General features: G+C 52.9%; 4 protein-coding genes across 8 annotated transcripts; 2 read left to right on the top strand and 2 right to left on the bottom strand.

Moving 5' to 3' along the window:
- Positions 1350-31958, top strand: ENG (endoglin). The gene is made up of 15 exons (XM_018055826.1): positions 1350-1796; positions 10062-10204; positions 19264-19404; positions 22229-22391; positions 23298-23457; positions 23762-23891; positions 24343-24517; positions 24782-24924; positions 27125-27262; positions 27489-27527; positions 28140-28256; positions 28589-28840; positions 29889-29943; positions 30944-31045; positions 31172-31958. The coding sequence occupies exons 1-15, from the start codon at positions 1730-1732 to the stop codon at positions 31294-31296; spliced, it is 1950 nt and encodes a 649-aa protein (XP_017911315.1). The 5' UTR covers positions 1350-1729; the 3' UTR covers positions 31297-31958.
- On the bottom strand, positions 32687-60014 carry FPGS (folylpolyglutamate synthase). 3 transcript variants are annotated; one of them, XM_018055825.1, is made up of 15 exons: positions 59899-60014; positions 43739-43867; positions 43594-43647; positions 43445-43509; positions 38752-38866; positions 38523-38603; positions 38360-38421; positions 38183-38285; positions 37792-37869; positions 37422-37569; positions 37218-37307; positions 36047-36197; positions 35557-35632; positions 34251-34317; positions 32687-33507 (listed from the first exon to the last, which is right to left on the bottom strand). In XM_018055825.1, exons 1-15 carry the CDS (start codon positions 59917-59919, stop codon positions 33098-33100), a joined length of 1650 nt encoding a protein of 549 aa, XP_017911314.1. In that variant the 5' UTR covers positions 59920-60014; the 3' UTR covers positions 32687-33097. The 3 variants fall into 3 exon arrangements, with proteins under 3 accessions (XP_017911314.1, XP_017911313.1, XP_017911312.1); XM_018055824.1 differs by lacking the exon at positions 59899-60014 and adding an exon at positions 59579-59677; XM_018055823.1 differs by lacking the exon at positions 59899-60014 and adding an exon at positions 45311-45682.
- CDK9 (cyclin dependent kinase 9) lies at positions 67881-72622 on the bottom strand. The gene is made up of 7 exons (XM_018055822.1): positions 72125-72622; positions 71563-71644; positions 70681-70771; positions 70161-70327; positions 69875-70046; positions 69563-69711; positions 67881-68818 (listed from the first exon to the last, which is right to left on the bottom strand). Exons 1-7 carry the CDS (start codon positions 72580-72582, stop codon positions 68453-68455), a joined length of 1485 nt encoding a protein of 494 aa, XP_017911311.1. The 5' UTR covers positions 72583-72622; the 3' UTR covers positions 67881-68452.
- SH2D3C (SH2 domain containing 3C) lies at positions 79551-112098 on the top strand. 3 transcript variants are annotated; one of them, XM_005687163.3, is made up of 12 exons: positions 79551-79703; positions 82076-82553; positions 93641-93680; positions 100485-100613; positions 102049-102503; positions 104015-104139; positions 105599-106134; positions 107083-107198; positions 108161-108332; positions 108909-109020; positions 109390-109596; positions 111456-112098. In XM_005687163.3, exons 1-12 carry the CDS (start codon positions 79667-79669, stop codon positions 111629-111631), a joined length of 2583 nt encoding a protein of 860 aa, XP_005687220.2. In that variant the 5' UTR covers positions 79551-79666; the 3' UTR covers positions 111632-112098. The 3 variants fall into 3 exon arrangements, with proteins under 3 accessions (XP_005687220.2, XP_005687221.2, XP_017911310.1); XM_005687164.3 differs by lacking the exons at positions 79551-79703; positions 82076-82553 and adding an exon at positions 84552-84649 and having other exon boundaries at positions 111456-111964; XM_018055821.1 differs by lacking the exons at positions 79551-79703; positions 82076-82553; positions 93641-93680 and adding an exon at positions 96594-96739 and having other exon boundaries at positions 111456-111892.

Raw genomic sequence — 113888 nt, 5'->3', positions numbered from 1 at the left:
CTGCCAGCACCCCCTCTCCAGAACCCTCTGTGACTCCCGAGGCCTTCAGGATACAGTCCTGAAGGCCCCCCACTCCCTGGGACTTCCCTAGTGGTCCAGTGGTTAAGACTGTGCTCTCGATGCAGGAGCCCCGGGTTCAACCCCTGGCCAGAGAACTATATTCCCACATGCTGCAACTAAAAGTCTCTCAAGCTGTAACTTGAAGATCCTTGCTGTAACAAAGACTGGAGTTTGGCATACTGCAACTGAGAGCCGGTGCAGCTAAATTAAAGTAAAAGCTGCCCCCTCTCCCAGAGCAAGGCCAGAGTCCACCTCTCTAGGTCTCTCGTCCCCGCCACACCTCTTCCTGACCTGCGGCTGTCAGGCCACTTCTTGCCTCTGTGTCTTTGCTCGGGCTGGTGCCCAGCCTGACTCGCCCTCCTCACCCCTTTTTCCACCCCCTCACCGCAACTCGCCCAGACTCCACAGGCTAGAGCTAAATGCTCCCTCCTCCAGGCAGCGGCTTCCTCCTCTGAGCCTCCTGGGGCTGATCCTAAAGTGCTACCCGTGGCTAGCACCAAGGCGGACATGTAGTTGGTGCTAACTGTTTGCAAATGAGCAAGGGACAGTTCTGGGACTGTCTCCCAGGCTCAGGGAGCGTGATGGGCAAGCCCTGTCTGAGTGCCGGGCCCAGAGCTCTGTGCTATGGCACCTGGACCTATGGAAATCTCGCAACCGCCTGGCGAGGAAGGCATTGTTGTACCTGCTTTATTTCCAGGGCGACTGTGTGGCAGTGGGCTTGTCCTCTGTGCTCCCTGGGCCCTGAGATCTCAGCCCCAGCTGCCGCGCTGTGCCAATTTTGGAGCGTTGCTCCCCTATCCTGGGCCTCAGGCTCCCTGCTTACAAAACAAGGGAACGCCAGCCCAGTGTCACACTTAGGGAAACCAGTGTTGGTGCCCGAGGAGACCTGTTCAAACTCCAGCTCCACCATCTTCTTGGGTCAGTGATTGCGCCTCATCAAGCCTCTGTCCCCTCATCTACAAAATGGGGACAGCGAGTTCACAGAGCTGAGTTCCCCATGAAGTTCCAGGCCTTGGCCAGGCCTGGCCCCTGATGGTGCCCCTTGGTGGGCTGTTAGGATGGTTCTTTTCATCTGCCCCCCTGGGGCAGCCAGATGCACCCCACCAGCCAGCTGTTGGAGAGGGTGGGATGGGAGGGTGGGGTATGTGGGGAGACGAACCTGGAGCCTGGGTCCTCCCACGACACTGCCTCCCCCCCACAACAAACACCCCCGCCCCAGGGCCCCCCACCCAGCGACAAAGCCTGTGGCACTTCCTCTCCCTGCCTGGCAGGCCGCCTGGCCCGGCCCCTTCTCTAAGGAAGCGCATTTCCTGCCTCCCCGGGCCAGGCTGGATGAGCCGGAGCTCCCATAGCTGACGGTCAGACCCCAGCCTCCATCTGTATCCACAGGCCGGGACCGCTGCCGCTGCCACCACCATCCACAAAAGCCCTGCAGCCTCTCCCCGCTTAAGGCTGGGCCAGCAACCCCCCGGCCTGGCCCCGCGCTCCCGTGCCCGCTTCTCCTGACCCCTCAGCCGCCACCTCAGAAGGCTGGAGCAGGGACGCCGTCGCTCCAGCTGCCTGCTGCCCTTGGGTCCCCGCGAGAGCCCACGCCGGCCCCCGCGCCCGTCCGCAGCCCTGCCCCTGGACACCGGATAAGGCCCCGCACGCAGACCCCCGGAAGGACAGCATGGACTGCGGCGCGCTCTGCCAGGCCGTTGGCCTGCTGCTGGTTGTGTGCAGCCTCGGCCCCACAAGTAGGTGTCCAGGGACCCGGGGAGGGGGTGACTGGGCCCCCAGGGCACAAACCAGGCCCCGAGTGTTCCCGGCCTCCTCCCTCTGTCCCGACTCCTGCCCAGTGGAGCTGTCCTGGGGTCAGGGGGTGGTTCTGGACCGCCCGAGACAGATGTCACAGGGTGACCAAACATCCCGGTTTGGCAGGATGAACTTTCCATCCTAAACGACTCGGGCAAACAGGGATGAGTTATTTACCTTAACTGGCCTCCAGCTACGTCCAGTTTCTCCCCAGGAAGCCCAGGTCCTAGAGTGCTGTTCAGCCCTTGTCGAGTCCCCTGCCCTCTCTGGGCCTTGAGTTACTCATCTGAGGCATGGGTGGGACGGGAGGGTGCACGGTCTCAGAGTCAGAACCTGGGCTCTGGGTTCAGATCTCACGTTGTGTTTCCTCGTGGTGTGATCTTGGGGGACTGCCTTCGGGCCGCTGAGCCGAGCAGAGGATGGTAAGAGAAGCCCCCTCGGGGAAAGTCAGTGGCAAGCTGGTTTCTGTTTGTTGTGGTTTTATGATTGCATTCCTCCTCCTTCACCTTCCACGGGGCCTGTGAGCGGCTCCCGGAACCCTTCCGACTGGGTGCTCCCTCCGCTTACACCCAAGAAGTGTGCGGAATGGGGGCACAGCCCAGACTAGGGGTTCAGCCTGGGGGCTTCTCCAGGTGGTCATGGCCTCTGCGACCTTCTGAAATGACTAGATGAGAGTTAGCGAGGAGTCAGGGACCCTGGCCCCTCATGCCACTCTCCCTGGGCCTCTCTGTGCCCTGCCCCTCATTTATTTGAAGCCCCCAGATAGCCCAGTGGACACCCCCTCACCTCGGGCACATCCAGGACCTCCTTAAGGGATAGGGTGGGGGGTGAGAATGGGAACAGAAGCAACGATGATCGCCCCCTCCCTCCCCTACCCTGTCATTATTGTTATTTAGTCGCTCAGTCGTATCCAACTCTTTGCGACCACATGGACTATAGCCCGCCAGGCTCCTCTGTCCACGGGATTTCTCCAGGCAAGAGTACTGGAGTGGATTGCCATTTCCTTCTCCAGGGGATCTTCCCCAGTCAGGGATCGAACCAGAGTCTCTTTCTGTCTCTTGCTTTGCAGGCAGGTTCTTTATCACTGAGCCATCAGGGAAGCCCCTAACTCCAGCCAAGGCATGTTAAGGTCCCTAGTCCTGGGTCTCTAAGCTCTTCCCACTGCTTCACTGACAATACAGGAAACTGAGTCTCAGACATTAAGTGAACCAGCAGGGTTTCGCCCCAGGCCTGTGGCTCCTTTGAGCACTTGCTCCTGATCAGGCAGTGATATGGCAGCCACTCTCCATAAGCTCCCAGTTATCTTCCAAGACGGCTGCCTCTATCACCCCATTTTACAGGAGGGGAAGTGGAGGCTCTGACCTGCTGAGTTCCACACAGTTCTGACAGAAGCTGTACCTGAACTCCACAATAGGCCCCCAGCCATCTTGCCTTTCTCCAGCCTCCCCCACTTTCTAGTTTGATAACACTCTTCTTCCTCTAGGTCATCAGAGAAAGACCCTCGCAGCTCTTTAGGGTCGGGTTTTATAGGATGGAAGGCAGTGGTATGCTGGCAAATAGTCAACAGTGGTTTGGGAGAGGTGGGTGGGGGCGGGGGGTTGTTAATGTTTGTTAATATCCATGGTGTCAATGTTCCCACCCAGCTGATTTCAAGCTATCAGCTCAGCAGACTTGGAGTTGGGGCGGCTGCGCCATAATAAAGCTTTATCTACTATTTCCACCACCCAGATATGACAGACGTAGATAACCTTAAGAACACAGATAATACAAGGGGAATAAAATAATTAGGGGTTTATGACTTTCGATACAATAGTATACATTTGATATATATTACACATAAAATATGTGATTTATTTAATGATAAGCTTATAAAATTTAATTTTTAATTATGGCTATGTTTAAGAGCCAGTTGGAAAAACTCCTGATAACATATTAATCTGCTCCTGCTGGCAGGTGCTGGCACCCCAGCGGTCAAAATAGGACCAAAACAGGTCCCCGGATGAATCCAGCCTTCTGGGAACACAACCTGGCAGAATCTTTCAAAACCCGAACTTGTGTAACATCCTTGCCTTCAGAAGTCAGCCCCAAGGGCTTACTTGCCCGACTCAGTAAGGATGTATGGTCCATAGGTGCCTGTAACAAAAGCCAGGCAGTGTCCACCAGCCTGGACTCCATGACATGGCTGACTACGCACTGGAATCTCACATAGCAGTTACCAAGAAAAAGCTATTCCCAGATCTACACTGTTGTGGACATCCGTCTGGGACACACTGTCAGATGCTCCTACAGTACTGACTCCAGTTCTATAAAGTAGCAGAAACACACACTGTGAGCTTCCCAAGTGGCTCAGCCAGTAAAAAAAACTGCCGGCCAATGCAGGAGACACAGGAGACTCGGGTTTGGTTCCTGGGTCGGAAGATCCCCTGGAGAAGGCAATGGCAACCCACTCCAGTATTCTTGCCTGGGAAATCCCAAGGACAGAGGAGCCTGGCGGGCTGCAGTCTGTGGGGTCCCAGAGTCAGACGTGACCAAGCGCATATGTGACGTACCGTATGCACGAAGAAAACCCCAACGTCACTGCTTTTTAGCACCAGGTTCCTCTAGACGATCTTCACTTTCTAAAACACACTTCCCTGTCATGTTGGAATTTCTTTTAAGAGCAAATATGTATAGATTTTTTAAAAGCAATTTAACCATATATTCACTCGAGTCCGCTCCTTAAAGAAAATAGATGAGAGTGGGGGAAATGACCTCCCAGCTCCTTCTATTAATTTGGGCCTTGTTAGCATGCTGATGTCTTTCTTACTGGCTATTGTCTAGCTTTTTAAGGTAATTTCAATGCAAGTGGATCAAATCTGGAAATCTTATGCACCCTTTTTATGTCCCAGAAGTTTTCTATGTGGTCGTGTGGACTCCATGATCATTCCACTGTGGTTCTAGAATATTCTCTCCCTTAAACGTGCCATCCCATCATTTCCCTAATGAATCCTTTGTTGTTGAATACTTAGGTGGTTTCCCCTTGGGGACCAGTTATAAATACCACTTCCAAGCACGTTTTTGGTACATGCATCTTTTCCTGTATTTTGGAGTATTTCACTTGGATAGAGTCCCAGAAGTGGAGGTGCTGGGGTTCGTGGCCCGTGCTGGGTGGCTGGAATCAAACAGTGTTTCCTAAGTGTGGGTAAGTGCTTACTGAAAGACAGGGTAGAGGTGTGACTTGGAGTCCCCTGTGCTGCTGGCCACCTGTGTGAGAGTCTCCCCAGCCCTGACCCCTGAGAAGGGGCTAGGGATGCAGGACACAGCCTACAGATATCCATCCCTAGAGTGCATTCGGGGCAGCCTCTCGTTTGCCGGGAGGAAAGGTAGGTTGGAGCAGGAGCTGTGTGAACCAGGAGACAGGGGTTCCCTGAGACAGTGAGGGCAGGACCATTAATTGAGGTTCTCACTTCGGCCAGATAGTTGGTAACACTAAGCCCCAGAGGGAGAGAAAGAATCGATCTCAATTTCTCATGGGCACCACTAGGTCAGTGCTGGGCCCTCGGAGGACAAGCCTGGTCTATTTATTTGCTCAAGGGCCTAGTGAGGAATCAGGGTGAGCAGGAGGGACCACCTCTTCTGCGTCTCCAATGTGTCAGGCTGCCTTTTGTCTCTATACCCAGACTACAGATGAGGAAATCAAGGCTCAGGACTAGTGACAGATCCAAGCTGTCTACTGAACTCAGCTTCTTTTCCTTGTACCATGGGTGGCCTGGGTGGCTGTGGGAGGCTTGGAACACTGATCGCCCTGGTTCTGGGGCCCCTTCTTCTAGCTCCAGCCCCAGCTTTGGGGCATCAGCTCTGGAGGCTAAAGAGGACTCTCATCCAGGGCCAAACTGACTTTAATACCTGTGACAAAGGTGGAGATGAAGGCCAGACCACTGCTCTAGGCCTGTTATGTGTACTATCAGACTTAACCTGCACAAAAGCCCGATGAAGCAGGCTCTCCTATTAGCCCCATTTCACAGCTGAGAAGACTGGGGTTCTGGCAGGTGAAGGAATTTGCCTGAGTAACATAGCTCAGAAATGAGTAACGGGGCTTGAGCCCGGGACCTAACCATACACCATAGTGCCTTGGGGAAGACAGTGAGGCTCTCTCTGTTGCCAAATCGTCTTACCCCACACATTAGGTTTCTTTCCTGCACCTGTAATGGGTCTCCTACCTAGAGCACAACTGGATGGGTTCTGATGAGATTTTCCCAACAGGGTTTTGAAGGATGAATAGGAGTTGAATAGAAGTGTTCAGGGAGAGGGCACAGAAAGGGCAAGGAATAAGGTATGTTTGATGGAAACGTTCACATTTCCCTCCAACGGACATAAATAACTGACAGCGGTTTCTAGTTCCTGGGCAGGAATCCTGTTTAGCACCATGCTTGTGTCAATTTACCAATGTTTCCACCAACTCACCAAGGAAGGTATTTTAACTATGACCACTCCATTTTACAAATAATAGCACTGAGGCATGGAAAGGAAGCTGGAAAGGAGCAGAATCAGGATCTGAAACTTCAACATCTCTCAATCCCTACACTTTATGTTTTAATTTTTTTTTTAGTTGCAACATGTGGGATCTTTAATTGTGGCATGGGAACTCTTAATTGCGGCAGGTGAGATCTAGTTCCCTGACCAAGGATCAAACCTGGGCCCCCTGCACTGGGGTTTCAGAGTCTTAGCCGCTGGACCACCAGGGAAGTCCTGGATCCTGGCACTTTTTAACTCCACTCCAGGTTGTGGAGGGTGGCCTTAACCCAGAGACACCAGCAGCCCAGGACAGATTGGGGAAAGGAATGCTGAGGTCTTGCTGGTGGCCAGGCCCAGGGAGCAGTGGTTGGGCTGGACGCAGGGAAATCTTTGAGGCCATGGTTGGATCCTGAAAGGAGCAAAGGTTGACTGGGTGACTGAAGAAGAGAAAAAGCAGAAAAGACCTCTGTCAAAGAGGACCTGCCCTGATTTCATAGAATGACCACAGCCTCTGTGTCCAGAACACTTACTGCATACCAGGATCTGTACGCGGGTTACCTCATGCAGCTAACACAGCCTGTGCAGCGGGTGCTGGGTGCTACAGCTGGATGGTCTGGGCTCCAGTATGAACCCTGCCACTTAACAGCTGGGTGCCCTCAGGCAAATTCTTGCTGTGGTTGTTCAGCTGCTCGGTCATGTCCAACTCTTTGCAACCCCAAGGACTGCAGCACGCCAGGCTTCCCTGTCCTTCACTGTCTCCTGGAGTTTGCTCAAATTCATGTTCATTGAGTTGGTGATGCCATCCAACCATCTCGTCCTCTGTCACCCTCTTCTGTTTGCCCTCAATCTTTCCAGCATCAGGATCTTTTCCAAATTCTTGACTCTCCCTAATCTTTGGTCTCCCCATGTGTCAAATGGTCATAATAACAGTCCCCATCTTGTAGGACTGCTGCACGCATCAAATGAATGAACTCAAGAAAAGCCTCTAAATAGTCCCTGATGCCCAGGAAACATGATGGTGGCTGTCTTGCAAAGGGGAAAGCTGAGGCTCAGAGAAGTTAGGCTCTTGTTCACGGTGACCAGCTGTCCAAGAGGCAGAGCTGGGATTTTGCTCATACCCTCTGGCTCCAGGGCTGGTTTTGCTTGACTGTTATCCTCTCGGCCTCCCTAGGTGCTGGGGGTGGCCATTTGGAAAGCCCCCGAGGTGGCTCTGTGCTTGTGGGTGGGGCAGGAGAGGGAGCAGACAGGGCTGGAGAGGTGGCTCCCCAGTGCTGGGTCTCTCACTCACCCGGTCACCCAGGCCCCCAGCGGCGCCTCCTCCAACCCAGGTCCCAGGAGTTTCCCTTGGTGCCAGGGGATTGTTTTCAGCTTTGTCTGGGCCCGCCTCCGGCTCCGGGAGACAGGCCCCGGGCGTCACACTCCCTCCTGTCTCCCCATTCTCGTCTGCGGGGTGGGGGCGGCCAGGACTCGAAAAGGCCCCAAAATAAATGGACCTCTTATCTGATCTCCCAGCCTGGCCCGTTATCTGATCATTACATAATGGCCAGGCCTGTGGCCTCTCCCGCTGACGGCATGGAGGAGGTGGCCCCAGGCGGCCCCAGCGATCCGGGAGGAACTGGGGTTCCTGGAAGTCTGGGGAGGGGGCAGGGAAAGTCTGAAGGAAGGAGGAAGGCCCTGGGCTAATCTGCGGACCAGACCCCAGACTGAGAGCGGAGAGGTAGGTCCGAGCCTGGCCCAGTCAGCTGTGTGTGCTGTGTGACTCTGGACATCCTGCATGTCTGGACTGTAGTCTCCCATCTGTACAGGAGGAAAAGCAACAGCCAGGAAGCCTGTGCTCACTGACAGGGTCAGGGGGAAGGTGGGGAGCACTGAGGGGCTCGGTGGGTCCCCAAGTAGGGGGGACAGCAGCAAAAGGTACCAGCCCTTGAGTCTAGTTGAGCCTGAAACACCAGTGACCTCCCTCTCTGAAGCCCCGCGCCTGCAAGCTGTCCTGTCCCACCACTTCACCACCCACCTGGGACCAGCTGTTCTTCAATGGCCAAAGTCAATCAAACAATTAAAATCAAAAGAAAGACCTCTGCGGTCCAGTGGTTAAGACTCTGTGTTTCCATCGTAGGGAGGGCAGGTCCGATCCCTGGCTGGGGAGCTAAGATCCTACAGGCTGTGCGGTGGGGCCAAAAAGCAAAAACAGCAACAAACAGCCATACGCCTTGTCTCACGGAGTCCTCTCAGTCACCTCTATGGTTTTGTGGATTCTGTTCTTGCGTCCTTTTACCAATGAGGACACCGAAGCCCAAAGTGAAGTAGTTCATCAAAGACACATAGGCTAGTAAGTGTTGGGCCTCCTCAGACACAAACCCAGGTCAGCCTGGTTCCAGGGACCTTGGCTTTCAAATGCCCTATTCCACAGGCACTTTGGGGTCCCTGGCACACAGGACAGGGCCAGGGTGAGGACTTCTAAGCCGAATGTTCTTGTCCTGAACTTATCCTTCCCAAGTGGTTGCTGGCGGGTGGTGTGTTGGGGGGGCAGCCATCTTATGTCCTTCTCTGACCTCTGGGGGTCCTGAGCCAACCAGTGGAAAGTTGGGCAAGGAGACCGGGTTAAGCCAAAGCCAGACCAATAGCCTGGGATTCGGAAGAAGCCTCCCTCCCCCCGATCCTCTGGACTGGCGTCGGCTGGACGTGCGGCCAGGCCCTCCGCGCCCATCTTTGATCTCCAAGAAAACAGGAAGTGAGCGCGACAAGATGGAGACACAAACTTCCAAACAGTCTCCCCTTCTCTGTCCTCCTTCCCTCCTCCGGAGCGCCCCCCCTTCCCCGGCACATTCCTTCGGACGAGGTGTAGGGGCCTCATTTCCTCTTCCTCCTCTGCTGGGTCGGGGTGAAATTCCATTCCCTTCCCTCAGGACCTGCGTTTCCGGGCAGCAGGCTCTGCGGCCTACTCCGGCCCTGCCCTCTGAACCTGGGCTCGCTCTCTCCGCTGAGGCCAGGAGACTCTCAAGCCTCCTTGAGGCTCACGAGGGGAAGTTTTGCCTCCTGATCTTTTGGAGCGAACCAGCCCGGAGGCTTGGGTGCGTGTACACGTGGGCCCTGCCTCACATGTTAGCGTTGCTACATGTAGCAAATAAAAATAAAGGATGCCCAGTGAAATTTTAATTCCAGATAAACACTGAAACTTTTTAGTCTAAGTAAATCCTGTGCAATGTTTGGGATATGCTTATACTTTAAATACGTATTCATTTATTCAAATTTGGACGTCCTGCATTTTATCTGTTGACCCTATACCTACTAGCGCTGTGACCTCAGGTAAGAGATTTTTCATTTCTGAGGCTCAGTTTCTTCATCTGTGGAATGAATATTATGATATCTACCTTGGGTTGGGAAAATCCCCTGGCGGAGGAAATGACACCCCTCTCCAGTATTCTTGCCCGGAAAATTCCATGGGCAGAGGAGCCTGGCGGGCTACATGGGGTCGCAATGAGTCAGACACGACGGAGTGACCAAGCACGCACACACACACACAGACACACACACACACACACACACACACACACACACACACACACCCCTTGTAAAGTAGCTGTGAGGATGTAATGAAGACCTTAAACAGGGCCAAGCATCCAGTAGGCATTCAGAAAGTGGGAGCAGCTGTCACCACCTTGTTCTTAACTGGTTCTTAACTTGTCCCTCTCTCGCCCTGTGATTTCCCACAGGTCTTGCAGAAACAGTCTACTGTGACCTACAGCCTGTGGACTCCAAGGTGACATACGCAATGAGCCAGGTTTCTGAGGGCTGTGTGGCTCAGATCCCCGATGCCGCCCTAGAAGTCCACGTGCTCTTCTTGACATTCCTAGGGGTGAGTGCCCAATGGCAGGGTTGGGTGGGGACCCAGAGGATGGTCCAGGGTCAATGAGATGAGGACTCAGTCCCTGGGGTAGTGGGCTGAGTCCTCACCAGGCCTTCTGCCAGGATAGTGACATGGGCATCTCACAGGGCCTGTCAGCAGAGCCATTTCTGGAGGTAATCTTCTTGTGGCCTCTGAAACCGTTAGGTCGCCCTGCACTTGTGCAGTGATAAGACGGTGCCCAGACCACCAATATCGGGGGGGAGTGGCCTGCTCCCCACCACGCTGCCTGCCACAAGGACTGTGGGCCTTGATAATCCCCAAACTGCACAAGACCCAGGTGGGAAGGGCTGGGTTTGGCCAGCAGAGGAGCGGAAAAAAGCCAGGCGAGCGGTTGTTCATGCACCGCTGGTGATGGGGAGCTCACTTCTTCTTAATGGATACGGCTTTGCTCCAGGCAGCCTTGACCTTGAAAAAGTGCTTCCTTCCCTGGAATGTTGCTCATCAAACCCCTGTGACCGGGTCAGGGTCTGGAAACCGATGACATCACCTCCAAGACTCTCCTCCCCTTACCAAGAAGACCCGCCATGAGTTTGTCTAGGTCCCTCCTGATACTAATAACACGTTTATTGAGCACTTACTGTGTGCTAGGTACTGTGCTAGGCCTACTAAGTGCCGGGAACAGAATTAAGCTCCTTACATGTATTAAGCCTCTCGAGGGCCCGTCTGTCAGGGCTCTGTCTCCCCATTTTTCAGAGGAGGGACCTGTGCCAGGCCGAGAAAAGTGAAGCAATATGTCTGAGGTCAGAGTTCACTAGATCCCCGGAGACTCCAAACCAGGCTGTCCCCTGGATTCCTCAGTGGATCTCAGTGTTCAGGGGGCACCTGGCCCTCCTGGGCTGGTATCCACACCTGGCCCATGCAGCCTCAGGTCTTGATAGCGATTTAGTGGTATCAGCTCGGGGTGAACTTGTGGTCCCTGAAACTGTTAGGCTACCCTGCATTTGTGCAGTGATAAGATGGTGCCCAGACCACCAATATCGGGGGGCCCTGCTCCCCACCACCCTGCTTGCCATGAGGACTGTGGGCCTTGATAATCCCCAAGCTCCAGATAGAGCCAAACACATGTTATGTGGTTTCGATAGCCATTGTAATTTTTTTTTTCAAATTTGGTAATGATAGGGAAAATGAGATTGCCCTCCGCAAGTTCATTTTGTTTGTTTGGATGTTCAGGTCTTGGAGCCTCACCTGGGTGGCTGGGACGCCCCCAGTCCCAATCACTCAGCAGCGGGCCAGAGTCAGAGAAGGCTCCTAGCCAAGCACCCAGGCCCATGGGAGACATGTGCAGACAGACAGCCAGGACCCAGATGACTGGAGCTTTCTCAGGGAGCACAGGGCTGCTCTGGGGTTAGGCAGGGCTTCCTGGAGATTGCAAGAACGCTAAGGGTGGCCAGAGCTCACAGAGTGAAGGAGGCCGTGTGGCTGAACAGAAGACACAGTGAGTGCGCAGAGTGAATGCACAGGCAGGGAGGCGGGCCTCGTTTGGGGTCAGCATCACATGGCTTGCTATAGCGTGAGCATGCATTTCTCCTCGGGGCACAGCTGGGGAGGTTGACAAGGCCCCATTGCCACAGCAAGCGGCCTGGTCTTTATCCTGTGAACAGTGACAGTTGTTGGAGGATTTTTAGGTGCATGACAAGATGCTGCTGTAACCTGTCACCCTAAACTCATGACGACAGAATCTCCTTGTCACCTTCTGCCTCTACCAGAGAACTCAGTCCATGGAATGTCCAGCTTTTAATTCAAGGAGCCAGGCTGTAGGCTCCAGGACTGCTGAGCCTGTTTGTTTGAGGGGGTGATGGAAAGAGCTGGGGTTTGGGAGATGGGGGCCCCAGTTCTGCATCCATCACTGGCCAGCATCTCATATCGCACTGGGCAGGCAGGGGGCTCCTTCTCTCCAGGCTCCGATAGACACACATTTCTTGGGCTCAGGGACTCACCAAAGAATCACGGAGTAGTCGAATCTGGCCCAGGGCCTGATGTGCACCAGTGACTGTGTATACAAATGAATGAATGAATGAATGTATTGCTATGTGACCTGGAAGGTCAAGAACATGGGCTCTGAAGCAAGACTGACTTTGCACTGAACCTCATCCCTTATAGGGGCATGACCTTGGGCCACGTCTCCAAGCCTTGGTTTTCCATGGGAAATATGGGGCTGATGACCATAACTACCTCACAAGGAGGCTGTGAGAATCCAGGGGGGCAATGCAGGCATCATATTGAGCATGGTTCTGCCCAAAGCCGCTACTTAACTTACAGTAGCTGTGTCTGTCATTATAGCATCTCCTCTGCGGGGCCTATGTCTCTCATGTCAATACTCTCATTTGGCCCGACATGCTACAATGTACCGAGCATCTTCACGTCACTCAACTAATTGGATCCGCACAGGCAACTGCTACCAGGTGGCTGAAGCAGGGACTATGAACGCACTTGCAGAGGGGCAGCTGAGGTCTAGCCTCCTGGAGCTGGATGCTCGTGGCTCTCTTGCCCCAAGAGAGCCCACGGTCCCATCGGACCTACTGCAGTAACACGGAAAGAACTGTGGTTTCCCTGGGGGGCACTTTCCTCGGCAGGCAGGTGCCAAGAAGGGGATCTCCAGTCCAACAGTTTCCCACAACCAGTCCTCGCCAGGTGCCTGCTCTGTGTCCAGCCTGTGTTGGGCATTGATGGTGCAGAGGCAATGCAGCTCTGGCCACGGCCCTGGAGGTGCTCGCAGGAGAGGCAGAGGTGGGCCTCGGCAAGCCCTGGTGCTGAGTCATGGACTTGGCAGTGGAGGGAAGGGGGTGCCAGGGGCTGTGGGCCCCAGGAGGATGATCACCGAATGTGGAAGGAAGGGGCAGTAGGGAAATGACTCCCAGTGTCGAGCCAGACAGAGGGGCGTCAAGGGCATTCCAGGCAAAGGGCATTGCCTGAGCAAAGGCCTAGAGGCAAGAAATACGAGCTGGCAGCGGTGGCGTGGGTGGCGGCTGTCTCAGCAACCAGCCCAATCCCTCCCGACCTATGGCTGCCTTCTGCAAACCCTGGCACAGAGAAACAGTTTCCTGTCCATCCCCGCGTGGCCTCTGAATCCTCAGATTTCCTGTGGGTGGGCGGCACATGAGCTGTGGCGGCCAAGAGCCTCGGGAAAGAGAGATTCAGGGTGTGTGTGTATGGTGCGTGTGTGTGTATGTTCGGGACATTTGCAGACAGATGAGGGGGCCGCTGGGCAGGGGCTCTGTCTCACTGGGTCCCCAAAGGGCAGGCCGGAGCCTGGATTCCGGGAGGGGGCCCGGGGTCACATCCTGACCCGTGGAGACAGGAAACCGGCCTTGTGTCTCAGCGGTTCCCGTCAGGCCGACTGCACTGATCTGCTATCCTCCTAACAAACCTCAGGCAGCCAGGGCACAGCCAAGACAGCTGCTGATTCACCCCACTTCTGGGCAAACTCAGAGAGCTGACACCGCCTCACCACCCCCAAGCAGGCGGAACTCACAGGGCTCTGGTGCTGATTGCGTCCTGCCAGAGGGGCAGACGAGGTTGCTCAGGCAGAGGGAGGGCAGGGGGCCCCGGGTTCCTCTAGGCCACCTTGTGAAGGGCTGTGGAAGGCAGTGCAGCCCTCAGACTTAGGCAAGGGGGCCCCTGCCTGGGACCTACAATGTGTAGCCCCTCTCTGGCCCTTTTCCAGTTGCACCCCTCTGCCATCCCTCCCCAGCCCCTGCCCTGTGTACCCAGGACTCCAGAACTCCCTGCCCAAATGCACTGAGCCTCCTCCCAGGGTTGGATGGGGCTCCTTCTTGCCCTTCCCTCTAGAGGGGACACTGTATGGCTGGGGTTAGCTCCCCCAGATCTGAGGGCTGCATGCGGTTACTAGAGTGGCATCTATGGTGCAGAGAGCAAGCAGACCTGGCCTGTGCTGGAGCCACTCCTGGAGGAGGCAGAGTGGGTGTCAGCAGTCCCGGCACTGAGTGATGCACTCAGCAATGGCAGGGAGGTTATTGGGGGCTGCGGGGTGAGCATGGCAGAGCTTGACCCTCCAGGATGGTTGTCCACATGTGTCCATGTGAAGAGAAGAGGGGTGGGTTGGGGCCAGGGGCTGTCATATGTGTTCTCGTCCCAGGCCTTGCAGATATTAGGGACAGGCTTAGGAAGGGCATGGACTTGGGGCCAGACAGACTGGGCAGGGACTGCGTCTGCATCTCAGTGCTATATCCCCAGTGTTCAACTCAGGGGCAGTCCCAGAATTGGAAGGATGAGTAAATAGATGGATAGATGGATGGATGGTTGGATGGGTGGATGGATGGTTGGATGGGTGGATGGATGGATGGGTGGATGGATGGATGGATGGATGGATGGATGGATGGTTGGTTGGATTGGTGGATGTAGTGGATGGTTGGATTGGTGGGTCAATATTGGAAGGAAGGGGAAATGTAACTGTGTATAAGCATTTGCTGATTGGCCACCTCCATGAGGTTAGCAGTGTTACTGGTTGTTTGGGGGTGTCAGTCTTGTTCTCCGCCAAGCTCCTGGAGGACAGAGTTGTGCCTTCTTTCCTGTCTCCCATTAACAGCATAGCAGCCGTGGGCCAGGCCCAGTGCTATTCTCCCCGACAGACAAAGAAACTGGGGAAGTAGAAATGACATGGGTTGATCAGGAACCCTCAGCTGGGGAGAGTGGCGTGCCTCTCGTGGGGGTTCTGGAAGCCCACTCTGTAGCCACCTGGCTGGAGACTGACTCCCAGATGCCAAACACTGGGAGCCCCAAGGAGGCAGACGGAATCAAAGAGCCATATAATACTGAGCCTACACAGATGGGGAGACTGAGGCCCAGAGAGGGGCTATTGCAGGGAGGCCTGACTGGTCCCAATTCAGCCAACAACTGCCCAGCCCACATGCCCACCTCCTCAGCCCCTAAACTGTGGCCCTTCTCTGGATGAGTGAGCAGGGAGGGAATGGCAGGTCGAGAAAGCCAATCACTGCCATGTGTTTGGCTGGATGTTGGACCACCCGCTTTGCAGGCAGAATGTCACTGAATACTCACAAATCTATGAAGTAGGCATATCATTCAGTCCATTTTCCAGATCAGGAAGCTGAGGCCCAGAGACAGGAAGTAACTGCCCAGGGTCACAGGCTAATGACTGAGCCCAGGTTTGACTTCAGGTCCGTCTGGCTTTGACGCCCTTCGCCTGCTACGCTGCCTGTAAGTCTGACTCCACTGGGGTGAGCAAAGGGACGGCCGGCTCCAATCTGGCCGGCTCCAGTCTGGCCCTAGGAGGGTGGGGGCTGCACGCAGGCCCGAGGCTCCACTCCTAGAAGAATTGCTGGAAGCGACTTTCTATAAGTGGCTACTAGCGCTCAGGGCCTCCCCACTGAAATCCCCCTTCCCGCCACTGACTGCTGGGCCGACAATGGCAACTGTGGGCCAGAGGCACAAAAATAGAAACGTGGTCTCCCGCCCACTGGCTCAGGGAAGGGGCCTGGCAGGCCCCGGCCGGCCCAGGTTGCAGAGCTGGGGGCAAGGGCGTGACTGGCCTGCCCACCTCAGCTGGGCTCCCAGAATTCCCAGGATGCCATGGGGAAGGCTGGGAGCTTGGGATAGGGGACAAGGCAGGCCCCTTTCTTTACCTTTGGGCTTGGGGCTGGGAGGAAAGAGGGAAGTCTGCGTGTGAGTGACTGTGTTGATGAGTCAGGGCCACGGGATGGAAGTGTTTGCTATGGAAACCCTGGCTGGGTTTTTCTGGTAACCAGCTGGCCTTTGAGCTCGAGCCGGGAGCTCCGAGACCCCTGGAAGCCCAGCTCTCCAGCCTCCCTGACTTTCGACAGGGCTCATTTGCTGTGTGGCCCTGGCCCCTGCCTGCCTCTCTTTGGGCCTCAACCCACACTCATCCTCCCTCCCCACCCCTAACTCTACAGGGAGGGACTTAGTGACAAGGGAGTGGAGGGATTGGTATGTGAGCCCTGGGAGCAGAGCTGAGTGTCATGGCGAAGTTCCAGTCTCCTAACCCCCTCACCCTCAGCATGACCCGACGCTGACCTCTGCTTCTCTTCTTTAACTTCCTTTATCCAGAGCCTCGCTTGGTTTCGGTTTCCACTCTGTCCTATCCCTGTTTCGCAGATGGGGAAACTAAGGCGCAATCAGGGACAGTTACTGCGGGGTGGCAACAGGCATGGATGGTCACAGGGCTCTTTCCTCCCACCTCGGGGGCTGTGCTCTCAGTTTGTGGGTGTCCACCGAAGGGCAGAGGTGGGATTATTCTCCTTGTCCGCAGCAGCCGTGGCACCTCATAACCATAGGACCCATCTATTCGCCATGCATGGGCCGTGAGGTTCACTCCTCTGGGGGAGGACAGACAGGTGGGGCTGGACAGTGATGAACTGTGGGGCAGTCTGGGGAGTGGCAGGGTTGAGAGGGAGGACACGGTCCAGGCGAGCTGCCCAGGGGTCCAGGCACCCACTCTGGCACCATGCTGACAGGTACTGGGTGTCTGACTTCACCACTCACTTTGGCAGGGGCCCTCCCTGTGCCCAGCTGCTACATCTGTGGAATGGGAGAATACCTGACCCCGCTTCGATAAGAGCGTGTGCAACACACACACAGCATAGGGCTGAGCACGCGTTAGACTGAACCCTGTGAAAGTACTGATATTTGGTTGTCGTATTTTAATAACTTTATTGTGAAAACATCTGCCCACTTAAAGTGTACGGTTGAGGTGTTTTGATCATATACACAGAGCTGTGAAATCATATTTGATGGTTCAAGCTAATAATACATAGGCAATTAGGTAATGAAGCTGGGGTGGGTCCATTCTTGAAGATTCAGACAAGGCAGCAATGCCTGGGCCTTTCCTGACAACACCAAGGTGGGTCTCCCTTCACTTCAGTTAATTTCAAGAACTGATCACAATCCTGGAACAAAATGTCAGCTCTGACATTTGGAGTGGTATTTCTTATTTTGCCAAAATATGATATTGAATCCAATATTTAATCCATAAAGTGTCTAGAATGTACACTAGTTTTTAAAATTGATGACACAAGATATTTCAAAACCCCAAAGTTATAAACCCATTGGAAAACAGAAATTAATAAAAAATGTGAACTTACACAAACATAAATTCAAGATACATCACTCTACTATAAACTAGCGTAAAAGTGATCATTCAAAAATAAGCAACCTAATAGCTCACTAAAATGAAAAAAATATTTATGAAACATTGAAAATGAAATATTATTTGCTTTTATTTTGTTTCAAAGAGCAAACTTACAGAGCATGATCACGGTGTCATTATTAGGTAGTGGAAATATTTCTGTGCAGATTTTTCCAGCTGAAACACTCTGGCTGTCTGACATTAGTTGGGGAAATGGCCAGGAGATAATTAGAAGTTAAATCTAAAAACTTTCCACTGATGGCTCCATCTTGAAATATCCGTCTCCTTTTTGTTAAGTTTAAGGAGATATGGCGGGCGGTGGGGGGTGTTCAGCTTTTTGTCTCTTTGGAGAGAGACTGCCAGCTTTTGTGAACAGCTGGAGTTTGTGTGTCAGTCAAATGTTTCCATCTGTCTTTGTCCTTATAAGTCCAAGGCAGGGCTTCCGACACTTGCACCTGTCTCAGTTTCAGGAGTCATCTGTTCATGCTCCATTGGTTCAGAAAGTCTTTGAGCACAGCGGGGGTTCTTCTTTCTTTCTTTCTGGCTGTGCTGGGTCTTCACTGTGGCATGCAGGCTTCCTCTTGTTGCGGTGCGTGGACTTGTCTAGTTGTGGCTAGTGGGCTTAGTTGCCCCAAAGCATGTGGGATCTTAGTTTCTCCAACAAGAGATCGAACCCATGTCCTCTGCATTGGAAGGTGGATTCTTAACCACTGGACCACCAGGGAAGGCCCAAAGAAGTCTATTCTTGCAATAGAAACTTTGCCTTGTGGATTGCTGTGTTCTTTTTCTTTCTGGGAATAAAGAGGTATAGAAAAACATGATGGGGCAGGATAGTAGTTGAGAGTAGAGGCCTGCCTAGGTCTAGATCTTAGTTCCATACTTACATGCTGTGTGTGGTCATGGACAAATGGCTTCACCTCTCTGTGCCCTGTTTCTTCATCTGTAAGGGAGAATAACAATGGTACCTTCCTCTTAGGGTTGTTGTAAGATTAAATGAGTCAATGTGTAAAGCACTTAGAACAGTCCAAGCACTTAGGAAGCACTGTATAAATGTTAGGTATTAGTTGTTATTATTGTTGTTATGAAAGCATTCTAAATACATACACCATGATCAATTAAATTTTTTAATGCAGTCAGTATCTCTTGAGACAGAAATGATTTCAACTTCACTCAAAATAATGATATTACTCGACAAAACATGAGTATTTAGTACTTTAAAATAGTAAGGCAAATAGGAATACTGCAATTGGGGAGCAGAATTTGATGCCTCAACACTGCTGCACTGGAACAGAGAAAGGGCACACGGTGCGCTCTTAAGTCACACAGGCTGGTTCACAGCAGGTGTTTAATGGAAATAATAAACCTCAACTGACTACCAAATAAAGTTCAGGCTCATTGCATTTATTTATTTTAAAATATTTATTTATTTGGCTGCCTCAGGTCTTAGTCGTATCATGTGAACTCTTAGTTTCAGCATGTGGAATATAGTGCCCTGACCAGGGATTGAACCCAGGCTTCCTGCATTGGAGGCATGGAGTCTTAGCCACTGGACCACTAGGGAAGTCCCAGGCACTTTATTTTAAATATAGCAGTGTGTACATGTCAATTTCAAACTCCCAATCTACCCCTTCCTCTGATCATTAAAAAAAAAAAAGTCTCCTTGGATTTGCTGAGACTCATCTTTCATTTGTTTAGCAAATATTTTCTGGGTACTTGCCTGAGGACCAGGCACTGTGCCGGGCTCTGGAAGACAGGAGTGGACAAGCTGGGCAGGGAGAATGAAATGGAAGTTGACAGTAAATGAGTCAACGCTGCTGACCTGGGTGGCACACAGCCTTTGCAGCCTGACTGATCTGTGTATGTGTCTCTCCCGTTGCCCCCATCCCAGGACATGTCAATGCTGGAGCTGACTCTCCAGACATCCAAGCAAGGTGGCATCTGGCCCCGAGAGGTGCTGCTGATTCTCAGTGTGAACAAATCCATCTTCCTGAAATTGCAGGCACCAGGAATCCCACTCCAGCTGGCCTACGTGAGTGTGTTACCTCCAACCGCAGCCTCAGGCACGGGCTTTGGGAGGCCCCTGCTGTCCACCTCTGCTGGCCAGGGTCCCCTGCTCCTCTTTTTCATTCTGACATTACTCACCAGGGCCCTTCCTGGTGAACCCCATGGGGCCCTGCCAGAGAGAACACAAAGGGCAATAGAACCTGGGGAAAAGAACACAAACCCAGAGGTGGGAATCAAACGTAGGAGGTGATATATGTGCGTGCGTACATGCTCAGTCGTAGCCGTGTCCAACTCTTTGTGACCCCATGAACTATAGCCAGCCAGGCTCCTTTGTCCATGGAATTTTCCAGGCAAGAATGCTGTAGTGGGTTGCTATTTCCTCCTCCAGGGGACCCTCCTGACTCAGGGATCAAACCTGCGTCTCCTGCGCTGGCAGGCAGATTCCTTACCACTGAGCCACCTGGGAAGCGCTCAGGTTGATGCACAAATTGGCCAAGTCCAACCCTCTCTCATAGCCTCAGTTTTCCCATCTGTCCAGTGAGAGAACTGGACTCACTGATATTCCTCCATAAAATAACCTTGTCACTGTCTTTGAAAAAGTTTACAAGAGGTAAATGTAAAAATATTCAAGCACAGACGAAAAAAGGCCAGAAAGAAACCTAACAATGTGTTAACAGTAGTTCTGGCTGGGGAGAGGGATGAGGGACAGAGATCTGCTTTGTTCTTTCCACTGTACTGAATTTGCAAGATTTGCTATAATTTACACGGCCTAAATTGGAGAAAAATTATTTTTTAAAAAATTCAAATTTTAAATGTCAGACATATCCACCAGAGAGAGAGAAGGTCCACTGGCTGGGACCACAGCCAGGGGGCCTCAGGGCTGGAGGAGGTCGGGTGGGCCGGGTGCACGGCCTCGGTCACGTTTAAGGCCCTGGGAGGGGGGGGACCCCCAGGTGCAGCAGCTGTTGTTTACAGCCAGAAAAAGCAGAGGGGAGAGAGCCGGAGCTCGGGGGAGAGCAACGAAAACAAGTGGGAGGGAGACACAGAAAGAAATATGGAAATGGAAAGAGGGCCGGCCTGTTGTGGGAGGAACGACTCTGAGAGACTAAGTTCGAGGAGGGGCAGAGGAGGAGGGGACCTGAAGGCAGGCCCCGGTCCCGGGCTGCCTGGGACGCGGGCCTAGACAGCGAGAGAGGCTGAGGGGGCGCGCGACCGGCGGCAGGAAGCGCAGAGTCAGGCGGAGCGGGCCGGCATGGAGGCCCCCCACCCCACGGGAGGGCAGGCCGAGCGCAGCCAACCGGGAGGACGGAGCGGCACCCACCCCGCGGCTCCCAGAGCGGGCAGCGTTTTTCCCCCTCCCCATTCCCGGACCCTCTGGCGGCCCAGCCCCGGACTCGAGGCCCGGCGGGGCTCTGGCTGACGCAGGGTACATGAAAAGCGCCCGCCCGCCGGGCCGGAAGGTCGCGGCGGCCGCCGGCTCCGGCCTCGGCCACGCCTTCATCCCCGGGGCTAAGAATACACGGGCCCGGGAGAGGGGGCGGATGGACCGCCCGAGCCGCGCGCGACCTCGGCCGCAGCTTCCGGAGCCGGCCCCAAAGAGCCGGAGCCTGGACGCCTCTGGAGAGGCCAAGAGCCTCACCGGGGGAGGGCGCAGAACTCTGTATCAGACCCGGCGCCAAGAGCTTGACAAATGCCCTTTAATCCCTATTACATTCCCATTTTACAGAGCTGACCTTGAGGGTCAGATGGTAAAAGTCCTCCCCCTCACCACCCAACCCAACTCTCTAGCTCCAAACGACTCCCCCAGCCCTTCCATGGGGTGGGGGTGGGCACTGGGCTCCTCACCCAGGTCCTCATCACTTTGCCCCTTGTTAAAGTCCTGCTCCATTGCAAGTGGACCTTTCTATGATGTCTTGCCTGTTTCCACTGTCAGGCAGTCCCCCCTTAGTATCTAGCCTGAAGCTCTCATGCTTCTGCTGCTTCAGCGTAATGCCCCTGCCTTTGGAGATGGGTGGAAGAGGAACTCTGAGTCCATGGCCCCAGCAGCTTCCTATGAATCCTTTGACTTCTACCCCAGGAAGTCTTTCCTATTTCCTTCCCTAGCCCACTAGAAATGGGCAGTGGAGGCAGCAAGGTGCTGGAGCCACCCAGATTCTCATCTCTGTTCATTCAAGGGACCTGTCTTGCTCCTTTTGTTTCTTATAGAATAATATCCTGTCTTCTGTTGTTTCAAATAACTTGAGGCACGACTGGTTTCTGGATAGCAAGATCTCCCAGAGCAGGGACCAGTTGTGTGTCTTTCATTCATCATGTCTTCTATCTTCCCCTTCTCCATTTCCACGTGCAGGGAGCACCTGCCGTGTGCCCCCTGCCGTGTGCCAGGTATCAGGATGAAGCTGCCATGTCAGGATCTTCATTGCTGGTCTCAAGACCCAGCACACAGTCAGACCAATATTTCTTAGTGACTACTGTGTGTCAAGCCCCATGCAGGGGTGGCCAAGCCAGCCACTGTCCCTCACAAGAGTGTGGGGGAAACCGACATGAGCCTCACGATAAGTGCGGACTGAATGAGGATGCTTATGGAGGGGTGGGAGGGTGATGGATGAACATGGATGTGTGTCCACCCAGCCCCCGAGGTGTGGAAGAAAGATGGGGCAGATCTGGCTCTGAGGGGCCCTAGTTAGGGGCCTGTGGGCTGGCTTCGGCTCCGCCAGCCTCAGCCTCCTCAGCCCTGGCCTTCTCTGCTCAGCCAACTAGCTGCCTCCCCAAGTTATCTCCTGACCTCTGGCGTGGAACAGAAGGCATTCAGGCCCAGGGACAGCGTCCTGAGCTGCCACATGTCTCCCCAGGACTCCAAACTGGTCTTTCACGAGGCCCTAGATGCCAACACCACACAGCTGCCATCCTTCACCACCAAGGACCAGCTCCTCAACTGGGCTAATACAAAGGGTCCAATCGCCTCTGTTGCTGAGCTGAACAACCCGCAAAGCATCCTCCTTCGTCTGGACCAAGGTCTGCCTCCCCAGTAGCCTCTCTGGGTTCAGGACTCTGCTCTTGAGGAATCTGAATTTCTCTGTCTCATTCCTCAGATGTGGATACTAAGGCACCAAGACAGGATGTGATTTGCCCCAGGTCACTTAGGACAGTGGTTACCCTTTCATCAAATGTTAGATTGAACCCTGTGAAACTGCTGCCATTTGTCAGTCTCTTGACCTACAAAAACAGCACTTTCATATTATTTATTGTGTCCCTAGTATGTGCCAAGCCCTATGCCAGGCATCTGGGGACCCTGTGGGGACAAACCCAGATCCTGCCCTCCTGGAGCTGGCACTGTGGTAGGAAGATGATAAAAGACAGGTATACAAATTCTGTAATTTCAGGTCATGGTAAATACCCTAAGAAGGATAAAAGGGGGATGATGTACAGGCAGTTGCTGGGTTGCATCCCTAACGTACGCCATGGTTTTATACCTTAAATAAAATGTGTGCTGACAGATGAGGAAACAGAGGCCAGGGACTTGCCCTGGGTCACCCTGCTGTAAGTGGATTTGAACCCGGGTCCTCCCAAGCCCCCACTCTTTGCTGCTCCATCCTGCCTGCGTGCGTGCTAAGTCGCTTCTGTTGTGTCTCTTTGTGACCCCATGGACTGTACCCCACCAGGCTCCTCTGTCCATGGGGTTCTCCAGGCAAGAATACTGGAGTGGATTGCCATTTCCTTCTCCAGGGGGATCTTCCTGACCCAGGGATTGAACCTCTGTCTCTTAGGTCTCCTGCATTGGCTGGAGAATTCTTTCTTTTAAACCCTAGCGCCACCTGGAAGCCATCCTGCCTGCCCCACCATTACTGTGGGAGAGGGTGGGCCTGTGTACTAGATGCTAGGCTGCTCCAAGAGGAGACAGAGGTGCGCTTATCTCCGCAGCCTCGAGCTCACCGTTCTCCTGCAATCTGGAACCCCAGAAGGACATGGGCCACACGCTCGAATGGAGCCCGAAAGCCTCGATCCGGGGCTGCCGCTTGGAAGGTGTGGCTGGCCACAAGGAGGCCCACATCCTGAGAATCCTACCGGGCCCAGAGACCGGGTAAGGGTACCAGCCCCGCCAGCCCCGCCAAACCCACGCTCCATAAACCCTCGCTTCTGTCCAAGCCTTAGCCCCGCCCCGGCCTGGTTAGAGAATTGTCACCCCCGCCTATATCTGGGCCCCGCCCATTTCCACGCTCACCCGACAGACCCAGGACCAACCAGGTTAGGAGTGCAGCTGCTGCTCAACCGACCCCAGGTCTTGCTCTGGCCCGGCAATTCCTGGTCAAGCTCCCCAACACTGCCCCACACCCCGCACTACTGCCCTCGCTGATGCAGGGGGGTCCATCTCCCCCCACATCCAGGCCCCGGACAGTGACCGTGAAGTTGGAGCTGACCTGTGCTTGGAGAGATACTGACGCCGCCGTGCTCATCCTTCAGGGTCCACCCTACGTGTCCTGGTTAATCGACGCCAACCACAACATGCAGATCTGGGTGAGTCGCTTTGAGACCCACACAGCCCCGTTCAGATCTTCCTGAAGCTCCTCAAAGAAAAAAAAAACAAACTTCCTGCACCATCACCCCAGCCCTGGGCCTTTATATACGATGATCCTTCTGCCCTCTGTGCTCTACCTATTCTTCCTTCAGACCTTCACCTAGATGGCACCTCCTCCAGGAAGCCTTCCATGATCCCTTAGAGAGGCCCCCTAACCCAGCCCACCACATCAGGGAAGTTTCCTGGAAAGGTGAACTCCAAGCTGAGTTGAAAGACAGACAGGAACCAGTAGATGAGGGGAGGTGGTCCAGGCAGGGGAAACAGCAGGAGCAAAAGAGAGCCTGACTGAGGCCTGGCAGACCCTGGCCAGCCTGCAGGCACACCTTGCCAGGCTGTGTGGCCCCTGACTGTGTCCATAGCTGCCTGCTCTGCCTCTCTCCCTGTCATTAGGCCACTGGTGAATACTCCTTGAAGATCTTTCCAGATAGGATCAACCCTGGCTTCCAACTCCCAAACACAACCCAAGGCCTGCTGGGAGAGGCCCGGAGGCTCAACGCCAGTGTAGTAGCATCCTTCGTGGAGCTCCCTCTGGCCAGTGATGTCTCTCTGCAGACCCACAGCTGTGGTGAGCACCTGGCTCCCTTCCCTTGCCCACCGCCACCCCCCCCCGCCCCTGCCAACCTCCCTTTCCTGGCCCTCTCCTGGGATCTATTGCTACGTCCAGATGCTGTGTGAACCGGGAAAGTTGCAGCAGCTGGTGGGAGCCCCATATTCCTCATGTGCATCTCAGGAATGCTGAGAGTACCTAGCTAGAGAGGCGCTTAGCACATCAGAGCACAGTGAGCCCCACAGTGACTTGTCTGCGGGGGCCCCCTCTGCTACCCCACAGGCAGTGGGCTGCAGCCCTCACCCACACCAGTGGAGATCACCACTCCCAATAAGGGCTGCAACCAGGAGCTACTTCTGACCCTGATCCAGCCGAAGTGCTCCAGCGATGGCATGACTCTGGTACTCAAGAAAGATCTCATCTCGGTAAGGGAGCTCCTGGCCTCCAGTCCAGCTGACACGGGTAACTGGTCCTTCTTCCGTCCTAATCCAGGAAGGAGGACCAATCACATTCCTCTACAAGCCTTAGTTTTTCCACCTGTAGAATGGGCTTGATAATGGTCCCTACCAGGTGGTGAGGATTACAGGAGGTCTCACGACCTCACCTGGGGTGGAGCAATGTGTTAGGTGCTCAGTCGTGTTTGACTCTTTGTGATCCCATGGACTGTTACCCGCCAGGCTCCTCTGTCCATGGAATTCTGCAGGCAAGAATACTGGAGTGGGTAGCCATTCCCTTCTCCAGGAGATCTGCCTGACCCAGAGGCTGAGCCCCCATCTCCTGTGTCTCCTACATTGCAGGCGGATTCTTTACTGCTGAACCACTGGGGAAGCCTTATGTACTTAATACTGAAAGTGACAGTGTTAGTTGCTCAGTCATGTCCAACTCTTTACGACCCCATGGAGTAGCCCTCCAGGCTCCTGTGTCCATGAAATTCTCCAGGCAAGAATGCTGTTGTGGGTAGCGATTCCATTCTCTAGGGGATCTTCCTGACCTAGGGACTCCTGCATTGCAAACATATTCTTCACCCTCTGAGCCACTAGGAAAGCCCAAGTTCATAAGCCCAAGTTCATACGTACTTAATAATATCACTTTAAAAACACATTCGCTCCCATCATATTGAGATGCCATAATTAGCTCCTCCTCCCTCATTAGACATTTGGGTGTTTTCAATTCTGTAATATTATAAATATGCAGGAAGTGTCTTTGTGCATGAAATTCTTCTATAAATAGAATTGTTTTCTTAAGATAGGTTTCCACATCAGTGAGATTGCTGGGTCAAAAATGAGGGAACATTCTGGAAATTTGGAAACTTGTTGCCAACTCGCTTTCCAAAAGTTGATTCCAATTTTCGCTGCTGATTAATAAGAACACTTTGACTCTGTCTCCAAATTATTGTTTTTTTGTCTAAAAAACTTTGCTGATGTGGGAGGTAGAACTTGTCTTCCATTCTTGTTTGAGTTTCTACTTTGATTAGTAAGTGTGGACTTGATACCGTGTGACTGAATAATAATCAAAGTCTCTGTAACTTTGTGGCTTGGTATTTTTCTTAAAAAAATTTTTTTTTCAATTGGAGGATAATTGCTTTACAGCCTTGTGTTGATTTCTGCCGTACAACAACATGAATCAACCATAAGTATACATATGTTCCCTCCCTCTTGAGCCTCCCTCTTTTGGTATTTTTCTTATTTCTTTTTTTTCCCCTTGATTATTTCTATAAGCTTTTTACATGAAGAAAGACATTTGTGGCCCTTTGTCTATCATTCTTATTGAACTAATCTCTCCTGGTTTGTTATCATTCTTTAAATTTTCGCCAGAGTGTTTCTTAATTTTGGGGATGTTTGAAAACATTGGGCCATCCTAGCTGGCCATCTTCTCCTTTGTGATTTTTTTTTCTAGTCTGAGGCAGGAAATCTCTCTGCCAGAGTCTTGATGAGTCATGCATGTTCTCAGGGATTTTTAGAATGACATTTAACTCTATGTCCATGTGGAGGTGTTTTGGGGTGTGTGGTATCAGGGCCAAGGTGAAGCTCCATCTGTCTGCAGCCCATCTCCCCCTTCTTATCTGCCTCTACCTGGCCCAGCAGATGTCTGGGAGGTGGCAGAGGTGGTGCAGGGATCAGCAATGGCTGGCATTACCGCCATGCAGTCCCAAGGGGCCTGGATGCCATACACTGTGATCCACTGATCTTTGGAACATTACACTCAAGTTAAAAAGAATATTCTAGGTCTATAAATATATGCACAGATAGATGTCTGTGATTTATTATTCAGTGAGAAAACTAAGCTAAAGCCTGAAAGACAGTATGATGCCATTTGTTTAAAATGAGGGGGGAAAAAACCAAACCCACACAATTTCTCTGAATGCATATGTCTAGAACACACTCATGATGTCACAGATATTATTGCTAGATACAGAAGTGTGTCAAGTTCAGGAAAAGTAGTAACTCTTAAACGCTGTAGGATGATGAGACCTAATAAAAATGGGGATGGGAGCAGAGGCATGGCTGTGATTCGAGACCCCTGGGGTGTGGTCAGTCCTTGGTGCTGGGGTGAGATGGACAGGTCCTGGGGAGCCCTGTGCCTCCTGACAGTGCCTCCCCCACACCCCCCGCAACCCTGGCCCAGACTCTGCTCTGCACCATCATAAGCCTGACCTTCTGGGACTCCAGCTGCCAAGCTGAGGAAACAGAAGATGAGTTTGTCTTGAGCAGTGGCTACTCCAGCTGTGGCATGGAAGTGATGGAAAATGTGGTCAGTAATGAGGTAAGACCTGGGGTGGGAAAAAGGGATGGTGCCCCCTCCAGGCGCCTCCTGGATCTTCCAGGCAGAGAGGCTTTGGGGAAAGCGGGTGTGGTGCTCAGTAGGAAGACAAGACAAGGTTCGCCATTGGTTGACTCAGTTTCCCCATCCAAAAAAATGGGTGCGTTGGGTGGGATACCCTCTGGCCTCCTCCTGGGTTCTGACCAGCTCCTTGGCTCTCTTCCTGCAGGTGGTCATCAGACTCCTGTCAAGCTCATCACCGCAGCGGGTGAGATGGACGGTCAACATGCTAACCCATGTGGTCTGGGGGGAGCAGGCCTCAGGAGACTCAGGCCCTGATCCTGGCAAGCCAACGTGTCTCCAGTGTGCCCCCATCTCCCCTTCTGTGCAATGGGGGCAGTACTGTTCAGAGTCATGTTCTCAGTCTCTCAAGTCAGAGGGTTCAAGCATGAATTGGCTGCATGGCCTTGGGCAAATCACATAAGCTTTCAGGGCCCAAAGGTCCTGTTAATAGGAGGATAAGAAAGGAACCCCCTATGGGATGAGCTGTCACCAACAGGAGACATGGAAAGCACACAGGTCTTGTGAGGAGCAAGTTCTTTTTCTGGCTGTGTGGCTTGTGGGATCTTAGTCCCCCAACCAGGGACTCAGATCAGACACCGGGCCTTCAACAGCAAAAGCACAGAATCCTAACTGCTGGACTGCCAGGGAATTCCTGAGGGCCAGTTCTTGATAAATATCAGTTGTGGTGGGGAAGGGGGAGGTTTAAGGTGAGGAGGAGCGTCACACACCAACTCTGGACCATGACTCCTGCTCCCACCCCTTAGCTTTCTCACTGGGTGCCTCCCAGACCCACCAAGCCTCCCTCCCATCCCCACAGAGAAAGGTGCAGTGCATCAACATGGACAGCCTCTCCCTCCAGCTGGGCCTCTACCTCAGCCCGCACTTCCTCCAAGCCTCCAACACCATCGAGCTGGGCCAGCAGGGCTTTGTGCAGGTACTGGACTTGGACTTGACCGCTCAGGCCTGCCGCCCCCTGGGATTTCTCAGAGCCTTTCTTTCTCCCCAGTGGAACTTGACTTCCTAGGGGGAGGCGGGGGCCAGCCTGATGCAGGTTTGTAGGGGTGGGGAGAGCTGAGGCGGGGCTCAGACACTGGTTGGAATGTCACTTCTTCCTCCTCCTTTGCTCCAAGCAGGCCAGTAACTGTCCTTCCACCATCAAAGTTCCCGAGCAGGAACTCTAGAACTCTAGCTTATTTCGCGAGAACAGCTAAGGTAGAGAGCTACGAGTTACTGACCGGGCCTCGGTCCCCTTACCTTCCCATGCAGGTGAGCGTGTCCCCATCCATCCCTGAGCTCATGATCCAGCTGGAGAGCTGCCAACTGAACCTGGGGCCCGACATGGAAATCGTGGAACTCATCCAGGGCCAGGAAGCCAAGAGCAGCTGCGTGAGCCTGCTGTCCCCGAGCCCTAGTGGTGACATACGCTTCAGCTTCCTCCTCCGTGGCTACTTGGTGCCCATGCCCACGACTGGCATTCTCAGCTGCTCTGTGACCATGCATCCCAGGATTCGGTCCCTGGTGAGTGGGGGCCAGGCCCAGCCCAGCTTCAAGGGTGGCTTCTGGGTCTGGAGTTTCCAGGAAGGGATGTGATAGACTGGGAGGATGTGGAACCAGTCGGCAGAAGACAGCCACAGGCAGACACGTGGCCTCTGGGTACCAAGGGGACTCTTTCTGCCACCTGACAGCCTTTGGATGGCTGTGCTATGTCTTGGGACATTGGTCGGATATGCAGCTGCAACCACTATCCATCTGTCCATCCATCTATCCATCTATTATTTCACCCATCTGTCTTCCCACCATCCCATTCAGTCATCATTTATTAGTTGATGCTTCTCACCATCCCACCCAGTCATTCATCCAGAGTCTGTCCATCAGCTCAGTCATCCATCTATCCTTTTACAGTCACACCCAGTCATCATCCATCAATCCATCCACCCAGGAATCCATCCACCCTCCCATCTTATCCATATAGTATGATCACCATGGTAATCTCAACAAACAAGAGACATCAGGGAAGAGGGTTAGTACAAAGGACACAAAATTCTGATTTTCTGCAGTTACTGGTCACAACACTTCACCATCCAGTATATACCAGTTCTTAAACACTGGGCCCTGGACACACACACATACACACACATACAGTCATCCCCAAGCCCTTGCACGCAAAAGGGTCTTCAGGATAAGAAGCTTCTGTGGTTGTATGAAGCTGGAGAAGCCTCGGGGACCACTGAGTGGGCTCTCCCTAGGCCACAGTGAGCCTGGGCTTCTGGGCATTCACAGGGATAATGGATGGAGTGCCCCCATAATCCTCATGGGAGTTGGGAGCCTTTCAGGAACTCACAGGAAACACACCAGGAGCAGCTCAGAATTGTCAGGCTGCCACCCTTCCACAGCATAGATCTGCCAGCATTTGCCCAGAGGCCCCCAGCCAGAAGGTGGTGCAGATGGGGCTCAGAGTCAAGGCCCCAGGGTGGGCTGTGGCAGGCCAGGGTCACAGAGACAGGGAGGAAGCCTGGAGCTGCCTCTCAAAGACTGTGCCATACCCCGGGCTCTCTTCCTCCTCCAGGAAGTCCACAAGACTGTCTCCACACGCCTGAACATCATCAGCACCGGCCTGCATGGTGAGTTCTAAGTCTCCCCGGGGTTCCAGGGGCTGAGGTCAGAGTGGGGTGTGATGGACGCTCAGAGGACCCCAGAGAGCAGGGTCCACAGCTACGTCTTCCGCATGGACAGCATTTGCTTGTGACCACCCCATGGGACCATATGCCAGGCCTTTGGCTCTTCTTGATCCCCAGGGTGGCTGGCTGACCTTGCTGGGGGATGGAGCCTTCTGGAATCAGGACTGGACAGGACTTGGGGGCAGTGCTGGCCTCTCTTTCCCTAAGACCCCTAGTGTGGAGGATGCCCCTCAGCCCAGCTCCCCCAGCCTGTCTTAGTTCCCCCTGGGCCCAGGTGCCCGCTGGGCAGAAGAGTCCCTGACACTGAATGCAGGTGGGAGAAGCATCAGCCCCTTGGCCATCCCACCTGGGCCCAGATGGAGCCCCTACGCCCAGCCTACAATCAAGAAGGCAGGCTAATGACCCCACTGAGGAGATGGGAACTCAGAGGCCTACAGGCAGGCTGCCTGGCCCATAGTCAGACAGCCATCAGGAGTGCAGAAAGAGTGAAGCTTGGGAAAACCCAAGAGAGCTGAAGGGCCTTCAGGGGCGCTCTGGCTTCTACTTTGGTAGCGGGCTCAGAGAGGAGTAGGGACTGACCTAAGGTCACACAGCGGGACTCTGGACTCTCAGGCCCCACTCATACTTTGCTCAGATTATACCATCCAGCCTTCCTAAAAATGTATCTCTACCAGCCTCGGGAGTCAGAGGCATGGCCCCAAAGGCCTGGCTGGGCCCTTTTAGGGGGATGCTCATAGCAGCACAACTTCATGCCACGTGTGGGTGTGATGATCCCATTGGCTAGATGAGGAAATGGGTTCAGAGAAGTCAGGGTCAGTGGCTGAGCTGAGGCCGGCACCAAAACCTGCACTCCTGGCTGCACAACAGGGCGGGGAGTGGGGGTGGAAGTTTCAGGAAGGAGACGGCGGTGCTGACCGCAGCCATCCTGTCCTTGGTGGTGCAGACAAAGGCCTCGTCCTGCCTGCTGTGCTGGGTATCACCTTTGGCGCCTTCCTCATCGGGGCCCTGCTCACCGCCGCGCTCTGGTACATCTACTCGCACACGCGTGAGTATCCCAGGCCCCCACAGTGAGTGCTCAGGTCCCCTCCATCACCACCTGGGGGAGCCCAGCGCAGTCTCTGGGGCAGTGGGGACCCCTGGCCGGGGCCCTGACCTCCACCCCTGCCCCCAGGTCACCCCGGCAAGCGGGAGCCCGTGGTGGCGGTGGCTGCCCCGGCCTCCTCGGAGAGCAGTAGCACCAACCACAGCATCGGGAGCACCCAGAGCACCCCCTGCTCCACCAGCAGCATGGCGTAGCGCCCAGCCAGCCCTCGCCCAGCGGGAGAGACTGAGCAGCCACCAGCTGGGAACCACTGGCCGTGGACTTACCCCGGAACCCCAGCCCCTCCACTTGACCAAGGATGAACCCTGCCCTCTGCACCCGCCCCTGCTGCCTCCCTCCCAGAGGCCTGTCGCCAGTGGGAGCACCAGCTCGGAACGCCTTGGGGTCCCCCCACCCCACCCCAATGAACCTTCAAACCCAGAGGGCCTGGGGTGCAGCTGCCCCGGACTGCAGAGTGAGAGTCCACTGCCCTGTACGTCCACATTGCTGTAAACACCCAAGAAAGTCCCTGTCATTGTAACCTGGATCCAGCACTCGATGACCTGGGCCGGGCAGGAGTTGAGAACTCCAGGACTCAGTCCAGCCCACCCAGGCTGATGGCGCCTCCTCTGTGGAAACCAAGCCAGCACAGAGCCACCTGCACCTGCTTCCAGCAGTCTCCGCATCAGAACTGGCACGACTCTGGCAGAAACAGAAGTCTAGGGGCACCCAGCCTGGGAGTAAAGTGGGGGAGCCTAGCTCCTCCCTGCAACTGTCACACAGAGACACTCCCCCCATGTCCCCCCACCCCCCAGGCACTCTGTCCTGGGTCCTCCACTATATACTCACCACCAATAAATCAGACCATGAAACCAGAGCTGGGCTGGGCTGGAAAGGGGGAGGCACCTATAACAGGGAGAGGGGTGACTGTTCTGGGTTCAAATCCCACTTCTGGGCTGTGTGACCGTGGACAGGTCCCATGGCTTCTTTAAGCCAGCCACCATTCTCTTATCTGTGAAACGGGTGTGGGAATTTGTGATCACAAGGTCCCTGTGTTTACCATATGGTCAAGGGACACCAATCCATCCTTTTCATTTCACAGACAGGCCGCCTGAGGCTCAGAGGGAAGGACTTGTCCAGGCCACACAACCTGGGCTCCTACACAGGCCAGCTCTTGGACCAGCCATAGTCCTCATCCCCCTATTATCTGCTGAGGGAGCTAGAGGTCAAGAGTCAAATGTTTGTGTGTTAGTTGCTTGGTTGTGTCTGACTCCAAGCTACCCCATGGACTGTAGTCTACCAGGCTCCTCTGTCCATGGGATTCTCCAGGCAAGAATACTGGAGTGGGTAACCATTCCTTTCTCCAGGGGATCTTCCCAACCTAGGGATTGAACCCAGGTCTCCTGCATTACTGGCAAATTCTTTACCATCTGAGCCACCCGGGAAGCCCATCAAATGTTTAGCCAGTGCTTTAAAAAAATTTTTTTGGCCTCATCATGCAGCATGTGGGATCTTAGTTAGCCAGGGATCGAACCCACGTCCTCTACATTGGAAGTGCAGAGTCTTAAAACCACTGGACTATCATGGAAGTCCCAGACAATAACAAAAAGTTCAAAGCTTTAAATCATTTCAGCCACCCTCTGCGCCCTGGGGGGCCCAGGCAGGGACCCTCTCCTTTCCCAGAAGGTCACTGGGAGGAGGAAATCGATCAACCAGCAGCCAACAGCTGGCAGGGCCCCAGGCGGGCCCGAGACAGGAAGCAGGCAGGGTAGGAGCAGAGAAGGGCTGGACGGTCAGGGGTGCTCCAACAGCTGGAGAACCAGGAAGAAGAGGCTAGGGGCATCCGGGGCTCAGAGACAGAGCTCAGCATCCTGCCTCCAGCTCTCTATTTCACTGCCTAGAGCCCAAGACCCTGGGTCAGTCTAGACAGAATCAGGAAGGCACAGAAGGCAAATAGTTTAGGAGTTCATGGGAGATGCAGGGCAAACGTCCATCCCCTCCACCCCACTGCCTGGGCTACTGGGACAGGGAGGGCTCCAGCAGCTTCAGGACACCGCCCACCAGGTGCAGGCTGCCTGTGACCAGCACGTGGACGGCGGCAGCCTCTTGGAGTACCATGGCCCCACTGTATGCCACAGGGTGGGCAAGGAGGCCCCGTGGGGGACTGGGCGGCTGAAAGACAGGGTCCCGGCCTTGGGTGATCCACTGCAAGGCGTGGGAGATGCAGCTGAAGACGAGGGAGCTGGCACCGTGGGTGTGGTGTGGGTGAGGCGCCAGCAGCAGAGATGCGGGCCCACCCTGCTCCTGGCCGGGCGTACTCCAGGGGTCCGGGCTGGCCCTCTCCTCATGCAGGCGACTCCAGTGCTGTTGGTGGGCGAGACAGCGGAGCAGCACCTGGTCCAGTGTCACTGTGAAGTTCTGTTGGTCTGCGGGGCACAGGGACGGACACATCAGTGAGGCAGCCCGGGGTGGGGGAGGGGAAGGATGCCGTGAGCCCCTGCTCAATGCCAGGCTCTATACAAGCACCGTCCGTCCTTAGCGCTGAGGAAACGGAGGCTGGGAAAGTTCGGTGACTGCCCTTTGTCACAGAGCTGGTGAGAAAAGGCCCAGGCAGTTTAGCTTCAATGCCAGGGCTTCTGCCCACGGAGCACCTCTTTCTGCCCTAACTCACTGCCTTCCCAGACTATCCCCCATGCCATCTGATGTGGGGCCTGGAGATCTGTATTTTTTAGATTATTAAAAAAAAACTTTTTACATAACCCACAGTAAAAAAGAATACATTTAATAATAGTAACCCAGGACTCACGTGTACATGTATACGTCTGGAAGAGAATGTCATCAGACAGTACCTACCCTTAATTTTGTGCAAGACACACTGACACTCTCAGTTCTATTTAAAATGCTGGTTGAGACCCACTAAGCTGATTTCAAGAACCATCACTGGGCTGTAACTGCATTTTGAAAACTAGTTTCCCCAATAATTCCTTTTTAGTATTGTAGTCATATGCAACATTCAAAATGTACCAAAGGGTATTGATTTATACGATAAAACAAATCTAGTTCCTACCCAAGACCTCCAGTTTAAAAGCCCCCACTGTCACCAACACAGCAATCCACCCCAGGGCCCTCTGCCGCCTGCCCACCCCAGGGACCATGCCTGTCAACTCACCTGCATTGTCTGTTGATGCCATCTCTACCAGGTTAGGGCAGAAAATGGCATAGTCAAACTGGCAGGGCTAGAAGGCCAAAGGGAGAAGCTCAGTGTCAGGGCCTGAGAGGAGGTCCCCTACCTTGACTTCCACACAGCACCCCCAAAGTCCACATCCATGTCCCCATCTCTAGAGATGCCCCCCCTCCACGCCCAGCTGAACTGGAACACTGCTGCATAAACCCACCCACAGCACTTCCATGACCCCTGCCTCCCCATCTGCCTCAGTGTACCCCATATGGCCTGTGGCCTGGGCAGCGCGGCCCAACACAGACAGGGAGACAGACTGGAGGGGCGTGCACATTGGCTTAAGGTGGCCCATCTACTGAGCACAAAGGAGCGAGGTCGTGGATATGAAGGACAGATTTAGCATCCAGGTCTATGAAATGGGAAACGAACCCTACGAACCCTTTCAGCCTTGACAGCCAGGGCAGACTCAGTTTCCCTGGGCACCGTGGGGCCCCTCCCTCTATGCTTAATAGTCCAGTGACCACCTAAACCAAACTTTATTATTTTTTTAATCTTTTCAAGTTAGTGCTTTAATTATCTTGGGATAAATCCCCAGAAGTGGAATTGCCAGATCATATAACATACCAGTTTTTAACTTTTTTGAGAAACCTTTCTATTATTATCCTATTATTATCCATAGCTGCTGTGAAATGATATCCCACTAACAGTTCATAGGTGTTCCCTTTTGTCTCCGTCCTCTCCAATGCTTACTTTCTCTTGTCTTTTTGATGACTGCCATTCTAACAGGTGTGAGATAATAATATCTCCTTGTGGTTTTGATTTGCATTGTACTGATGATCTGGCATGTTGAGTACACTCTCATATACTTATGGGCCATCTATGCTCTATGTGTCTTCTTGGATAAACCAAAGTTTAGAAGCAGGTATCATAGTAACATCTCTGTTTTATGGCGAGGCAAACTGAGGCTTAGAGAAATGCCATCTCTTATCCAGGGTCACATGCCAGTGGCTGAAGGGAACCTGACAAGTGAATCCAGAGCCTGCACCTCACACCACTTACCTGGTCCTGCCTATAATCCTGGTCTTGAGTGTGACCACGGAGGAGAATGCAGGCAGTGACCTCTGACTTGACTTCCCTGTGCCCAATGCTTTTATAACACAGTTCAGGAGAGGAATGAGCAATCAGTGCCATTCTCCAGCTGAGGAAACAGGCTCAGGGATGAAGGCACGGCTGCTGGGGGTCAAAGCCAGCACCCGAGCTGGCCTCCCTGCTGCCCATACCCCAGCCAGTTCCTCACCTGCAGCACTTTCAGCAGGGCCGCGGAATCCCGGTCCCCAGTGGAGTTGAAGAGCAAGACGCGCACCTCGGACCCCCTGGGAGAGGGAAGGGTTAGAGGCGGGGGAGGGGAGTCCAGAGCGGTGACACCTCCCACCACTTCTCCGCGGGCCCCGCCCCATCCTTCCTCCAGAAACTGCCTCTCCTCCCCTACTGTCCTCGTCCCGCCCCATTCGTCCCCAAGGTCCCTCCCCTCCCCACTGACCCAGCCTCGGCCCTGCCCACGTTCCACCCCTCCTCAAGGTCCCGCCCCTCTCCACAGACCAAGCCCCGCCCCATCCTTCCCCGAGGCCCCACCCCTCCCCACTGACCCAGCCTCGCCCCCGCCCACGCTCTACCCCTCCTCAAGGTCCCGCCCCTCTCCACAGACCAAGCCCCGCCCCATCCTTCCCCGAGGTCCCGCCCCCTCCCCCGGACCCCGGGTCCCCACACTGCCCCTGCCCGCTGCTCACCTGTCCTGCCGCTCGCAGTGGTGTAGCGCCTGGCGGAACCAGCGCACGCAGGCCTGCATGCTGCTGGTGGTGTGCGCGCCGTCCAGGTACCAGGTAAGGGGCCCGCGCCGCAGCAACTGCGTCCGACCTGGCCACTCCGTGTGCCGAAGCCCTGGGGTTGGGGAGCAAGGCAGTCCTCCAGGAGCAGCCCCGAGGCAGCCCTCCCGTATTCTCCCACTCCGGTCCTCAACTAACTGCTTGCCCGCACGCAGAACTCTCATTACTCGCCACTCTGATCGGCCAAGAAGCCTCTGGTTGGGCCCAAGTCGCTGGGATTAACTGTTTGGCTGCCTTATCGGGTAGAATCTTCCAGGAGGCCCTGAGAGGGGGGCTGCTGTCATATATTAGTCCCAAAATGCAAGCAGAGAACCCTGACTCAGAGAGATTAGGTCACAGAGCGAGTGAGTCCTGGGCTTGTGTGCTCAGCTGCTTCAGTTGCATCGGACGCTTTGTGACCCCCTGGACTTGTAGCCTGCCAGGCTCCTCTGTCCATGGGATTTCCCAGGCAAGAGTACTGGAGTGGGTTGCTGTTTCCTTCTCCAAGGGGAGCTTCCCGACCCCGGGATTAAACCTGTGTTTGCCACGTCTCCTGCATTGCAGGCATATTCGGCACCGCTGAGACCCCAGGGAAGCCCCAAGTCCTGGGGCTGGGATGTTACTCCCTGGCTCCAGGACTGTCTCATGGCCCTGACACAGGGCCTGGCACACAGTGGTCTCCCTGGTACCATCTGCTGAAGGGCTTTAACAGCCACGAGGTCCTACTATGTGCTGAAAGCTTTGAGGGGAAGCAAGAAACCTGAAGAGTATCATTGTCCTCAAGACCCTCATGGTATCCTGATGATGACAAGCATAATAGTTCTGACAGCTACCACGGGGCCAGCCAGGCACTTTATCCCATATCCGCCAGGCTCTGGACTCCTTTAGTGACAGCACCTCTCAGTGGATCCTATCATGGTCTCACTTGGCAGATGGGCAAACGGGTTCAGAGAGACTTCACGGACTCAAAGTGCGGGAAGCTTGCTGCCTTCAGCAGAGTCCTTTCTCTTAAGGCACCATTGGCCCCACCTCTCTAATAGGAGACCAAAAGAAAACACCTGAAGGGGGCCCAGCTGGGCAGGAAGGTACAACTCACCCTGCTGCATGTGGGGCGTGGGTTGGAACACAGGTGCTGGGGGCAGCTGCCCCGGGAGGCTGGGCCTGGATGCCTTCAGCTCCCCAGCATCTGGCAGGGAAGGGAAGGGAGAGGGAGGGCTTTAGTGGGCTTGGTCCTCACCTCTAAGGGCCCTCAGAGGCAGGTCCACCTGTCCCCTGCCCACCCACTGACCTGCCCACTTACCCTGGTAACCTTTCTGCTGCAGCCAGCAGCGGGCCAGCTGCAAGGCCAGGGCAGCATTGGACCGCTGGTGCTCTCCCTCCAGGCCCAGGGTCAGCGGTGGCCCCCCTTCCTCCAGGGCTTGTAGTGGTGGGCACAGGTAGAGGGGACACTGCAGGGGAGGTGGGCAGCAGCTGCTCAGGGGATGGCCCTCCCTGATGTCATCAGCCCTTCCATCTACCAGAACGCACTGACCAGAACCCACCAAACCCTGTTCCTAGAATCGAGATGCATCCTAGCTGGATGAACACAGATGAGCAAACCGAGGGCCTAGAGGATAAAGTGCCTCCCCAGTCAGTCCTCCTCCGCCCCCCGGCAGTTCCATCAGACTCACTGAGATCTGCTGAGCCCTGTCCCTTAGCACTGCCAGCGGCTCATCAGGCTGGAGCACGGTGAAGGCAGGGACGCCACTCTGTGCAGGACACGAAGAGTGAGCCAGGGGCTGCCCAGGGTGCTCCACCGCCCATCTCTGGCCCCCACATCCCTGGTCTGGGCAGCCCATTTAGCCTTCCCCCAGTGGACCTTTGGGAACCCCTCGATGGGGAGAGTGAGGCCAGAGATGGGGCTCAACTTGTTCCAGTCCCACACAGAGCTCCCATGAGAATCCAGACCCCACTGATTCCAGGACCTAATTCTGAGTCAAGACACAAATGAGCACCCCTCCCCTTCCCTGAATCTTGAGGGCCAGGGTCAGGCCATCCATTTACCTCCCCTCCCCAGGTCACCTTAAAAATGCCCCCTTTCTGCCATGCGATCTTCTCCATCGTGTCCCCCAGAAGGCCAGTGTGGTCAATGCCAAGGGAGGTGATCCCGCACACCACAGGCTTCCTGCAGGAAACGAAAGGGCCAGGATGCCCCTGAGCTCCTGGCCACCATCCCTCTCCCCAAGCCATCGGCCTCACCTGATGATGTTGGTGCAGTCGTAAGCCCCGCCAATGCCTACTTCCACCACTGCCAGGTCCACCTACAGAGGATCAGAAGGCATGGCATGGGAGCCCTTAGCCTGCTGAGATTCCCCTCCCCAAGGTCTGGAACACAGGGTTTTGGGGAGGGGGCCACACACACCTTCTCTTGGAGGAAGACGTGGAAAGCCATGAGCGTGAGGAAGCGGAAGTAGCCAGGCATGGAGACACAGCTACTGTCGTCCTGTGGACAGGATCACGTCAGAGCTCGGGGCCACTGCAGCCTCTGTGCTGGGGGAGATGGTGTCCTGGGATGCGCAGCACCCTCTGGGTCTACCCACCCACTTGAGGTCCCCTACCCTGGCCATCCACCAGCCCTCTGGCACAAGCACCTTGGTCTCCTCCAGCTGGTGGTAGAGGCGCCAAAAGTGCTTGGTGAAGAGCTCAGAGCTTATGGGCTGCCCATTGATGCGGATCCGCTCACGCACCTGCACCAGGTGGGGAGAGCTGTCGAAAGACCCAGGGTCATCAGGTAACTCCCTTCCCAAGACCCCCAGGCTGCCCCCGACCCCCGCCCCATAGTCAGACCTGTCTTTTGGAAAAACAAATCAGGCTATGTCACTGTCCTGCTGAAAACCCTTCTTGCTCCTCATCTGGGCCTTCTAGGCCCCAGTGGGGCTGGTTCCACTGGCCTCCGTGCCTCACCTCTCCTGCATCCCTTGGAAGGTCCCTGTGCCCCAGCCCCTCTGGACTATTTTTTAGCTCCTCCAGCCCTGCTTCCTCCCACCCCTGCCCACATACTTTCTATCTCCAGGCCTACCTGTGGGCCTGCCCACTACACAGATCTCAAGTAAGACCACTCCTCCAGCAGACAGAAAGGATCCTCCCCACCAGGCTGGTCAGGAATGCTCTCTGGGCTCCTACAGCACCGCCCCCAGCAGCCCACACCCATCAGCTACTCTGCCAATGTCTGTCCCCATAATGTCTGTCTGTCTTCCTGCCCTTGAGGACAAGGCCTCATCAGCTGTGTTCAAGTTGCAGCCCCAGACTGGCCCATGAGGCCACATGGGCCCAAGTTGAAGGCTGGTTTTTTAACCCCTCAAATTATTTTAGATGAGCAATTTGGGGCTTCTATTTGAATCCTCAAAGACCCTCTCATATTATGAATCCTCTCCATTTCTCTATTTTGAACAAAGAACTGTGAAGGGAAAACACACTGATCTGAAAGGACCTCAGTCAGCTGGTTTCAGTTGTTTACAGAGGTCACTTGATAGAACTGGTAAAATAAGAGGCACGCATCTTGAATGCGCCAAGACGAGGGAGTGAAACCTGAGCGATTCACTGGCATGTTAATTCCACTGCTTTGCCAGTGATGGGTTGAAGAAAGGCACATATAGCTTCAGGAAGAGGGACCCCATCTATCCCCACCAGCTCACTCCAATCCTCTGGTGTGATTTTAGATGCTTGAATGTGGCCAAGACAGGGCGCTGCCCAGCGGGCAAAGCAGCGGCTGAGGCTGGCACAGTGATAGGGTTCCCTTCTGCTGCCCACTAGGGAGACATCGACAGGGGCATCATACCCTATGCTTACTGTCTAAGCCCTTACTAACCAGGCTTTTTGCTCCTTATGGCAAAGATACCCTAACTGATAAATATTTCTGTGTGATTTAAAAACTGTGTAAGGAATTTAAGTTAACAAAAAGATATCTGAGGGGGCTTTCCTGATGGTCCAGTGGTTAAGAATCTGCCTTGCAATGCATGGGACACTGGTTCGATTGCTGGTCTGGGAAGATCCCACATGCTACAGAACAACCAAGCCCATGCACCAACTATTGAGCCTGAGTGCGGCCACTGCTGAAGCCCGCGTGCCCTAAAGCCAGTGTTCCACAAGAGAAGCAACTGCAATGAGAAGCCCCCACACCACAACGAAGCGTAGCCCCTGCTTGCCGTAACTAGAGCAAGCCCGCACAGCAGTGATGAAGACCCACCACAGCCAATAAATAATAAATAAATCTTAAAAATATATATATAATAATCCCTTAGAAGAAATGGAGTAGCCATCAGTTCACAAAAGAGTCCCAAATGCAGCACTTGGATGCAGTCTCAAAAATGACAGAGTGATCTCTGTTCGTTTCCAAGGCAAACTCTTCAGTATCACAGTAATCCAAGTCTATGTCCCAACCAGTAACGCCGAAGAAGCTGAACAGTTCTATGAAGACCTACAAGACCTTTTAGAACTAACACCCCAAAAAGATGTCCTTTTCATTATAGGGGACTGGAATGCAAAAGTAGGAAGTCAAGAAACACCTGGAGTAACAGGCAAATTCAGCCTTGAAGTACAGAATGAAGCAGGGCAAAGGCTAATAGAGTTTTGCCAAGAGAACACTCTGGTCATAGCAAACACCCTCTTCCAACAGCACAAGAGAATACTCTATACATGGACATCACCAGATGGCCAACACCGAAATCAGATTGATTATATTCTTTGCAGCCAAAGATGGAGAAGCTCTATACAGTCAGCAAAAACAAGACTGGGAGTGGACTATGGCTCAGATCATGAACTCCTTATTGCCAAATTCAGACTGAAATTGAAGAAAGTGGGGAAAACCACTAGACCATTCAGGTATGACCTAAATCAAATCCCTTGATTATACAGTGGAATTGAGAAATAGATTTAAGGGACTACATCTGATAGACAGTGCCTGATGAAATATGGACAGAGGTTCATGACATTGTACAGGAGACAGGGATCAAGACCATCCCCATGGAAAAGAAACGCAATAAAGCAAAATGACTGTCTGGGGAGGCCTTACAAATAGCTGTGAAAAGAAGAGAGGCGAAAAGCAAAGGAGAAAAGAAAAGATACAAGCATCTGAGTGCAGAGTTCCAAAGAATAGCAAGGAGAGCTAAGAAAGCTTTCCTCAGTGATCAGTGCAAAGAAATAGAGGAACACAATAGAATGGGAAAAACTAGAGATCTCTTCAAGAAAATTAGAGTATCAAGGGAACATCTCATGCAAAGATGGGCTCGATAAAGGACAGAAATGGTATGGACCTAACAGAAGCAGAAGATATTAAGAAGAGATGGCAAGAATACACAGAAGAACTGTACAAAAAATATCTTCACGACCCAGATAATCACGATGGTGTGATCACTCACCTAGAGCCAGACATCCTGGAATGTGAAGTCAAGTGGGCTTTAGAAAGCATCACTACGAACAAAGCTAGTGGAGGTGATGGTATTCCAATTGAGCTATTTCAAATCCTAAAAGATGATGATGTGAAAGTGCTGCACTCAATATGCCAGCAAATTTGGAAGACTCAGCAGTGGCCACAGGACTGGAAAAGGTCAGTTTTCATTCCAATCCCAAAGAAAGGCAATGCCAAAGAATGCTCAGACTACCACACAATTGCACTCATCTCACACGCTAGTAAAGTAATGCTCAAAATTCTCCGAGCCAGGCTTCAGCAATACGTGAACCATGAACTTTCAGATGTTCAAGTTGGTTTTAGAAAAGGAAGGGGAACCAGAGATCAACTGGATCCAACATCCACTGGATCATGGAAAAAGCAAGAAAGTTCCAGAAAAACAGCTATTTCTGCTTTATTGACTATGCCAAAGCCTTTGACTGTGTGGATCACAAGAAACTGTGGAAAATTCTGAAAGAGATGGGAATACCAGACCATCTGACCTGCCTTTTGAGAAACCTGTATACAGGTCAGGAAGCAACAGTTAGAACTGGACATGGAACAACAGACTGGTTCCAAATAGGAAAAGGAGTACGTCAAGCTGTATATTATCACCCTGCTTATTTAACTTCTATGCAGAGTACATCATGAGAAACGCTGGGCTGGAGGAAGCATAAACTGGAATCCAGATTGCTGGGAGAAATAACAATAACCTCAGATATGCAGATGACACCACCTTTATGGCAGAAAGTGAAGAGGAACTAAAAAGCCTCTTGATGAAAGTGAAAGAGGAGAGTGAAAAAGTTGGCTTAAAGCTCAACATTCAGAAAACGAAGATCATGGCATCTGGTCCCATCACTTCATGGCAAATAGATGGGGAAACAGTGTCAGACTTAATATTTTTGGGCTCCAAAATCACTGCAGATGGTGACTGCAGCCATGAAATTAAAAGACGCTTACTCCTTGGAAGGAAAGTTATGACAACCTAAATAGAATATTAAAAAGCAGAGACATTACTTTGCCAACAAAGGTCCATCTAGTCTAGGCTATGGTCTTTCCAGTGGTCATGTATGGATGTGAGAGTTGGGCTATAAAGAAAGCTGAGCACTGAAGAATTGATGCTTTTGAACTGTGGTGTTGGAGAAGACTCTTGAGAGTCCCTTGGACTACAAGGAGAGCCAACCAGTCCATCCTAAAGGAGATCAGTCCTGAATATTCATTGGAAGGACTGATGCTGAAGTTGAAACTCCAATACTTTGGCCATCTCATGCAAAGAGCTGACTCATTTGAAAAGACCCTGATGCTGGGAAAGATTGAGGGCAGGAGGAGAAGGGGATGACAGATGGTTGGATGGCATCACCGACTCAATGGATATGAGTTTGGGTAGGCTCCAGGAGTTGGTGATGGACAGGGAGGCCTGACGTGCTGCAGTTCATGGGGTCACAAAGAGTCGGACATGACTGAGCGACTGAACTGAACTAAACTGAAAAAATAAAAAGACATCTGAGGGACTTCCCTGGCAGTCCAGTGGTTAAGTCTTTGCGCTTCCACTGCAGGGGGCATGGGTTTGATCCCTGGTTAGCGAACTAAGATTCCCTCATACCGCATGATGCGGCCAAAAAAGAAATAAAAAGATATCTGACTTTTCCAGCTGTGTATTTCATTTATCCATTCAAATTGCTGCCCCCTTCCCAAGTTCTTTGCATTATGAAAATTAGAGATTGCCATAAACTTGGGCTAATACGCTAAATGCTAACTAAATGTATGTTGAATGAATAAACACTGGGCAGAAAGACATATAGCTGAGTTCCTGTGGGTGACCCTGGCCCTGAGGGGCAGGTTGGATCCAGAGCCCCCCAGACAGCTAGGAGACACCACATCCCTCTGTACCTCAGTACCTAAAGAACCCCGTCTTCAGGCCATAGCTTCGGAGGATACGTTCAGTGAAGGCACACGTGGAGCCCTGTAAAGAAAAGGTCTTGTCTGGGCAGGTCCCAACCCCCGACCCCAGCCCGCAGACGCCCTACCCCTGGGTCCTGTGACCCACCTTCCCCTTGGTCCCAGTGATGTGGATAATGTTCAGTTGGTCCAAGTCCTCCACCTAAGACAGACAGACAAAGTCCCTGCCTCAGGCACAGGACGCACAGACAGAAGTGGGGAGTGGAGGTGGTTACAGGCCCTTCCCACCTTACCTGCAGCCCACTCCGTGCCAAGTACAGCTTCATGGCTTCCAGCTGTGTCTGGGGGTCACCCCGCTCACGCTTCACCATCTCCAAGTAGTTAGCGTTGGTCTGCAGGGTGTTGAGTGTGCGCACGGCATCCTGGCGGTGAACCCCAGGTAGCAAGTTAAGGCGCATTAGGGGCCCACAGGGATAGAGGCACACAGCATGCCAGTGGCTAGGCCAGGGTACCAGGACTGCCATGCCAGCCCTGGTGCCCCAGCCCAGAGGTTAGGCACCACTGAGAAAGAAGTGGCATCTTTCAAGCTCTGGCAGAAATGGGAGCCTGGGGCAGTTCAGCTTCACCTAGGGAGTGCCAGGCAAAAACAGGTAACATGACTAGCAGGACTAGGCTTCACTCTCGGGCCTTTGCCCTAATTCCGTCCATGTGTGCATGTGTGTGTGCGTGTGTGCATGCTCAGTCATGCCCAGCTGTTTGCAACCCCATGGACTGTAGCCCACCAGGTTCCTCTGTCCATGGGATTTCCCAGGCAAGAAGACTGGAGTGGGGTGCCATTTCCTTCTCCAGGGGATCTTCCTGAGCCAGGGATTGAACCCACGTCCCCTGCATCTCCTGCACTGGCAGGTAGGTCCTTTACCACTGAGCCACGGGGGAAGCCCAGTTCCTTCCATAGTTCACCACTGTATCAGGCTCCTCCTAAAGTAGGGCCAGAACCACAGAAGGCTAGGCTCTTAGAACTGAAGGAATCAGAACTAGGAATTCCTGGAGGCTTCCATGCCTAACCCTGAGGATTGGGATCCCACATTCTGACCCAGAGAAGAGTTGCCTGAAGCAACCAGTTGGTAAAGAGGAGTCTCAGAGGGAGGAAGGGTGTGCCAGCGTTGCCCAGACAAGAAGGCAGGTAGGTATAGCCTCAGGACAGTTCACACTGGGTGGTGGAAGTGGGAGTGATATTTATAATCCTTCAGGGCCTCAATGGCTGGTTGCAGGCCCTACTCGTCAAACTGGTGCCACCTACCTGGCCAGCATCCTGTGCTGGTCTCTGGCAACTGGCCTTTGGCACAGAACCAGGAGGAAGCTTTTTGTTTTCCGTGTTCTTTCACCACCACCTCTGCTCCTGAGTTCTGCCTTCCCCCCAATTCTAAGCACTTGGATCTCCTTCTTCCTGAATCCTGGAGACTCCAACCCACATCTAGACTCCTGGATCTCCCAAGTCTGAACTCCCGAATCCCTCTACTCTCCCCCACCCGCAACTGCTGCTTCGGAGTCCGGAGACACTGTAATAACTCCAGCATCTCAGCTGAGCCGCTAGTCCTACCACCAGGCGTCCCTTTCCTCTCTTCCAACCGCGGTTCACTTCAGCCTCAGAATTTCCAAATCCGGTAGAGCCGGGCCCAACTTCCTGGTGCCTGTCCCCACCTCCAGACTCCAGAAGGTCCCCACCCGACCCGCCCCTCGACCCCTGCGAGTCTCTCGGTCCCAGGCTCCTGGCCACCCTCTCAGCTTGGCGCAGACCAGATGCTAAGTGACCTCAGGCTGGCTCACGAGTCATTGCGTGACCTCCCGCCGGCGGGCGAAGATACCTGATACTCCATGTCTGGCTCCTGCAGCACAGGCCACGCGCTCAACCCTCGCCGCACTGCGACCCTGGTTGTTGCACCACGCGGAGAAACTGCTGCCAGGAAGAGAGCGTGGCAGCGTGCCCGAGACATAGTAGAGGGGCAGGCAGCTGCACGCTAGGCCCGGACTGAAAAAAATTAAGCTCCTGCGCCCGCCCCCGACACGCCTCCTCTCTTCGCCAATCAGCGCTGCCCATTGAGCCCACTGAGACCAATAAGAATCTGTGGGACGCCATCTTTGTGAGGGGCAGGACCCAGCGCGAGCCGGGGAGTTCGTTCATGTTTATGAGGGGTAAGGTCCCGCGGGAGTCCTCTGCCTTAGAAAACTACACTCTTTTCGTCGTCTTCTCCAGGATCTGGCCGCACTCCCCCTACCCCCACCCCCCCGAATAGCCAGTGCCAGTCAGCAGCCCTGCTCCAGGCCAGAACCAGCTGCGAGCCGGGACCAGTTCAGTTCAGTTCAGTCGCTCAGTCGTGTCCGACTCTTTGCGACCCCATGGACTGCAGCATGCCAGGCCCCCCTGGTCCATCACCAGCTCCCGGAGTTTACTCAAACTCATGTCCATTCAGTCAGTGATGCCATCCAACCATCTCATCCTCTGTCATCCCCTTATCCTGCTGCCTTCAATCTTTCCTAGCATCAGGGTCTTTTCCAATGAGTCAGTTCTTCACATTAGGTGACCAAAGTATTGCAGTTTCAGCTTCAGCATCAGTCCTTCCAATATATATTCAGGACTGATCTCCTTTAGGATGGACTGGTTGGATCTCCTTGCAGTCCAAGGGACTCTCAAGAGTCTTCTCCAACACCACAGTTCAAAAGCATCAATTCTTCGGCACTCAGCTTTTCTTCACAGTCCAACTCTCACATCCATACATGACCACTGGAAAGACCATAGCCTAGACTAGATGGACCTTTGTTGGCAAAGTAATGTCTCTGCTTTTCAATATGCTGTCTAGGTTGGTCATAACTTTCCTTCCAAGGAGTAAGCGTCTTTTAATTTCATGGCTGCAGTCACCATCTGCAGTGATTTTAGAGCCCAGAAAAATAAAGTCAGCCACACTTTCCACTGTTTCCCACCTATTTGCAATGAAGTGATGGAACTGGATGCCATGATCTTCGTTTTCTGAATGTTGAGCTTTAAGCCAACTTTTTCACTCTCCTCTTTCACTTTCATCAAGAGGCTCTTTAGTTCTTCTTCACTTTCTGCCATAAGGGTGGTGTCATCTGCATATCTGAGGTTATTGATATTTCTCCCGGCAATCTTGATTCCAGCTTATGCTTCCTCCAGCCCAGCGTTTCTCATGATGTACCCTGCATATAAGTTAAATAAGCAGGGTGACAATATATGGCCTTGACCTACTCCTTTTCCTATTTGGAACCAGTCTATTGTTCCATGTCCAGTTCTGTTGCTTGGAATGTTAGGTCCGTGAATCAAGGCAAATTGGAAGTGGTCAAAGAGGAGATGGCAAGAGTGAACATTGACATTTTAGGACTCAACGAGCCAGGATACAATGACAGAACTTGTGGACCCCTCAGGGAGGTCACTGAATCGCAGCTCCCAAAACATCCTGACCCAACACAGAGACAACAAACTGCGGGGATGAGGCCTCTGCCCTCACGAATCTGACAGCTCGACTGCGGGATAACAGACCAAAAACCAGGCACCTACAGCTACTGGGCCCCCTAACTATTCCTGGGCAGCCTGGGAAGTCTTCCTGGAAGAGGTGACATCCTGACCTCATGAGCTGTGGAGACTGAGCACAGTTAGTGAGCCCCAGGGTGACAGGATGCCAGATCCAGCAGGATCTTGTGGCCGTATAAGAAATTGAGTTGCATTTAAATATGGATTACAATAAAATGGTTCTAAGAAAGGGTAACAAGATCAGATTTGCACCTTTGAAGATGTGCTGTTTAGAGAGAGCTGCCCTCAGAGAGGGCAGTAATCTGTCCTACGTGTGGGTGGAGGATCCAGGTTTGTCCTGGAGTTTTCAGAACTTTTTTTGTCTATGACTTAATTTTTTTAATTAATACTTTGGCTCTTTATTTAAAAATATTTTGTTTTACTTTTCTTAATCTTTTTTTACTTTATTTTTTGGCCCCTCCATTAGATCCCTGACCAAGGGTTGAACATGGGCCCTCTGCATTTGTAATGCAGAGTTTTAACCACAGACCACCAGGGAAGTCCCTGTATATGACCTTCTTGGTCCCAACTGCTAGCATGGGAAAAAAGTAGAATGGAGATTCCCTTTCTACAGTTGAGACCTGGAAAGGTGTGTGTGTTTGGGTGGGGGTGGGGAGTTGCTGCAAGAAGCTTCTAGAGAAGTTTGCTCAGATAAAAGGCAGTCCCTTAACAACTGATGGTAGTAGTCTCGTCCTCTTTCCTGCAGACACTGGGTCTAAATATTTACCAGAGACTGTTTTATTTTGAAATAAACGCATGTGTTGGAAGATTCTGTCACTGGCTAGACTTCCGCTCTTCATATCACTGCTGGGTGCCCCCACCTCTGCTGCATGGGAGATGGACAGGTCATTGTCTCGCTTAGTTTTCTTCTTTTTTAAAAATCACTGAAACTTTCTTTATACATTATAACTTAATAACTGCATAAAATTTATCATAAAATGGCAATAAATGTTTTTTTTTTCTTTTGCTTAACTCTCTCTCCCCTCACCTTTGGTAATTCTTATTGACAGCCAAGGAGATCAAACCCAGGAAATCCTAAAATAAATCAATCCTAAATATCCATGGGAAGGACTGATGCTGAACCTAAAGCTCCAACACTTTGGCCACTTGATATGAAGAGCTGACTCCCTGGAAAAACTTGATGCTGGGAAAGACGGAAGGCAAAAGGAGGAGGGGGCGGCAGAGAATGAGGCAGTTAGACAGCATCACTACTCAGTGGACGTGGATTTGAACAAACTCTGGGAGACACTGGAGGACAAAGGTGCCTGGTATGCTACTGTCCATGGAGTCGCAAAGAGCTGGACGCGACTTAGCGACTGAACATCAAGAACAATGACGACCAAGTGTGTGTCCCACAGTGCGTGTCTGCTCATGAAATCACAGACTCAACTCGGGCCTTGTGCTCTTTTATTTCTGGTTTTTCTGGGCCACGCAGCCCAGCTTGCGGGATCTCAATCCCCCACCAGGTACTGAACCCAGGCCACAGTGAAAGCCCCGAATCCTAACCACTAGACTACCAGAGAACTCCCTATAGAACCTTGCTGATGCAAATAAAAAGATAGCGGTGAAAAGAAGAGAAGCAAAAAGCAAAGGAGAAAAGGAAAGATATAAGCATCTGAATGCAGAGATCCAAAGAATAGCAAGAAGAGATAAGAAAGCCTTCCACAGTGATCAATGCAAAGAAATAGAGGAAAACAACAGAATGGGAAAGACTAGAGATCTCTTCAAGAAAATTAGAGATACCAAGGGAACATTTCATGCAAAGATGGGCTCAATAAAGGACAGAAATGGTATGGACCTAACAGAAGCAGAAGATATTAAGAAGAGATGGCAAGAATACACAGAAGAACTGTACAAAAAATATCTTCACGACCCAGATAATCACGATGGTGTGATCACTCACCTAGAGCCAGACATCCTGGAATGTGAAGTCAAGTGGGCCTTAGAAAGCATCACTACAAACAAAGCTAGCAGAGGTGATGGAATTCCAGTTGAGCTATTTCAAATCCTAAAAGATGATGATGTGAAAGTGCTGCACTCAATATGCCAGCAAATTTGGAAGACTCAGCAGTGGCCACAGGACTGGAAAAGGTCAGTTTTCATTCCAATCCCAAAGAAAGGCAATGCCAAAGAATGCTCAGACTACCACACAATTGCACTCATCTCACACGCTAGTAAAGTAATGCTCAAAATTCTCCAAGCCAGGCTTCAGCAATATGTGAACCATGAACTTGCAGATGTTCAAGTTGGTTTTAGAAAAGGAAGGGGAACCAGAGATCAACTGGATCCAACATCCGCTGGATCATGGAAAAAGCAAGAAAGTTCCAGAAAAACAGCTATTTCTGCTTTATTGACTATGCCAAAGCCTTTGACTGTGTGGATCACAATAAACTGTGGAAAATTCTGAAAGAGATGGGAATACCAGACCACCTGACCTGCCTCTTGAGAAATTTGTATACAGGTCAGGAAGCAATAGTTAGAACTGGACATGGAACAACAGACTGGTTCCAAACAGGAAAAGGGGTGCGTCAAGGCCATATATTGTCACCCTGCTTATTTAACTTATATGCAGAGTACATCATGAGAAACGCTGGGCTGGAAGAAGCACAAGCTGGAATCAATTGCTGGGAGAAATATCAATAACCTCAGATATGCAGATGACACCACCCTTATGGCAGAAAGTGAAGAGGAACTAAAAAGCCTCTTGATGAAAGTGAAAGTGGAGAGTGAAAAAGTAGGCTTAAAGCTCACATTCAGAAAACGAAGATCATGGCATCTGGTCCCATCATTTCATGGCAAATAGATGGGGAAACAGTGGAAACAGTGTCAGACTTTATTTTTTGGGGCTCCAAAATCACTGCAGATGGTGACTGCAGCCATGAAATTAAAAGACACTTACTCCTTGGAAGAAAAGTTATGACCAACCTGGATAGCATATTGGAAAGCAGAGACATTACTTTGCCAACAAAGGTCCGTCTAGTCAAGGCTATGGTTTTTCCTGTGGTCATGTATGGATGTGAGAGTTGGACTGTGAAGAAAGCTGAATGCCAAAGAATTGATGCTTTTGAAGTGTGGTGTTGGAGAAGACTCTTGAGAGTCCCTTGGACTGCAAGGAGATCCAACCAGTCCATTCTGAAGGAGATCAACCCTGGGATTTCTTTGGAAGGACTGATGCTAAAGCTGAAGCTCCAGTACTTTGGCCACCTCATGTGAAGAGTTGACTCATTGGAAAAGACTCTGATGCTGGGAGGGACTGGGGACAGGAGGAGAAGGGGAGGACAGAGGATGAGATGGCTGGATGGCATCACCGACTCAATGGATGTGAGTCTGAGTGAACTCTGGGAGTTGGTGATGGACAGGGAGGTCTGGCGTGCTGCGATTCATAGGGTCGCAAAGAGTCGGACGCGACTGAGCGACTGAAATGAATTGAACTTAACTGATGCAAATGACAATACTTTCTGTATCTTAACATTCATACTCAACAATAAGCCTATAGGGATTCCATAGACTTCCCTGGTGGTCTAGTGGTTAAGACTCCGTGCTTTCATTGCAGGGGGCATGGGTTCAATCCCTGGTCAGGGAACTAAGCTCCTGCATGCTCCAGGGTCAAATAATAAAATAAAACCAACCCCCTCAAAAAAAACCTAAAAAATAAGGAGGGATCCCTTTAAGACCATTACTTAGCAAACAGTTAAGTAGAACCTTTCTGGCCCAGGTACTGTTTTAAATCCATTCTACATAGTTACTCATTTAATCATCAAAACCCTGTGAAACAGGTACCAGTATTATGCCCTGTTTCACAAGTGAGGAAACTGAGGCCCAGAGAAATAAAGGCACATGCCCAAGTCACAACGTCAACATTTGAGCTCTACCCCAGAGTGCTTATTCCTAGCCTCTATACCTTCCTCCTGCCCCACCCCCACTGGAGGTGGGGGCACTGCTAGCTCAGAAGCAGTGGCTATCCCATGATGCATTCTCTACTTGCCTGCAGTGCTCTGCCGCCATGGATAGCATCTACACCAGGGGCTGAAATTTCTGAGGGTGAGATTGCATGGGATGAGGAACAGTTGGGTGCAAGGGTATTTGCATTCCTTCCCCCCAACATGGGAAACGTTGCAGCCCATCAGTTGTTTGTGCAGAGACAGCACCCCTATTCCAGAATGTCCCCCAGATGGCTGGGTGTAGAGTACCCTGTCATGCTTACTATGTATTTCCCTGGCTGCAGTGAAACTGAGCTTCTTTCCAGGCTTCTATTTCAGTAAACTGCTAGAACTTCAGCACTTTGGTCACTTTGCGAAGAGTTGACTCGCTGGAAAAGATCTTGCTTTTGGGAAAGATTGAGGGCAGGAGGCGATGGGGACGGCAGAGGATAAGATGATTAGAGAGCATCACCGACTCAATGGACCTGAATTTGAGCAAACTCCAGGAGATAATGGAGGACAGAGGAGTCTGGCACGCTGCAGTCCATGGGATCACAAGGAGTCGGACGTGACCTAGCGACTGAACAACAAAAACAAGAAGCCTTGGCAAAGTCACCCAGTGGCCTTTCCTCCATAGTCTCTAAGGACCACTTCTTTTTTTGGCTGATCCCGTGACTGCTGCGGGATCCCAGCCATCAAAGCACCATATCCTAACCACTGGACCATCAGGGAATTCCCTCCAAGGACAATTTTTATACCCAACGACACCTGGAAATTTAAGATGGGAAGGAATACAATAGATTTATCTTCTTTGTCGTATTCAAACTGTTTCTTACTTTTTATTTTGTTTTTAAATTCTCACTTTTTTTTTTTTTTGGATGGATAATACATCATATCATTTAAATAGTGAGAGGTGTGAAAAGGTACACTGGGAAAAGCTTCCCTCCCACCCCAGGTCCTAGCAACCTAACTCCTCCACCCAAAAGCAAAGTTATGCTTCTTGTGATTTTTCTAGAGACATTTTATGCAATTACAAGGAAATATGAATATATGTTGATTTCTTGTTTATACTCCAGTATTCTTGCCTGGAGAATTCCATGGACAGAGAAGCCTAGTGGGCTACAGTCCATGGGGTCACCAAGAATCGGACATGACTGAGCGACTAACACACACACTTCTTTATACTCAAAGATAGCCGCAGACTATATACATGAGTCTGCATTGAGCTTTTTCCATATAACTTTATATCCTAGACCTTATTCTGGACTGTGTTGCCACATAAGAGAGGCTGTATTGGCAAATTTGCTTTTTTTAAGCTGCACAGTACTCCTTGGTGTGGAAGTACTGTGATGTATTTGGCCAGTCTCTTACTGATGGATGTTTAGGGTTTCAATATTTGGCCATCACAAGCAATGCTACGGTGGGTAACATTATTCCTTCCACATGTGAGCACATCTGATGGATAAATCCCAGGAAGTGCAATGGCTGAATCAAAGGTGATGTGCATTCGACACTTTCATACAGATTGCCACGTTGTCCTCCATAGGGACAAGGACAGTTTCCACCCCCATGGCCCTGAGGGGCATGAGCCAGCTATTTCCTCACCAGTGCCCACCGTTAGCCAACTCTGATCTTGCCAATCCCATAGGGGGAAACATGTATTCTCAGGGTAGCTATCTTTGGCATTTATTTTATGATGAAGGAGGGTGAGCATTTTTTATCTTTAAAAGTCAGGGGCTTCCCTAGTGGCTCAGTGGTAAAGAATCTGCCTGCCAATGCAGGAGACATGGGTTCGATCCCTGGTCCAGGAAGATCTCACATGCTGCAGAGCAACTAAGCCCGTGGACCACAACTATTGAGCCTGTGCTCCAGGGCCCGGGAGCCACAGCCACTGAAGTGCCCACGCCTCGAGCCTGTGTTCAGCAAAAAAGAAGCCACCGCAATGAGAAGCATGTGCCCTGCAACTAGAGGGCAGGCCCTGCTCTGCACAACTAGAGAAAAGCCTGCTTAGCAACAAAGACCCAGCATAGCCAAAATAAAAAGAATTAATTTTTTAAAAAGGTCATTTGTATTTCTTTAGCATTCCCCTCGTCTCCTTTGCATTATGGCTTAAAAATTATTTTTTTATTTGACTGCACTAGGTCTTAGGCGAAGCTGCACCAGGTCGTAGCTGAAGCTTCAATATTTTGGCCATCTGATGCGAAGAGCTGTCTCATTGGAAAAGACCCGAATGCTGGGAAAGATTGAGGGCAGAAGGAGAAGGGCATGACAGAGGATGAGATGGTTGGCTGGCATCACCGACTCAATGGACATGAATCTGAGCAAACTCCGGGAGACAGTGAAGGACAGGGAGGCCTGGCATGCTGCAGTCCATGGGGCCACAAAGAGTCTGACGCAACTGAGTGACTGAAAACCAACAAGGTCTTAGTTGTGGCATGCGGGATCTAGTTCCCTGACCAGGGATCAAACCAGGGCCCCCTGCACTGGGAGCCTGGAGTCTTAACTGCTGGACCACCAGGGAAGTCTCATCATTGCTTTTCATTTGAAAAGCCACAGATATTTGTGCAAGAAAGTAGCGAAAATATAAAGAAGAAAATCAAAAGCACTTTCATAGCGCGCCCGAAGAACCACTGTTGGCCTTTTGGCGATACTGTGAAGGGGTTCTCATTCTCCATAAAGAACAATAGAAACAAATCCATTGTGTGGAGAGCAGAGAAAACAAGGACTCAGGGAAACTGGCAAGCAGGCCAGTGTCCACCCATGGGAGGCAGGTCTGCAGGCATGCACGGAGGGTAATGAGGGGCCAGGGGGTCCTGCTTCAACTCCCCACCCTCCCAAAGGGAATAGGTGTGATCCATCCATCCATCCATGAATTCATTGGGTGAGAAATTGTCTCTGCCAGACCTGGGCTTGGCACTGGAGACACTGGCTTGTGGGGACAGATGACAAGGCTCTGCTCCTGGAGCACCCTGCCCAGGGAGCAAGAGAAGAGTGAGGAATGAAACTTGCAAAGAACAAAGATTTGCGATCTCTGTTTAAAGCCTGTAGGGAGAGGAGGCTGGGGACCAGAGAGGGAGAGAGACAGCTTGGGGCCACACAGCAGGTCAGCAAAGGCATCATGCTGGGCTATCTAGACTCAGATCTGCCTGAGTTGCTGCTCTCTCTCCTGCCTCATCGGGACAGCTGGCAAAGACTTCAGGACCTGGTCTTGGCCAAGCTCATGCTCACAACTTTTACCTCTGCCTGAAACACCTTTCCCCTAAACTTTTCCTCTTTGGTCTTTTGGGTGGGTTCCTTTAGCATTTATCCCTGGGACTTGCATTGCAATCTCTTTTTAATCCTCCCAAGAATTATAGGAATGAAAGATTATCTCCATTTGACAGGTGGCAAAATGGAGGCTCACAGAGGGTAAGCAGCTCATTCAGAGTGAGCTAGTGTGTGCCAGAGCTAAGACACAAAGCCAGATTTGCTGGCTTTAAAACCTGCCCCAACTCGCCACCACTAGTCTGGTGGTTAATCTCTGCTGTCTATGCGCTGTGTGACCTTTGGCAATTTGCTTCCTATTTCTGATTTTGTCTTGACTTGCAGTCTTCTTAATAGGACAAGGCTGAAATGAGTTCTGTCCCATCTCATAATTTCTAGGGGAGGGTGGGTCTTAATGATGCCAAGAGTCTCCAAAGACACTCCAGAGAGCCAGGACTAGAGGGGTTCCGCTGCCCATTCCCCACCCCCACCCAGGGTTCTGTGAAGACCAGAGGAGGTTCAAGCTCTTTGGCAGGTTTATGTAGAAGACTAGCATTCAGAAGGGAGGGTACATTTCCAGTGGCCACATCCAGATTCAGACCCTCTGATACATGAGGACTCCCCTCACCTCTGAATGTCAGCTTATATCCAGGGACCTACATGGAAATTCTTTTCTGTCTCTGGGTGAGAAGAAACTTGCCTTAAACAGAATTCCATATCCTCAGTGGGACAGCCTCTCCTTATCCTCACCCTGACTCTGGCTCCAGACGTGTGAATGGATTTAGTGTATTAGGAGGGCAGCGGACCTTTAAAATGGGCCTCCCTCTGACCCTGCGGTTCTACTGCTTCTAATGTTGGCCCCGAGGAAACAAACAACTGGAACTGTGCTCCGGGCCCCACGTGCTGTTTATCACCCTCCATCTCGGGCGGCAGGTGACACGGTTGATGACCTGATGACGCCCTTCTTCCTGAAACCCTTTGTTCTCAGCTTCCCGGACACCTCCCCTCGGGTCCTCCTCCTTCCTGGCTGGGTGAGCCCTGCTGGCTCTGAGTTCTCCCCTCCAACCTCCTCCCATTGGCGGCCAGGGACTCACGCCCCTCTCCCTGAGGTGGTCCCTGCTGTCCCTGGTCACATGTCAAACATGTGACCATGTTTGACTTTCAAATGTCCCTCTTCTCTGGCTCCTGACATGAGCGCCTGGTGACCTCTCAGTGTCTGCAGGCATCTCAGCGGCTCCCCAGGGCTTTTCAGTTTGGAGAACAGCTCCACCCAGGGGGCTCAAGTCTAAAGCTAGGCCTCGGGCCTCCCTGGTGACTCAGGGGTAAAGAATCCACCTGCCAATGCTAGAGACACGGCTTGATCCCTAACCCAGGAAGATCCCACATGCCGTGGAACAACTACTGAACCCGTGCCCTAGAGCCTGGGAGCCGCAGCTACTGAGCCCACGCGTCACAGCTACTGAAGCCCCCATGCCCTAGAGCCCATGCTCTGCAACAAGAGCGTCTGCCGCAATGAGAAGCCCACGCACCGCAGCTAGTGAGTATCCCCTGCTTTCACCGCAACTGGAGAAAAGCAGCGAAGACCCAGCACAACCATAAACAAATACAATTATAAAAGTAAATAAACAAACAAAGCTAGGCCTCACTGCCATCCCTCCAGGCCCAGGCCATCACTGCTGGTCTAACCTATTGCCTCCTTGCTGTTGTTCCTCTTGACCCCTACAACCACAATTGTTTCCCCCCTTTTTTAATTTTTTGTCTTTTTTTGGCCATGCCACATGACATGGAGGATCTTAGTTCCGCAACAAAGGATCAAACCCACACCCCCTGCATTGCAAGTGTGGAATCTTAACCACTGGACTACCAAGGAAATCCCTGTTTAAATCATTAAAAAAAAAAAACAAAAAACAAAAAACAGATCTCTCTCCTGCTTCAAATCTCCCCATGGATTCTCACTGCACTTAGGATGAAGTCCAAACTTTTGATCTTACCATTGCCCCCAGCCCTGCTGGTCTCCTCTGATTCTCAAACATACCAAGCTCATGCCCACCTTTGTGAAAGTCCACACCTACTGAGCACTTAGCATGAAAGGTATTCATTTAATCCTCACAGCAGCTTGAGGAGTACTGTGATTATCCTCCTTACGAAGATGGGAAATTGAGGTAGAGGGGTTGCTCAGCCAGCCCGAGGTCATACAGAGTGAGCACGACAGAGCCTCAGGGCCTTTGCACTGGGATTCCCTCCGTCCAGAATGATCTTCCCCCTAAAGTTCACGTGACTAACTCATGATCATTTCAGATCTCTGATCAAATGTCCCCTTGCCACATTCTTGCCATCTACCCTATTGTACCTTTTAGATTTTAAACCATGTGACTATATCAGCATTTCAAAATAAATGTTTTCTAACAGAGCATTGTAAATCTTGATATAAGAAGCTTGTTAAGGGAACAAACCTTTTGATGACTCAGTATGGACACTGGGATCCCATTTTTGTTCAAATAATTACAATTTAGAAACTAGCCTGGGCATTTTTCTCCTAAAAGGTAACTATGATTAGCTCTGAGAGGTAAGGCTAGAAGTGACTTTTTTATAAGTATATATATATATATTTTTTTTCTCTTAAAAAAATTTTATTTAGAGGTGACTGTTACCTTCCTTTTGCTTGTATGTATTTTATAATTTTTCCCCTGGTAACATGCCTAAGTGGGAAAAAGAATGAATGATTCCTTCCATGTTAGGTGACTGGCACTTCAGAGCTCTACTGTTTTTTGTTTTTAAGATTTTTTGATGTGGCCATTTTTAAAGTCTTTATTGAATTTGTTACAATACTGCTTCTGTTTTATATTTGGGGGTTTGTTTGGTTTTTTTTGGCCGAGAGGCACGTGGGATCTTTGTTCCCCTACCAGGGATCGAACCCTCACCCCTGCATTGGAAGGCGAAGTCTTAACCACTGGACTGCCAAGGAAATCCCTCAGAGCTCTTCTTGATCAACATTCCTGGTCAGCAGCTGGGAACGCTGAGGCCCAGCAAGGGGCCAGAACTGACCTGGAAGCAGGTGTGGCTCCCAGATGCTCCTGGGAAGTTTCTGGGGTCCCCACTCATAGCCAAGAAGGCCTTTCAAAGGGCGCTTGGTGTGTGGCATGGAGCCTTGAAGTGGGACATGCCACTGAAAGGCTGGCTTCAGTTCCACCACCTCCCCGAAGGGCCTGAGTGGTCTCTGAGCTGGCCAATCCTTTCTTTGCTCAAACCTGAGAGCAGATTGCCAATTTTCATAGAGGGAAAAAAAAGTGTGGAACATGTTTTCTCAGTTTATGACACTCTGCAACCATGATTGTCCTTGGCACCTTCTCCCTGGAGATAAGATTTACAGAGCCTCCTCCTTGCCTGGTGCTGTACTGAGCCCATTTTACAGGTGAGGAAACAGAGGACAGGAGGCAAGGAATCACCTGGGAAGGTCACCAACTAGCAAGTTGGTTCAAGGATTCAGCTCAGTTCCAGCTCTTTTTGATTCCAAATTTAGCCCCTCTGATCAAGCTAGGGAAACCCTGGCTAGTGGTTTGTTTGGATTTTTTTTTTTTTTTTTTTTTTGGTAACATGGGTTTTCTTAAATAACAATACAAGTTCTCCCTAGATATCAGCACTGTGCAAGGACTTTTACACACCCTGTGAGGGAAGGTGTGTTCTGGGACCCATTTCTCAGGGAAGACAGCAAAGGCCTAACAGGGGAAGTGGTGTAGTCATTCACAGGGGTCTGTAATACCAGGCCGCCCAATGGACATGAGTTTGCGCAAACTCTGGGAGATAGTGAAGGACAGGGAAGCCTGGCGTTCTGCGGTTCGTGGGGGTGACAAACAGTTGGGCACAACTTAGTTACTGAACAGCAACCATCGTGCACCCCAGGCATCCCTGGACCCTGCCCCCAGCTGCCCTGTGCCCTTGGGGTGCCTGGTCTTCTGGCCAACTAACTGGGCTCTGGCCTTGAGCTGGCTCTCAGTTCAGAGGGAGATGAGAAGCTCTGCGAAATGCCAATACTCCCCAGCCCAGGAGGCCACCCCTGGTGAGGGGACCACCCTGTGTGTCAGGTCACCTCCCCTCTCTAGGGTCCTGGCCTCAAGAGCCAGGGGGCCTGGCTGACCTTGAAGAAGCCATAACCCCCACCCCCTGGCTTCTGGGGCTGCTCCTCTGTTGCTGGGCGGAAGGTCCTCTCTGTCAGGGGTCGGGGGGAAGCGGCCAGCCTGGTGTGCAGCCCCAGTGGCTGAGCTGGCTGAGCCACAACAGCTGTGCGATCCTCACAGGGCCTCGCACAGCCATCCCGAGAGGGCGGGAGGCAATATTGTGGTGCCCATTCTACAGAGGAGGAAACTGAGGCTCAAAGAGGCTAAGCAACTTGTCTAGCGTCTATAGACTCACATAGTACAGCCTGGGGTTCCCACCCCTGGTTCTAGCTGGTCCCCTCCAAGGATGATTCTGCCGCTTCTGAGCTGGCGGTCTCCTTGCCCCCTGAAGCCCTGTCTCCTTATCTGTAAAGTGGGGGTCACAGTCCTGCCGGCCTCAGAGGTCTGGAGGTGAGTAGGAAGAGGGGTGCTGGGCCCAGAGCATAGAGCAAGGGCTCCACACACGGATGAGGTTAGCACACGACTGGGCAACTTCACTTTCACTTTTCACTTTCATGCATTGGAGAAGGCAGTGGCAACCCACTCTAGTGTTCTTGCCTGGAGAATCCCAGGGACGGGGGAGCCTGGTGGGCTGCCGTCTATGGGGTCGCACAGAGTTGGACACGACTGAAGTGACTTAGAAGCAGCAGCAGAAACCTTCAACAGGCCGAGTCCTTACAAGCTCCTACCCGCACCTTCCAGATCTTTAAAATGAAGACAATAATGGTCTCATCATCAAACACAGACAACAGTGGGCATAGGGCCCAGCAGGTAGAGAGCACTTTGATCAGTAGTGCCACTGTTATTATCATCATTAAAATAGAGCTGACCGCTCTTTCTCATAGATCAGTCCAGAGAGTTAAGTCAGACGAAACCCGGTCTGTAAACGGGGCATGGCTCACAGGAGGACCCTGAAGGCCGCCTTGGCCGCCTCCCATGCCTGCTGCCCAGTCCTCCTTCAGAGCTTCCCATCCCCACACTGGGTGGGGGGTTCTGTGGAGCCTCCCGTTGGTGAAAAGGGAGCTGTGAGGCCCATGGGGTTGGTGGCCCTGGATCACCCCAGGCCTTCAGAACAAGGTGTAGGATGACAAGGCTTTTTCCTTGGGTCTCCGCAAAGTATGAGGTTATGATCATCGCTAATGGCTTGGATCCCTGAAGTCTATCTACACTCATTGCAGAGAAGGTAGCCTTAGGGAAGAAGGCTGCCTGTCCAAGGTCACTGTGTTCTCCTACCTGGAAGGAGGCAGTTTTAGCTGAGAGAGGACACCCGGATAGGCCTGGCTCCTCCATGGCTGCTTCCCACCAGAGCTTCTCAGCCACTGGCCAGTAAGTAGCCAGAGGCCTGGCACCTCTCATCCCTGGGCTTCCCGCTCCCCCCACCGGATGGGGCACGGAGTGACCCATGGGTGTGGGTATCTTTGCCAAGCCTGCCCTGGGCTGGGCCACAGAGGGGCGGGGTAGCTGGAGGGATTCCCAAGACCTGGCCTTCTCCCACGCTGGCCTTGAGGGAGCATGCCTGGGTGGGTGGGCAGGGGGCTGGGAGAAGATCTCACCTGATAGGCCTCTGCTTTCATCCTGGGATCAGCCCAGGGATCTCTCAGCCTCTCTGCCGGATTTCTGATCGCAGGACTAAGTCAGAATCTTCCTGTGAGTTAAATAACAACCCGGTGAAGGTTAAAGGTGAGCAGGCAGAAGGGAGTACTAGGGAGGGGGCATTTGGAGACTTCCGGGCCTTGAGGCTGGGCTTCGTGCCCAGTGGGGCTGGTTTTATCTGCCTTCTCTTATCGCAGCCTACCTCCCCTTACCGTTAAGGCTGTTTGCCCTGGCCCTGCCCGGCTGGGATCCCTGGCAAGGAGGGAGAGGCCCCAGGGCTGCCCTTGACCTAAGGCATCCAGGCCTGCTGGGGGAAGGGCTGAGTCTCCAAATTATTTGATCAGAAAGACTCCAGGACACAGACCCAGTCCTTGGCCTATGGGGTGACGTCGAGGGCCCAGCCAAATGAGCTGGTGCAGGCCGTTCCCGTTTCCCCGGCCTCTCCAGTCATCCGCCAGACCACTGGCTGACTCGCTCTAGTGTTTAGGAGACTCCCAGGTGCCAGGCTGCCTCAGGTGATGCCCCCATGAGGCCCTGCCCTCTGAGAGCATTTATTCCTGGCTACACACCTCTCTTCACAGGTGGGGATGCCACTTACATCACCCCAGGGTTCAAGGATAAAGGGGATTAGACTCACACCAGCCGACTTCATCTCAGCCTCCTTTCTGGGGTGTTCTATGGGGAGATGAAGGGTGGGGAGAGACAGGAGCCAGAAGCTCCAGGGTTTAGAACCTGTTTTGGTTGTTTTTGGTTGTTCAGAATCCACCCGCAATGCGGGAGACCTGGGTTTGATCCCTAGGTTAGGAAGATCCCCTGGAGAAGGGAAAGGCTACCCACTCTAGTATTCTGGCCTGGAGAATGCCATGGACTGTATAGTCCATGGGGTCACAAAGAGTCGGACACGACTGAGTGACTTTCACTTGGTTATTTTTATTTCAAGTTTAGATTTTTTTTTTTTTTTTAGCTGTGGTGGGTCTTTATTATTGCACTCTGGTTGCGGCAAGTGGGGGCTACTCTTCGTTGCAGTGTGTGGGCTTCTCATCATGCTGGCTCCTCTTGTGGAGAACAGCCTGGGCTCTAGGTGCGTGCAGGCTCAGTGGTTATGGTGCTTGGGCTTGGTTGCTCCAAGGCATGTGGAATCTTCCTGGACCAGGGATGGAACCCGTGTCCCTTGCATTGCAAGCCTGATTCTTAGCTACTGGACCACAGGGAAGCCCTGGTTGTTTTTAAAATATGGTTTAATTGCATGAGTAAAAATATTATTTCAGGAAATATGAAAAAGCACAGAGAAGCATAAAGGACAGTGCTGGGAGCTCAGTCCCTCAGTCGTGTCTGACTCTTGGCGACCCCTTGGACTGTAGCCTGCCAGGCTCCTCTGTCCGTGGGATTCTCCAGGCAATAATATTGAAGTGGGTTGCCATGCCCTCCCAGGAGATCTTCCCGACCCAGGGATTGGACCTGCATCTCTTACGTCTCCTGCATTGGCAGGCTGGTTCTTTACCATTAGCGCCACCTAAAGGCCAGAATCACGATGGTGTGATCACTCACCTAGAGCCAGACATCCTGGAATGTGAAGTCAAGCGGGCCTTGGAAAGCATCACTACGAACAAAGCTAGGGGAGGTGGTGGAAATCCAGTTGAGCTATTTTAAATCCTGAAAGATGATGCTGTGAAAGTGCTGCACTCAATATGCCAGCAAATTTGGAAGACTCAGCAGTGGCCACAGGACTGGAAAAGATCAGTTTTCATTCCAATCCCAAAGAAAGGCAATGCCAAAGAATGCTCAGACTACTGCACAATTGCACTCATCTCACTCGCTAGCAAAGTAATGCTCAAAATTCTCCAAGCCAGGCTTCAGCAATATGTGAACCGTGAACTTCCGGATGTTCAAGATAGTTTTAGAAAAGGCAGAGGAACCAGAGATCAAATTGCCAACATCCACTGGATCATGGAAAAAGCAAGAGAGTTCCAGAAAAACAGCTATTTCTGCTTTATGGACTATGCCAAAGCCTTTGACTGTGTGGATCACAATAAATTGCGGAAAATTCTGAAAGAGATGGGAATACCAGACCACCTGACCTGCCTCTTGAGAAATCTATATGCAGGTCAGGAAGCAATAGTTAGAACTGGATATGGAACAACAGACTGGCTCCAAATAGGAAAAGGAGTACATCAAGGCTGTATATTGTCACCCTGCTTATTTAACTTATATGCAGAGTACATCATGAGAAATGCTGGGCTGGAAGAAACACAAGCTGGAATCAAGATTGCTGGGAGAAATATCAATGACCTCACATATGCGGATGACACCACCCTTATAGCAGAAAGTGAAGCATCTTGATGAAAGTGAAAGAGGAGAGTAAAAAAGTTGGCTTAAAGCTCAACATTCAGAAAACTAAGATCATGACATCTGGTCCCATCACTTCATGGCAGACAGATGGGGAAACAATGGAAACAGTGTCAGACTTTATTTTTGGGGGCTCCAAAATCACTGCAGATGGTGATTGCAGCCATGAAATTAAAGGACGCTTACTCTTTGGAAGGAAACTTATGACCAACCTAGATAGAATATTGAAAAGCAGAGACATTACTTTGCCAACAAAGGTCCGTCTAGTCAAGGCTATTATTTTTCCAGTAGTTATGTATGGATGTGAGAGTTGGACTGTGAAGCAACTGAGCACCAAAGAATTGATGCTTTTGAAGTGTGGTGTTGGAGAAGACTCTTGAGAGTCCCTTGGACTGCAAGGAGATCCAACCAGTCCATTTTAAAGATCAGTCCTGGGATTTCTTTGGAAGGAATGATGCTAAAGCTGAAACTCCAGTACTTTGGCCACATCATGTGAAGAGTTGACTCATTGGAAAAGACTCTGATGCTGGGAAGGATTGAGGGCAGGAGGAGAAGGGGACGACAGAGGATGAGATGGCTGGATGGCATCACCGACTCAATGGACGTGAGTCTGAGTGAACTCCGGGAGTTGGTGATGGACAGGGAGGCCTGGCATCCTGTGATTCATGGGGTCGCAAAGAGTTGGACACGACTGAGCAACTGAACTGACCTGAACTGAACTGAAAGGACAGAAACACCTCGAATAACCATAATAATGTTTTAGTGTGATTGCTTCCATTTTCCTTACAAAAGAGCAGAAGCAGGAGATACTGGGTTGGCCAAGAAGTTCATTTGAGTTTTTCCATACGGTCTCAAGGTAAAACCTGAATGAACTTTCTGGCCAACCCAGTATTTTGTGACCTGCTCTTTCTACCTGTTGTCTTTGAAATGGCTTCCTGTCACAGTGCATATACTTCTTGTCCTTTTGCAAGGCTGCCCAGCATCCTGTCACAGGGCCCTGCTCTACCTGTGCCGCCCAGATCCTGGGCAACAGCGTAGCCTTGGCCATCAGCTTGTTAGAGGTGCCCCACACAGACCTGTGAGTCAGGGATCGGCTATGTGCTGACCTTGCGGGAGAGCTGCTCTAACTTACTGAAGCTGTTGGGGGCTCATGCTTTTCCACAAGCAACGTTGCCCTGAACCTCATGGACGAATCGGGCAGAGGTGGCATAGAAGAGGGTGGGGCACGATCTTTGAGGTTACAGCCGTGGTATGGCCACAGTGCCCTGAGCCACGTGGCTCTTCTGTGTTCAGGACAAGAATTAACAGGCATCCTCTTCTGCTGGGCATTCTATGATGCGCTGGCTCCCATCTTAGAATATGCAAGACCAGCTCCTTTCCTGACCCTCCTACAGTAGATTGTTCTACTTCTTGTCTTTGGATCCTCTCCTCCTGTTCTCCAAGGATCCTACTGCTCCCAGAGGGGTTTCATCTGAAACAATCCACCCAGCGGCTCTTGCCAAGGTCACCACTGAGGTCAGCATGGCTAAACCTGATGGTCAGTCCTCACCCTCATTTCCTGGGCCTATCAGCAGCACTTGTCTAAGTGACCGATCCTATGTCCCAAAAACACCCTTTATCTCTTTAGCTCCTGGATCCCACTCTTCTTACAGGCTCCCTCTCTCTCTTTTTTTTGGCCTTGCTGCCTGGTTTGCAGGATCTTAGTTCTCCAAACAGGGATCAAACCCTCAGCCTGGCAGTGAAAGCGCCAAGTCCTAACCACTGGACTACCGTGGAATTCCCTCTATGATCTCTTCTTTTTTAAAGAGTATGACTTTTTTTTTTTAAGTCTTTATTGAATTTATAACAGTATTGCTCCTTTTTTGTTTTTGGTTGCACCGGGCCTTCCTTGCTTTGTCTGGGCTTTTTCTAGTTGCAGCAAGTGGGGCTCCTCTTCACTGTGGCGTACGGGCTTCTCATTGCAAAGTCTTCTCTTGTCGACAAGCACAGGCTCTAGGCGCTCAGGCTTGGGTAGTGGCAGCACGTGGGCTCAGTGATTGCGGCACTGGCTCAGTAGCTGTGGCACACAGGCTTCGTTGCTGTGCTCCATGCAGAATCTTCAAGAACCAGGGGTCAAACCCTTGTCCCCTACATTGGCAGGTGGATTCTTATCCTCTGCACCACCAAGGAAGTCCTGCTCCTGTCTTCTGTTTTTATGTTTTGTTTTTTTTTGGCCACAAGGCATGTGGGATCTTAGATCCCCAACCTGCCCCCTCTGCATTGGAAAGTGGTCTCAGTCACTTGACTGTCAGGCAAGTCCCCTATGGTCTCAGATTTTTTTTTTAAGAGTAACTCTTTTATACAGTTATTTATTTTTGGCTGTACTGGGTCTTCCTTGCTGGGTGGGCTTCCCTCTAGTTGCGGTGATCAGGAGCTACTTTCTAGCTACAGTGCTAGGGCGTCTCATTGAGGGGTGACTTCTCTTACTGGGGAAGACTGGCTGTAGGGTGTGAGGACTTCACTAGTCACAGCACGTGGGTTCAGTACTTGCGGCCCTCGGGCTCTAGAGCACAGGTTAACAGTTGTGTCACATGGGCTAAGTTGCTCCAAGGCATGTGGGATCTTCCTGGATCAGGGATTGCGCCAGTGTCTCCTGCAGGTGGGTTCTTTACTGTTGAGCCATCAGGGAAGCCCCCTTGGGTCTCTTATTTCGTCTGTGGCTGTCCTCAACTCCCTGATAACACTGAACCTTGGAGTGTCTCAGTGGGCCTCGTCTCTTCTCCCCTCTTCCTGTGATGCGAGTTTAAAAGCCAACTGCGAGTTCTGACAGCTCCCAAATTTTGTGTGTGTCTAGACTTTGGGGGTCCCTGAACTAGACACCAGATGTATACCTGCCGTCTCAGCCTGGATGCTGCAGCCCTCTCCGTCTTGGGAGTGGCAGAAAGTTTATAGGTCCGGTTCTGTACTAACTCTTGAGAGGTTTCATTCAGGCTTGTCTGTTCGTGGGATTCTCCAGGCAAGAATACTAGAATGGGCCGCCAAGCCCTCCTCCAGGGGATCTTCCTGACCCACGGATTTAACCCAAGTCTCTTACGTCCTGATCCAGGGCTTGAATCCGAGTCTCCTGCATTGGCAGGCTGGTTTTTTACCACTAGTGCCACCTGGGAAACCCATAGTTGAGTTACAGTGTTGTATTAATTACTGCTATACAGGAAAGTGACTCAGTTATACATGTATATACATTCTTTTTCATATTCTTTTCTGTTATGGTTTATTGGAGGAAATTGAAGATAGTTCCCTGTGCTATACAGTAGGCTCTTTTTGTTTATCCATTCCTCAGATACTAGTTTGCATCTGTTAATCCCAAACTCCCAATCCAACACTCTCCAACCACTCTCCATCTTGGCAACCACTAGTCAATTCTCTACGGCCCAGATTCCATTTCTATTCCATAGGTGAGTTCATTAGCGTCAGCTTTTAGGTTCCACATGTAAGTGGTATCATCTGGTATTTGCCCGACTTTTCTTAGTATGATATTCTCTAGTTGCATCCCTGTTGCAGCAACTGGCATTATTTTCTGCTTTATCCGTTCAGTTGCTCAGTTGTAGCTCTTTGCGACCCCATGGACTGTAGCACGCCCGGCTTCCCTATCACCAACTCCCAGAGCTTGCTCAAACTCATGTCCGTCGAGTCGGTGATGCCATCCAACCATCTCATCCTCTGTTGTCCCCTTCTCCTTCTGCCTTCAATCTTCCCCAGCATCAGGGTCTTTTCCAATGAGTCAGTTCTTAACATCAGGTGGCCAAAGCACTGGAGCTTCAGCTTCAGTCCTTCCAGTGAATATTCAGGACCGATTCCCTTTAGGATGGCCTGGCTGGGTCTCCTTATGGCTGACCAGTTTCACTGTGCATGTGCACCACATCTTCTTTATTCAGTATCTGTTGATGGACATCAGGTTGTTCCATGTCCTGGCTATTGAACATAGGAGTGCATGTCTTTTTGAATTATAATTTCATCTGGATATATGCCCAGGAATGATTGCTGGATCATACGGTCATTCTATTTTCAGTTTTCTGAGGAAACTCCATACTGTTGGTCTTTTTTAAAATAATTTTATTTTTGGCTGTGCTGGGTCTCCGTCGCTACTGGGCTTTTCTCTAGCTGTGCTGAGTGGGGGCTCCTCTCTAGCTGCACCGTAACTTCTAACTGCAGAGCAAGGGCTTCTCGCCGCAATGGCTTCTCTTGTTGCGGAGCGCAGGCTCCAGGGCACATGGGCTTAGCGGCCGTGGCTCCCACGCTCGAGAGCACAGGCGCCATAGTTGTGGCGCAGAGGCTGAGCTGCTCCGCGGCATGCGGATCAGGGATTGAACCTGTCTCCTGCACTGGCAGCCAGATTCATTACCATTGAGCCACCAGGGAAGCCCCATAATGTTTTCTACTGTTTTCTTTTTAAATCAGATTGTGGGAATTCCCTGGTGGTCCAGCGGTTAAGGCTCTGTGTTCCCACTGCAGTGGGGCACGAGTTCTATCCCTGGTCAGGGACCTAAGATCCTGACTACCATGCGGTGCCATCAAAAAATTTAAAAAAAACTTGGATTTTTAAAAAAATCACCAGATTGTGTTCCTCTCTGTACAGCGCTCTCTGAAGGCTTCCTAGGCTTGGGGCTAGAATAGATTCTCCCTAAGCCTCCGGAAAGAACCAACCTTGCCGATGACAACTCCAGATTTCAGACTTTTCTCCTCAGAACAGAGAGAGTAAGTTGATTATTCTAAGCTGCTGTTTGGCAGCCCCAAGAATCAAATAGGCTAGTCGTGATTTTTTTCTTCCTTTCACTTGCCTTTTGTGAAGCTGTGACCCAGGTTAATACCTACTAGGAAAGGACAGTTCAAGTAAAAGGTTTTGCCAACCTTTTTTTCCCAGGTCCCCTTTAAGAGGCCTCCACTGGACAGAATGTAGAAAGTGCTTCACATGTGCCCATCTCAGATTTCAGACTCACAGGAGAGGTATTCCCCAGAGTGTGCTGTTCCTGAGTGTCCCAGCTCAGAACCCACATGGTCCAAGCTTCTGCTAACTGTTCCCTGTCCTCCTGCCCGCCTGCCACCCCAACTCAAGCTACCGCCACCTCCGCAAGGCCCTGGAGACCCTTCAGCTCGCCTGCTCATTTCCTCTTGCCACTCTCTGGCCAGCAGCCTGAGGACTCCTGCAGGCTACAGATCTGTTGTCATTCCACTGGCTAGAAGCCTCTCCAGCCTCCTGTGGTTGGAAGTCAAGTCTGAACACATCTGTCAGCCAAGGCAGACTCTGCCCCGCTGGGTCACCGCTGCAGGTGCGGCTCACAGAAGGTCCCCCCAGTTTCCTCCTCAGCAGACTGAGTCCCGTTTCTCATCTGTCTCCCTGCTTTCCTGACACTGAGTGGAGAGGAGAATAAGGGAGCATCATGGTACCTGCCGCTTGGGTAGTCAAGAGAAATAAACAAGAGACAGAAGTCCCCTGAAGGTACGTCAGGGGACATGAACTGGGACAAAGGGAAGTACCATGTCCTGACAAATCAAGCCTCAGTGGTCAGCTACAGGGTTAAGAGCTGGCTGTCTGAACACAGAAAAAAGCACACAGCCGTTTACTGAAAAAGAGTCAACTTTAATTGTAACTGACCAGCCTGTACCCAGGAATGTCTCTGAACAATCAAACAAAATCAACACGATAAAACTGTCCTATCAAAGAAACCAATAGCTTCCGTCGGCCCCAGAGATTCTGAGGGCTAGGCTGAGAGCAGCCCGTTCCCATTCCTGAGGCTGGTTCTGTGCCCCACAGAAGTTTCTCATCCCAAAGGGAGGGTCGGGGTGGGTGAGGGACCAGTCCCCTCCTCCCAGCATGCTGGGGTCTCTCAGAGTCACCGGGGGGGCATGCCTCTCCCCCCACCCCAGTCCTGCCCTAAGGTAAAGGGAGGCCCTCTGGGCATCACCGCCAAAGCCAGGGAACAAGGTGGGCAGCTCAGGTGCCTTCCTGGACTCTCCGCCAAAGTTTTACTCCAGTCTGCTCGGTTGGTGCCCGACGCCCAGGGTGCGGATTAAATAAGATATGCGCTAGAGAAAAACTCACATGCCCCATAATCTCCACGCTGCAAGTCACAGAGCAGAAGAAAAAAAACCAAAACCACAACCCTAACGAGAAGCAATAGCAGCCAGCCCTCAGAAGACGCGCTCAAACTCCGTCTGGTTGGTGGTGGCAGGATTCCGGCTCTGGTTGGTTGACTGCTGGGTGATCTGGCTGCCCTTCCGGCGTGGAGGTGCCAGGTACTCGAACATGGATGTCAGGTGGGTGGACAGCATGCCCTTGAGGTCCGAGGGCATGGGGTCGGACCAGAAGAAGTCGTGGTTGAGGGCGTCGTCACTGTCGATGCGCTGGGCAGGGTCCAGCACCAGCAGCTTGTCGATGAGGTCCAGCGCGTAGGGGTCTCGCACGTAGGCCTTCAGCCTGTCCTTCACCTTCCGCTTCTGGCCCTTGACCAGCTCCACTTTCTCAAACAGCTCGTACTTGTCCACATTTGGCCACACCTGGGGCAGGGGGGAGGCACGGAAAGAGGGCAAGACTAGTTCAGCAGGGCATGTGGCTGATCCACTGGTCAAGTATGTAGTGACTGGATACGTCTCTGCTCAGGACTTCCCTGGTGATCCGATGGTTAAGAACTGCCTACCAATGCAGGGGACACGGGTTCGATCCTTGGTCTGGCAAGATTCCACATGCCATGAAGCAACTAAGCCCGTGTGCCACCACGACTGAAGCCCGGGTCTAATGCCAGTGCTCTGGAGCAAGGTAAGCCCCCCGCACTGCAACTAGGGAAAGCCCAGGCGCAGCAGTGAAGATCCAGAGCAGCCATAAATAACTAAGTAAATATGTACAACTTGCTCAGATGCTTCCAGACCACCCCAGAGCCCTCTGCGGCCAAAGCAGCAGTAACCACAGATGGGACACAGGCACTGAATACCAGACCCTTTGGCATGAATCGCCTAGGAGATGTGTGCCAAGTGTGACAGAACCACAGATGTCTCACGGCACAGATCAGCTCTGAGGTGAGGTGCTCAAGACACCTTGCCAGAAAACCCCAGGAACCAGGGATGCAGCCCAGACCTGACGTCGCCATGGCTAACAGCAGACTGTAACCCTCCACCAGCCGCCTGTCCAGCTCAGGGCTTTGCCTCTGTTCCGCGCGCCCCTCCTCCCCTGCCAGGGAGCCTCCCCCACCCCTCTCGAAGGTGTGTGGCCTTGGGGGGGCCCCCAGGAGGCAGGCTGCGACGCACCTCAGGGGTGATGGAGCCGCAGAGCTGGCTGATGAGGGCGAGCTGGTGCTGCTCCGTGTTGCCCTGCATGATGGGGCTGCGGGTCCACATCTCCGCCATGATGCACCCAGCACCCCACAGATCAATGGGGGGGCCGTAGTCCCGCTCCCCTGGGAACAAGAGCACACCAGGGAGGGCCCCCTGAGCCCCACGGCCTCCTGAGAGGCCACGCCCCTGGGGCCGATGGCTCAAGAAGCCCTGGCAGTTGGGGTGCTGAGACTGAGCTGAGTGCCCAGCCCCTGCTCCCCTCTGCCAGCTCGGGAGAGTCCTCACCGAGCAACAGCTCTGGGGGCCGGTACCAGAGGGTCACCACACGGTTGGTGTAGCGGTTGGGCTGGCTGTTCTTGGCCAGGCTGAAGGCCCGGGCCAACCCAAAGTCCGCCAGCTTCAGAACCCCATCGCGGGTGATGAGCACGTTAGCCGCCTTCATGTCCCGGTGCAGGATCTGCAGGAAGCACAAGGCGGAGGGTTCCCAGGCATCCCTTAGCCATGCCCACCCCGCTGTGAGCGCAAAGGCCAGCCCAAGCCCTGCTCTCTCCTCCCCAACTAGGGCCCCCACCTTGTTCCTGTGGATGTAGTAGAGGCCGTTAAGCAACATCTGCATGACCCTCTTGATCTCAGATAGTGTGAACTTGACTAAGACGTTGCTCAGCAGCCCAGCAAGATCATGCTCGCAGAAGTCAAACACCAGGTATATACTGCCTTTGCAGCGGTTATAGGGGGAAGCTGAGGCAGGAAGAATGAGGAGGAGAGAGGGGGAGGCAAGAAAAAAAAAATCAGAAACCTTACTTGTAACTCATTTCCTCCAAACTAGCTCCCATCCCCTCCAACCCATGGCCACCCCAAATATCCGGGTACAAATTCCTTCACAGGTAAAACATTTTCTGAGTGCCTTCTCTGGGCTGCGCGCTGTGGCAGGCCCTGGGGAAGCACCTGCTCCGATGAAAAGACCAGAGAAAGCAGTCACAGTTGGAATGTCTGGGTTAAGAAGAGGCAGTGTAAATGTGTCCAGTGTCAACTCCGCAAACAAAGCCTCAGTTTTTCCATCTGAAAATGGGGACATGATCCAAACAACTTACCTTTGGTTCGACAGATCTCAATCAAGTTGACCACATTCTCGTGTTTTAGAAGCTGGAGGATCTTGATCTCCCGCAATGCTGTAATGGGGAACTGGGTGGGAGAAAAGACAGGAGGAAGTCAAAAGTGGGTGAGTCCACTACAGACCCAGGAGCTGACCATGGGGTCCACGCGAAGGGCCACAGGCTGGGAGACAGTGAATGCACAGGCTCTGCAATTAGCTGTCTCAGATGCCACATATGTAAAACGGGAGTAACTATGTACGCCTCATAAAGAACTGAATGAATGAATCAAAATAATTCAATGCATGATCCGAAACAGTGACACTTCACACAAAGGTTCTGTTACCAGTCATCAGACGCTCTGCAGTTTCTTCACCCTTACAAATTTTAGCCCTATGCCTGCATTTAACCTGCTTGGCAGTTAACAAATATATAATTAAAGAAACTGGTCTCTGGAAAGCTGAACCAGAACTAACACACGTGTGTGGCAGGAGAGACTGTTGCTTTTCAGCTGAATACCAATCACCTTTTCAAAGCCATTGCATGTAATTATCATATATATATATTTTTTGCGTTCAACAAAATTAAACCCTAAAGAAAAAGTCTTTAACGACTTCCTAACTTCAAAAACCTAGGGGCACTGGGTACAAGCATGGGCTCCCCCTTCTGGCACCAACCATATTCACCCAAGAATGAAGTATCAAAAGCTCTAAGACATCTGAATTCAAAGACTGAACTGGGAAATCAAACTTCCTGGAATATGGAAACTTCCAAACACCTAATCTGAATCTATTACGTTGAGAGTCCCCAAACCAGAAAGGTGGAAACGCAACCTCACGCCCAAAGGAGCTGAGAGACCTGCCCACCCCACCCCATACTCACCCCCTCTTTCTCGTTCTCCATCAGTACCTTCTTCAGGGCCACCTTTTGGCCGGTCTTGCGGTGCTTTGCCTTAAACACCTCCCTGCAGGCGGAGAGGGGAGACCCAAGAGGGCTCTTAGAGGACGTTTCCGCAGAGCCCGCCCCTCCCCCACCAGAGGAGGCCCGGAAAGGGAATCCCGGGCGGGGCTGGGCCGGGTCCCTCACGGCACTCGGCTACCCCACCACGCGGTGACTCTGGTCCCTTCTCGAGTCTCAGCCTTCTTCCCTCTGCTCCTTGCGCCTCACTCGGGCGTCTCGCGGAGAAATCCCGCACCACTCACAGGCTCCTCTCTGCAACCCCTCCCTGCCCCCCCATTAAGGGCCTCAGGCTCCTCCCAGCCGGCCGACTGCTTCAGGCCCCGGCGGGGTTGCGGTGCGGCCTAGCGAGACCAGGGGATAAGTTTGCGTCTAAGTGGCTTCCCGACCAACCGGGCCCGGGTCTGGGCGTCCCGACGTCGGCCCGGAGGGGTGCAGGTTCAGGAGGCTCCCGGTCCCTGGGGGTTGAGGGGGGGCCCAGCCTTACCCGAAGGTGCCTTGGCCGATTTTAGCGAGCTTCTCATATTTGGTCACCTCATCACAAAAAGGGCACTCCACCGAGTCGTACTGCTTTGCCATGGCTGACTCCAGTGCGCCGCCGCCGCCGCCTCCAGCCACCACCGCCGCCGCCGCCGCTGCCGCCGCCGCTCCCGCTCCGGGTCCCGCCGCCGTGCTCCAGGCCCCTCCGCGGCCGCGCCACTTCCGCCTCCACGGCCACTTCCGGCCTCGAGGCGCCGACCCCGCCTCTTCCGCCCGCCGCCCGCCGCCAGGCCCCCTGGGACTTGTAGTTCCCGAGAGGCCAGGAGGAGCCGAAGCTGCAGAGGCGCCTCCGCCACCGCCGCTGCCCCCGCCTCCGCCGCCGCCGGCGCCGGCGGTGGCCCCGATCGGGGGCGCGGGGAGCCGGGGCGCCGGGGCTGGGGCTCGAGGTGGTGCGTCCCGCTGCATCGGCTCGGGCCGCCGCCGCCGCCGCTGCCGAAGCCGCTGCCGCTCTGGCGCCCGATCCGGGGCCAGCCGCAGTGCCCTGCTCCTCCTCCTCCTCCGACGGCGCCGCCTCCGCCGGGCTGCGCTGGGCGCCGGGCGCAGGGGGGGTGGGGGGGCGGCCCCCCGAGCCGCGGCCTGGGGTCTCCCTGGCCGGGCCCGGGCCCGGGGCGGCCGGGCGAGGGGGCCAGACGGAAACAGCCGATGAGGAGGCGGCCCGAGAGCCCGGGAGGGGGCGCGTTATAAAGGGGGAGGTGCCCAGGCCTCGCCCTCCCCTCCCCCTCCGCCCGCCCCCTCCCTCCTCCCTTCCACCCTCAGCGGCCGCACCTGCCGCCGCCGCCGCCTGCCTCCCGCCCGCCCGCCGCCCTCGGCGCGTCACCGCCCGCGGCCCCTCCTCCGCCTTCGGAGGTGGGGCCCCGCGCTCAACACCTGGCTTCGGGGCGCGACTTACCGCGTGCCTCAGTTTACCCGCACATGCTAGCCGCAGCGGGGAGTCCCTTCCTCCCCGGCTCGGGATTTCCCCACCCGCCCTCACACCCCACTCTACGCAGGCGAAGACTAGAGGTGCCGAGAGAGCGGCCTCGGGTCCGGGGAGGGGAGAACGGGCCCCGACCGCCGCCTCCCCGGGCCCCCGCCGACCCGCCGTTGATATGGCAACCGACAGCCGCCAGGGGGCGCGGCGACATTGAAGGTGGTGAGCCAGCAACGCCTGGGCCTTCCACTCCTGGATCCCCACCCAGTTCTCTGGGAGACAAGAGATGAGACCCACAGGACTTTGGTTCCTGCCGAGCTGCTCCCTAACTGGTCGCGCCCCGGGTTAGTAGTCACAAAGGTAGCCGGCATTTCGTCGACCCCTCTTGTGTGCTCAGGAAGTGCTGGGCATTCCTACTGAATCCTGAATCCACCGCCCATAGTCAGGATCACTAACCAATTTTACAGAAGAGCACATTGAGGCTCGGAGAGGTGAGGTCATTTGCTCAAGGTCTCACAGTAATAAAGCTGGGACTTGAACCTTGTCTATCTGAATCCGAAGAGGATTCTCTTGACTCAGGCTATTTACAGTCTGTCCAGCAGTATAGCAAGTGGTGCTGTTTGAGGCCTGCCGTTGTTATGCCAGGGTACCAAGCCCACCACCGTCCACCATCTCCTTTGATCCTATGCCTGCTTCTCCTACCCTGGCGCTTCTTCCCCAGCAGCTTTCTGATACATTCTGGCTCCAGGAGCCTCCTGTATCTCCTTCCAGCCTTTAACACCCAGCCCTCAACAAGGCTGCCTTCAGACCTCCTCTCCACCCCTCTTCAATCTGCACCCCCTACTCCAGTCCTCCACCAATGGATCTTAAGACCTGTCCTCCCCAGTCTGTCCCCTCCATCTGTCCCCCTGCCAGCACCCATCAGATCATTCTGAAGTGATGTCTGTATGTCTTTCTCTCCACTGTCATCAGGAAAAACCAAACTGTGACATTTGAGGCTCGAAGGAGATCAGCCCTGGGATTTCTTTGGAAGGAATGACGCTAAAGCTGAAACTCCAGTACTTTGGCCACCTCATGGAAGAGTTGACTCATTGGAAAAGACTTTGATGCTGGGAGGGATTGGGGGCAGGAGGAGAAGGGGACGACAGAGGATGAGATGGCTGGATGGCATCACCGACTCGATGGACGTGAGTCTGAGTGAACTCCAGGAGATGGTGATGGACAGGGAGGCCTGGCGTGCTGCGATTCATGGGGTCGCAGAGTCAGACATGACTGACGACTGAGCTGAACTGAACTGAACTGAACCTAGGCTGTGGCCACACTGCTTCCTACACGCCAGGGCCCCTTGCCTTCAGGGCTATGCTCTCTGGTTGCACCACTGCCTTCTCTTCTGCCAGGAAGGTTCCTGGGTTGCTCTCCAGCTCTTAGCTCACATTAGGAGTCAGGAATGGGTCTGGTAATCCTGGTGTCCCAAGAGACCCTGTTCTGCTGGGAAGCAGGGGGACTGCCCGGGAAGGTCTTCAGGATCAGGTGAGGAGCAGAGAGCCCTCTCCTGAAGGCAGTGTGGACCAGCAAGGGTTTGGGGCAGGTCAGGGAGTGGTCTGGGGTCAGTTTCTTGGGTACAATATTAGAAGCAGGGTGACCATTGGCTAAATTGGGGGTGGGGAGAGCAGAGAGTGAGAAAATAATAATAACTGTAGTAATTATAGTTTATGGAGTGAAAATAAATGGTCCAAGCTGTACACTTAGCACTTTATGGGAATTATCTCAATTCTCACTCAGCAATATTATACTATTATTACCTCTGTTGTACTTAGAAGAACACTGGAACTCAGGGGTGACATCATTTATTGTTGTTGTTCAGTTGCTAAGTCATGTCTGACTCTTTGTGACCCCATGGACTGAAGCCCACCAGGCTCCTCTGTCCTCCAGTATCTCCTGGAGTTTGCTCAAATTCATGTCCACTGAGTCCGTGATACTATCTAACCAGCTTATCTCCTGGAGAAGGAAATGGCAAACCCAGTATTCTCCAGTATTCTTGCCTGGAGAACCCCATGGACGATGACATCATTGGCCAGGGTCAAATACCTGGCCAGTTGCCACACTGATATGTAAAGCCAACAGCAGCCAAAGTCTGGTGCCAACCCCAAGCGGTTACCCATGTCAGGACTCTGCCCACCTGGGCTGAGGGTGGAACAAGGGCACAGTCATGGCACAGCATCGCCAGCTAGGTGGCGGAAGCCAGTGGGAGGTGTGGGAGGAGATAATCGCATTGGGTGGGAGGGGGGAGGTCTGCGTGGGTTTGGGTGGCTTCCACCATCAGATTCTCAGGCTGGGGCCCCTGCTTGTTTCTCACAAGCCCTCCCTAAGTTACATCCTGTGGGCAGAGGCCTCAGCAGAAGTTCCGGTGGTGTCATCACCTCCACCCTCCCCGATCCCTGGCCTGAACCCTGACATTGCCAGTCACTTCCCCTCAGGGCGTTGGGCCCTCAGCCCTCCCTGCGGGATGATGGCAGGCAGGAACAGTCAGAGCCCTTCAGAAGGCTGCCCAGTGAAAGTGAGAAGAAATTAGATCCTAGCCAGAAACAACTTCTCACCGACTCTGACTTCTTCACTGGCTGGAGGGAAATGTTTCCTGTTTCCATGGATCGGTTAGGCTGGCAAGACCAGGCCTGTGGCCAGTACTCCGGAAATATTTGCTGACTGACTGACCAGGCTCTGAGAGAGCCTCTGGTCCTGCTGCCATTTAGCAGTTAGGGAAACTGAGGCACAGAGTAGGAAAGGGAGCCCCTGGCCAGCTGTTTGACCTGGACCTTTGTTCTCTTCCCCTGACCAGGAGCAGGGTGCAGGGCATTTGGAGGGAAGAAGAAGGGCTCCCGGGGGGGTGCGCTCTTGTTGCTGATCTACCTGGGGAGATAAGGGGTCACCGGATAGGGGGACATAGAATAGAGAATGGCTGGGTGATGTCCGCAGCAATTCCATGGACCTTCCGCCCACACCAGCTAGGTACTGACTGCATGCCTGGCCCCATGATGTATGTCAGACCTCTGGAACTTTACAGCACCCGTCTTAGAAAGCTGCTGTTAGGGGACTCAAGTTACAGAAGAGGAAACAGTTTCAGAGTGGTAAAAGTGGCCTGCCCAAGGCCACGCAGCCAGGAGCTATGGAGCTGGGATTCAAAGCCAGGTCTCTTTGGCGCCCCCATAGAAGACAACTGAGGCAAGCCGTGAAAAGATATCTACTGAGTCCTACAGTTGGAGCAGGCCTGCGGCCAGTGTGGAAGCTTGAGGCCAGTGCCTCTGACGATGCATGAGGTCTGTTCAGAACATGCATATAAAGACACAAGTGAGGGACTTCTCTGGTGATCCAGTGGCTAAGACGCAGCTCCTAATGCAGGGGGCCTGGGTTCGATCCCTGATCAGGGAACTAGATCCCATATGCCAAACTAAGAGTTTGTATGCCTCAACTAGAAGATTCTGAATGCCACAACTTAAAAGATTCCTTCTACAGGAACTAAAGATCCCGTGTGCTGCAACCAAGACCCAGGGTAGCCAAGTAAATAAAAATATTTTTTAAAATGACGACACAAGTGAATGTAATACAGATAGTATTCTCAGTGTAGACGTCTGTTTTCATGGCCACAGGATAGTGTGAGAGATGTTGAGTTTGTCCCATTTGATTGATGGGAACAATGAAGCTCAGAGAGGTGACATGACTTGCTTAAGTTCAGGCAGGTGGCCATCTGGACTCAGGTGTGCCTCGGTACAGTGACTGTGACATTGAAAGGCTCCAGTCTCTAATCGTCCTTGGCCAGATTGCTGACACCTCTGTCATAGACTGGGGAGGGGAGGACGGAGGGGCTAGAAATCCGAGCAGGGTTCCTGGGGCACTGTGGCCCAGTCTAGATCACAGGGACTCAGTGGAGAGAAAGACGAGCTGGTGGAGGGGTGCATGCATTCCGAGTGTGGGTCTAGCCCAAGCAAAGGCCTGAGGCTGGAAAGCGCTCGTGTGTTCAGGGCTGCGGAGTGGGGTTGGGCTGGCCTCCAGCGCCGGCTGAGGAGGGCCAGGGGACAGCCACCGGCCAGCAGGTCCCCAGCCGCACTCCCAACGGCCACTCGAGGCGGCACAAAGAGGGCTCTGAGCTCAGTAGAGCCGCCACACTGAGCAGTCACACTGAGCCCCATTCATTCTCCCAGGGATGCGGCAACTACCCTGGCGCCTGGGCCAACGGCAGGGCTAGCCTGGCGCAGGCAAGGCCCCTCCACCACAGCAGCACAGCCTCGCCCTGGCCGTGGCTGGGACTCCCGAGTTTCACCCAGTGTGCCTGCCCCAGGGTATTCCTGACCTGAGCCAGTCTGCCCCTGGCCTGAACCACCTCCATCCTTCAGCAAGAAGTGCCAGGGTGTACTGGCCCAGGCCATCATTTGCTCTTTTTGTCTTCCCAACAACTCCAGGAAGAGGGCGAGAAGGGGGATTACTGTGACCCCATTTCACAGATGAGGAAACTGAGACTCAGAGAGGTAAAGTCTCTCATGGAGGGTCACACAGCAAGTCCTGAGTGGGCCTGGCCAGGAAGCCAGTACTGGCTGATGCCACCACTTCAGCAGTGAGCCCAAATCCCTCCAACTGTCTCCTGAGAGAGAAGCTGGAGGATCCACCCTCCAGCTCTCACCAGGAAGACCCCTCTAGCTACCACCAGGCCACCAGCCCCTCTCCCTCTTCCGACAACAACCAGAGATGGGAAGGAGTTAAAACACCTGGGTATCTGTCCAGCCTCTGCTCCTCCTTAGCCTCAGTTCCCTCATCTGTGAAATGGGACGGTGCCAGGATCACCTCACAGATCTGTGATGATCTGGGGGGGCTTCCAGATCCATGTCTAGATCATGGTCGACACTCCAGAGAGGGAGCTGGAGTTGTAACCCCTTTTCCTCCCAAGTCCATGGTCCAGAAGCCCCATCCTTTCATTTGAACTTTGTCCCATCCAGGCCTGTTTGCTGCCTCCATCTCATGGGCTGTGTCCCTTTCCCTTCCAGGGCCTCATGTTCCCCCCTGTCCCATCGAGAAAGTTTGGCAGACCTTTCTCCCACCAAGGTCTATCATCCAGCTGCCAGAGGGTGGCAGGCGCTCTGAGTGTGCACACTAGGACCTCAGACTCCATGGCTGGACAGGCAGGTCCCAATTCCAGGTCACTTGATTTCGGGGCAGGGCCTCAGTTTCCACATCTGTACAATGAGGACAAGAAAAACAGTATTTGCCTCCTTAGGGCAGAAGAACTGAGCCCTTTGGCTGGCCCGTACTAGGTGATCAGAAAACGTTAGTCATTAGTAGTCATTATTTTTATGGAGGATGTACAAGGGGCCCCACCTGACCTTGAACTTCCCCTTTCACACCCCAGTGGGCCAGCCCTGGGGCCAGGATGATAATGTCCGATCATGAGAGAGACCCCGTGGGTTGACTGTGTACCTTACGCTCGTGCCTATTCTAGAAATTAGGTGTCCGAGTCAGAGGCAGAAGTAATTCCGCACTCAGAGACAGGATCTGAAGCCCCTGGTCTTTCAGGTGCCCCCCAGCAGTTGCTGGAATCTTCCGCAGGTGTCAGGGACAACCTGTGTAGGGGAGGTTTCATTTCCTCATCTCCGTCCTGTCCACACACACACGCACACACACACACACACACACACACACACACACACACACGGGGATGCAGGGTAGAAAAACACCAGGCTGAGGGTTAGGGGCCTGAAAGGGCAGGTTGTTGCTCAGTCTGTGCTATCGACTTGCTGTGTGACCTGGGGGCCTTCTGCCTGCCTGTGTCTCGGTTTTCCTATCCTGTCCTTGTACAGCGGGGTGGTGGACTAAATTATCGCCATGTCCCTGCCAGCTTGAAAAGGAGTGACCATGCCTTGAGGGCACTGATTCTGTGCCAGGCTTTGCACCAAGCACTGGACCCTGTGAGGTGGGCATTGCAAATACCGCTCGCTCACAGAGACAAAACTAAGGCTCAGGGAGGGACTTGTCCAGGATCACACGGTGACAGAGGGGGGCAGCTAAGACTTGAATTTGGGTGGCCTCAGGGCTCGAGGGCCAAACCATGGCACTCCCCTCGCCACCACCGCCAGTACATCCTGCAGCACTGAGGCTTAGAATAAACCCCTCTGCCCGCAGGCCTGACTCCCTGCACCCTCCCAGCCCGCTGGCCAGACCCCTCGACAGCGGTTGTCAGGTCCCTGGAGGCCCCCAGCCCAGTAGGCTCTGTTCCCAGAGCCTGCGGTTTCTTTCCCAGACCTTCTAGATCTCACGCGCTTGTGGTCTGCCCCCTGCCTCCCCCCGCTGCCAAAGCCAAGGAGGAGGCCCACAGGGGCTGGGACTTGAGGGGGGGGCGCCCTGCCTCCGCCCCCTATGGAGAGGATGGGGAGGGTGGGGCTGTGAGAGTTTCACTGGTTTAAAAATACACAGAGGAAGCTAGTGAGAGGGCGCGAGAAAGGGGAAGGGGAGGTGAGAGAGGCATCCCAGCATTGATGTCCAGAGCTTCAAGTGGCCACTTGCCTTTCGGTCAGGGGCTCTGCACAACTTGCCAAGATGACGGAGGGGACCAAGAAGCCCAGCAAGAAGTTCAGTGAGTGTGGGGTGCCGTTTGTCCGTCTCAGCCTCTCTGCATCCGCTTCTTCCCATTCTATCTCGTTTCTGTTTCTCTTTCTGTCCATCTCTGGCTCTCTCTGGAGGACTCTGATTCTGAGTTTCCATGGTGCTGTCTCTCCATCCCTCTCGCCTAATCTCTCTCTCCAGCTGATTTGGCTCTCCATCTCTGTTTCTCTCTTGTCTGTCTCTGTCTGTCGCTATTCCTCCGTCTCTCCCCACCCAACTGTCAGTCTCTCCATTCGTCTGTGTGTCCTCTGGCTCCCTTTGACCTCCAGGCTGGGCCAGGGAAGACCTCCACGCATTCCATTGCCTGCCTCTGTACTGGTTCACATGGGGGTCTCAGGTTGGGAGTTGCTGGGGCTGGGGTGGGCGGAGGGGTGTGTGCCATGGGTAATGCCCCATGACCCCACCAGCAGTGATGCTGGGACCCAGAGCAACTAAATGAGGGGCCACACTCACCCTTCACTTTCTTCCCCAGGTTGCTGACTCCTTCCTGGTCCCAGCAAACTTTGGCTCCCTCTGATTCTTTTTTTTTTTTTTTTAAGATTTAGATATGGATTTAGCTGTGTTGGGTCTTAATTATCGCACTCGGGATCTTCAATCTTCATTGTGGCATGCAAGATCTTTTTAGTTACAGAATGTGGGATTTAGTTCGTTGACCAGGGATCGAATCCCAGGCCCCCTGTATTGAGAGCACAGAGTCTTAGCCACCGGACCACAGGGAGGGCCCACTATGATGCTTTGGATCTGACAGCACATGAGGGGAGTGTACAGGGCAAAGATTATGACTGTATTCCACAGACGAAAGACCCAGAGACTTGCCTGAAGTCATATAGGGCTACAGAGCAGGGCTCAGTCTCACGTCCCTGGACCCTGGACTTCAGTTTCCCTCCCTGCCCACTACTGCTTCCTCCAGACCCCCAGTGCCCAGGAGACAAAACAAGTGGTCTGGAGAAAGGAGGCGATTTGCTCGTTGGCATAGCTTTCTAAGAGCAGAGCCTCAGCATCTGCTGACAGTATAACTGAGGGTGGGGTGGGGGGTGGGCAGGCCCGGGAGCAAAGCCCCAGAGCACTGACCCCAGCACTCCAGAGCCCCGGGCCCTCGGCCAGGCTCTGCTTGGCTTTCTGACCCTGGGCAAATTCATTCCCCTCTCTGGGCCTCAGTTTCCTCTCCGTCAAATGGGGCCATCCCACCTATGTTCCACCATGGTCGTGAGGATCTGACGAGGTGGAGGATGCCAAGGAAGTGGGAAATGCCAGGGTGTTTTCGTTTTTGCTTATGGAGGGGCCGTGGTGAAGTCCGGCAGACGGTGGTGGCTAGGAGGAGGGGCAGTCCCACAGCTGAGAGCAGGCAGGAGGGCGGGCGCTCAGGCGCACCCCTGCGGAAACGCGGAGATGGTATCACCCGAGCACTGCCCTCTGAGTCCCCACTAGGGCTCAGCTGACAGGAAGGAGAGAACCGCAGGGAGTGGGCCCCTCAGGGACCCGACAGCCCCCTTTTCATTTCATCCGCACCTCAGGGGCACCTCAGAGCCTCGTTCAAACACCCACTCCACACACCACCCCCCCCCCCGACCCTGACACGCACATCACACACACACACACACACACACACACACACACACATGTGCTCTCATGTCACCGATCTGAACCTCAGTTTCTTCATCTGGAAAATGGGGGATTAAACTTGTGTCATGGAGTTGTGCTGAGAATTCAGGGAAGTAAGTAATGAAGGTGGCATGTTTGACAAATGCAAAGGCCTTTATGTGATCGTCATCACCATCTTTCTTCATTACTTCTGACGGCTATGAAGCATGTTATTTACATGCTGAGTTCATGCCTTTCTTCAGTTCTTCCACTGCCAGAGGACAGTGGTCCCCAACCTTTTTGGCACCAGGGACCAATTTCGTGGAAGACAGTGTTTCCACCATCTGGGGATGGAGGGGGGGATGGTTTGGGGATGATTCAGGTGCATTAGACTTAATTGTGCACTTTATTTCTAGTCTAATGCCGTTGCTGATCTGCCAGGACGTACTGGTCCACAGCCCAGAGGTTGCCCCTGCCCCTGCCATGGGGGATGAATACTATAATCTCTATCTTACTGATGTGGATGAATGGGACTCAGAGAGGTCAAGTGACTTGTCTAAGGTCACAAAGCTAGGATGTGGAATTCAAAGGCTATGGGATCCCAGTGGTGCCACATTATACCATAACTCCTAGAGGGGGTGTCAGTGAAGCTCCCAACCCTCCTTGAACCCTCAGTAAGTGGAACTGCACAAATGTTTCATTGTTTTTATTATTACTGCTGGCAATGTCATTAACTCCTTTCTCTCCCCTCCCCCGTTCTAGAGTTCTTCAAGTTCAAGGGGTTTGGGAGTCTCTCCAACCTTCCTCGGTCCTTTACTCTGAGACGATCTTTGGCCCCCAACAGTATCCGGCCCCAGGTGGAAGCTGACACCTTTGATGCCACACAGGATGACATGGTGACAGTCCCCAAGAGCCCCCCAGCCTACGCCCGCTCCAGCGACATGTACAGCCACATGGGCACCATGCCTCGCCCCAGCATCAAGACAGCTCAGGGCAAACGGGCCACCCAGAAGGCCCAGGAAGTTGGCCCTGAGCCCCAAGTGGTACCCCGAAGCCTGCCTGACCCTCCAGGCTTGGAGGCAGCTGAGAAGGTGGTGCTAGAAACCATTGTCTCCAGGGAGGACACCCCAACAGTGGGACCCAGCCCTTCAGCAGTGGAAGTGGACCCCACGAGAAAACCTGAGGATGCCAGGCCAGACGCAGAAGAGGAGCGAGACCCCAAGAATGTGCCCTCAGAAAGGTAGGTGCCCATCAGGGGAGGGTGAGGGCAGAACCTGCGGGGAGCCTGGAGAGGACCGCCCAACACACACATCTGTAGAAAGAAAACAAAACACACACGCACGCACGCGCACACACACACCTGCACATTAACTAAGTGCTTACTATAAACCAGGCTTCCCTAGTGGCTCAGATGGTGAAGAATCTGCCTGCAATGCAGGAGGCTCAGGTTCGATCTCTGGGTCGGGAAGATCCTCTGGAGAAGGGAATGGCAACCCACTCCAGTATTCTTGACTGGAGAATCTCATGGACAGAGGAGCCTGGTGGGCTATAGTCCATGGAGTCACAAAGAGTCAGACACAACTCGCAACTAACACTTTCACTTCACTTTTCACTACTATAGACCAGGCACTGTACTTAGCCCTTCACGTGTAATTAATTCTCAGAAAAAAAAAAAAATCCAGGGAGAGGATACTGTTATTTCCATACCACAGATGAGGAAACAGACTCAGAGAAGAAATGCCATCTGCCCCAGTCAGATTACACATTAGCAAGTGACGAAGTTAGGACTTGACCTAAGACCCACCTCACTCCAACGCCCGAGGCAGCCTTCAGCATGAGCCCTCAGCACTGGGCCCAGCCCAACCACTGGATCGCTGCCCTGGGCCCCCACCTCTGAATCTCTGCCTTTAATTCTGCTGGACAACATTGCTCCCCTTGGTCTGGTAAAGCATTTGTTACCTAACTTGGGTCCAGGGTGTGCTGAATTGATGCAAAAATACAAATAGTGATATATACCGTAGCTCTCAATTAGTAAGTACCCATTTTACTAGGTGTCAAAACAAATGTTACTCACTGAAAATTCTGTAAAAGATTATATCAATACTATAACCTGCCCCCCCCCACCATATCTTACAGCTGGGGAAACTGAGACTCAGCCAAGGTTGCAGGGGTGGGATTTGAGCAGGAATCTGCCTGTCTCCAATGGCTGCACACTCATCCATCACATGGTACCCACCACGTTCTAAGCCCTACAGCCCTTGGGAGACCCCTCAGCCCCAACCAAAGACATCCCTGCCTTTTCAACTCTCAGAGAGTTTGTCTAAACCACACTGGTTATAATAGATATACTTACTGAAATAAAGAGGGAAAAAGAAAATCTGAGCAAAAGTAAACTCTAGGGTTTGTTTTGGAACCTCTCTTGAGTGATTTTGCCCTGAGACACCAAGCATAGGTTCTGTGTGCTGGGATCATTGGTCCTTCAGTGGGGAGGAGGAGGACTTTGTAGAGGTGCAGAGCGAATCCAGACCAGACTGCCTCTTACTGGCCTTGGACAAGTCTGTTCCCTTCTCGGAGCCTCGCTTTTCTCATCTGACAAATGGGCACGACGATACCACCAACCTTGTAGGGCTGTGGTGAGAATTCAAGAATAAAGTACTTGTAAAAATCTTAGCACAGTGCCTGGCACACAACAAACAACGCAATAAATGGGAAGTGCCTACATTTATGATTTAAAGAACGAATGCTTTTCCACCATCTTTACCTATTCCAGGCTGCCTTCTCTTGCCATCCTCTTAAATTCGGCCTCATTCGGGCGTGCAACAAGGATTGTATGCAGGGGTCTGGCGAGGGTTGGGGAGCGTTGTGCAGTAACCCAAAGCTTGAGATGTTTGCGGAAGCGGGGCGAAGGGGCGAAGGGGCGTGTCTGGGAGGCGTGGCCTTTCCATGCTGCTTGCGGACTGTTGGGGAAGCTGGCGTTGGAGGGGGGCGGGGCGAGGCGGAGGCGTGTGCTGGGGGCGTGGCCTTCCACCCCTCCCCGACCCTGACGGACGTGGAGGGGGCGGAGCAAGACAGGAGGCGAAGGGCGTGTCCGGGGCGGGGCACGTCCTTCCCAGAGGGCGGAGTAGACGGTGGAGAACGCCCAGAGGGCGGAGGGGCGTGTCAGAGGCGTGGCCTACAGGCCAGGCTCCGCCCCTGGAGTCCTGCTGTGAGCTCCCCAGCTCCGTAGCCTGAGAAAGGCGGGAGCCTTGGAAACAGGAGGTCCCCGGGTTGCAGGCGGCGACGGCAGGGAACCATGACTGCAGTGGGCCGGAGGTGCCCCGCACTGGGATCCAGAGGGTAAGTGACCGAGCTGGGACCAAGGAGGGCCGCTGCCGGGGACCGGGAGTTGTCTGTGGGGGAAATCTGTGCCCTTGGGACAGCTGACAAACCTGGGTGCGAGTTTAGCATCTGGCACTTTTAAACTTTCTTTTGGTGCAACTCCGACCCCGCTTCAGGCTGAGCATCTGCTGGTCACAACAGTCCCAGGAGAGAAACACTATCACTATCTCTAATTTACAGATAAGGAAAGAGGTTTACTTGCCCAGTTTGACACAGCTAGTGAAAGTCAGAACTAGGGTTTAACTCCACCTTCCTGGATCAGACCCCTCAGCAGGTCTTGAGACACCTTTAGAATGCCAGGTCTAGGAGCCAGCCATCCTCCGCTGTGGGCAGAGATAGTCCTGGCAGTGCCTTGGGGTATCAGGCCTGGCTTAGAGCTGACAGAGGAAATAGGTAGACTCTTCCTTCCTGCCCCTGATCACCTGGGATGTCCCGGGGTCCTGAGGAGGGTGGATTAGCAGATCGGATTGAGCCCCTTCCTGGTGCCCTGGGACCCAGTGTCCCACCTGCCTTAGGCCAAGTAGAAGGCGAGGGACTGTTGAACATTTCTTCTAAGAGCCTGTGAATTATGCCAGAGACAGGAGAGCTGCTTTGCAGGTGTGATCTCAGGCTTGTCCTGCCCTGCTCTGGGCATCCATCTCTCCAGCAGCCAAGATGGGTCTGGGATGGTCTCTGAGGATCCATCCAGCTTGGGGCCAAGGGCGTTTGAGAACTGCCACTGAGTAAGACCAGGGGCCTCGTTCCTGAGTGTCCCAACGGGGTCATCCCAGTGGCTGTTCAGCCTAAGCTTGGGGAGACGTGTCCCTCCCCTGCCCCCTAGGAAGCAGGGTGCACCTGGAGCAGAAGGAAGGAAGGGGAAGAGGTGAGGCTGCAGGAGTTTCCTGGTGCCCTGTACTCTGCTGAGATCATGGGGGATGAGAGGAAGGAGGGAGGAGGGGCCGACGACACAGGCAATGAAGGGCCTTTAGCTCCCAAAAAGGAGAGCGCCGCCCAGCCTCCCCCCAGCCCCCAGCCCCTCAGCTGCCTGCAGAGAAACAGTGGCTCTAGAGAGTCCTGACACTCAACCCTTCAGTTCATGCTGTAGAGGAGGAAGTGGCTGCTTAGAGAGGGAAGGGAGGTCCCCCAAAGCCCCATACCATAGCCACACCCACACACAGGAATGGTCAGGCCAGGGTCCCACCAGAGGACAACTGGCTGGCCCTGCCTGGAATACTCAGTCCCCTTACCACATGGGCCCTGTGAGGTGGGAGCCTCTATTTGCGGCATTCTACCAGTAAGGAGACTGAGATTCAGAGAGAAAATGGGACTTTCCTGGGGTCACAGAGAGATTAATTGTCAGAACCAAGGTTTGATTTTGACCTGACCAGCTCCCAAGCCCAAACTCTTAAAGGCCACGTATCACCTGCTGTAAATAAAAATCTCAGAGCTGTCTCTCTCATTACTTTAAATGGCTTCCCATAACCCTGGAAAGGCGGTAACAGGAGCCCATTTTACAGATGAAGACATTAAGGTTTTGTGAGGCTAACAACTTGCTCGAGATGAGACAGTGGAGCTGGAACTTCATTCATTTTAATAGTTACCGGCTATGCCCTAGACACCCCTCTAGATTCTGGGGAGAGAGCAGTGAGCATAGCAGACAAAACCCTATTCTCATGGAGCCATTCCAGTGTAGGGGAGACAGATGAGAAACCAGATGAATTACCTGGTCGGCTAGAAGAGAAAAGCACTAGAGAGAAAGATTTAAATCAAGTAGGGGAACTGGTCTTGGGGTAGTGGCTGAAAGTTATCCAGGGAAAAATTCTCAGTGAGAAACCGATATTTGAGCAAAGGAGATGAGGGAACAGACGCCCCTCCCCCCCCCCACACTTTTTTTTACTTGAAATATAGTCGATGTACAATATTATGTTAGTCTCAGGCATCCTGGGAACAGACCCTCTTGATGGCTGGGGAAGGGTATACTAGGTCAAAGGAACAGTAACTACAAAGGCCCTGAGGTGGGAGCATACTTGGCGTGTTGGCGGAGCAGCCAGAAAGCAAGATGGGGGCTGGGGAGAGGAGGGGTGGAAATAAGGCCAGAGAGGAAATGGGTTCAGATAAGCAGGGCCTGGAAGGCCCAGCAAGGACCTGGCTTTGACTGTGAACGAGATGGCAGCCGTCGCTGGCCTTGAGCAGAGGACGGCCCCGCTCTGACTTATGTTTGACAAGCACCTCTCCTTTGAGGAAGATTCCCGAGTCTTACTCTTTTCTGAGGTGTCTCACCAGAGCATCCTTCCCTTCCTCCCAGAGACCCGGGCCCCTCCGCTCTCACTCAGGGCTGTTCAGCAAGAAACCTGAGACTTGGAGAAGGTAGCGCCCCATAGGAGAGCCGGGGCACCCTGAGCTGCCTGCTCCCAGCCCTGGTGCCGGGCACTGAGGATAGGCCAAGATGCCCCCCGCCCCCGCCACCCCCATTTCCTTTTGGAATGTTGATTCTGGTCCAAGAATTCCCAACACTCCCCCGAGTCCCACGACCCTCTCGGCCCTGCAAAGTGACGTCAGTTGCTGGGCATCTGGTAGTGATTACCCACCAGGGGAGGGGGCTGTGGTGGGCCCAGCCTGTTCCGTCTCCTCAGGCTCTGGGCGGCTGGTCCTTGTCTTCCAAAGGGGCCCAGCTGCTCCTGGCTCTCATTTCCTGTGGAGACTTTCTCACAGCCCTCTAGACCCCCAGACGCCTCAGGCTGTGGGAATTGCGCTGGCTCGGGATAGAGGACGGTTCCCCCATCCCCAGCTGGAGCCACATCCCCTCAAACCCTCAGGGGACCCTGTTTACAGAATGCTGGACGCTCAGGGCGTGAGAGCTGGGGATGACGGGGAGCGGTGGGGGGGTGGGATACACCAGCTGCTCAGAGGCTGCTGACTGTCTTTATAACGTTGAGAGACCCCCTCCCCTCTCTGACCCTCAGTTTCCCCATCTGCTTCTCCAAAAACAGCACCTGTTTCACAGGGTCATTGTGAAGAGTAGACAGAATAGAGCATTTTTCCTAGACATGCCCGAGAAGTGCCAGCACACAGGATGCACGGGCTCGCAGCACAGCCGTGTAGAGGAGAGGAGCCTGGGGCCCAGCGAGGGCGACTCACCCGGCGCCACGCAGCCTCTTCCACCCCAGCTCGGTGCCCTCTCCAGGGCCCCCCATGTCCTCTTTCTGTTCATGCCCACTCCATGTCCTCTTCCTGATGTCAATTCGGGGCTCCTGGTCTGGTTGAAATATTGGTTTTCGTCGCTTTCCCCTCCCTAGTGTCTCCCTGTCTCTATCTGGGGGCATCCCCATCTCTGGGAGAGCCTGCCTAGCGCAAGGAGAAAAGCAGAACCAACGTGAGTCTCCTCTGAGTAGCCGCGTGCCCTTCTGTGAAGCTGGGCTTCCACACAGGCCCTCAGTCAGTGCTCAGCACTTGCTTTCCCCCTTTGCCCTTGGCCAGCAGCTGTTGAGTCTCAGCAACTCCCGGGACCCAGACCCCTCAGCTCTGCCCTAGGAAGAGTGGCTGCTGCTCTGGCCTCTCCCCACAGGTCTGGTGCCCTCCCTGAGCTCTGCTGGGGAGCTCACCCCTGTCCAGAAGACAGAGGGCATAGGATGGGGGAGGGGAGCAAGGCTGTCTCCAGGACAGTGGTGGCTCCTGGTTCGGGAGAGGGGGTGGGGCAGGGGCTAACGTCAAGGGCCTTCCTGGCAGGGAATCCCAAAGGCCCACGGCTGGGTGTCCCCACAGAGATAGGGCTTTCCACCCCTGGCTCTGTCTGCTCAGAGCCTTGAAAGACTAAGGAGCACAGAGCAGGGCTGTTGCTCTGCTCGGGTGAGTGAAGAAGGGAGAGAATCTCTCCAGCCCCGAGGAAGGGCAGGATGGGAGCTCTCTGGGGTCAGTGTGGGGTGGCAGAGGGAGGAGCCCCAGGGGTTAAGGAACCTTGTACCTTTTCTTCTCATAGGATCCTTACAGCCCTTCTATGAAGACAGTTAAAATATCCCCATTTCACAGATGGGGAAGTTGAAGCTCACAGAGGGAAGGGCGGGGGCAAGTTGAGAAGCAGGAGGCAGAGGCTGGGAAGTGTCCACCTTAAGGCCATATGACCACGCCTCAGGAGCAAACTGGGGAACCGATAGAGGGCAGGAAGACCCCACAGCTCTGCAGGGCAAGTCTGCCCGTGGCGAGGAAGGGCCAAAGTGGAAGAGGACAGCAGCCTCTTCTCCAGGGTCCCTGCGGGAGCCTCACCCTTTCTCTCAGGCCAGGATGAAGAACCTAAAGGTAAAGCTCGGACTGAAACCTGCGTTGAGGAAATAAAGGGTAATGGACTGTAATCGCTGGTCATTAATTCAATTAATTAAGCTAATGTATGCAATAAGTGGTATCAGTTATTAGAACAAATCAGCTAATACAGGCAATTGAAGAGGTTGGTTATTTAAATAATTGATGCAGCTGATTAATGGAACTGATTTAGCTCAATTGTCACTATTATTTATTAATTGATTTTACCACTAATATTAGAGGGGAAATGCCTTTGAAATCCATAAAATAAGGAATTAATAAATGAATTAATTAACAGAGCTGACTTTTTAAACATGGAAGCTTCGATTCCTGGATTTAGTCATTACAAAAGGAGGGAGAAAATTCTAGAAATCTCCAAGCAAACTGAGATCTGCAGCCTGAGTAGAAATTCCTCTGACTCTAAGGGAGAGAATTCCTCTGGGCAGAAAGTATATCATGTGCAAAGGTCCTGAGGCTGGAGGCAGTAGTGCTCTTTGGAGGAAGGCTGAGGCCGGAGTGCCTGGAGGACCCTGAGGAAGAGTGGAGGGGTGGCTGACAGGGGCCTGGTCACAGAGGGCCCACCAACCAGAACTAGAGCTTGTCCTCAGGATTGCAGGGACTGCTATGACATTCGTTCATTAAAAAACATCTTCATGGGGTGCCTGGCACCATTCCAGGCAGAACCCAACCCCTACCCTGTGGAGCTGATGTTCTGACGAGAGAGACAGCACAGGGCAAGTCAGATGAACCCTTACAGAGAACAATGAAGCAGGGTGGGGAGGTGGGGAGCCTTGAGTGGGCTCCCTTCACTTCCAGGTGGGCGGCCAGGGAAGTCCTCACTGAGAAGGGGACGCTTTAGTAAAGACCTGAAGGAGGGAAGGGCAAAAGCTCAGTGGATATCTGGAGGGAAAGTATTCTAGCAGAGGGAACAGGAAGTGCAAAGGCCCTGAGGTCGGGACAAAAGGCAGTGAGAAGCTCAGCTTGGCTGGGGTAGCATGAATGAGAGGAGTGTTGTTGGAGAGTGGCGGGAGAGGTGGTGAGGAGCCAGTGTGCAGAGGCTATTATGAGGACTTCAGCTCTTACTCTGAGTGAAACTAGGGGCCCCTCCAGTGGGTTGGAGCCGAGGAAAGGTGTGATCTGATTCATTTTAACAGGACCACTCTGGCTGCTGGGGTGAGAACAAGTCACAGGCGCACAGATGCAGGCAGGGAGGCAGTGGCGAGGTGGTGGCTGTAGTCTGGGCAGGTGATGGCCACGGTGGTAAGCAGATATGGCCACCTTAGGTCTTAGAAATCCTGGAGTGTTGCAGAGGGGCAGGAAGGGGCCATGGTGAGTTCCCGGGCCTGGGCCTCGACCCGAGCACCCCACTGGTTCTGGCCACCTGATATCCCTGGAGCGGGCACCCCCTCCCCAAGACTCTCCTCCTGCCCAGCGCCTGAGGGGAAGTGGACAGGAAGCAGGAAGAAATGCTGGGGCAATCCCAGTGTCCTGGCCAGTCTGTTCCCAACAGTGGGAGGATTTCCGGGCCTGAATGGCCGGAAATGCTTGGACAGGACACCTCACCCAGGAAGAGCAGGGAGGTGAGCAAGGGGAGGGGTCCCTACTTTACCCCACCCCACCTTGGCTGGACAGAGAGAACTCACTTGGCTTTCGGAGCCTGCAGGGGCCGGGTTGCAGTTTGAGGGATGATGGTTAGAGATCAAGAAGGACTTTGCAGGAGGGAGGAACAGCCCCAGGGACTCTAGAATGTCAAAACAGGGGGGACTGTTAGCCAGCATCCCAAAGAGGAGCCCCTAGCCTCAGGAGCTAGGGGGAACCCTACGTGAAATCGCACCCTGGAAACACACCTCACCCACAGTTTTTATTTTGTCTCGTTTGTAGCTCAGCTTTTTTTGGTTTGCAACTTATTTTGTTAGATTTATCACATTTCAGTTTAAATTTGGGGCTTCTCTATTTGGGGAAGTTTGACCTCCCTCCCTAGTTTGCAGATGGGAATACTGAGGCTTGTGTCAGCCAGAGAACCAGGGTCCAGCCTGACAGAATTAATAATAATAATAGTGATGAATACTGGTTGAGGGTACACTCTTCATACATCTCTTAGGCAATAAATGTGAGCTTCTCCGATGGCTCAGCAGTAAAGAATCTGGCTGCAATGCAAGAGACACAGGAGATACAGGTTCAGTTCCAGGGTTGGGAAGATCCTCTGGAGGAGGGCATGGCAACACACTGCAGTATTCTTGTTTGGAAAATCCCACGGGCAGAAGGAGCCTAGTGGGCTATGGTTCATGGGGTCACGACTGAAGCGACTGAGCGCACGTGCTCGCATAGTTGCTTTACACTGTTTTTGTATTAGTTTCTGCTGTGATGAAGTCAATCAGCTGTGTGTGTATATATATCCCCTCCCTCCCACCCCCACCCTCACCCTCACCCTCACCTCCATCCCCCCCATCCCATCTAGATCATCACAGAGCACTGAGCTGAGCTCCCCATGCTATGCAGCAGGTCCTCACTAGTGCCTGCGAGCTCAGTCGTATGCGACTCTTTGCCGCCATATGGACTGTAACCCACCAGGCTCTTCTGTCCTTGGGATTCTCGAAGCAAGAATACTGGAGTGGGTTGCTGCACCCTCCTTCAGGAGATCTTCCCGACCCAGGAATTGAACCCAGGTCTTCTGCATTGTAGGCAGATTTTTTACCCACTGAGCCACTGTGGGTCCTCATTAGCAGCAGTAAACAGCTCTCAAGCTCCTGCTGTGTGCTGGCGGCTCAGCAGTGAATGAGACAAAGTGCCCTGGTGGAGATGGCAGGTACCTGGACTCAACAAATAAATGGAAAGTGATTGTTTCAGGCAGAGACTGAGGAAAATAAAACGGGGTTGAGGACAGAGAGCGAAGGACAAGGGACAGTTCTAGGCACTGTGGTCAGGGAAGGCTTGGGGACATTAAGCAAAGCCCTAAATAAAGTAGGGGGAGGAGCAAGATTATGTGATAATCTGGAAGAAGAGCTTTCCAGGCAAAAAAAACAGCAAGTGCAAAGGCCCAGTGGCCTGGAGCAGAATGAGGGAAGCAGGCATATTTTGGGGGTGGGAATTCATGAGGTGGGCAGTTGGGTCACCATGGGGCCTTGTAGGCTGGGGCAAATATAAGCCTGTTTATGCTTTTTTTTCTGGCATAAAAATGGCTCCTCTTTACTCTCACAAGGGAAGTCTTGGTTTAGATGATAAATTATGTGGCTGGCTATTTGCAAGCCATGGAGTAGGGTTTAGATTTTGTTCTTGAGAGATGGAAGGGTTGGGGGGTTGTTTTTGTTTTGCTTCATTTTAAATTAGATGAGATTGGATTAAAAAAATAAATTTATGCTTATTTAGTTGGCTGTACCAGGTCTTAGTTGCTGGTTGCAGCACCATCTTGGTAGGTCTTTTTTTATTGCAGCATGCAGCATCATGTGGGATCTTTAGTTATGGCATGTGAGATCTAGTTCCCTGGCCAGGAATCGAATGGAGTCTGGAGTCTTACCCACTGGATCATAAGGGAAGTCCCAGGGTGGGAGGTGTTTGTGCACAGTGGCCTGCCTAGCTTTTTACATGAGCACCACCAGGGCAGCGGAGGGGAGGCTGACCGAGGGCTGTGAGGGCAGACACGGCGGGTGGCACGAGGTCTGCTATGTGCTTCAGGAGGATAGAGAAGGTGCCCCAGATGGGGTAGGTTGACACACAGAGAGAAGTGGTCAGGACCTATTTTGGAAAGAGACCCACAGGATTTCCTGATGGATTGGGCATGGACTATGAGTGAGAGAGGAAGAACAGAGGACCACAGGGTTTTTGGCCAAACAAAGCAACACGAAGGATGAAGCTGACATCTCCTGAGATGGGAAGCGGATGTGGAGAGCAAGGGCATGGGGGATTGGGTGGGGTGGGAGATCTGTAGTCCTGCTTTGGATGCAAAAGTCAAGTTCAGACATCTGAGAAGAGATGCTAGGAGGCAGTTGGGTTTCTGAGTCTCGTTTTGGAGGGGAAGTCCAGGCTGCATCAGAGAAGGGAGGGCATTTAAGGCTGAGGATTGGGGATGTGGCTCATGGAGGTCCTCACCAGGAAGGATGATATTTATTCGGGAGGAACAAATAAATATGTGTTTATTTGGGAACAACAGCCACCCCTGGCCTCTGACCTCTCCAGGCTCCATCCAGGCCACCCTTGAGGGGAGGAGAATCACGTTCATAGCCAGTTGTCACCAGCAATGACATGGTGATGTGCCGCTGGGTGGGTCCCTCTGATGAGGTCATGAGGGTAGTAGAGCTGGAGGGGAGGAGGTTGAGGCTCAGCCTGAGGCCACCAATGCGCGGAGTCAGGGAAGAGGTGGAGTGAACACTGGGAGACCACAGTGTCCTAAAGGTGAGTCAAGACAGCAAGCAGGTGCTATGTTAAGCATGTGACATTCATCAGCTCCCAGAGGCCCCAAGACAACCCAATGAAACACAGGCTCAGAGAGGCGAAGGGACCTGGCTAGGGTCACACAGCTGGAGAGTGGAGAAGTACCCAGCCTGCCAATTCTAGCAAGTGCTGTCACCTGCAGTGCTCAGTCTTGCAGGTGCTCAGTGCTGGCACCAGGCAGGTGGGCAGAGGCTGGCGGCTAAGGAGCCAGCAGGGCTGGGAACCACTCACCTCTCTCTCTCCTTCCAGGGCCACTGCAGAGCCGGAGGCTGGCGGGGACTATGTGAAGGTAAGAGGGGCTGGGCAGGGGACACTGAGGGGGCCCAGAGCCAGTTCCAGGAAGGGCAGAGTCCTTTTCTGGCCTCGTTAGAAGTCAGACCTCACCCAGTGTTCTCAGAAGGAGAAGGTTAGGGGTCAGGGCAGCCTAAGGGGTCTGCTTTCACTCCAAGCATCTTCTTCCCAGGACTGCCATCGTTCTTTCCTGGCCCCAACCTCAGGACTTCCCAGTGTTTTTTCCCACCAGACTCCATCCAGCTGCCAGCTGGACAGGGCCCCAGGGGTGCCACCAGGGGAAGACGGGCTCTAATCCCGCTTGGTCTCTGAGCTGGAACTGGGAAGTGGGAGCAGGAAAGGATGACTCAGTTCTTCATCACAGATAACACAGTCGCCTTGATCAGAAACTTAACTTGTCCTGAGCACAGGAAATGTTGAAAATGCAGTTTTGAAATAATAATGATAACCACCACAATACGACGGAACATTCTGAGTGCCTACTGTGTGCAGAGTCCTGTGCTGGCTGTTGGCCCTGGAAGGGAGTCAGTTCTGAGCTATTTATACGAATGAGGTCTTTGATTTCTCCCCTCATCATTGGGCCTTCTTGTGCACATGTATGGATGGGAAACTTGAGGCCCAGAGAAGTGCAGTGACTTGCCCACAGCTGCACAGCTACTGCAGGGCTGAACTGGGATTGCTGTTGAAGTTTATTTGCTGCCAAGACCATGGACAGAGCTCTTGGCCTTCCTCATCCGGGAGCACCACCCTGAGCCAGGCCCTCTCTCTGAGTATGGAGCACGGGGCAAGGAGCACCAGACCCTGTGTTTCAAGGGCACCTGGCCCATGTGGGATCAAAGAACCACTCAATGGTTTGGGCTTCTGTTTTGTCATCCAGCGGGCCCAAATTTTAGAGTCAGACCTGCTACTTATTTGCCACATGACTTTAGGTGTGTGTGTCACCTCTCTGAGCCTCGGTGTTCACCTATGTGAAATGGGAGAACAGTGGTACCTCCAACCCAGGGTTGCTATGGGCTCAATGAATCCATGCCCATTCAAAGGGGCATCTTGTCTGGTTCCTGACCCCAGGGACTTTCCATCACCCACAATACTGCCTGGAAAGCCCTGTGTAAGTGATCAGTAATGAGCACTGTGGGAAGTGCTCAGATTGCTGCCCCTTACCATCAGCAGAAGGTTCGATAAGAAGCCATTGGGGCTGTGGAGGTAGGAGATGACTTTCAGCTCAGGAGCTGGGAATGAGGAGATCAAGGAAGGCTTTCTGGAGGAGGAGGCATTGAAGCCAAGCCATTGCAATTGACCAGGAATATGCACCAACAGCCTCTCTCCAAACAGAAAGCTGGAAAGGAGATAAAGATAAGCAGAGACAGGTGGTGGGATGATCCAGGCAGAGGTAAGAGTGTGGGTGAAATCAGAAAGTGAGCTGAGTGAGCCCAGGAAATGCAGCCCAGGGCTGTAGCAAGTTGAGCTGGAGCTGCTGCCAGGATTTGGGCCCTGGCTTCTCATCCAGAGCTCTGGCTCACAGTGGGACAGAGGCCTCAGGGAGAACCAGCCCCAAAGCCAGTGGTAGACCACAGAGGCATGTATTTCAGCACCTCACAAATCCCAGTGGCAAGGTAATGAGATCCCCATCACTGATGGTAGTGAGATCCCTGTGAGGATTATTAGCTTTGTATTTTTCCTTTAGTTTATGGGGCTGAAAAATGTAATTAAAAATGCTATGAAAGAAAGAATACCCACACACCAGAACTGATTGAACAGTCCCCTAAAGGATGAACTTAAAGGAATGTTAGTTTTAGCTTTAAGCCTCAGAAGAGAATGGAATCAATAGTCAGTTACCCAAAGTCCATTCCTCATCTTACATGCTCAGCTGCCAGAACTCCAGGGTTCTCAGACCATAATCCAAGTACTTTGATTCTAAGGCAAGGATTCTGAAGTTCCAAGACCATAAAATTTCATGTCCATGCTCAGAGCTTCAGATGTATTTACAGAAAATAATCAAACATCTGAGAGGTGAACAGAGAGGTGAACTCATCTACCTAAGGTCACACAGCCTGCCACAAGATTTGAACTCCAGGCCTGACTGATGCAGTCAGCAATGACTCTTTGCACTGAAGAGCCTACTGCCAAAGGTCCGGATTCTAAGACACTAAGCTTGAAAACAATAGCAGGCATTTCTTGAGTACTTGCTTAACATCTGGCAGCTTATATGCATCAGCTCAGCCAGTGCTTACCAGAGTTCTGTGAGATCAGCACAGGTATGTTTTCCAGATGAGTAAGTCTGGGCTGCAAGAGAAGGGACTGGTTGGGTGGAGGTGGGGCACCGCTAGTTGAAGCCAGGCTGATTCCCAAACCCCAGAGCCTTACTGAGTTTTCTTCCCCACCCCCAGTCTGTCAGTGACATCCCGCATTTCCCAGAAGAGTGTCTGATTCCAAGTCAGAGATGAGAAATCCTGGACTCTGGGAGATTTCCTTAGGCCACAAAGGATTTGGTCAAATGTCTACAGGGATTTTTCCAGCTTTAGACATGGTTTAATTCAAAATCCCTGCCCTCTCCGGGTCAGTAAGGGGAGAGGTGAGTGGGGGAGGCAGGACCCACCCCCCCTCGCCTTTTGCCGACCTACCCCATCCTTCTGCCCTCTTGACGTCCCCCTTGGTAGGTCCTCAGCTCCGCATCCCCGGACTCCGCGCTGCCGGGGCGCCGGGGCGAGTGGGGCTGGAGGGCGGGGGACTGGGGGGCGAGGGGGCGGGGAGTCGGGGGCGGGAGGAGGGAGGAACAATGGCCCCCTCCCCTCCCGGGGCTGGCTGGAGGGTGGGGTCTCCCCGCCCCGCCTCCCCGCTCCTCCCCCGACAAGGCGATGAGGTAATCGCGCCGCCGAGAGGCACGCGCAGCCGGTGCCCAGCCCGGTCGGTCCTGCGCCCCTGCCCCGCCGGCCGCCGCCCCCTGCACCGTCCCGGCACCGGTCGCCCGGCCCCACCATGACCGAGCGGTGCAGCCTGTGGAGCGCCCTGTCGGCCGCCGCCTGCTGCTTCTACCGCGGCTCCTTCGTGCAGGTGCAGGTGAGGGGGCGGCTCGGCCCCCGCCAGGCGCTCCGAGCTGGGACCCCGGACGCTCGCCGGGGCAGCCGGGGGAACCTCAGCCTACGGCGCCGCGCAGGGTCCGGCGGGGCAGGGGCTGCGGGCAGCGGGCTGCGGGAGGGGGCGGGGTCGCCCCAGCCTCACCTCTGGGCGCCCAGACGCTCCGCAGGGTGAAGGTCCAGCCGCCCCTCCCGAGACTCGGGGCTGCGGAGGCTGCCGTTCCGGTCGTTTCTGCCTCCTCCGCAGGGAGGAGCTGAGCTGGGACACTGGGTACCAGAAGATGGGGTCTCCGGCGTTCTGCCGGTTCTCCCGCGAGCACTCCGGCCCCTGCATCTGACCCGGGCAGACTGACTCCCCCATTGTACCGGGGGGCGCTGGGCCGGGGTCCAAAGGCTGAGAGAGGGGCGGAAAGCTGAGGGGATGCTGCTGCGGCTGCGGCCGGAGCGCCCGCGACTCTCCTGCCCTCTAGGTGGGCTCGGGCATGCTTGGGGCGCGGGGCTCCTAGCCCAGCTGGCCGGGCAGTGAGGGACGGCGCCGTGGCGGTGAAAGGGTTAAACGGAAGGGGGTGGAGGGGAGGACTCGGACCCCGCCTCTCTGCGGAGCATCATCTGGGGATGGCTTTGCTTAGGGTTGCCAGACTGAAGGGAGCTAGAGGGGTCTGGCTGGTGCGAAGGGGTTAAGACCTTGACCCGGGGTCTCCGCGCTTTCGCCTCCCAAGCCTCCTGGGGGACGCTGGGTGCATCACTTCTGCGCTCCCCCAGGCTCACACACGCGCGCACACACACACACACACACACACACACACACACACACGCACGCACACTTCGAGCCCGCCTGAATGACTGCCCTGCCGGCGGCTGAGCGCAGCATCCCTGCACCCGCCAATCAGGCGCTCGCGGGCCGGGAGGCGGTGAGATCATCTCTGGCCAATAGCAATGCTCCCGGGCTCGGGGATGCTGCATTCGCGCCCCAGCACCCACTCCTCTTGGGAGCTAGGGACCCCCGGGTCGAAGGTGAGGAAGAGGGCACAGGGACCCTAGGGTTCTCTAACTTCAGGTGTGTAGGAAGACCCAGTTCGTCGGCCAGATTCTCCCTAGCGGTTGACTATGGTTGGAAAAGCGGAGCCCAGTCTCCCACCCCCTATTTATGGCCCAGAGAGGGAAACTGACTGGCTCAAGGCCACAGTGTCAGGCAGAGTCTTGGGACCCGTTTCTTTCCCACGCAGCCCCCTCCCCTTCTTTGCCCGCCCGCGCCCCCCACCCCCACCCCATCCCTCTTGCTGCAGCTGTGGTACTGGGGCAACTTCTCAACTGCATGCTCTTTGTCAAGAAGGAATCTCCCCCATGACTTGCACTTTTCCCTCCCCAGGGTGTGGTGTGGTTTAGGAGAGGGGCCAGGACCCTGAAGACTAGGGAACGCCATGGAGAAGTGTAGGAACCTGAGAAGGCCCAAATGTCAGCTCACTCTGGAACTCCCTGCCTTTCTGGGGGATCAATTTCTACCCTGGGCAGGGGATGTTCAGAATCCCCATCTCCAGGCCCTGCCTTTCCCTGAGCACTCATCTATGTCACCCACTCCCACCATCTGTCCCCAGAGCCTTACAGGCTCCTCAAAGCTCAGAATTTTATGAGCCCATGGCCAAGCTGCTCCTGCCACCAATCTTGCCCACCTTGGAGAGTGTTTCTTTGTCTTCCCAAGCTATCTGCCTGGAATCCTCTCTGACCCCCTCCACCCTCTTCCCTGCACCCCATCAATGGTTGTCTAAACACCCTTCCCCCAGTCCCCACCCCAACACCCCACCCTGCCCTGCCGTTGCCTGGAACACACTCCAAGCCCTTTCCACACAGCTGATCGAACCTACCCCAATGCTTTCAAAACCCTTTGCAGCTCTGCTGTGGCCTCTGGGTTAATCTCAGCTTTCCAAGACAGATTCACAGCCCTGCCACTCCTGCCCCTGCCACCCCCCAGCCCTTTTGAAGCTTCTTCCTCCACCCCCAGGGCCTTAGCTCTTTCTACAGGGCCCCGACTTTGCCACTCTCTCCCCAGAGCTCTTTCTTGCCCACCTGGTTGCCTGTCTGTCCCCACTGTGATCCTTTTGCTTGGCTCATTCAGGCCTCGGTGGAGACATCACCTCTTCAGGGACTCCCTGACCAGATGAGGAGGGACATGCTCATCTCCTCCTGGAGCTCCCTGTGTGTCTCTGAGCATCCAGAAACCCTAGGATTGCTTGTCAGTATCTGCATAGCTCCCCCAGGGCTGAGGCTGCCTGTACTGATGACCTTGGATTCAGCCCCTGGCATAAGACCTGTCCTAGAGTTGGGGTTCCACCAGTGTGAAAATAATGGAGTCAGAAATTCTAGATCTCTCTGAAGCTGGGAAATGGGGTGTCTTGGCAGCAGTGTAGATTAAGGTAAACTGAGGCAGTAGAAGCAGAGGGGTAACAAATGAAGTGGCAGAGTTAGGCTCTGAGAACTGTGAAAGGTCAGAGGAGGCAGGGAGTGGACTGGAGGCTGCTGGACCCTGGTGAGGAATGGCTCCTGGGGAGAGATTGCCCTTTGGTGACCCCCTTCATCTGTCTTGCTGCCTGGTCAGTTCTGGGCCAGATCTATCCATCCTGGACCAGCCATCTTTGGGGCCTGGAGTTGGGGAAAGGGAGAAATGTTACATATTCTCACAGTGACAAGCACGTCTATGGGCTGGTTGCAGTGCTTTGGAGTATTGTATTGTCTCCTTTCATCCTTGCAACCTGGTGAGGCAGGTTCTGCAATTGTACCCATTTTATAGAGGAAGAAACTGAGGCCTCAGGAATTCACACAACATAGCAAGAATTGGGCTGGGCTCTGTGGTGGGAATGTACTTGGCAGCAGGAACTCCCATCTCCCTGTTCTTAGTCGTCCAACCCCAGGCCACAGCAACCAGGAAACCAGGAATCTCCCTCTTGGGCAGGTGGAAAGGGGGATCCTGGGCATTATCCCCAGTGAGTGACCTCGGGCTTTCCTGCTGGGCTGGTTGCCCCATCTAGCAGGGATTGGTTGGGATAGCAAGGAAGAAAGGGCTTTGTGAACGGTAAAGGACATCATCACAGATGCCTTTGGCATGGGCCTCTGCATCCCTCTTTGTAGCTGCCTCCTCCACCCCTGTATAATTCACTGTCCCGGAATGTATCCTCATCCACACAGCCCTGTTTTTGTCCACGATTTTACCTGAGTACTTGCTGTCTTATCCACTTGTAGAAATCCTCCCTCCCCCTACTTCCAGATCAGTTTGGTGTCCTTGGTACAAAATGAATTTCGTGAGTGCCGTCTCCTCCAAGAAGCCTTCCTAGACCACTCTACCTGGCCTAGACTGCATCTCCCTTTTGAAAGCTACCCAGCTCTTTGCCGCTGTCCAGTACTGTGGTGCTGACTGCAGTCTGCTGTAATACTTGTGTTGCTTTTGCCTCCTGTCTTAGACAAGGAGCTTCTTTGAGGACAGGCTTGTTTATTTCCCTGTCTACCCTGGCAATAATGCAGTGCCCAGCACACAGTAGGCACTTTTTGGTGGATTTAATTGAGATTCCTCTACACCTACTGGGATAGGGACTCATGGGTGAGAACCTTTCTGGCATCTGTGCCTAAGTGTTCCCAGGGTCCCAGGATGGAGTGAGTTCACCTGGAGTGGGGGAGGTTGGGAAGGAAGGAGGAAGGGGCTTCAGACTGGATGCCAACTTTTGCTGTCTCCCACCTAGTTCTCCAAGGAGAAGTACATCTTGGACTCATCGCCTGAGAAACTGCACAAGGAGTTGGAGGAAGAACTCAAACTCAGCAGCACAGATCTCCGCAGCCATGCCTGGTATCACGGCCGCATCCCACGTGAGGTGAGTGGGCCCTGAGCTGGGACCCTGGCCCTAGACCCTTCTCCCCCCACTGCCTTGGCCAATCCCAGACCAGAAAAGCTCTGACTATTGTTCGGTGGGTTCAATCAGAGTAGACTGGGATGAGGTCTAGCTCTGCCATTTAACTGACTGTGTGACCTTGAACAAGTCACTTCACCTCTCTGAGCCCCAGTTTCCTCACCTATAACATGGAGGATATGGGGCTTCCCTGGTGATCCAGTGGTTTAGACTCTGTGTTTCCACTGCAGGGGCCACAGGTTTGATCCCTGGTGCTGCAAGGTGTGGCTAAATAAATTAATTAATTAAATGGAGGCTAATAATAGTACCTACTGTAAAGGTTGGTTGTGAGGATTCCCAGGTGGCTCTGTTGGTAAAGAACTCTCCTGCCAGTGCAGGAGGCATAAGAGATGCAGGTTTGATTCCCGAGTCAGGAAGATCCCCTGGAGGAGGGCATGGTAACCCACTCTAGTTTTCTTGCCTGGAGAATCCCAAACACAGAGGAGCCTAGTGGGCTATGGTCCATAGGGTCACAAAGAGTCAGACACAACTAAAGTAACTTAGCATGTGAGAATTAAATGAGTTAATTCATGTGAGGTGCTTAACATGAAGTCTGGTATGCAGTGAGCTCAATGAACATTGTCCTTTATGGCGGTGATGGTTGTTATTATTATTAACACTATTATTTTTAGTTACTGTTGTAGGTCTATACATCAGCCTCTTATTTGTTTGGTTAGTGAATATCAGCACTTCAATGATTCAGTTTTGATAAGATCGACTTTCTGGGCTAAGGCATAGGCTTGGGCTAACAGTCACCTGTTCTTCCATTTTTCATGTTTGCTATAAATCCTTGTCAGGTAAAAGCTCTGCCAGCTCCTGTGCTGGGCACCAAGGATGCAGAGATAAAATAGGTGGTGACTTCCCTCGACAGCTGGTAGTCCAGGGTGGGGGTCGACAGGCAGGCAGTCAGAACCCAGTGGGAGAAGTTCAAGAATGGATTGCCCGGCAGGGGGCGTGGGCTGCCCCAACGAAGGAGTGCTAAGGAGACAGGCCATTGTGGAATGGATAGGAGTTCACCAGGTGAGCAGGAATGGGAGGATATTCAGCCCAGAGACATGCCAGAGCCCTGGCTGTTTGGAGGAAGAAGGATGGGGAATTCACTGTGCCCAGTGAGATCCCTGAGAAGGAGAAGGTCTGAGACCTAAGTTTCAGATCTTGGGGACTCCCTTTCCAGAGTGCTATGTCCCTCCATGTCCGAGCCTCTGTGCCCAGACCCATGGCTTCTGGCTGAGATGCACCCTCTGGATCTGAGTCGTTGGGTCCCTCTCCAAAGCTTCAGCTGTGTCTGTTGACTGTGTGCCCCAGACCCCAGGTCTGGCCCTCTTCTACCCTGCTCCAGCCTGACCCTTGCCTCTTGCAGGTCTCGGAGACCCTGGTGCAGCGCAACGGTGACTTCCTCATCCGGGACTCACTCACCAGCCTGGGTGACTATGTGCTCACGTGCCGCTGGCGCAACCAGGCCTTGCACTTCAAGATCAACAAGGTGGTGGTGAAGGCGGGTGAGAGCTATACCCACATCCAGTACCTGTTCGAGCAGGAGAGCTTCGACCATGTGCCAGCCCTGGTGCGGTACCACGTGGGCAGCCGCAAGGCTGTGTCGGAGCAGAGCGGTGCCATCATCTACTGCCCAGTCAACCGCACCTTCCCGCTACGCTACCTGGAGGCCTGCTATGGCCTGGGCCAGGGCGGGGGCAAGGCCGCCAGCCCTGCCAGCCCCTCAGGCCCCAAGGGCAGCCACATGAAGCGGCGCAGCGTCACTATGACCGATGGGCTCACTGCCGACAAGGTCACCCGCAGCGATGGCTGCCCCACCAGGTGAGTGAGAACCCACATTCAGCCTCAGTCTTCCCATCTGTCAAGTGGGAGTATCAGTAATGTGAGTGCTGGTGGGAAAAGGAGAGGCCCAGTCACACTGGTCTGGCGTAAAATGACTGCCCTGGAGCCTCAGTGTGTGCAGAACAAGCAGAGGAAGCTCCCGCCGTGCTGAGTGGGGTGTGGAGCCCAGTCGCTGTCTCAGCTCTGCTACAACTAGCTGTGCGCCCTTGGCCCTGACCTTCCTCCTCTCTTGCCTCCACATGCTAACCTATAAAGAGCCCTAACTCAGAAAGCTCCCTCGGGTCTGAAGGAGCCCTGGGTGCTGTCCTGTCCCAGGCAAGGGCCTGATCCCTATTGCTAATGCTACACCACCTCACCCCACCTAACTTGGCCCAGGTGGGCATCAGAACAGAGCACTTTGCAAACCGCCGCACAGGAAGTGGAATGTTTTCAGCGACATTTTTGGTGACACCCAGATGTCTGGGGCTTGGTGACACTGGGCCCTGATCCGAGGACAAGCCACAGCTGCAAATCATTCCTGAAGCCCTACTGTGCACCCGGCCCTCTCCTGATGCTGTTCTCATCCTGATTCCCACTTCCCCCTGGGAGGTGGCTCCTGTCCACTTTGTAGATGAGAACTAGGCTTGAAGAGGGGTAACTGCTTGCTAGAGAGTCATAGGACCAAGATTCAGACCCAGGTCCATAACTCTAAAGTCTGTGCCCCTAGTTTCTATGGCTTCCCTTGCTGTTTGCAGCAAGACGTGCCATCTTTTGGGGCTTCCCAGGTGGTGCTAGTGGTAAAGAACCTGCCTGCCAATGCAGGCAGACATAAGAGATGCAGGTTCGATCCCTGGGTCAGGAAGATCCCCTGGAGTGGGAAATGGCAACCCACTCCAGTATTCTTGCCTGGAGAATCCCATGGACAGAGAAACCTGGCGGGCTACATTCCGTAGGGTCACAAAGAGTCAGTTACAAATGAAGCGACTTAGCACTCATGTGCTTGCTTCAGCACTTCGATAGGTCCCATTTCCCTGGGCCTGGACTGCGTGCTGTCAGCCAGGGAACTGCTGGTTGGATACACTGTGGGGAGTAACCACTTGGCCTGTGGTTTGGAACCAGTGATAAAGCAGTGCCAGAATCTATAAGCCATGTGTGCCCAAGGCATCCTGAGTAGTAGTGTGGGATCAGTGAGGAGAGACCAGGATGGTGGGTTTGGCTCCCTTGGCCTGGCCATCTTTCTTGCTAACCTCTCTCCCCAGACCATTCTCCAAGTTGGGGGCAAGGTTCCCAGGGAAGAGAACAGTTGTACAGGTTGTAGACTGAACAAGTCCTTCCTCCTCTGGGCTTCAATTTTTGTACCTGCCAGGTGGGAGGTTGGATGTGATCATTTCTAAGCCTTTTCTGCCTCTGAAGTTCAGCAGATCTAGGATGGAGGCAGAGGTGGGGGTCCTAATGCTAGCTGAGGACCCTGACCTCTGGGCTCCTTGCTCATGAAGGTGTCTGCTCCACAGCACATCACTGCCCCACCCTCGGGAATCCATCCGCAACTGTGCACTCAGCATGGACCAGATCCAAGACCTGCACTCGCCCATGTCCCCTATCTCCGAGAGCCCCAGCTCCCCTGCCTATAGTACCGGTATGGCCAGTGGAGGGGGGGCACATGGGGGGTCTGGTGGGAGTGGCCTCGTGTGCCCACATGTGCACTGTCTGACGATTTCCATTACAGTGTTTGATCCTGTGTGCTTCTTCCTCTTATCTGAGAGACATGCCCTGCGACAGTGGATACTAAAACGATCCATGTTGACATGCAAAACATAGCCATGGCTGGTTCATTCTGCAACAATTCATTGAGTCCCTGTTGGATACCAGGCACTGTGGATGTGGTTTCCATGCATTCTCTTGACTGTTACTGAGTCTGGTAACAAGTGAGGAGCCACTTGACCAGGCCCTGTATTGCCTGGGATTTAATGTATCCCTGATTCCAAATGGTGGGATTCAACTGGACTGGTCAAGCTTGCTTTATTTATTTATTTTTTCTTTTAAATAGATCTTTTCAGAGAAGTTCTACATTCACAGCAAAATTGAGCAGAAAGCAGAGAGCATTGTACACTTTTTTTAAAATACAAAGATTATTTCTACTGTAGAAACATGCCACTACTGAATGAAGCATGTTCATTTCTGGAAGAAAAAAAAATAATGTTTTCAACAGGCCATACCACATATCGTCCACATGGCAGGCAAAGCGTGCAGAGGGGCAGCCCAGGGGAACCTTTGCTGGGAAATGCCCTGTTGCCATGTAGCTGTCCATATGGGTTGTCACAAATTCTTCTCTAACCATGGGCCCGCCAGCTTGTCGTAACTGCCAACTTGCCTTCCAAACAACACCCCTGAGTGTAAATGTTAAGATGCTGTGCCACAAATTATTTATTGGACAACTTCTAAGCAGTGTGGCACAGGGAAGTACCCAGGAGTGAGGATTCGACACCTGGTTTTGAATCCCAGCTCTACCCTTTGCTGGTTGGGTGACCTTAGGCAGGTCAGCTGGCTTCTCTGAGTCTCACTTTTCTCATCTGTAGAATGAGGATCATAAAAGTACTCATGCACAGGATGCTGAGAGGGTTAAACAGATTAAGGGGCGGAGAAGGATCTCGCAGGCAGTTAGAACTCAATAAACATCACCTCTAATTTTGGATGATGGTTTTACTGTCTTGACCGGTGTAGCTCCAGCATGTCACCAGCTCCCAGAACACATGTCCTCAATAAATCCTTATTATTAATTCATTGAGAAATGATTCCACACAGTGAACTCCAGCAAGTGCTTAGCTTCTCTGAATCACAGAAAGCTCCTTCAAGTAGCTCAGTGGTTCCCTAAGGCTGCTGCAGTAAGAAAGTCTGACCCCCCGGGGTCCAGGGAATTTGAGAATATCACTGAGGGCTGGTCAATGTGCCAGCGTCAGCTGGGCCTGGCCTGGGTGCAGGGAGGTGGGATATCAGCCCTGTAGGGTGGGTGGAGCTTGTCCTCTGGGAAAGCGGTGGGGGAACCACACTGGCTAGGGAGTCATGGTAACTAGTTGTCTGTCTTTATTTCCCTGCAGTGACCCGTGTCCACGCCGCCCCTGCCGCCCCCTCTGCCACAGCGCTGCCCGCCTCCCCTGTCACGCGCCGCTCCAGCGAACCCCAGCTGTGTCCCGGAAGTGCCCCAAAGCCCCACGGGGAGTCGGACAAGGGCCCTTACTCCAGCCCCTCCCACACCCTCTGCAAGGCCTCCCCATCACCGTCGCTCAGCAGCTACAGTGACCCGGACTCTGGCCATTACTGCCAGCTCCAGCCTCCTGTCCGTGGCAGCCGAGAGTGGGCAGCAGCTGAAGCCTCCGGCCGCCAGGCCAGAAGCTATGGGGAAAAGCTTAAGGAACTGTCAGAAAATGGGGCCCCCGAAGGGGACTGGGGCAGAACCTTCACAGTCCCTGTTGTGGAAGCCACCTCTTCCTTTAACCCGGCTACCTTCCAGTCGCTGTTGATCCCCAAGGATAACCGGCCACTGGAGGTGGGCCTCCTGCGTAAGGTCAAGGAGCTGCTGGCAGAGGTCGATGCCCGGACACTGGCCCGGCACGTCACCAAAGTTGACTGCCTGGTAGGTGCTGGGTGCGCACTGGGGCAGGGGTATACCTCTGTCCTTTGGCTTTGGGACAGGGGTCAGGGTGGTGAGGAGCTGGCCCCCACATCCCCAAGTAGAGCGACTGGTCCTGGATCCTGACTTCACGGCTGCCCTTTACTTGCTGTGTGACTCTGACTAAGCACTTTACCTCTCTGGGCTCCCATTTTCTCCTTGAAAAAAAAAAAAAGCAAAAGCTGAGATATTCTTGCTTCCTCCAGATGTCAGTTTGGCACTGGAACTGAGGAGTCCTGAAAACTAGTGGTGTCTGGCTCCCTAGGACACTTTTTGAGCTCGGTGAGAGTTGGTCTGGCCGGTCCAGGGACTATAAGAGGCCGGACTCCCCACCCCCACCCACCTAGTGGACAAAACTCATTGTCTAGGTCCATAAATTGTTAATGCCTGGGCCTTTGCTTTGAATGAATCCTGCCCATCTAAGGACCCTAACTTGATCTACGCCTCAGTTTCTCCCTCTGAAGTTTGGTGTGCGTGTGTGTGTATTAGGGAGCGGAAGACTGATTATTTGGTCACACTTGCCTCTGAGCTCAAGAAGAAAGAAAAGAAACAGCGCTGAGATGCGGCGCTGTGAAGAGTGCTAGGCATGAAGGAAGAAGCCCTGGGTTCTAGGTCCAGTGTGTGACCTAGGACAAGCCCTTTCCCTCCCTGGACCTTACTTCTTCTGGAATAAGAGTGTCCTGGGCACCTCTGGCACATGTCAGACCCCATTGGGCATTTTCCCATTTATCCTGCGTTTCATAGATGGGGAGAGTGAAACTCATTTGCTCCATGTCAGAGGGTTAGTCACAAACCTGGAATTCAGAGCCGGCTTCCCAGCCAGGCTGCCCTGCTAGATAAAGCTCTCTGACTCCCAGATGGCTTGGGCCAGCCCTGACAGGAAATTAATCAGCCCTCTGGGCGTCCTTGTAGGTTGCTAGGATACTGGGCGTTACCAAGGAGATGCAGACCCTAATGGGAGTCCGCTGGGGCATGGAGCTGCTCACTCTCCCCCATGGCCGGCAGCTACGACTAGACCTGCTGGAAAGGTAAGCGCGTGCACACGGGACTCACCGGGAACCAACCCCCTGGACTACCTCGCTGCTCTTTACTGTGGCCAGTTGGCCAATCACAGTCTCTCACCCCAGATCATAGCCACGCCCCCTATCCCAGTGACCAATCGTTTCTGATATCCAGTTCATTCAGTCAGTTCAGTTGTTCAGTCGTATCCCAACCCCCCATGGACTGCAGCACGCCAGGCCTCCCTGTCCATCACCAACTCCTGAAGTTTACTCAAACTCATACCCATTGAGTCGGTGATGCCATCCAACCATCTCATCCTCTGTCGTCCCCCTCTCCTCCCGCCTTCAGTCTTTCCCAGCACTAGGGTCTTTTCAAATGAGTCAGTTCTTCGCATCAGGTGGCCAAAGTATTGGAGTTACAGCTTCAGAGTCAGTTCTTCCAATGAAAATTTAGGACTGATCTCCTTGAGGATGGACTGGTTGGATCTCCTTGTAGTCCAAGGGACTCTCAAGAGTCTTCTCCAACACCACAGTTCAAAAGCATCAATTCTTGAGTGCTCCACTTTCTTTATCCAGTTCCAAGTAATCCTGGTTTCCCAAAGACTGAGTCCTTTATCTCTGAATTCACTTTCTGTATCCTCTCGACCGACCACAATCTGTGAGCCTTGGCCCGCTCATCAGCTCCGGCTTCTCTTCTTTCTTTTCTTAGAACAGCTCTGTCGGATGATTTCCGATGATTTCCACTGATCGGTCACACGGTCCTCAGCCTGGCGCTCAAGGGTCTCTGTCCCCGTCCCTGACTTATACTGACCAATCAGAACCCCTTAACTTTGCTTTATCCCCGCCCACACTCTGGCCCCGCCCCCTAATCTCATTGACCGGTTACAACTTCTCACTTTTGGCTCTATCCTCCGCCCCTCAGTGCCCAACCACAGGGACCCCAACCCTAGATCCCTGGCCCCGCCCCTCTGACCCGGCCGCTCCAACAGGTTCCACACCATGTCCATCATGCTGGCCGTGGACATCCTGGGCTGTACGGGCTCTGCTGAGGAGCGGGCAGCGCTCCTGCACAAGACCATCCAGCTGGCAGCCGAGCTTCGAGGGACCATGGGCAACATGTTCAGCTTTGCTGCGGTCATGGGTGCCCTGGATATGGCCCAGGTACTGAGGGGCCCACGTAGCACTGGACATAAGCTAGTCTCTGTTGCGAGGAGCCCTGATATTTGTCCCTTTGGGACGGCTGTCTATTGAATCAGGAAGAACTTGAGCACCTTTTAGGCAGCATTGGTGACAGTAACTGGGAGAACTGAGTCCTTTAGGTGCTGACCTGCTTCCAAGTAAAGTCTTTCCCTTTCCCTGCTCTCCGTTTCTCCACTTGTAAAATGATTGAGGAACATTATATGAGTTGAAAGAATAAATATAAAGTGGCTAGCGTTTAGCAAGCACTGACTATGCACAAAGTACATTGAGTACTTAGAAGCACTGATTCCTTAAAGCAGTCTCATGAGGGGAGTGCCTTTATTGTCCTCTCTGAGCCTTAGTTCCCTCATATGTAAAATGGGTTGTTGCAAGGACTTCATGGGAGACCTGTGAAAAGCCATCAGCCCTGTCCCTGAGACCTGAATGGTGATTATACTAATAATTATTATCCCACATCTGGGTGTTGGCTCAGCATACTGGCCTGTGGCCCCAGCAGGCCCCTTCCCTGGCTATTCTCTCATAGTCTGATCTCCCTAGATTGCCCGGCTGGAACAGACATGGGTGACCCTGCGGCAGCGACACACAGAGGGTGCCATCCTCTATGAGAAGACGCTCAAGCCATTCCTCAAGAGCCTCAATGAGGGCAAAGGTACCTCCCCCATCTTGCTGTGTGACCTCGGACGGGTTCCAGCCCTCTCTGGGCTGCCCAGACTCTCCCAGTAGGGAGGATGTTGAGGGCTTGACTGAGCTCTGTGCAGGTCATTCTTACGCTCGCTTTCTGCACCTGGCAAATGTGTGTGCCATGTCCAGGTCCAGCCTCAACCCGGGGCTAGGCCAAGGTGCAGTGGGTTCAGCTGGAGGAATCCAAAGGGGAGCGTTTGTCTCATGAGTCAGAATCCTGGGGGCTCTCTCTGGGACCTCAGGCAGGGCCCTTCCCCTAACACATCCTTGGTTTCCGGACCTTCGTGGACGGTGGGTTCCTCTGAGACCTCTAAACGCCATGCCTCCCTCCCTGCAGAAGGCCCCCCGCTGAGCAACACCACATTTCCTCATATCCTGCCGCTCATCACTCTGCTGGAATGTGACACGGCCCCCGCCGAGGGCCCTGAGCCCTGGGGCAGCACGGAGCATGGTGTGGAGGTGGTGCTGGCCCACCTGGAGGCCGCCCGAACGGTGGCACACCATGGCGGCCTGTATCACACCAATGCCGAAGTCAAGCTGCAGGGTGAGTCACTGGTTGCATTTAGGGGGCAAGCCACTGCTGATCATGCAGCCTGGGCCTCCCTCTGCATAACTGGCTTTCCCTTCTCCTCCAAACATCCTTCAGATTTGCCCATCCCTCTTTGCTGCCCCGTCTCCTTGACTTCTTCTTTTTTTAATTTGTAGGATAATTGCTTTATAGTGTTGTATTGGTTTCTGCCTTACAACAACATGAATCAGCCATAAGTATACATACGTCCCCTCCCTCCTGAACCTCCCTCCCCATCCCATCCCGCCTCTCCAGGTTGTTGCGGAGCACTGGTTGAGCTCCCTGCGCTGTACAACTTCCCACAAGCTCTCTATTTCACATATGATCATGTCAGTTACTTTCTCAATTCGTCCCACCCCTCCCTGACTTCTTTTTTTCACCCCTTTTCTTCACTCATTCAGCAGTTTGACAAGTAATTGTTAGTGGCAGGCACCAGGTCAGCTTGGGGGACACAGAGATGATTCAAAGAGTACAGTAGCTGTGTATCTTCGCTTCTCTGAGCCTCAGCTTTCTCATCTGTGAAGTGGGCATCCTGACAAGCCCATTTTACAAGGTTGTTTACAAAGCACTTGGCCTGGGACCCTGGGTCTGAGGCAGACTCACCCTGTCTTCAAGGAGCTCTCAGTTTAATCAGAAAACAGAATGCCTTCTCATGGAAGAAACAGAGATAATGGCTTCAGACAAGCTACCTTTTACTTCTTTAGGCAATATTTAAGTCACAAAAGTTCACTGTAGACAAACTGGAAATAACAGCTGAACAAAACCCAGATAAAACAAATCACCAACAATTACCTGGTGATTGGTAAATGTCGTTTTGGTATACGTCTTTCCTGTCTTTCTTCAGAAAGAACAAAACAAAACAAAAATTTGTTTACATTTACTTACAGAATGTGTATATATTTCTTATGACAAATTTTGGAGCTTACAGAAAAATACAAAAAAGAAAAGAATCACCCAGTATCTTACCCCAAGTTAGCAGTGATATTTTATCTTCTGGTTATTTTATTGGTTTTTAATATTTATTTATGTATATTTATTTATTTGGTCACACCAGGTCTTAGTCAAGGCACACAGGATCTTCCATCTGCACTGTAGGTTGTGGGATGTTTAGTTGTAGCATTTGGAATCTTCTAGTTGTGCCATGTGGGATCTAGTTCCCTGACCAAGGATTGAACCCAGGCCCCCTGCATCGGGAGTGTGGAGTCTTAGCCACTGGATCACCAGGAAAGTCCCTCTAATCATTAAAAATTATACATTGCAGGGATTTTCCTGGTGGTCCAATGGTTAATAATCCACCTTCCAATGCAGGGGATGCGGGTTCAATCCCTGGTCGGGGAACTAAGATCCCACATCCCTCAGGGCAGCTAAACCCACGAACCGCAACTACTGAGCCCACGTGCTGCAGGGAAAGAACCCACTTGCCGCAATTAAGAAATATATTTTTTTAAATTATTGAAAGTGAAAAGTGAAAGTCGCTCAGTTGTGTCTGACTCTTTGCGACCCCATGGACTATATAGTCCATGGAATTCTCTAGGCCAGAATACTAGAGTAGGTAGCCTATCCCTTCTCCAGCGGATCTTCCCAACTCAGGGATCAAACCCAGGTCTCCTGCATTGCAGGTGGATTCTTTACCAACTGAACTATCAAGGAACAGAAGGACAAAGACCAGGTGTTAAACTGCTTGGTTATGTTCATCCACAAACCTTGTGGGATCCCTGGCAGAGGTCGGGGAAGGTCCCTTGGAATGGGGCCCTGAGGGATGTGGTGGCTCCGAGTAGGAGCCCCAGCTTCCCTAGCTGGATGGTGGTCACCTGACCCCGTGCCTCTCCCTACAGGTTTCCAGGCCCGGCCGGAGCTCCTCGAGGTATTCAGCACCGAGTTCCAGATGCGCCTCCTATGGGGCAGCCAGGGCGCCAGCAGCAGCCAGGCCCGACGCTATGAGAAGTTCGACAAGGTCCTCACTGCCCTCTCCCACAAACTGGAGCCTGCCATCCGCTCCAGCGAGCTGTGACCCCCACGGACCCTTCCCCTCTGCAGCTACGGGCAGCAGTGGGAACAGAAGGGCACAGACCTTGCCCCAGAGCACCCCAGGGACACTGTGACCAGCCTGAGAATATTCCAGGTTCAACTCCAGGATCTCCTGTGCACCTCCAGGGTCTACACAGACTCTGGGCTCCGTCCTACCTGCTCCACACTCACCAGGCTTCCCTTCAGGAAGAACTGGAACCCCTGTTTCTCCCTCCAGTTTCTGCTTTTCCCCTTCCTGCTGAGGGTGCCCTGTGCTTGAGCCACAGGAGGCTTCTTATACCTCCTCACTCTTCTCTGGGCATCTGTTCCCCTCACCCCCCACCACCCACCGCCCACAATCCAAGCCTGACACCAAGGCCTCCCTCTGGCTGTAAATACATCTGTCTGTTCTGTAAATATATGTATAGAAACCATGTTCTTTCTTTCATATAATAAACTTTTATGACTCTTTTTTTTTTCTGTCTCAGGGGGCTTTGGGGTGGAAGTGTCTTTTCTCAGGTGAAAGGTGGAAACAATTCATTCAACAGATACTCATTTTGCACTTGACACGTTTCTAGATTGCACCAGGAGCCAGAGTTACAGCCAATACCAAAACCCAATCCCTGTCCTAGAGTCTTAACCACCTGGACCACCAGGGAAGTTCCATAATGGGTTTTCAGTGATCATTTATCGATGACTTTGTGAGCCGAAACACTCCATGTGCCTGTACGTCACAGCAGTATCACTATTCCTCACAGGCCAGAAGGGGGATAAATAGCTAATTCCCACCCGTAGGAGAACTGCTGACCTGCGCCCATTCCCTCCCCATTCCCTGCCTCCAGAACCCGAATGTACAGTCCAGCATCCCAGATGTTTGGGGGTGGAAGGGCTTTATGAAATCTAAGATTCCAGCTTCCTTCAGGAAAACAGAACTGGAGGGAGAAGGGACTTTCCCTGAGTCGTGGCAGCAGAATGAGGAAGGCTGGAATGGGGGCATCCTGACTGGGAGTTCTTGCTTTTTCTCAACAGTGGGAACTACTGTTTGGAATATGGCCCCAAAATGTGTGTGTGTGTGTGTGTGTGTGTGTGTGTGTGTGTGTGAGGTGGGTGGGGAAATGTCTGGGGCCCTTTGCTTCATGAAGCTTTCACCAAGTTCAGTTCAGTTCAGTTCAGTCACTCAGCTGTGTCCGACTCTTTGCGACGCCATGAACCACAGCACGCCAGGCCTCCCCGTCCATCACCAACTCCCAGAGTCTACCCAAACCCATGTCCATTGAGTTGGTGATGCCATCCAACCGTCTCATCCTCTGTCGTCCCCTTCTCCTCCTGCCCTCAATCTTTCCCAGCATCAAGGTCTTCTCAAATGAGTCAGCTCTCCGCATCAGGTGGCCAAAGTATTGGAGTTTCAGCTTCAGCATCAGTCCCTCCAATGAACACCCAGGACTGATCTCCTTTAGGATGGACTGGTTGGATCTCCTTGCAGTCCAAGGAACTCTCAAGAGTCTTCTCCAACACCACAGTTCAAAAGCATCAATTCTTCGGCACTCAGCTTTCTTTACAGTCCAATTCTCACATCCATACATGACCACTGGAAAAACCATAGCCTTGACTAGATGGACCTTTGTTGGCAAAGTAATGTCTCTGCTTTTGAATATGCTATCTAGGTTGGTCATAAGTTTCCTTCCAAGGAGTAAGCGTCTTTTAATTTCATGGCTGCATTCACCATAGGCAATGATATTGGAGCCTAGAAAAATTCAGTCAGCTACTGTTTCCCCATCTATTTGCCACGAAGTGATGGGACCAGATGTCATGATCTTAGTTTTCTGAATGTTGAGCTTTAAGCCAACTTTTTCACTCTCCTCTTTCACTTTCATCAAGAGGCTTTTTAGTTCCTCTTCACTTTCTGCCATAAGGGTGGTGTCATCTGCATGTCTGAGGTTATTGATATTTCTCCCAGCAATCTTGATTCCAGCTTGTGCTTCTTCCAGCCCAGCGTTTCTCATGATGTGCTCTGCATATAAGTTAAATAAGCAGGGTGACGATATACAACCTTGATATACTCCTTTTCCTATTTAGAACCAGTGTGTTGTTCCATGTCCAGTTCTAACTGTTGCTTCCTGACCTGCATACAGGTGTCTCAAAAGGCAGGGCAGGTGGTCTGGTATTCCCGTCTCTTTTAGAATTTTCCACAGTTTATTGTGATCCACACAGTCAAAGGCTTTGGCATAGTCAACAAAGCAGAAATAGCTGTTTTTCTGGAA

The sequence above is a fragment of the Capra hircus genome, chromosome 11 (assembly GCF_001704415.2).
Source record: "Capra hircus breed San Clemente chromosome 11, ASM170441v1, whole genome shotgun sequence".
NCBI classification, from domain to species: Eukaryota; Metazoa; Chordata; class Mammalia; order Artiodactyla; family Bovidae; genus Capra; species Capra hircus.
The sequence above is the reverse complement of the archived record's forward strand: the minus strand, read 5'-3'. Positions and strand labels throughout refer to the sequence as shown.

Excerpts from the sequence above, each read along its gene's own strand:
- CDK9 (XM_018055822.1), bottom strand. The coding sequence starts at position 72,582 with ATGCAGCGGGACGCACCACCTCGAGCCCCAGCCCCGGCGCCCCGGCTC. Across the intron at positions 70,328-70,680 it reads TGAGATCTGTCGAACCAAAG|CTTCCCCCTATAACCGCTGC; the intron begins GTAAGTTGTTTG and ends TTCCTGCCTCAG. Across the intron at positions 70,047-70,160 it reads ACTACATCCACAGGAACAAG|ATCCTGCACCGGGACATGAA; the intron begins GTGGGGGCCCTA and ends TGCTTCCTGCAG.
- ENG (XM_018055826.1), top strand. The coding sequence starts at position 1,730 with ATGGACTGCGGCGCGCTCTGCCAGGCCGTTGGCCTGCTGCTGGTTGTG. Across the intron at positions 22,392-23,297 it reads CCTCCTTCGTCTGGACCAAG|CCTCGAGCTCACCGTTCTCC; the intron begins GTCTGCCTCCCC and ends TTATCTCCGCAG. Across the intron at positions 29,944-30,943 it reads CATCAGCACCGGCCTGCATG|ACAAAGGCCTCGTCCTGCCT; the intron begins GTGAGTTCTAAG and ends TTGGTGGTGCAG.
- FPGS (XM_018055823.1), bottom strand. The coding sequence starts at position 45,439 with ATGTCTCGGGCACGCTGCCACGCTCTCTTCCTGGCAGCAGTTTCTCCG. Across the intron at positions 38,604-38,751 it reads ACCAGCTGGAGGAGACCAAG|GACGACAGTAGCTGTGTCTC; the intron begins GTGCTTGTGCCA and ends TCCTGTCCACAG. Across the intron at positions 37,870-38,182 it reads AGAAAGGGGGCATTTTTAAG|AGTGGCGTCCCTGCCTTCAC; the intron begins GTGACCTGGGGA and ends TGTCCTGCACAG.
- SH2D3C (XM_005687163.3), top strand. The coding sequence starts at position 79,667 with ATGACGGAGGGGACCAAGAAGCCCAGCAAGAAGTTCA. Across the intron at positions 79,704-82,075 it reads GAAGCCCAGCAAGAAGTTCA|AGTTCTTCAAGTTCAAGGGG; the intron begins GTGAGTGTGGGG and ends CCCCCGTTCTAG. Across the intron at positions 107,199-108,160 it reads CGACTAGACCTGCTGGAAAG|GTTCCACACCATGTCCATCA; the intron begins GTAAGCGCGTGC and ends CCGCTCCAACAG.